This window comes from Oreochromis niloticus, linkage group LG2, assembly GCF_001858045.2.
Source record: "Oreochromis niloticus isolate F11D_XX linkage group LG2, O_niloticus_UMD_NMBU, whole genome shotgun sequence".
Classification (NCBI taxonomy): Eukaryota; Metazoa; Chordata; class Actinopteri; order Cichliformes; family Cichlidae; genus Oreochromis; species Oreochromis niloticus.
This window is the reverse complement of record NC_031966.2, coordinates 4,340,666-4,484,844: the sequence shown is the minus strand read 5'-3', so window position 1 is coordinate 4,484,844 and position 144,179 is coordinate 4,340,666. Positions and strand designations below refer to the sequence as shown.

Sequence of the window (144,179 nt, the reverse complement as noted above, 5' to 3'; positions counted from 1 at the left end):
AAAAGATGGCTGCAAAACATGCTGTAGGTATTACAGGTACTGTGCTGCAGTGGTTTGTATCATATCTATCTAATAGACTCCAATTTGTACATGTAAATGGAGAGTCTTCTTCACATGCTGAGGTTAATTATGGAGTTCTACAGGGTTCAGTGCTAGGACCAATTCTGTTTACATTATACATGCTTCCCTTAGGCAGCATCATTAGAAGACATAGCATAAATTTTCACTGCTATGCAGATGACACGCAGCTCTATCTATCCATGAAGCCAGGTAACACACACCAATTAGTTAAACTGCAGGAATGTCTTAAAGACATAAAGACTTGGATGGCCGCTAACTTTCTGCTTCTTAATTCAGATCAAACTGAGGTTATTGTACTCGGCCCTGAAAATCTTAGAAATATGGTATCTAACCAGATTCTTACTCTGGATGGCATTACCTTGGCCTCCAGTAATGCTGTGAGGAACCTTGGAGTCATTTTTGACCAGGACATGTCCTTCAATGCACATATTAAACAAATATGTAAGACTGCTTTCTTCCATTTGCGCAACATCTCTAAAATTAGAAATATCTTGTCTCAGAGTGACGCTGAAAAATTAGTTCATGCATTTATTACTTCCAGGCTGGACTACTGTAATTCTTTATTATCAGGATGTCCTAAAAACTCCCTGAAAAGCCTTCAGCTGATCCAAAATGCTGCAGCAAGAGTCCTGACAGGGACTAGAAAGAGAGAGCAGATTTCTCCTATAATGGCTTCAGTTCATTGGCTCCCTGTTAAATCCAGAATTGAATTCAAAATACAAGGTCTTAAATAATCAGGCCCCATCTTATCTTAATGACCTTGTAGTACCATATCACCCTATTAGAGCACTTCGCTCTCGCTCTGCAGGCCTACTTGTTGTTCCTAGAGTATTTAAAAGTAGAATGGGAGGCAGAGCCTTCAGTTTTCAGGCCCCTCTTCTGTGGAACCAGCTTCCAGTTTGGATTCAGGAGACAGACACTATCTCTACTTTCAAGATTAGGCTTCAAACTTTCCTTTTTGCTAAAGCATATAGTTAGGGCTGGACCAGGTGACCCTGAATCCTCCCTTAGTTATGCTGGAATAGACGTAGGCTGCCGGGGATTCCCATGATGCAGTGAAGTTTTCCTTTTCAGTCACCTTTCTCACTCACTATGTGTTAATAGACCTCTCTGCACTGAATCATACTTGTTATTAATCTCTGGCTCTCTTCCATAGCATGTCTTTTATCCTGTCTTCCTTCTCTCTTACCCCAACTGGTTGCAGCAGATGGCCCTGAGCCTGGTTCTGCCGGAAGTTTCTTCATGTTAATGGGGAGTTTTTCCTTAACACTGTCGCTAAAGTGCTTGCTTATATGGAATAATATGTTTGTTGTGTTTTTCTCTGTATGTATAATTGTAAAATCGAACTTACAATATAAAGCGCCTTGAGGTGACTGTTGTTGTGATTTGGCGCTGTATAAATAGAATAGAATAGAATAGAATAGAATAATGTATTTCAGACCGGGAGATTGGCAAAATGTATAAATTGGATGGCAATTAGGGGAATTTGAGACAGCTGCATAACACAGCAGGGATACATTGGGAATAAGAAGACAGTGGAAGTAACACTAGACATAAGAAAGAGACAAGAGGCCACCAAACTAAAACACAGACTAAGACACACGAGCTTGACACAGACAAAACCATAAACAGACATGAAGACAAGGCTGACTTTAACACTAGAGTATTTTCACAAGTGTTCCATCCACTTGTGGAACGCTGAAGAAGAACTACACTAAAAAGCAATATGGAACTGAAAACAAAAAAATACATAATGTAAACGTATCATCAAATAATCCAGGACTCACAAACAATGATATGATGAACAGAACTATAAAGAACAAAACTGAGAAATGCTTGGTAAACTGACCAAGGACTATGTCATCATGTCATTTTTTAATATCATAGTTAATGTGTCCTGATTTACCAGGAAATCCAACTGGGTGACAAGCCAGAGTTGTTTGCCCACACACCCACTGACTAGAAAAAGGGTCCAGGACTCTTCAAGCTGGGATACAGGCATAATAGAAAAAGATTTAAACAGAAAGTCATCAGGAAGGCATTGCCTGTTGTTGCTGCTGCTGTCAGACTTTTTAATTCATCCACTTGTGTCAGACACATATTGAACAGGAATAAACATGAGTCACTGCACTCTCTCAGTTTGTATACCACAATGTTTGCTTAGACACCTGTATGCTTATATTGTTTATTATATCCCAGAAACATTAATGTTAAAACTTGTGTTCCTATGTCTATGTATAAGTTTATTTTCATATCTCTATATTAATCTATTTATAGATTAATTCCCTCACTTCATTTTATACAATTGCTTTGTTCCTGCATGAGAGCTATTTAAAGTGGTTTCACACACAGTGCCTCCAGATGAATACAGAGTAGTTTTGGACAGCAGAGGCTGGAGAATGGTATTGCTCTCTGTGTGAAAAATAACTACTTATTTGAAATGAAGATGAATGTATGTTGTCAAGGCAAAAAAAAGTTTTTTCTTTTAAACAGTACATTGCATAATGACTGAAAATGCAACGTACTGTTTATAGGGCGATCATGGCTCAAGAGTTGGCAGTTCGTCTTGTAATTGGAAGGTTGCCAGTTCGAGCCCCGGCTCCCACAGTCTCGGTCGTTGTGTCCTTGGGCAAGACACTTCACCTACTGGTGATGGCCAGAGGGGCCGATGGCGCGATATGGCAGCCTTGCTTCTGTCAGTCTGCCCCAGGGCAGCTGTGGCTACAACTGTAGCTGCCTCCACCCGTGTGTGAATGAATAGTGGAATTGTAAAGCGCTTTGAGGGTCTCGAAAAGCGCTATATAAATGCAATCCATTATTATTATAAGATAGGGGAAACCTGCAGTCAGCTGAGACCGCAGAAGTCACTTGGATGAGTGACGAAACTTTTCTCCCATTGAAAACACTACGTCCAGATGAACAGAATCAAACTTTAGAGATTTAATTACCTGGATGATTGAGCATGCATCAAGACATTCTCCGTGTTGTTTCTGAATTCTTTGTCACCTTATGAATAATGTATATAATTTTGAATAATTTCATGTAAATTTAAGTCTTAAGTCTGAGGAAAGAATGTAATTTGTTTTTACACTTCTTGATACTTGGATATGGGGATTAATAGGTAGTTATTTATATATTTTCATTATGTTCTGTATTTCAAACTGTAAATTAAGCTTGTTTGGTTATATTTTTTATTGCATTCTTGTATTTTTTCATGCTTGTACTTTTAATACATTTTTGATAACATAAAAATAAATTCTGAGAGATGCCTGCATTTTTCAATACAAAATTCACAGATATTTTCAAAGTTGATTTGGCATGCAGTGTTACATTGGTAAAGTATAATATATTGCATTAGAAACTTTCACAGGATCAGTACTGTATTATATCAAGTTCTGTATTGCAAATGTGACTGTGGACAAAAGCATTCGGGTTTTCCCAAACCAAAAACCCTGGATGACCAGCGAGGTCTGCACACTCCTCAAAGCCCACGATGCCACCTTTATATCTGTTGACAGAGCTCTGTACAGGTCTGCTTGAACTGACCTGAAAAGGGGTCCCACCTGTCCAGCAACAACACACGAGAGGTGTGGCAGGGAATAATAGACATCATAAACCACAGAGGTGCTGAGTGCTGAGTCACCTAGAACAGCGGCAGAGCTACGTCAGAATGCTCTTCTTGGACTACAGCTCAGCCTTTAATGCAATCATCCCAGACATCCTCTGCTGACCTTCCACCACTCGCCCATTGAGAGCCTGCTAAGTTATTGCATCACAGTATGGTACGGTAGCTGCACTAAGGCAGATAGAGCTCTGGCCCCAGATGTCAGCCTAATGTGTACCTTAATCAAGTCATGTAATAACAACATGTGCTGGAACATAATAGTGCAAAAGTAACATGACAAAACTCTGTTCAGACAGTGAATGGACTGATTCTTATATACCACTTTTTCACTCTCCCATATTACTCAAAGTGCTCTATATAACATGTCACATTCACCCAATCACACACTTTCTCTAAACTGAGTGTTTCCTAACTACATTCACACTTTTGACACACAGACTGGAGGAGCCAGGGATCGAACCACTAACCTTCTGATCAGTAGGTGACCTGCCCTACTTCCTGAGCTACAGCTACCAGGTGGTAAACATGAGCAAATCCTCACTATGTTTTGGATAAAGTGTACACTCACAAACTTGACAAACCTGCATTTGAAACGTTGGCTACCATAGCAGTATAGTATTGCAACATGGCATTTGGATCTTCTAACTAAAACAGGAAAATATGAAGATAAATATTGCCATCATTGCCAGACCTGGCCCACATCTGGTTGACATACACCCTGCCATGACACCAGTCAGTCAGAAGTGCCAGCTTGATGCCGGATCCGGGCCAGACCTGTTTTCTATGAGCCTGGGCCACATACACCGAACCACAATCAGGCCAGATATGGCATGCCATCACATAAACAGTGCCATCTACGCCAGGCCTGGCCCATATCTGGATGACATACCACTTACCATGCCAGAAGTCAGCCAGCAGTGCCGACTTGACACCAGATCCAGGCCAGACCCGTCTGCTATGTGGGATGACTTGTTCTTTTGGCGTTTTAGTTGTGGATTATGTTTGGGCTGTGTCTCTTGCCCTTTCAGTATAGTATTGTTTTCTTGTGCTTCTAAGTGTCCCTTTGTTTCCACTATGTTTCTTTTTAGGTTATGTAGTATGGGTTAGGGATATTTTGTATGTTGTTTTTGTTTAATAAAACCGCTTTTTGGATTATTCCCTGATGTGCCTGAGTTCTGTTATTTAGTGTCACTTTGAAAGGCACACAGCCAGCCTTGACAAATAATTGTTCTTTCAATTTTTGATAAAGATTACAGCGGATTGAGATGTAACTTGGCCCAGAGGTACAGTAGGTCACCCAGAGGAAGACGGTGTTGAAAGTTGGACCTCAACTATTCAGGATGATTTTTAATGAATTTTTGAATATGATGCAATATTTAAGTAAGTTTATTGAATAAAATATACGTCCTTTAATTTTTGAGTAATATTACAGTAAATCTGGATGATATTTGGCACAGAGGTACAGTAGGTGTCCCAGAGGAGGAATGTGTTGAAAGTTGGACATCAACTACTAAGGATGATTTTTAATGAATTTTTGAATATGCAACCAGACTGTCACGATGGTTGTATTGGGCTGTTCCATTGCAATTTGTGTGCGCGCGTGCACGTGTGAGTGCCGCGCGGGTGTAGGCTTTCAATCGGGATATAAAGCGAAAAGGCGCTACCGTAAAGACTGGTGTAAAAGCATAAGGAAATTTATGCGGCGGAGAAGAAGCGGCTGGCTTGACCGCGGCTCACAAATGACGGCTCACTTGACCGCGGTATTGAGTGCCTGTAGTTGGTGTCTAGGCGGGCGATTCTGGGACCGACGCGGGACAGCAGGTCCTAAAACTGGGCGAGTGAAAGACGGTGATATCGCTGAAATCAGCCGTCATCCAGGTGCTGCTCCTCGAGCAAGTGGTGAAACTCACCAAACTAAAAACTACCATTACTAACAAGAAAATGCGGTGTGGTCGCATTACTGTTTTTCAACAAACGGACGGCTGAAGCTGTCTTCAGCTTACCGCACCTTATATCAGGTGCATGGAAGTAGCTGTCTATGTAAGTCAGGGGTGCCCAATCCCAGTCCTTGACAGCTACTGTCCTGCAGCTTTTAGATGCATCCCTACTCCAACACAGCTGAATCAAATAGTTGGATTACCAATTCGGCATGCCATCAAGTCTGGCAAAGGCCTGATAACGAGCCATTCATTTGATTCAGGTGTGCTGGAACAAGGACGCATCTAAAAGCTGCAGGGCAGTAGCTCTCGAGGACTGGGATTGGGCACCCCTGATGTAAGTAATCTGGGCGCTACAACTTTAAACAGCTGCGCGCGCTCTCGCGGGCGGCAATCACTTGCTCTATTCCTTCCTCTATTTAGGCCTCCCTCACTCCTCTCTTCACCGGTTGCAATTAGTACAGAACGTTGCTGCACGCCTTTTATCGGGTGCCAGAATGCATGATCATATGACTCCAGTTTTAGCCAAGTTACACTGGCTTCCTGTGAAACTTCGCATTGATTTTAAAATTATTTTATTCACTTATAAAATCTTAAATAACACTGCCCCTAGCTATTTAACAGAACTTCTTCATTTGTACAATCCTATAAAAGCACTAAGATCTTCTAACCAGATGCTTTTAATGCAACCTAAGTCTAGGTTGAAAACCAGAGCCAACCGTGCCTTTGCTATTGTAGCTCCTAGACTGTGGAACAGCCTCCCTATTGCCATTCGCTCTTCTGAGACTGTTCAGTCTTTTAAATCTCGTTTAAAGACCCATCTTTTTACTCTGGCTTTGATGTAAGATAGTTTGATTATCATTTGGTTGGTTTCTATGTTTGTCTCGTCTTGCGTTGTATTTGTCTTATTTTATTTATTTATTTTCATAATTTGTGAAGCACTTTGATCAAAACTGTTGTTTTTAAATGTGCTATATAAATAAATTTTGATTTGATTTGATTTGATTTCTGGTAGACGATCACTTTCTGGCACAACACCTGCAGCTAGGGGGCAAAACAATCGCATGAGTGCTGCTATTTGACTGAGGAAGAGGTAAGAGGTCGTGGTAAGCCAATCACATGACCACTTCAAGATTACAAAGCAACAAGGTGATATATACTAGTGATGGGAATTCCGGCTCTTTTTAGAGAACCGGCTCTTTCGGCTCAGTTCACTAAAAAGAGCCGGCTCTTTCGGCTCCCAACCCGCTCGTCAGGTTGTGTTGTTCCTTTAATTAATTTATTATCAACAACAATATAAAATTATGCACAAATGAATTACTGATGTAAAAAAAAACGTGGTTTTATTTATATATGTTTATATATAAATATATGCGGTGGCCCCTAGAGACAAAGCACGTACAAACTCCAAAAAGCACGTACAAATTCCAAAGCACATACAAACTCCAAAGCATGTGCAAACTCCAAAACACATTTCTAGGGTTAACTGACCTTCCAAAACAGAGCTACCTAGATCACTTAAATTACACAATTGAAAGCATATGTGTATTGTTTGTGTATTTATACACAAGCACTCATATATATTCAAATAATTTAAAAAAAATGTTCATTTACCTGTTACTACCACACACCAAATCGGGTTGTTGGTACTTGCTGGCTTGTGTAGCCACTAGGTAACAAAAGCTCAACACTGCGCCTAGCATCCTGGAGCACTTCTGTTGTGTTTCTACGTGTTTTGGAGTTTTTATGTGCTTCTGAGTTTTTACGTGTTTTGGAGTTTGTACGTGCTTCTGAGTTTTTACGTGTTTTGGAGTTTGTACGTGCTATGGAATTTTTACGTGTTTTGGAGTTTGTACGTGCTTCAGGGTTTGTACGTGCTTCAGAGTTCGTACGTGTTTTGAAGTTTGTACATGCTTTGTCTCTAGGGGCCACTGTAAATATACTTGTATTTATTCACTCCACATAAAATGTAATAAATAAATCATATAATGCTAAAACCAAGTATTCACATTTCAACTTTTAACTATTTAAATTTTCAGCTTTTTCCTTTTAAACAAATTTAAAGTAAAACAACACAAAACACTGCAAACCACAACACAATTAAATATAAATTAAAATATGAAAACAAAAAGAAGATGCACATTCTCTGTCATATGGGCCTGCATGAATCAACTTTCTGAATCCTTTATCATCCACAATTGAAAATAGTTGTGGATGATTACTATACCTTTCTAGTGTGACGTTGTTGTCCCTGGCTCTCTTTCTCTCTCTTTCCCTCCGGCTCTGTTCCTGTGCTACTGCGAGTGTAACTACCGCCCCTTGCCCCTCTGCCCAGCGCAAAGCACAAGGCTCGCGTGCGGAGTGAAGCGGAAAAAAAGTGCGAGAGAGAGGGTGAGAGAAAAAAAAACCCCCACGGCTTGTGATAAGGAGCGGGCTCGCGTCGTTCACGTCAAAGATCCGGCTCTAAGAGCCATTTTGTTTGCGACCGACACATCACTAATATATACCAGTTTTTAAATTGTGTTGATAGGCCACGTAAAACCAGAGTCATGATAAACAATTTACACGCGGTGGGTTTTTTTCTGAATAGTTTCGTCACGTTTACTGTCTAAGGACGGCGCTAGCAAGCACTCTCTGCTTATGACCAAAAAATAAAATAACAAAAAAAAAAACAGCCCGTTCGTGTTGGTCTAAAATGCACCATGTCGACCAATCAAAAATGATATGGCAACATGACATTTGGATGTTTAGGAAGAGGGGAAAGTTTTAGGAATGATGGCGAGAGAGAGAGAGAGCAGGAAAAGAGAGAGCGAGTTTTGAGATGTGAGAGATTTGTGACGTTTAGCGTTTTTGGAGTGTGTAGTTAATGTGTTGTCTTGTGTAGTTAGTGTGTAGTGTTGTGGATAGTTTTGTGTTGTGTGTCAGAACAATGAGGTGACTGCTGTCTCCAGGTAGAAACAGGAATGATACACCTGCTGCTGTCAGACCTGCAGGTATCAGGCTGTGATGTTCTCCTTTATAGTGGACAGAAATTATTTTTTGGAGTGGCACAAATAATTTGTGACGCATCTTATTTAATGCAGAACAGCTGATTGTTATGTAAATAGTTTGAAATGGTTATTAAAAAAAGGGTCAAAGGTAAATGGCTGCAAATAATATATAATAATAATTGGTTGTTTGCCTATGATTTTGTGTATATGATTTTAAAATTAACAATTTATATTTGCATTTAAAGTTATGAAATATGATTCAATAAACATGTTTGTGGTTGTTACAGTAACAAATATAACTTTCTACTCGGATTTTATGTTTTTTGTCCGAGTTTAGATCAATTGTGTTAATACAGTATCTCAAAATGAAAACATAACTGTAAATTCAGACACGTGAGTGTCACGGAGTACAAGGTGGACTCGCGTGCTGGACTCCGGGGATGATGCACACAAGAGAATTTATTAAAGACCAATGTCCAATGAGTGTATATACACAGATGCGGGCAGTGCTATTTACAAGGGTGCGGGGCAGTGCTATGTACAAAAGGTGAGGGGGGCAGGGCTCCGGGGAAAATCCAGGGGAACACGTTCGTGTCTCTCCACACAATCCAAACACGAATCCACTCGCACACCAGGGAAACAGTCCACGGAGTCTGTACACAAAGAAACGCTTGTTAGATTCCAAACACACACTGCATGGGAAAATACTTGCTTAGACGCATGACTTTCACTGACACGATTCTCACAATGATCCAGCGAAGAACAGCCGTTGCTTCCTGGCTTAAATACCATCCACACTGATGAGGCACAGGTGTTTCTTCCTCCGAGGGCGTGGGCCAAGGGCGTGAACCCATAATGAGTTCAGCCCTGGGGAGAGAGAGAGAGAGAGTGGACTAGAGAGACAGAGGGAGAGACAGCTGTGCCCCCTGTGCCCTCCTTCCAGGCCCTCTCCTGGAGGGCCTGGAAGGAGGGCACAGGGGGCTGGAAAGACAGGGCTTCACCTGAGAGACGTGAAAGACATTGTGGATCCGCATGTTCCGGGGCAGCTTAAGACAGACCCACACCGGGTTCACCAGAGAGTCAATCACAAAGGAACCAGTAAAGGAAGGAGACAGTTTCTTAGACTCTGCTCTAAGCGGAATGAATCGGGTCGACAGCCAAACCTTTTATCCGGGCGCATAAACAGGCGCCGGGGTCCTATGGCGATCCGCCTGACGCTTGTTCCGCTCAGCCGTGCGGAGAAGGGCAGCCCGTGTGGCCCTCCAAGTGAGCCGACACCTCCGGATGTGCTGCTGGACAGAAGGTACGAAATGCTCACCCTCTACAGCCGGAAACAGAGGAGGTTGGAAACACAGAGACGCCTCAAAAGGCGACACTCCGGTGTCAGCAATGTGGGACCAGGGGCAGTTAGGCGTAGGCAGGGACTGAAGGAGACCAGAGGATGGCTGATTAACACCTTTATTCTGAGTGCAGACTGGACAGGCCGCTATGTACTCACGGACATCCTTGATGAGGGAGGGCCACCAAGCGAAGCGCTGAAGGAGTGAGACAGTGCGGTGGACCCCCGGGTGGCAGGTGAACTTTGCTGTGTGTGCCCAATGTATCACCTGTGATCGGACAGAGGAGGGCACAAAGAGTAGTCCAGGAGGACCTGTTCCTGGGTCTGGTTCTGTTCGTTGGGCCTCCCTGATTCAACCTCCCACGTCAGGACCCCGGTGACACACGAGGGGGGAATGATGGGAGAGTCTTGAACAGTCTCCTCGGAGGCAGTGAACTGACGAGAGAGAGCGTCGGGTTTGGTGTTGTGGGAACCTGGCCTGTAGGTTATGGTAAACTGAAATCTTGTGAAAAACAGGGCCCACCTAGCCTGGTGGGCATTAAGCCGCTTTGCTGACCGGATATATTCTAAATTTTTATGGTCTGTCCAAACTACAAACGGCTGGGCAGCGCCCTCCAGCCAGTGACGCCATTCTTCTAGGGCGAGCTTAATAGCTAACAGTTCCCTGTCCCCAACGTCATAATTTTGTTCAGCAGATAAGAGACGGCGAGAGAAGAAGGCACAGGGATGGAGCTTGCCCTTCTGTTCCTGGGATAGAATGGCCCCCACCCCTGTGTCCGAGGCATCCACCTCCACAACAAACTGCAGGCCGGGGTCAGGTTGAACCAGGATGGGTGCGGAGGAGAACCGATCCTTCAGGAGACTGAAAGCCTTTTGTGCTGACTCCTCCCAGCAGAAGGGAACCTTAGGAGACGTGAGACAAGTTAGTGGGAGAGCAAGCTTACTGTAGTCACGGATGAAACATCTGTAGAAATGAGCAAAGCCCAGGAAACTTTGGAGTTGCTTACGGTTTGTCGGGACGGGCCAATCAATGACCGCTTGGACCTTAGCTGGGTCGGGCTTGAGGTTATCCTGTTCAATGATGTAGCCCAAAAATGAAACAGTGGTCACATGAAATTCACACTTCTCACCCTTCACAAAGAGACGGTTCTCGAGAAGATGTTGCAAAACCAGCTGGACGTGGCGTTCATGTTCAGAGACGGAGCGTGAAAAGATGAGAATGTCGTCAAGGTAGACGAACACAAAGTGGTTAAGGAAGTCTCGGAGCACGTCGTTGACAAAGGCCTGGAACACGGCTGGGGCACTGGTTAGACCAAACGGCATAACGAGGTATTCGAAATGGCCTAAGGGTGCGTTAAAGGCCGTTTTCCATTCATCCCCCTCCTGTATCCTAACCAGGTGGTACGCGTTACGCAGATCCAGCTTAGTAAAACCTGTGGCCCCTTGGAGCAGTTCATAGGCTGATGTTAGTAGTGGTAGTGGGTATTTATTTTTGATGGTGATATTGTTGAGACCTCGATAATCAATGCACGGCCGTAAGCTCTTGTCCTTCTTAGCAACAAAAAAGAACCCCGCCGCAACAGGGGATGATGACGGGCGAATCAGACCTGCGGCGAGCGACTCGTTAATGTACTTCTCCATGCTGTCCCGTTCAGGCTGTGAGAGACTGTATAAGCTGCTGGTAGGAAGTGGGGCGCCTGGGAGGAGATCAATTCCGCAGTCGTACGGCTGGTGAGGGGGAAGAGAACGTGCTCTATCTTTACAAAAAACCTGCTTAACCCTTGTGCGCCCGCCTGTTCTCGGGGCGTGGGTCGTGGAGACCCCCGAGGGGCGTGTGTGTTATTATGATGGTGATGGTGGTGGTGGTGGTGATGGTGATGATGATGATGGTGATGATGATGATAGTGATGGGGGGGGGGGGGGGGGGGGTCGCTAGGACCCCCTCGGGGCATATGCGTTATGATGATGTTTAGGGTGGGGGGGGGGGTCGCTAGGACCCCCTCGGGGCATATGCGTTATGTTCATGATAGTGGGGTCGCTGGGACCCCCTCGGGGCATATGCGTTATGATGTTTAGCGTGGGGGTCGCTAGGACCCCTCGGGGCATATGCGTTATGATGATGATGATAGTGTGTGTGTGTGTGGGGGGGGGGTGTCGCTAGGACCCCCTCGGGGCGTACACGTTACGAATCGCAAAGTCCTCAGAACGCCGGCTAAAGCGAGACGTGGCGCTCTGCATTAACCTGCTCTCTAGTATAATCTCATTCTCCAAGCGTACTAACAACTCACATGAAATTTTGTAGTCTTTGTTTACTGGCGACAATAAAACAATCATGAACAAAACCATACAGCATTTGTGTTCTTTCAGGCAACGTAACAGCACACGTGCACTCGTTTCACACATCGGTCGGCATTACCTTGCGCAGAATACGTTCAGAGACCGTCTTCGTCTTCTCGTCCTTCTCCTTCGTGTAAAGGATGATCATCAGTCTCCTAAAAACGTTTAGGGTGGGGTGGGGGTCGTTAGGACCCCCCGAGGGGCGCTCGTGTTACTACGACGTCGGCGGTGTTGGGACAGTACTTGACGGCGCAGTTGGTGCACACGTGCGCTCGGCACTCGCGGCACAGGATCTTGGTCTTGACGTCTTTGCTCCTGGGACACACGCGGCACCTTCGCCTCTTGACCGGAGAGGAGTCGCGCGGCGTAGCGTCGGCATCGTCGGCCTCGGTAGCAGTAGTAGTAGTAGCAGCAGCAGTAGTACCTCGGGCCGCGACTCGGCCTCCTCCTCCTCCTCCTCCTCCTCCTCCTCGCGCTAACGCCCTGGCTTCGATCATGGGGCGCGCGAGCGCTTTGCCCAGCCGCTTGAGGAAGAGCCTTCGTTTGTTGAGCTTGCCCGCCATCCAGTTGGGGTGAATTTCCCTCCAGAGCATGAACGCGTTGTAGGCCGCCACGTCCACCATGTTGTGGAAAAGGGCCACGGGCCACCTGCAGGTCTTTCTCCTGCAGCTGTACGTGCTCACGACCTTGTCCAGGTTGTCGACGCCTCCCTTGGTGTGGTTGTAATGCAGCACCAAGGGAGGTTTTCCGCCGCCGCTGCTGCCGCTGTTGCTGTTGCTTTTGCTGTTACCGCTGCGGCGGCTAGGCCGGGGCTCGGGGCCGGCGCGGTGGTGGTAGCGAGGAGCAGTGGTGAGGAGCAGCACGTTCTTGTTCTTTTTGGCCACGTAGGAGAGGATGATCATGTCTGGCCCTCTTCCTCCTCCTCCTCCTCCTCCTCCTCTTCCCTCTCCTCGTGGCGCGGAGCCGGCGAGTACTACGGATTCCACGGAGCCCACGGCCCTGCCCTTGACACAGCGCAGCTCCCTGGGGATCTCGGGTCTGTTCGCTCGCAGGGTGCCCAGCACGGTGTGGCCTCTTTCGCGAAAGAGCCTGTCGGCGAGCTCGCGCGAGGTGAAAAAGTTGTCGCACGTGACGTTGCGTCCCGGCGGCAATCCCTCGGTGAGGTCCACGATCATTCGAGCGGCCAGGTGCTTTTCGGGAGGGCCGCGCTTGTCGGGCTTGCCGGTGTACACTTGCATCTTCCACGCGTAGCTGGAACGCGCGTCGCACGCCACCCATATCTTGATCCCGTACCTGGCCGGTTTGCTCGGCATGTACTGTCTGAACGGACACCTTCCTGATGATGGCGAGAGAGAGAGACAGAGAGAGAGTGAGAGAGAGAGAGAGATGTGGGAAAGTGTGGGAGATTGGGGCAGAAACGGAAGAAGAGATGTGAGTTTGACAGAGAACGCGCTTGCAAGCGTGGAAGATATACAGTCATGTAAAAGCACAAACGCAGAACCCAACACGAATATACAACAAAGCGAGCTAGCGTGTTTTTGCCGTTCGCGCTCCTATTCCTCCTCTCATCGCCCAGAGCGATGTGGGAAAGTGTGCGGGAGATTGGGGCAGAAACGCAAGAAGAAGAGACATGAGTTTGACAGAGAACGCGCTTGCAAGCGTGGAAGATATACAGTCATGCAAAAGCACACACGCAGAACCCAACACGAATATACAACAAAGCGAGCTAGCGTGTTTTTGCCATTCCCGGGGTAGAAACGCAAGAAGAAGAGATGTGAGTTTGACAGAGAACGTGCTTGCAAGCGTGGAAGATATAAAGAGTCATGCAAAAGCACAAACGCAGAACCCAACACGAATATACAACAAAGCGAGCTAGCGTGTTTTTGACATTCCCGGGGTAGAAACGCAAGAAGAAGAGACGTGAGTTTGACAGAGAACGCGCTTGCAAGCGTGGAAGATAGAAAGAGTCATGTAAAAGCACACACGCAGAACCCGACGACAACAATGCCCAGAAAGCTAGCGTTGTCGCCGTTCCCCGCTCCTCTTCCTCCTCTCTTCCCCCAGTCACGCACGAACACACACACACACACAACACGCACCACGTACGTACCTCTGAACGGCACCAGTCTCTCGTCGACGGTGACCTCCGGTCCCGGTCGGTACATGGCGGGCAGCCTCGCGCACCACTCGTCCCACACGGCTCTGATGGGGGCCAGTTTGTCGTAGCCGCCGCCGCCGCCGCCACCACCGCGGCCCTCGCCTCGCCTCGCACTTCTTCTGATTCTTCTAATTCTTCTTCTTCTTCTTTTTCTTCTTCTTCTTCATAGTCTTTGTCTTCTTCTTCATCGTCATCGTCATAATCATCGGCGAGGACGTCTTCTTCTTCTTCTTCTTCATCATCATCATCATCGGCGAGGACGTCTTCTTCTTCTTCTTCTTCTTCTTCTTCATAGTCTTTGTCTTCTTCGTCATCGTCATAGTCATAAGCATCGGCTACATCTACGTCACGAGTTTCACCGACAGCGCCGTGGCCGCAATCGCGCCCAGGATCATGAACGCCACTTGCAGCACGGCCGGCGTCGTCGTCGTCCTCTTGCCGAAGCTCCCACGTCCCCCGCCCCGGTTCAGCGCCTGCTTCTTCCTCTCCGTCTCGGCGGTTCGACTCGCCTTGCGAGCCGCCGCGTAGGACCTATGGGGATCCGCGACCCCATCGTTTTCGTCCTCCTGATCCTCCGAGTACCGCTCCTCGTCTGCGAGCGTTCGGGCGGTCGAGTCGTTATCCTCCTCGGCCTCCTGCTCCTCCTGCTCCTCCTCCTCAGAGTTCTCGTGCTGCTGCTGCTGCTGCTCTTGGTCTTCCTCGACCCCTAGCCCTCGATAGCGAAACGTGGCCGGTCGCAACAACCCAGACACCGGAGCCGACCCCGCGTAGGCCAAAACCGTCGGTGATGGTGGTGGCGATGTTGATGGTGACGGTGAGGAGGACGAGCACCGTGACACCGACGGCGAAAGCGCTACGCCTGTACCGCTGAGCTTAGCGCTCTTTCGCTCCCACGGTCTAGTGCGTGACATTGCTTTTGTCTAACGAGACCCCCTTGTTGTCGTCGGCGTCGGCGTCGCCCTCGCCTCCGTAACCAAACACCAACACGCTTAGTACCCACCATCCGCTTTCTTATCATCTCACCGCGAGACTCGCTCTGCTTTCGCTAGGGTGTTCCTCAACACACACACACACACACACACACCGTACTCACTCTATCCTTCCATCGAGAGCGGTGGGGGGGGGGATCGTGAGACCCCAAACCCCCTTGCTACCTCCGCGGGGGGACCTGTGTCCCCTGGCCGACAGACCGACCGACCCCGCCGGGGAGCATCAGGGTTAAGTTCATGATAGACTGAGGGTACAGACGAGGGATCGGGTGACTCAGATGGTGGGGGGTTACTCAGAGGGTTCGCGGGTGGAGTTGCGGCTTTTAGACAAGACATATGACATTTCTCTCCCCACCCCAGAATGCTTTCCTTCCTCAAATCCAGGACTGGGTTGTGTAGACGTAACCAGGGGAACCCTAAGACTAGTGGTGTAAGAGGAGCCTTAAACACAAACAACTGCAACGTCTCAGAATGATTACCAGAGAGGGTTAATGATATAGGCTCCATAATATGGGTGATGTCCGGGAGACGCTGCCCACTGAGTGCGGTAACTTGGAGTGAGTGAGGCAGCGGTTTAGTGTTTAGTTTTAATTCTTGAGCAAGGGACTCGTCAATGAAATTCTGCTCTGCACCTGAATCAATTAGTGCGTGGAGTGGATGAGAAACCGAACGAACCGTTAGCTTAGCCGCAAGCATCAAGCGAAGAGGAGATTGTGAACAGGAAACCTCGCCCACCCGTACTCTCCCCTCTACTGGCGGGCGTGGTCTTTTGGCTGGTAAGGACAGGAAACGGCCACAGCAGAAGCACTCACCAGCTCTCCAACGCCGTTGTCGCTCTTCCGGCGTTAATCTGGAGCGCCCTATCTGCATGGGTTGCTCACCCTCGTCTTCATAGTTCCTGTCCTGTCCTCCCATTCCACTTGCCGTACCTCCACCGGAGGCCCTCTCCTCCCGTCCTAGAGGCTTCTGGGAGTTGTAGTCTCTAGTGCCGCGCCGCGCTCGCATGTTTTCATCCACCTTCACACACAGGGTCATAACATCAGAAAGAGTCACAGGCAATTCCCTCATAACTAGCTCCCTTTTTAGCTTGTCACACAGGTTATTCAGCAGAGTACTTATTAGTGCCGACTGCCCCCACCTGGTCTCCTCTGCCAGCGTCCAAAACTCAATCGAGTAGTCAGCCATGCTCCGTCTTCCCTGCTTCAAATTAAGCAGTCGATGAGCCGCCGCTTCGGCCCCGGTGCCTCTCTCAAAGACATTTTCAAACTTAGCGAGAAAGTCAGCATAGGTTATTTCAGGGTCCGTTCTTAATACAGGCTGCGCCCAATTTAATGCCTGACGACGTAACAACTGAACGAAAAAAGCGATCTTAGCTTCATCGGTCTCATAAGTCCTCCGTAGCTGTTTGAACTGCAATGTCACTTGTGTTAAAAAACCTGCAGTCTTGCGGAACTCACCCGAGAATGGCTCCGGTACGGGCAGCGACCGCTCCGGAGGCTCCGCATGGGCCGGCGGTGGAGGAGTGGAGGGCCCGGGTGCAGAGGGCTTATTCAATTCAATTCAATTCAATTCAATTTTATTTATATAGCGCCAAATCACAACAAAAGTCACCTCAAGGCGCTTTATATTGTACAGTAGATAGCACAATAATAAATACAGAGAAAAACCCAACAATCATATGACCCCCTATGAGCAAGGACTTTGGCGACAGTGGGAAGGAAAAACTCCCTTTTAACAGGAAGAAACCTCTGGCAGAACCAGGCTCAGGGAGGGGTGGCCATCTGCTGCGACCGGTTGGGGTGAAACTGTGAAGTTTCACCCCAAGGTAACTGCGGAGCGACAGGTGGAGAAGGAGTCGGCGGGCTTACCAGCGGTATCCGTTGAGCGATGACTTGAGTTAGTGCTGTCAGCTGCTGATTAATGTGCAATGACATTTGTTCGTGGCGGTCCAAGATAGCTTCCGTGGAGATGACCGGCTGCTGGGAGGGGGCTGAGTCCGCTGAGTCCATGATGTGGCTGGATCGTTATTGTCACGGAGTACAAGGTGGACTCGCGCGCTGGACTCCGGGGATGATGCACACAAGAGAATTTATTAAAGAACAATGTCCAATGAATGTATATACACAGATGCGGGGCAGTGCTATGTACAAAAGGTGAGGGGGGCAGGGCTCCGGGGAAAATCCAGGGGAACACACTCGTCTCTCTCCACACAATCCAAACACGAATCCACTCGCACACCAGGGAAACAGTCCACGGAGTCTGTATACAAAGAAACGCTTGTTAGATTCCAAACACACACTGCATGGGAAAATACTTGCTTAGACGCATGACTTTCACTGACACGATTCTCACAACGATCCAGCAAAGAACAGCCGTTGCTTCCTGGCTTAAATACCATCCACACTGATGGGGCACAGGTGTTTCTTCCTCCTAGGGCGTGGGGCAAGGGCATGAACCCATAATGAGTTCAGCCCTGGCGAGAGAGAGAGAGAGAGAGAGAGCGGACTAGAGAGAAAGAGGGAGAGACAGCTGATCAGCGACCAGCTGAACCTCCAGGCCGTGACAGTGAGATTGTGCTGAAAAGGATGATACCAAACAAGGCAAAGTAAATCGTTTCTAAAGGTGAAATGTAGAGGGAAAATCAAAAGTAGTCAAAATGGCCAATTATATCCTGGACCCCAGGGTTAAACATTTTTTTTAAAGTAACGCAATACTTACTTTTCAAGTAATTAATCACTTTTAGAATTTGTAACTCAGTTACTAACTCAGTTACTTTTTTGAAGAAGTAACTAGTAACTATAATTAATTACTTTTTCAAAGTAACTTGCCCAACACTGCATATTAAGGTGTGTGTGTGTCAGTTTCACTAACCTAAGTTGGTTTTAGTAATACAGCTTCTGGTGTTTCTTTTTAATTTTTAATTTTCTCATTTACTTCGATGGGCTACATGAAGTACAAGCAGAGGAATCATAGGAGTCATAGGAGCTGCTCCTTTTCCAGCTCCTCTCCATGTGAACATGGTGACTTCATGGCACCTCAACATGAGACTGCGCCATAAAGTCACACTGACTCCTTCTCAATGGAAAATTGTACTTAGTAGTCAGTATAATCTTTTAATGATATAAGTTTCCATATATGCTTAGAGGTGTATAATCGATTGTGTAGTGATAGGATGTGTGATCTTTAGTAGATTGCAAAAGGCTTTGGGTGCATTCCAGAGTGTTCTGGCATTCAAACCCACATCCTGGGAGCATGGGAAAAGGGCGTACCTTCTCTTATTGTTTTATGATAGGATAAACGTAACTATGTCTGTTTTACTCTAAGTGCCTTTTGTTTAGATGAACTGTTGGACTTCCAGACCAGCAGGTTTAGGGAAGTCATTTATGGGGTCACACTCTGAAAGCACTTACTTAGAAGAGCATAGAGAAAAGCACTTTTCTGAATAGGTGTGAGTAGGTGAATCAGGCAAGTTGTGCAAAGTGCTTTGAGTGCTCAGATAGAGTAGAAAAGTGCTATATAAGAACCATTTATCTTATTCCTCCAGTAACTCCATGCCTGTCCTGGATTGGCTCCCAGGAGGTGCTCAGATGTGAGGGAATCCCAGCTGTTGCACTCCTCTTTCTGTTTAGTAACTCTGTGTGATGACTGATGGGTCCTGCTCCTCCGTTTTGATTCTGTGGAGGATGCCATGTTTCTTTATTCTGATCCTCAAACTGAACTTATCCTCTGTCTTTTGAGAAGGGTCCTTCTTTAACAGAAGCCATCACTGTAACTTCTTGCTGCAGTTTTTGTCACTTTGAGTTGTGGACTTCTCAGACCCTCTTGTGGCACCTTCTGTGTAAGGGATGAGTGATCAACTGACATGTGCAGGAGGTGGTGATTTCTCCCTCAGCGTGTGCTGTTTTCTGTTTCTGCTGCTCACAGTTTAGTGGAAGAGGAAGCTTCACCTCCTGGGTTTGTTACCTCAAACTGCCACTCAGGCTGAGGCAAACCACTGCAGCTGAGAGAACATGCAAAATTCAGCCTGATTTTCAGGTCAGGGTCCAGGACCCCAGTACAGGAAGTCTAAATCAGCTCTCTGTTTAAAAAGTCATAACCTCTGATCCTGAGTCTTACCCAGTAAGTAGGACTCATTCTTATATAACGTTTTTTATTCACCCAAAGCACTCAAAGCATAAACAGTACAATGCTTAGAGCCTGATGGGTGAGGCGATTCGGCCAGTACTAAGTGCCTCTGTCCTCTTGGTGTCTACCCTGCTTATCTTTGATATGAATGAAAGACCTGAGCAGCCTTGCAGGTCCGGTATCTGATCAGGGACACCTGTAATGGCAGCTCCCCTCTAAACTGGACTGGATTGTAGGCCTCAAGGGTCTGTAACTTTTAAAAAGCTGGAGTAACCTGTAAGAACTGTTCACACTAAAATGGATTAACACTTTTAAAAGGTTTTTAACTTTTCGCAAAGGGCAAAAAAAGGGAATATCCTCAATTTAAACTTCTTTAATGAAGGATATTTTATTAAAGCAGTTTACCAGGAGCAAAGAAAAAGCAGAATCAGATATTAATAATCACATCATAATAATCAAGTCACCTGACTTTTACTTAGCATTTGCTCAGAGTGAGAACCAATATTCTTTCTAATCTTTGGACGAGAGATTGGAGAGGAGAACAGGCACATCCAAGCCTGAAGATGCACATCTGTTGGCTTAGATACAACCCAATGGGAAAGGAGTCAACTCTGGTAGGAAACAATGAAAATCCAAATCTTCTTGAAGTTATACTGTAACATGGTAAAAATGCATGGAAAAAAATCATAAGAGTACTGACAGGGACTAGAAAGAGAGAGCATGTTTCTCCTATACTGGCTTCTCTTTACTGGCTCCCTGTTAAATCCTGACTTAAATTATTCTCCTCACATAGCAGGTCTTGAATAATCAGGCCCCAAAAATGCATTTTAACTCAATCCCTCCTCCATTTCAGGGGCTCAAAAGTAATTGGACAAATTAAATAACTCAAAAGAAAATGTTCATTTCTAATATTTGGTTGAAAGCCATTTGCTGGTAATGACAACCTGAAATCTTGAACTCATGGACATCACCAAATGCTGGGTTTCCACCTTTTTAAGGCTCTGCCAGGCCCTTAGTCCAGCTTCTTTCAGTTGCTGTTTGTTTTTTTTTATTCACCGTAGATAAGTGCGTGCAGTTATCTTCAGAGGAGGATGCTGAATGTTAAGAGCAGGGCTGTTCAAACAAAAGACCACACATTGGGTTCTCACCAAGTAACCAAGGAGGAAATTATGATCCAGACCCAAGTGGTGGATCAAAAATTATTCTGTCACCAGTGAACAGTTCTGATGGCAACAGTTCATGTAAGTAAAAAAATGTTAAAAAGAAAAAACCCTGTTCCTTCTCATTATTGTTTATAATTCCTGCTTTTATGCCTACTTTTACTACTTTGCTCTGTACAGTGTCCTTCAGTGTTCTGAAAGGCGCTTTTAAATAAAATGTATTATTATCATTATTATTATTATTATTATTAGTAGTAGTAGTAGTAGTAGTATTTCCAGTTTCTCTTTTAGTGGACATAAATAATCTAGCAACAATCCGAGGCATTACAAGACTCTGCAAGAGATGAATAAGAAGCCAAAACCCAACCTAGACGCTGTCTACCAAATCCTTAACCTTGAGTTTCAATCAAGAAGAGCTTTTACTGACAGGGATGTTCTGAAAGAAGAGGACAGGCAAACAAAGATTCAGTGTCTTCCTCACAAAGCACAGGCACTATTGCAGGTTTTAATGCTTACTTGCATCATAGGTGATGGATGAGCTTTGGCAGATCCTCAATAGAGACAACAGCAAATTCACAGCTGAAGTAAAGAGGAGATGGGAAGACTTCTGCTCCATGATTTGATTTCATGGCGTTTGGAAGAAGGTGCTCAACCTGCATAGTGGTTAGTCATTATGCTGTCTTTAATACACCTTGTCAATAGAAAATTGTACTTAGTAGTCAGTATAAGCTTTTAATGATATGTTTACTTGTGATAGAATACTGCATGATGATCTTTTCCTTGCTTAGAACTGATTGTTCTTTATAAAACATGTTCTGATATTTTTATCTGAATCTTCCCACAGCGATAGAAAGAAGTCGAACAAGCAGTTCTGACCACACACACACACACACACACACACACACACACACACACACACACACACAATCACATACGCACATGCTCACATCAATGAACAAATGTATTCATTTTTCTTGTGTATAAATAAAGACAAGTGCAAGAACAGAGCACGCACTTCACAGGGCCCCCACTCTGATGTGAGCGCTCTGTGGCCACCCTTACAAGTAAAAACTGCAGCGTGTGTGTCTTCACTCTTAGACTCTCAGCTGAAGAAGTGTCATTTAGAATAAATCTCTTGACACACCTTGTAGCCGTTTCCACAGACATTAGTATGAATAAGTTTGCATATGTTATCAACGCTGATGAAAATGGTACTGTTCATGGTAACACAGAATATTCTGTGACCTCAAGATGAAGCTGTCAATCAGATTTAGGCAGACGAACACTGAGCTGAAAGTTAATTTACTCTGTTCCAGTGGAATACAACATAGCCCTGTTCAGGGCAGTCCCTATACTCTTCCCCTGACCAGCTGCGCCACCGAAGATGCTGGAACATGCTAGTGAGGCACTGTCCTTTAGTTTGGAACCACTCCAATCTCCACATTTGCCAAAGAAAACCTTGATCAAGGTTTGCTGTGTGCAACAGGATACTGCTACACGCTGCACATCATCTTCTGTCTGTCATTCTGACTGAAGTGCTAAAGGAGCGAAACACCACTGTCTCGTACAATAAAGCCATGGACGAGTTTTAGTGAGTCGTAGAGCTGTTCAGGCTATTTGTGATACAGACATTTACATTTCAATTTTTCATTTTTTGTTTATCTAATACAGTTCCTCTTTCATCAACACATCTTCTGTGCCTCAAAACTTCTGCTTCATAGAGTGAGTTTTAGTAGCTTTAAATGTTGATCACAGTTAATGAAACTTACCAGTTACCAGTGAGAGGCACAATGATGTAACTTTACCAGGCAAGTTTCATAATGATGAAACTAAGAGTGACTTCTATTTTTTTTTTTTTTAAATAGAAAGATAAAATATGTTTAAATTAAATGGATCATCTTGTTTAGTTAATCTCGGTTCAAGATATTTTCTTTCAAAGTCAGAAAGAAATGGCACAGAGATAACCACTGACAGGCTAGTTTAAAGTGTATTTGACTTAATAAAGTACTTGAATTGAGTATTCTTAATTCAAGAAGTATAATTGTCTTACTTCACTAGCAGATTATTTCACTTGATTGTAATCTGAATCTTCCTTATATTTACATTGTGGCAGTTTTTGCAGTACCCTTGCTGAGCCTGGTTCTGCAGGAGGTTTCCTCCTATTAAAAGGGAGTTTTTCCTTCCCGCTGTTGCCAAAGCACTTGTTCAGAGGGGATAATTTAATTGTAGGGATTTTCTCTGGGCTTTTTTTGTATCATTGTAGGATCTTTACCTTACAATATAAAACACATTGAGGCAACTGTTATTGTGATTTGGTGCTATATAAATAAAATTGAATTGAACCAGAAATCTATTAGAAGTCATTATGAAAGACCGGACACATTGGAAGTCAAGATAAGGAAATGTCATGTTGTTTATTTATTATTCACAGGTGAACACAGCAGCAGCATGGAGGAGTTCATACCACACATTCGGCACATTCAGCAAGGCAAAAATGTCAGTGACTAATCAGGAATAGAAATCCTTCATGCAGGGACACATAAATGCCCCAGGTCATAAACAGTTTTTCACCAACACAGTTTAAAACCTCTGTCTCTATCAATCTATAGATCTCTATCAACTGGTGTTTACTTCTGTTTAATTGCTTTTTTCTTATCTTTATGCAGGAAAGCCTGCTTGGAATTCATGTGCCTATGAAACGGTCACCAACAGTCCAAACATGTGAAAAGCACAGGAAGCATCAGGACGATCACACTAAAATGCGAGAGAGTCGGGAAAGCCCTGTGGTAATGCACCTCCTTTGTTCTGGCACTTTACTTTAGATAGGGAGGAAATGTCAGTTGGTGTGGAGTGTTCTTAGCCCTCATCGATGTTCTTTAAATAAAGTATGTTTATCACTACCTGCTCACCTCCAGAGTCCAGGCTTTAGTTTGGAATTATCAACAGAAAAGGTTTACATTTGACAAAATGAGAGAGAAAGACCGATCCATCTAATTAGACTTCATGCTGCTGCCTCTTCTCTGGAGTGACAACTTTTTCTCAGGGTTTTCACTGTGTGTGTGTGTGTGTGTGTGTGTGTGAGAGCATCATCGCCTCAATCTCCATGACAATGATATCCTATTCAACTAGACACCTGCCAGGATAAGAGGTGAGTGTGGAGGAGTTCAGTCAGTCAACCAGGGAAAAAAAGGCATCAAAATGGCCACCACACCCTCACCAGGTGTTGGTATACTGAAAAGGATCAAACTTCCAAAAATTCATTCAGCTAAATTTACCCCTTGAAGTCACCCAGGGTGCAGAGACTGCAGTAGCCATGGCAACACATTGCAGACAGTGACCAGATCGTGGAGCTGTGTTGAATGGGAAAATAAACATCATGCTTAAGAGACAAAACCACTACAGAAAACATCACAAACATCAATTTATCTGTGATGCAGGGAAGCTCATCTTTAAAAGTCCAGGAGTCCACGAGAAGGGTCCTTGAGGAAGGTCTTCACCAAATTATTAACGGTACATAAAATTACTCAACTTCAGTGAGAATGAGTGCGATAGAAGGGAATAGGGATGGGTATTGATAAGATTTTCACGATTCCGATTCCATTTTCAATTCTGTTTAACGATTCGATTCTTTATCGATTCTCTTATCGATTCTTTTTTTAAAAAAGGAGAACACTAAGGTCGTTTGGCTTAGAACTTTGTTTTATATCTTCTCTTTCAACAAGATAGAAATTTAGGAGTAACATGGCCTTACAAATCCAACAGTGAGATCTTAAGAGATCCACAGCCTACGGCTCTTCAATGGGGTGTCACAGGGTCCCCAGGAAAAAAAATTGTAAATGTAAAATAATAAAATAAATATTCTTCTGTAGCAATAACAAAGTATAACATAAATTATTCTGTAGCAATTACACAAGAATATCCAGTAATGTCCCTGCCTACAATTAAACACATTCACTTACCGAAAATCGGGGGCATCTGCTGTGGCAAATGGGTGCAAGCCTTTGACCACAAACTTGATCACTGCTCGGTGACATTCGTCTATCCTGGCCTGAAAGGAGACGCTACCGGTTGACTGCAGCGAGAACTGCCAGCCAGACTCTGTCTGTCTCTCTCATCATGGTCATCTAAATGCACAGTAATGGCAGGTTTTGTAATAAGGCAGATCGCGCTAACATAATATGCACTGTTAGCTGATTATTTACCTGCCGCATTAACGGGAGATGACGTGCAAACGTTACCGCTGCTGCTGGGTTCAGGGGCGGATCTAGAAGGGTGGCATGGGGTGGCAACTGCCCCCCTAAAATGATCCCTTGCCACCCCAAGTGCCACCCCAGTTTTGCATATGACAGTGTTGTTTATTAAAAGAAGATAGCATTAACAGTTTGAGTGTAGTTACAGTCAACAGTGAATATAAATGCTAAAACTGAATATATTGCATAGTGTTCCCCCCCTCCACCGTTAACAAATGGTTCAGCCCATAGCAGGACCGGCTTTTTTCTTGTTTTCAGTAACAAGCGATGCTTATGATTGTGCTAGAGCACATTTTGAACAACACCATGGGAATTTCGGATTTTACACATTTGGTTGGATGTTACACTCTGGAAATGGAATGAAGGTGAGTGTTATTAACCCTCTGTGGTCCACGGACAGCTGCACCTCCAAATCACATGACTGATTTAAGCTGACAACAACAAGCTGCAGCCAGGCTGAGTCTCTATTTCAGCCCATATTGAAAGTTTGGAGTTCAAAGTTTTTAAATTTTAATTACAGGCCAGTAAATCCAGAGTTATGATAATATATATAAGCCACACTTTTTACTAAATACTGTCGTCACGTTTTTGTGTGTGTGTGTTTTAAGCGTTTTCTAAGGTCAGCGCGAAAACAGGAAAGAAAGGAAAAGAAGCCACCTCTTTCCTATCGGTGGAAAAATGTACCATGTCGACCAATTTTAAAAAAAAAAGTCAACACGTGGGATTTGGTTGTTTAGGAAGAGGGGAGAGTTTTGGGAGTGACGGTAACGGCAGCGAGACAGAGCGAGCGAGACAGAGCGAGCCAGTGAGTGAGAGAGAGAGAGAGAGAGAGAGAGAGTTTTTAGATGTGGGAGATTTGTGACGTTTAGTGTGGAGTGTATACTTAGTGTGTTGTGTTGTCTTGTGTAGTTGTTCTGTTGTGTAGTCGTTTTGTTTTGTGTGTCAGTGAGGGCACTAATGAATGTCACTAAGGCACATTTGTAACGTAAACACTGTCACTAAGTAGAAAACCAGCGGAGTGATACACCTGCTGTTGTCAGGCCTGCAGGTTTCTCCCTGTGCTGTTCTCCTCTGTCTTTTGGTGGACAAACTTTTTTTTACTGGCACACATCATTTGTGGGGCATCTTAATGCAACACCTGATTGTTCTCTCATTTTAGTTTTAGTAATATTTTTAAATGGTTGTAGAAAATGAAAAAAAAAATGGCAGGTGTATTGGCTGCATTTTTAGATAAATAGTTGTATATGTTTACAAAATGTACAATTTATATTTGCATTTCAAGTTATAAAAATTTACTCAACATGTCTGTGGGGTTTTTTACAGTAAAAAATACTACTAGGATTTTAAGTTCTTTGTGTGATTTCAGATCAGTAATACTAATGCAGTATGTCAGTGAAAACAACAACTAAATTCAGTTGAGCTGAAAATAATGATACCAAACAAGGCAAGGGGGAAGAAATAAAATGAAACAATCTGAGGGTGAAATACAAACGTAAACTCAAAAGGAGTCAAAAATGTCCGGGTGTATTTCAGACCTCAGTGGGTTCATCCAACAAATCATGAAAAATTAGGTTTAAATTTTTGTTCATGACAGTGCAGATTTCTGACATTTTGTGTAATTTAAGCTGTAACAATGTGATTGTTTTCTAACATAAAACAGTGAAACTTAAGTTAGACTTGTGTTTGTAAATGAACCGCCCCATGTTGTGTAGCTTTCTGGATTTCATACTTACTGGGTTACATATTTATTTATTATACAGGCTATACAGTACATAACATCAAAACTCACGTTTTATGCAACTAAAGTGTGTAATTATGTGGGCTACAGACAATAATTAAGTTATAGACTATATTTATATGAAAAACGTGTATACTTACTGCATTTGAATCATTTTAACCATATGTAACCACCTGCATATGTGTTTGGGGGAAAAAAAGGCTTTGATTTTGCCACCCCATTTGATTTCTTTGCCACCCTCATGCCACCCTAAGAAAATTTCTCTAGATCCGCCCCTGGCTGGGTTGAGATTCACGAGTCCGGAGTGGAATTAAAAACACAACAGTCATTTAATGTCATCGCGTGTTTTGTGAGCAAATGCTTTTGCATATTCGTAGTGTTTCCTCCTTTAAATGAAATATCTACTTTGCAAGTATTGCAAGTTGCCCTGTTGTCATCCGTTCTCGTAAAGTATAACCAAACTTTTGAGTGTTTGAGCCGCTTAGGCGCCCTGCCAGGTAAATGACGCTCCGCAACGTGGTGACGTCATTCGGGGCGACTGGAATCGATAAGGGAATCGTTTGCAAAAATGGCAAACAATTCCAAGGAATTGAAACAGTGGGAACCGGTTCTCAACAAGAACCGGGTTTCGATACCCATCCCTAGAAGGGAATACTCAGTAGTGGTGAGCATACTATAGTACATACTGTCTGTCCCCTGATTACATGCAGTTTGACAGTCTGATAAAAGAAAGGGAGTATAGCAGATGTAAGGTTTTCTATATGTTGAGGGCTTTTCATAAATTGATGACACTGAAGGATCAAAATACCTTTGAAACAAAGAGTTGTTTAATACAGAAACATTTTGCACAAGACAGTAGAACATACACTAAATGCTTAGTGGTTTTTCTGAAACCATATTATGCAGTATGAGTGGATATGGCTACTTTAGCAGAGTTCATGTTTAGCATTTTAACATTGGCCCATATTATTAAGAAATAAGTAACCTACTCTTACTTCAAGGATACTAACTAGTATGTGTTTTGTTGAAGATCTGAGTGATCCATGAGTGATCAGTCTTGATTTGGTAAGGTTTAGGCAAGTAGTTTGTACTTTAATTTGCATTTAAAGGTTAAAGCATTAAAACTATTTGGCTTGGTTTAGGAAATAATCGTAATTCAGATGATTCAAATAAGAGCCTTTACACAAAAGTGGATGTGTTGCTGGGAACATGCCAACACAAATTTAACCTTTGAATATCCACTGGACTTATTTCCAGGCCACCTACCGCCACCATTACCAAGACTAACAAGCTGATCTACACCACGGCAGCAGTGATCACTGAGATGCTTGGCTACAAGTTGAACAGCCACAAGGAGCAGTACCCTCCATGGACAGGAGACTAGAGGCCAAGATCAAGGTAGCACACAGGGAGGTTAGCCAACTATCGAAGCTACAGAAAGGTGCAATGCAGAAGGTGTCACGGCGAGTGAGATGAGCCGTGTGGAGATAATGGAATAGGATCCAAATGCAGGCACTTTGAAAAGGTGAGAAGGTGGTTTATTGAGGTATACGGCACAGGAGAAACATGGCAAACGGAGACAAACTAAACTATACTGGAAACAGCTAAACTACGCAGGAGGAACCAGAACACGAACATGAAAGACGACGAGCAGAGGTGGATGACGGTAGACAGCAGGAAAACACACAGATGAAGCAGGGTGGATACACAGACGGACCAGCAACTACAAACACAGAAGACGCGACTTAAATACACACAGAGAAACACAGGGAGATTACACACAGGTGGGGAACACAGCTGGGAATAATCAACAAGACGAGACAGGGGTAAAACTGAACACACTCACATGAGACGCAGACCTTCACAATAAAACAGGAAACGAGAACACTACACCAAGACGCAGACCTGACACTGAGAGACAGACAGAGAATGACACAAGGAACCTGAACTAAACTAAACGTGAGATACAACCAAGAACAAATCCTTAAACACAAATAAACAGAAACATGAAACTCTAATAATAAACATCATAATCATCATCATAATTAACACAACAAGAGAACAAGAAAACAATCCCTGATGCAAAATTAAACCAAAATATAATAAACTCAAAATACTGGGTCCAACGGACCCAGAATCGTGACAGAAGGTGCCTAAGTACAGCAAGCTCTCCATACCTGAGGCCTTGGAAACTGCCAAGCAAAGACTCACAGCCTTGGCCAGAACATTGAAGAGATACACCAGAGAGATAGAAGGCAGGAGAATAAACCAGCTGTTCTCCACAGAACCAGCCAAGGTGTACTCTCAGTGGCAGGGGAACAATATGAGAACAGCACCACCAAGGCTGGAAAAGGAGCAATACTGGAGAAGGACACAAACCATAACGGCAATGCAATCAGTGGCTAGTGGCTCAGCAACCTCCCTGAACAGGGTCCAGTAACCATCACCATCCAAGAAAGGGTCTCCAGTATGAAGAGCTGGACAGCACCAGGCGCTGACATGGTTCCTACTAGCAGCAAAAATGAACCAGCTACTAGTCGATGAGAGACACCCAGAATGGCTAACTGAAAGCTGGATAGTCCTGGTCCCCAAGGACCCCCAGAAGGGACCGGTCCTATTCAACTACCAGCCAGTAACCTGCCTCAGTACCACATGGAGGCTCCTGTCAGGCATCATAGAGGCTAAGATGAACAGGCACATGGCTCAATACATGAGTGGGGCCCCGAAAGGAACTTGCAAGAATACCAGCTACTGGTAAACCGAGCAGTCAGCCGAGACTGCAAGACCAGAGTGACCAACCTGTGCACTGCCTGGATTGATTACAAGAAGGCCTATGACTCACCCACCTGACCCACACCTGGATCCTGAAATGCCTAGACCTGTACAAGGTCAACAGGACCCTAAGAGCCTTCATCATGTACTCAATGGGGATGTGGCGTACAACACTGAAGGCCAACTTCAAGCCCATAGCACAAGTCACCAGCAAGTGCGGGATCTACCAGATGGGATAATAAGCTAGCTGAAGGAGGAGATAGAAGCCACTGACATCAAGACCAGGAAGCTCCTGACCATGCATGGAGGTTTTGACCCCAAGTCCAGCACACTGAGGCTGTACGCTAAGTGGAAGGAAGGAGGGACTAGTGAGTGTCAGCACCACAGTCCAGAATGAGGCAATGAACATCCATGAATAGATCAGGAAGATCTATTCAGAAAGAGGAGGAACCATCATGGAAGGACAGGCCCCTGCACAGTATGTACCACCGCAAGATAGAGGAGGAGGCTGACATTCAGAAGTCCTACCAGTGGCTGGACAAAGCTGGACTGAAAGACAGCACAGAGGCACTAATCATGGCAGCACAGGAACAAGCTCTAGAACAAGATCCATAGAGGCTGGGGTCTATCACACCAGGCAAGACCCCAGGTGCAGGCTGTGTAAAGATGCCCCTGAGACAATCCAGCACATAACAGCAGGGTGCAAGATGCTAGCAGGCAAGGCATACATGGAACGCCATAACCAAGTGGCCGGCATAGTGTACAGGAACATCTGTGCCGAGTATGGCCTGGAAGTCCCGAGGTCAAAATGGGAGACGCCCCCAAGAGTGGTGGAGAGTGACCGAGCTAAGATCCTGTGGGACTTCCAGATACAGACGGACAAAATGGTGGTGGCTAACCAACCGGACATAGTGGTGGTAGACAAACAGAAGAAGACGGCTGTAGTGATCGATGTAGCGGTTCCCAGTGACAGCAACAAAAGGCAGAAGGAACACGAAAAGCTTGAGAAATACCGAGGGCTCAGAGAAGAGCTCGAGAGGATGTGGAGGGTGAATGGCCAATAAATCAAAATTAAGAATGTGCAACAGAGAAAGTTTGCCACATGTTAAAAAACATAGTTTAGGAAACTAGAAGATTATACAAATATAACACTTACAGTTCTTCTCTTGTAAGATCTACATTTATGCCATATTAGGTAAAAAAAATACCATAGGTGCAAACCTAACGCTACCGTTGATGTCACTGGTTACCTGGTGGATGCTAAGAATTCAAGAGTTTGTGGTTATTTCATGTGTAACTTTTTGAACAACGCTGTGAACACAGCCAAGCAGTAAAAGCAAAGAAACTTTAGCTGTATTTGTTTGTGATTGTCAGTGGCATCTGTGTATGTTTCCATAGTTTGCATAAGAATCTGAGACTTTCAAAACACTACATAAAGAAACTTTTTTGCGATGATTTGGTTAATTTGATTAAACTTACTCCTTTGTATGTAAATGTGGCACATTGTAATATTTTTTTTCATTGGGTTATCCAAACATGTCTGAGCATTTACATCGATTCAAGCACTCTGGTAATCTAGTTACACAGAACATACGGCTGAGAATTTGAACTTACTATTGCCACATGTTGTTGATCACCGCTCCAAAAAGCACAATGAGTTTTACATATATTTGCATTAGATTTATAGATTTAATAACCCAGCTCTTTGCTGATGGTCTTTTAAGTTTTGTTAGATTAGGCTAAAATTTTCCCCACTTCAACACATTTTGACTAAGGTGGCTAAAATTTTAAAAAATTCTTAATAAAATTTGTGTGTTTGTGGGTTTACCATTTTCATTTTCAAGTTTTCCAGTGTCTAAGAACCAATATTCTATTTTCATTGCAGCATGACTGGTTTTAACATGAGATCTTGAAGAGACAAGAATCACAAACCCTAACCACAGCTAGCTGATGAAAAATATCAGCTCTGAAAAGATGCTCTATGTGAAATCTCCAAAGTTACTTCTGTTTTTCAGGGCACTCCTGAAGTCAGTGTAACAGGTATTAAAAAGAGGAAGAACTGTGGGCAAAAGGAATCTCAGTTAGGGTGTTACTGTGTTGATACATCTTTGTTTATGTGTGTGCGTGACTGAGAAATGAAAGAAGCCTGTGTGTGTGTGTGTGTGTGTGTGTGTGTGTGTGTGTGTTTGAGTGCTCTGATGCATGTGTGTGTTAAGTGGAACAGGAGGGTTCAGGCTTGACAGTCACGCACAGGCACACCTTGCCTGTCCCATCTCTCGCTCACGTTTTTCTCCCTGTCTGCCTTCATCATATTCCACCCCTCCTCATCATTTTCCTGCTCCTTCTTCCCCTTACCTTCATTCCTTTCGTCTTTTGCACATCCACTGTATCTCTTTTTCACCACTTTATTCCGCCGCTTTATCTCACTGGATAAAGCTTTCTCTGCTCTGGAGTTTGTTTTGCTCCCTGCTCTGCCTTTATCTTTCATTTGAATGCTGTGTATTTGCAGAAGCAGAGAAAGAGAGAGCGAGAGAGAGGCATAAATGAAGAGAGATAGAAGAGAGAGAGAGAGACAGCACCCCCATGTCAGGCCAATGATGGATTAGAATACTAAAATACTGAAGAGAGAAAGCAGGCACACTAGAAACTCAGATCTGACATGGTGTGTGTCTGTGTGTGCACACACATTTGTCCATGCAAATCTACTGCTTGGTAATAGAACAATAAAAAAGTGCTCCTTTCCATGAACACATCCTCTCTATTCATCTCTCACCCTGGAGGCTTGTGTTGTATTGCTCTCTCTCTTCCTCTCAAAGTTGATTTAACGCATGACTTCTCTGCTTGTTTAGTACATATTATTGTAAATCACCAGTGTCCAGTCCATCCTCTGCCTCTCTTTCTCCCTCTTGTCATTCCATCATCAGGTATCTATCTTCACAACAAACAGCCGGAACAACAATTAAAATGAACAATGGGTTCCAGTAAAAGGATACTGCTCCAGCCTCTGCTAGCCACATAATTCAGACACCTGCTCCCCCCACGCTGATCTCAATTAACCCCTGCTATCAGGTAATGCAGAGGAAAATGGTGTGGAGTGGCTGTGAGGTCAAAGGAAACAGTTCATTGACTTTTGAAGTAATTTGCTTTAAACCACATGCTCAGTGTTGTCAATGTGAAAAGGAACATCTAGTAAGTGTAATCAAAGACTGATGCTGTCTTTGACCAAGGCAACAATATCCTTGTCTAGTATTTTTGAACCCATGTGGAAGAAATTTGGTGTTTGGAGAAATAATTTTTGCTACCCAGCCCCAAGAAAGAAACATCAAGCTCAGCACAGCAGGGATTGGGAACTGAGACATCCACCCATGGAAATAGGAGCAGCAGTGTTTTCAGGTGGCAGATACATGGAGTGAACAGAACACTGACAGCTCAACTGCACTGCCATATCGATGGTTTTCTGTTGAATCACAATAGTAGAGCAGCAGACTTTTGGTTGTGGAGGTGTTCAGGACGAGAGAGTATTTGCCATTAGGGCTCTTTTGCCACTCCAAAGTAAAAACAGTCTCACAACAATTTATGAAACTGTAACAGAATTGTATCTATTCATCGGTGCTTCTGGACAGCTTCTTGGTTAGGACCAGGATAGAATAAAGTACTCTGTTACATTTAGGCAATAAAAAGGCTTAAACAAGATGATTGTTTGGATTAAATCACAACAATAGGCACATTTTTCAAATCTTAATTTTCTTGTGATTGCTCATCATGTGATTATTGGGGTTTCTTTATAATATTGTAGGGTCATTACCTTAAAATATTAAACACATTGAATCAGCTGTTATTGTGAATTACATGTAAATTATACTTGAATTGGTTAATAGGGTAATGTTCTTTAAAGGGGTACAACATACATGTTAGGTCTGCACACATGAAAAAAAAAATCACATTTTAATGGTTAAATTTAAAGTTGTGTTGACTGCAATTAAAAATAGGGTCAAACAGCAATTTTGTCATGAGTGAATAAATACTTTGTGTGATCATTACATATTTTGGTATGAGACTTATGCTTTTTTTTCTTTTATCATTTTACCAAGTCCACCCTGGAAACAATTGCTTATTACTTATTACTGAACAAGTAATGTAATGTTTACTGCTTACTTAGCTTTACAGGTTTAAATTCTCTTTAACGCCAAAGAAAACTAGCTGCCAACTAGCTGCTATTCCTATCGTTACTTCGCCGTTACCGTTACTAACAAGAAAATGCGGTGCAGTCGCGTTACTATTTTTCAACAAACAGACGGCTGAAGCTTTGTTCAGGTTACCGCAGCTTATATCAGTTGCACGGAAGTAGCTGTAAGTAATCTGGGCGCTACAGCTTTAAGCAGCTGCGCACGCTCCTGCAGACGGCAATCACTTTTTGGCACAACACCTGGAGCTCAGGGGGCAAAACAATCGCATGACTGCTGCTGTTTGACTGAGGAAGAATAAAGTAGTCATGGTAAGCCAATCACATGACCACTTCAAGATGACAAAGCAACAAGGTGATATATACCAGTTTATAAATTGTGTTGATAGGCCACGTAAAACCAGAGTCATGATAAACAAGATATACGCGGCATTTTTTCCTCAATAGTTTTGTCACGTTTAACGTCTAAGGACAGCGCTAGCAAGCACTCTCTGCTTATGGCCAAAAAAGAAAAAAACAAAACAAAAAAAACCCCTTGCCCCCCTTGTGCACCATGTCGACCAATCAAAAATGATATGGCAACATGACATTTGGTTGTTTAGGAAGCGGGGGAAGTTTTAGGAATGACGGCGAGAGAGAGAGAAAGAGAGAGAGCAGGAAAAGAGAGAGAGAGAGTTTTGAGATGTGAGATTTGTGACGTTTAGCGTGTTTGGAGTGTGTAGTTAATGTGTTGTCTTGTGTAGTTAGTGTGTAGTGTTGTGGATAGTTTTGTGTTGTGTGTCAGAACAATGAGGCGACTGCTGTCTCCAGGTAGAAACAGCAGTGATACACCTGCTGCTGTCAGACCTGCAGGTATCAGGCTGTGATGTTCTCCTTTATAGTGGACAGAAATTATTTTTTTGGAGTGGCACAAATAATTTGTGGCATCTTATTGAAGAACAGCTGATTGTTCTGTAAATAGTTTGAAATGGTTATTTAAAAAAATCAAGGTAAAAGGTAAATGGCTGCAAATAACTTTGTTGTTTGCAAAACGTGTGGATAGGATTTTAAAATTAACAATTTATATTTGCATTTAAAGTTATGAAATATGATTCATTAAACATGTTTATGGTTGTTACAGTAAAAATATAACTTTTTCTACTCTGATTTTATGTTTTTTGTCTGATTTTAGATCAATTGTGTTAATACAGTATGTCAAAATGAAAACATAACTGTAAATTCAGACACGTGAGGTTGTGCTGAAAATAATGATACCAAACAAGGCAAAGTAAATAGTTTTTAAAGGTGAAATGTGGAGGGAAATTCAAAAGTAGTCAAAATGGCCAATTATACCCTGGACGCCAGAGGGTTAAATGTTTTTTTTTAAAGTAACGCAATAGTTGCTTTTCAAGTAATTAATTACTTTTAGAATATTGTAACTCAGTTACTAACTCAGTTACTTTTTTGAAGAAGTAACTAGTAACTACAATTAATTACTTTTTCAAAGTAACTTGCCCAACACTGCATGCAACCCCCCTATGTTTTTTAATATTCATACAGAACCTTTTGATTACTAGATGACTGAAATGTTTTACTCTATAAACCAGAAGTCTCAGGGACTTTGAAGGGACACACAAATTTTTTCCCTTTTGAACATTTCAGTGGTACAACGTGCCAAGTTGTCTTTATACTCTGCAGTGACACAGCAAACCTGTGTTAAAGCTTAATGAAAATGCATAACTGAGACAGTGACTGGGGGGTAAATGTTTTATTACTATCAGTATCCACCAAACTGCAGGTCTGAAAATGTGAACCCAACATCATTAAGAATAAGGCTTCAAAAATGTGAGTCCAAAATGAGTGGCACATTGTCTTTGTCAAGCTTGTATATGTGTATGGTATCCTCTCCTGTACTGCTGTTTTTATTACTTCCTCACAGAACATCGGTAGTTGCTGTGCAGACCTCCTCAGTATTTAAAGATAAGAGCTTTACTCAGTCTCGTATCATATTTCACTGAGTGACACATGCTTTGTCTAAGACGTGTGTATGAGTGTGTTTCCTCGCAGTTGCATCTAACAGCAGCGCCTCAGGAAACAGAGAGGTTACAGTACCCCGCAGACCTGTCACCTCTCACTGTGTCTGCCCTAAACCATTCATTCTCTTTGTAGTCTGTTTCCTTGGCGACTTTACAAAACAAACCTCTTCCTCCTCCTCTTCTCTATGTTTCCTTTAACATTCTGCAGAAGAAGAAAACAAGAAAAGCTCTTGTTTTCTGCTCTTGCATTACCCTTTTCCTGTTTACTTCATTATATATAATTCTTGATTCCTGTCTTATTCTTTTCCCGCTTTATTCCAGTTGCTCTTTTCTTTTTTCTCTTTCCCTTCATTTCCTGTTGCGTCTTATTTTTTTTGTCTGTCCTCATTTTTCCTTTATTCTCCTAGGTTATCCTTCTGATTTTTATCTTCCTACTTTTGGCTTTTTTTCCTACTTGATTTTTTTCCTTTCCCTCTCTTTCTCCTTCCCCTCTTCCTGATTCCACATCTCTCTTTTCAATTTCATCTTGCATCTTTCATGGACTTTATTCTTTGCTCTTCCTTCTCTGTGATTCTCTTTTAGTGTTCTTTTCTGCTTTTAATCCTTCCCTCTTCCTCTTTTCCTTCCTTCCTTTAGACTGTCTTTATCTCTTTTTTCCCTCTTCCATCCACTCCTCTTGTTTTCTTTTTATCGCCTTTAGTTCTCTGACTTCTGTTCTTTTTTGTTTTTACTTTTCTTCAAACTTACTGTTTCTTTCATTACTTCTTCCTTCTCTTTTCTTTCTCTCCTCTTGTCTCCATCTTCCCAACCATCTTTCCCTCTCTCCTTCCTCTGTCTCCTTTCTTAGCTCTGCCCCATCAGTGGCGCCCCCACAGATGGAAGCTAATTTTACATGTTCCACAAAAATGGGAAATGAGAGGGGAAAAAAGTCGTGTCAGCAAGAGATTTATAAGACACAGAAAATCGAGAGCTGGCAATTCTCTGCCATGTTTGTGCTCCAGGGCCGGTGATTTAGCTATCGCTGCCTGGTAGCAGTGATAGGACACACACACACACACAGCTTCTCCCCAGGAGTCTGTCAGATGTTAAAAAGATGTTGTTGCAAACTGATCATCAGCAGCTAAAAACAAGTCAAACATCAAACACAAAGACCACACGGGGACTCGGCCTTATTTCTCTAACATACATTTCTCTCCTTCCCACTCTCTTCATTTTTGTCCGTGTTCATGAACCTGCCAGGGAGCTTTTTGATTTGTTCTGCTGTTTTAGAGATCATATTGTTTCTGGTGTGTTGTTTTTATTATGACTGCTTAATTCATATTACTGCCTGTGGCAGGGCAAAGGGACGGGGATGGAGCAATAAAGCAAGAGAGAGCTGCATGGTCTTGATATATGGCAGGCAGCATGTGTGCAAATGGGGGGCTGTGGATGTCTGTCCAAGCATCCAGGGCTGTGCTAATGAGGGTGGCAACGTTACAGTGCAATTGTCAAATTATAATGACAATTTTTGACAATTTTCTTTGCAGTCTCTGCTTGATCCCTGCACTTGTATGCACAAACACACACATCACATACTTGGCACTTAAACTGAGAGACAAGCGTGTAATTTATCATTCACTATGGCTGGAAAGCAGAGGCAGCGGCAGAGCGACTGGGAAGGCTCCATTCATCACTGTGATAAAGTTTGACTTGTGAGTTGTACATCAAGACCTCTTTTCCCTTCAGTCATTGTCAGGATGACCCTTAGACAAGTAAGTCGCAGCCAGTGACACCAATCATTATTCATAAAGTTAAAAAACAAAACAAGTGACAACAACAAAAAAGGGTATAACGTGCAAATGTTACACAGAGTTTGGATTCAAACCCAGGACCTTCTTGTTGTGATGCAACAGCACTAACTGCTGCTCATGACGGACAGTGGCAAAAGGTGGAGGACGGCTGCAGATTACTAGGACAGCATAAACTTACAGTAATGTTCAGATGATCAATGATCAATTAAGCACATCTGGGGCATTTTATTAAATTTGTCTTTGCAGAATTTGCCTGCTTAAAGGCAAACAAATAAGCTGCAATAGCAATAAAAACCTCGACTAAAAGGGAAAAAAGTGTGGTAAATTAAATTGTAGGGTGATGATGTTATGTTATCATGATAAAAATAAAATTAATTGATTTATGACCTGCTGTAATTTAGAAGTAAATATTTTAGTAATATTTGTGTAGCATATTTAATTTATTTTTTAACAGTTTTCTTACATAAGGGGAGGATTATTAGACCCCCTGTGAAAAGTATTTCCCAAGCACTGTTAAACCAAGCAAGGAATTTTTAACACAGCTTTTCAAAACATCCTCATTTATTTTGGATGCTTACATTATTTTACTTTAGACACAGAAACAAAAGTATTTTACAAAATCACTTTTGAACATTTTTTGGTTTCTTTGTTTTTTACCAGGGACAAAATTATTGACCCTTCTGATGCTAATAGTCAATTATGTATCCTTTTTGCTGGATAACAGCCTGCAATCATTCCTTAGTAGTAGTTTTGAACTGATCTCACAAACATCTCATGAGCAATCCCAACCCATTCTCCTTTGGCAGATCTCTTGGGGTCCTCCAGATTTGATGTTCTTCTGGTATGGACCTTAGGTCCACCCTAATGGGATTCAATTCAGGGCTTTGGACAGGCCAGTTTGGGTTCTTTGTTTTGTTGAAAGAATGAGATGAATATGAAACAGGGCCAGTTTTACTGCTGACTGCTTGAAGTTTTCTTTCAGAATCTTCATAAATCCTTCTTTCTTTATAATTATTTCCACCTTCACAAAATTCCCCAGATCCAGAAGCACTGAAGCATTCCTACAGCATCATACTCCCACCACCGTGTTTCATTGCAGAGACTGTTCTTTGGGTTGTAAGCCTCTCCCTTCTTTTCCCAAACATATGCAGCGTCTCTCAGGGCGCAATTCCGGCACGCATGATCTTTAGCATATGTCAGTCTTGCTTGTAACTGTCTGTTCTGTAGAAGTGAAGTTTTTCTTGGCCTGTAACCTTGCAGTCCACTCTTCTGCAGTGTTCTAGTGGTACTTTGAGACTACAATTCATGACCTGGCTAAGTAGTTTTAGACGCATCTCTCACTAGTTTTCTTTCTAGTGTCTTTGAAATCTTTTGCTTAATTGACAGGCTTATTCTGTACAGTGTGGCTCTCTTTCAATTTCTTGATTACACTTTTCAGTCCAGTTATCAACACTGTCAAGGACTCATAACTCTGCATATCCATCTCATGTTTTATGGGCATCAACAGTCTAAAGTGAATTGTTTTTTGGTTTTGGTATCATAATTTCTCTAGTGACAACTCTTGCTAAAGTACAGCATATAAATTTGCAGATAATCCTCAGTATTAACTTGATTTTTTCTGTAGTAACTATGTTATTATATGCAAAAGAAATAGGTTATGCTTTCTAAAGAAAACTAGTAAGGGAATGCTATGTTGAAAATCCATTGCTCTGTTAAAAAAGCACTTGGGAAAATTTGGACATAAATGTTACATTTCATGACGTGGGGGTGGGGTGGTGATTGTGGGCTAAGAACTTTGTTTCAGGCATTTTGGTATGTACTCTGTATGCCTTTTATATACCAGTTCAAAATATTGTCTAAACTTTACAATTGGGTGGTACAAAATGACACAAAACCGCTGCCAGAAAGTATTTGCTGAGACTACAACAAGCGACTTTCAATTTTTCTCTAGACTGGTGATATGAACAGCTTTATTATGCTTGTTAAGCAACTGCAGTATATGAACACCCTACCACAACTAGGATTTCTGTGCTCGTCAGACCTTTTACCTTCAGTCACATTCGAAAAGAAAAAAAGAGCCTTGTTTAGGTTAGAGGGCAGAGCATGGGGATCGAAGGATTCTACAGACAAATGGCAAAGTCCATTTTTTCAATTTTGGAATTATAATTTTACAGCAATGAATCTAAAATAGTTGTGTGTATGTAATTTCTTTCCATCCTCTGTATTACAGCCAGCTGAGGGAAAATGACAGGAGAAGAAGCAGGAGTAGCATGGCTTTAGCAGGGCCAGTGGTCAGAGATGTGGACCCCCCAGTCCCAGAAGAGCCCAGGTTGGACACAGTAGCCCTCTCTGAGTAGAGCGGGATGACATCAAACTGGCCACCATCAGCACCCTCCTGCTCATCTTCTGTTTGTGTCAATTCCTCCTCTTCCTTACTGTCCAACACCTGTCGGGGAACAAAGTGTGAGTGAAAGTTATTGTTGCATTTTTTCTGCTTGGACATTTTCACATTTCATAGTGTTGAAAAACAGTGCCACTCTCTGGGTCCTGGTGAGGAGGAGAAAATGTCAAAGCTTTTATGTGTTCTGTTGAGTTGAGAAAATAGAAATTGAAACTGAAAAACTGAATCTGTATTAATTATTTAAGCTGAAGCTATTAGCACATGCCTAATTACATTGTGTGTTTTTCTGTTTTGTTTGTTTGTTTTTTGCCATGTGCAACCACAAACGTCTTTTGAGCAGAGCCCTGATGATCACTGCAGTGATATGGGTGCTAGTGCTGCTGGTTAAATCCAAGACCTATGTGCAGACTGTTGCTTTTCTCATAATATGCCACGATCCTTCAGATGAAACACTGCCTCTGATCCTGGCTTGTTATAGGTATTTATATATATCTGACTGGGATTGTTTGAGTCTTTTCTAACATTTGATTATCTAGTGTGAAAATCCGAAGCTCCAAATAGGGCTGAGATGAGCAGCAGGTATAAACTGAGAGGAATGAAGTGAGTTAAGGTGGGTCCTGTAATGCCTTGAGGATGCAAGATGGAATGAGCCGAGAAGAGACAAGATGTGAAGAAATAAGACAAATAACATATTAGTGAATAGAGGAAATGATGAAAGGACACAAAGAAAAGAGGGAGGAGGGAAGGAAAAGGATTTGAGAGAAGAAATAGGACGGGGAAGACACAGGGCATGAATAAATTCATGCTAATAAAGCCTAAGCGATGCACTGCTTCCAACCAACACCTCAAATAATCTGTTTACTGGGAGAGAGACAGACAGACATAGAGAGCGAGCGAGCAGAGGAGGACAACCAAGACAGAGAGAGAGAGAGTTGGAATCCCCTCTTGTCCACTGGCCCAGATTATCTCTGGCAGCAAATGCATGCTGGAAGCTAGAGAGCCACAGCCGTGGCAGATTGTGGCCTTTCCAAGGTTACATTAGGCAGGGCCACAATTGGCTTGGACCACATTTATTGGTCAGTGATGGACAAGAGCAGCCGGGAACCATGGTTCTCAAAAGATGTGTTCTCACCACATTTCAGAGTGTGTTTATGTGTGTGTGCGTGTGTATGCGTGGGGTGGGTGAGGGTGTGTGTTTGGGGTGGGGGAGGGTGTGTGTGTGTGTGTGTTTTGGGTGGGGAGGGTGTGTGTGTGTGTGTGTGTGTGTTTGGGGAGGGCCAGTGACAGAAATAGTGTGTCAGTAACAATCTGTCAGGACAAGGAAGGTAAATAGTGTTTGAATGGTCAAATCTAAAAATAGACATAAATTAAAATGAAGCAGTAAGTGAGTAATGCAGTGTGTCTAATTTCATCTCAAACAGATGAAACCCATTTTACAAGCATATATTCTGACGGGGCTGCACCTTTTTTCTCACGGTTTGCACATGAGCACTGTGGATAGAAAAATGATGGGAGAGCAGCGTGTGCTGGCTCTGAGGTCAGTTACAATAAGTACTTTGTGTGGAAACAAAGCATTAGCGAGTAAACAAATGTCAGTGATCAGCAATGTAGATTATTGTCCTCTTGGTAAACACCTTGGCCAACATTGTATGTGTGTGTGTTGGAGTGTGTGTGCTTCTGTGCTGGGAATATTTGTATCAGCGGAGAATGCAAACATGGCACACAGCCCAGATCTTGTCTGAGGCCTTTAGTATGGGCTCAAAATGTGGTCATAAATATTTTGTACTTGTAAATCAGTTTTGTATGTGTAAAAAAGATTTGTGTGTGGACTTTTTTGGAAGCCAAAAAAACCCTGCAAGTTACAAGTACGAATTTTGACCCTATTTTTCTTCCTTTCATCTGATTGGTCAATGTCATGTCATTCACAAATGTAACAATCCAATCAGAGAACAGATGGGTTTGGCTGTTGGAGGGGCACATTCACACCAATGTGGTGTGAATGTTGGATAAAATGTCATGGTCCTGAGCCTGGTGTCTCAGTGTTTATGTTTTTGGTTATTAATATTCTTTGTTTCAGTTAGTTTCTGGTTATATTTCAGTGATTTTTAGATCTCAGGTTTTGTTCTGTGTGTCACGTCAAATAAGATATTTGTGTATCTCCTGTGTCTCCCCACATGTCTCCATGTCGTTGTTTGATACTCTTGTCTCTCTCACAGCCGTATCTCCTTGTTAAGTCTGTGTCATCGTGCCTGTCTTATGTTTCCTGTTTTACTTTGATAGTCTCATGTCCTGCGTTCAGTGTTTTCAGTTTTGCTTCCCCTTTGTTTCATCATGTCAGATTAGGTTCATATGTGTCGCCCTCCTGTTGCGTATTCCCTCATTACTCCCTTGTGTATTTAAGCCCTGTGTTTTCCTTTGTCCGTTGTCGTGTCATTAACTACCTCCATAATAATAATAATAATAATAATAATAATAATACATTTTATGTATAGGCGCCTTTCAGACCCTCAAGGTCACCTTACAGTAACATGTAAACAATACCATAAAAAACATAAGAAAAATGTATATATAGCAAACATGGTAGATAAAATTTAGACATAAACAGTCATAAAAGTATAAAAGCAAATATAAAAACTGAGCAAGGTAAAAATGGCCTAAGACAGATCAGGTGTATGAAATTCTAAACAGATGAGTTTTGAGTAGTGATTTAAAAGTGGTGAGACAGTGTGTGGTCCGTAGAGCAAGTGGAAGTGCATTCCAAAGTCTCGGGGCAGAACAACTAAAGGCTCTGAGTCCCATGGTAGTCAGGCGAGCAGGTGGAACTGACAGAAGGGAAGCTGAAGAAGAGATAACACACATGTCTTGTGTGTTATCTCCGTGCTCCTCATGTCTCCTTGTAACTCCTAGCTCCTTGTTTTCCCATTTTCTAGTTTATTAATTCTGTGTCCCTAGCTTCCTAGTTTCCAGTTTAGGTTTTGCTTTTCCATGTTTGCTCATCAAGTGCTCATCAAGCCCCCATCAAGATGCTGGAGAAGAACACCGGAACCGTGAATTGGGAAGCAGGCAGAAATAACAGGATTTAAGCAACTGCACACGAGCCCGAGGACGACTGCTGGAGTTCCAACACCAGGCTAACATCAATGGGTGAACACAAACCAAATGACTTTTTATTTACTTGAACTACAAATGGCACTTGTCAGAAAAAGTCTAGATAATGAACAGCTTTAATGTTTTCCCTGAAAGAGTTTAGTTTAATATGTTCCAGTTTACCAAACTGTTTGAAATATTTAATTTGAGTAGAGACGTACCTGAGTTTGTAAGTGGGTGTCAGTATATATGTATATACACACAGTACTATTATATTTGTGTTGGTACTCTTAAACCAGGGAAAGTGTTATAGGAAGCCTTGATCTGTGGGTAAAAGGCAGTCGTTATCCCCGCCTTACCTGGGCAGAGCTGGAGCATCCTTCTCTCCTACTCTGTTTACCTGCTGCTCATCTTTAATCAACTGTAATACTTAAGGACCAGTGCGGCCATCTAGACCAGTGCGGCCATCCAGACTCTGGGAGATTATCTTAGAATGGTAAACGGTAAACATGACTCCCCGAGTTGTCACCCCGTGTTCTCCCGATTTGACTCAAGTTCCTAGGGTCATGACAGTCTTCAGCAAGGAGGTGGCTCCTTCACTACCTCCCCACAGGCCATACGACTGCTGCAAAGACCTCGTCCTGGGCTCTATTACCTACCAGCAAATTGTACAATCTCTCCCGCCCTGAGAGGGAGTGTATGGAGAAATACATTAGGGATTCCCTCACCGCTGGGATAATTTGACCATCCTCCTCCCACATAAGGGCTGGGTTCTTTTTTGTGGCCAAGAAAGATAAGACCCCCAGGCCATGCACTGAGTACCGTGGACTTAATCAGATCACAGTGAAAATTAAATATCCTCTTCACCCCAGTAATTCTGTCTTCAAACTCCTCCAGGGGGCATCCGTCTTCACTAAACTGAACCTACGAAATGCTTACCATGTGGTTCGAATTTGTGAGGGGGATGAATGGAAAATGGCGTTTAATACACGCCTCGGTCACTTCAAGTCTTTAGTGATGCTGTTCAGCCTTAGTAAGGCCCCAGCTGTCTTGCAGGCACTTATCAATGATGGTAATGGCCTATATTTGTATAGCGCTTTACTTAGTCCCTATGGACCCCAAAGCGCTTTACACTACATTCAGTCATCCACCCATTGATGACTGAATGTACTCATCCATCCATGTGCATCAAGTTTTGCATGGGCTCCTTGAGAACAGACTGTATGTAAAAGCAGAAAAATGTGAGTTTCATGTAACTACAGTATCTTTCGGCTTCGTGTTTCAGGGTGGGCAGGTGAAGACTGATCTGGAAAAAGTAAAAACCATGGCGGATTCGCCCACTCACACCACCTAAAAGCAGCTTCAGCGATTCTTGGTGTTTGCTAATGAGGAAGCCAAGCATCCATTTGTTGTACTGACTGATCATAAGAACCTCCGCACAATACACTAACCTCCTCAGCCACTGATCTTTCCCCTTTTGAGGTTGCTTTTGGCTACCAGCCACCCCTGATCCCAGCCTTGGAGTGAGAAGTACCAGTTCTCTCAGTCCACCAACGTCTACGTTCTGAGTTACCCTTAGTTTCCTTTTGCACATATTTAAGCAATCATCATTTTCCTCAGTTTTGTGTAAACGTGAAAAAAGTATAGCAAAGTTTATTCTGCGTCTTGCTGTCTTGCCCATGTCCCTCACTTCTGTCCGACTAAGCTGCAAAACACCACAGAAAGCTCATACCAAAGGAAAAGAGAGATATCTTAAGGGAGTTATGAGTTTAAGTTGGTGACAAAAATACCTATATATGTAGATGGGGGAAGGACCCACAAAGGGTTGGGAATCAACACCAGAGTGGTGTCCCCTCTTTACTAGAGGTTTCCCAGCTCAAAGCACGAAGGGGCCAGCACTTGACAGGTGTAGCTGACCTGTTTCGGTGGATGTCAGCAGTTCTAAATACAGTTCTTTGTTATTTAAATATGTCTCCCTAAAGCTCTTCTGCCAACCGTGGCATTTAACCATTGTGAACATGAAACAAAGGAGATGTTAGAATTATGTTCCTTAATGTAAATGATCTGGGAATTCCAGTGAAAAGATGTAGAATAATTACCAAACGTAAAAAGGAAAAGGCACAGATGAACGTCCTTCAAGAAACCCATCTGCTGATTGTGGAAGATGAAAAACCCAAAAGATTTGTCTTCAAAAATACTTTTTATTGTTCACATAGAAATTCACGTAAAAGAGGAGAAGCAATATTAATCCCTAATACTATTCATTTTGCGTGTAGAAAGGAAATTAAACACAATGAAGGCAGATACTTCACAGTTAAAGGACTGATGGACCAAACATTGTTACACTGGTGAACGTGTATGCACCACCTGAAAGTGGACGGAATTTTTTAAATCTCTGTTTGACGCTGTATCAGTGGAAAGTGAAGGAATCTGTATATGTGGGGGGAATCTGAACGTAATAATAATTAGTCATATGGACACAACTAGCTACAGGAACCTGTTACTAAATTAATTAGAAATATGTGGTGATGACTCTGTAAGGCTTCATGTGTTTTTGCCTTTGTTTTTGCTCACGCTCTCTTTACCTCTGCTGTCTCCTGCCTGGGCAGAACTCACCACAGGCTCTCACCATTGGCCCACGCACCTGCAGGCAATTACACACCTGAGGCTCATTATCCAGCAGTTTCTTGGCCACTACTTAAGGTGGTGGCTCAGAGCTTCTCGTCGCTGGACCGTTAGTGTAACCCTGGCTTTGAGTTTCTCTTGTGTTTTTCAAGCGTTACTTAGCGTTGATTCTACTTCATCTGTTTGTAAACAGATTTCCCTGGACTGTTCTCTTAGGCATTTCCTTTATTCCCAAGTGTGAGTATTTCCCTGAGCAGTGTGGCGAGTGTTGCGTGGAGCGTGTTGGCATACGTGAGCAGAGCAAGAGTGCAGAGCAGTGGAGTGTGTGGAAGAGCCCCCTTTCCTCCCTACCCTTGGATCCCCGGAGTCCCCATTCACTACCAACACTTTGTATATAGTTCACTTGGTGTTTGTAAATAAAAGACTCCATCCATCCGCTTATCCTTTTCAGGGTCGCGGGGGGCGCTGGAGCCTATCCCAGCTGTCATAGGGCGAGAAGTGGGGTACACCCTGGACAGGTCGCCAATCAGAATCAGAATCAGAATCGTGTTTATTGGCCATGTATATGTGCAGACACATACAAGGAATTTGGTTCCAGTAGATGGTGACTCTCAAGCACAGCAATGTAAATCACACACACACACACACACACACACACACACACACACACACTTCTATATATACATTAAACATGCACAATCTAAACTTATATACATAGAATACAGGATGACAGAAATGAAATGAGGTGGAATGAATACTACAGAATGTACATAAGGTGCAGTTGCAGTCTGGCAGTGGGAGCAGTGTGACAGTTCAACTGTTTAGGAGGGAGATGGCGAGTGGAAAGAAACTGTTCCTATGTCGCAGGGCCAACACAGAGAGACAGACAACCATTCGCACTCAAACCTATGGGCAATTTAGAGTTTCCAATTAACCTATCCCCACTAACTGCATGTCTTTGGACTGTGGGAGGAAGCCGGAGTACCCGGAGAGAACCCACACAAACACGGGGAGAACATGCAAACTCCACACAGAACTGATGGTGGAATTGAACTCAGGAATTGCTGTGCGGCAACAGTGCTAACCATCTTGGCACCATGCATCCCAAAAATTAAAGACTGTTAAGTTTAATCTTTCCGTCTGCGCTTGAGTCCGTTCAGTCAGCCCTGACAGGAAGAAATGATTTATTGATGTACAGAGAAATTGCCACCCTCTCCAAAAGAATTACACCCACTACTCAGTAACCCCTTCTGTTAATTCTAGAATAGACTATTTTTTTACACAAAGACAGAATAGGGATAAAATTCGAGAGTGCGTCATCAGAGTATTGGATGATTCAAATCATAGTAATTAAAGCTGAGGTTGAAAAGTGCAAACAGAAATACAATTTGGAGGGTTGATGTCAGAATATTGAACAACCCAGAGATAATTAAAGAAGTCAAGGGGGAGATAAAACAATATCTAGAAGAAAATGATGATGATGATGATAAATTAGGACCAAAAGCCACAAAACTACTGGCAATTTACAGCATTAACAACAACACATTATCAACTTCAACACAAATCCAATGAGATATCTGACATTTTTAAGAAATACTTTTGGACGGTAATTTAATTTTTGGAGTTTAACCTGTATTACCAAGACCTTTACTTTCAACAAATAACCACTAATCAAAATGAACTCAAAGCATTTTTGGAGAAACTAGATTTACCATCAATTGGACAAAAACAGAATGACATTTTACTTGTCTGTGAAGGTTCTCAGTCATCCAGGTCATCGTAGTCAAAGGAGTTTGCAAAGAAAAAAGCGTCTGGACTTCTTTGAGTTGCTTGAAGACGTTTCACCTCTCATCCGAGAAGCTTCATCAGTTCTAAGGTCAAATGGCCGAGAGTCCCAGATTTAAACCCAGTGGGAGTATCCCCCCAAGGAGGGACAAAGGACCCTCTGGTGATCCTCTAATGACATGCGCCAAGGTGTGAAAGCGGGTGTGGGACCTAATCAGCCAGGGTTTCGGGTGAGCTCATTGTGAAACCTGGCCCCACCCTATCATGTGATTTCCTGAGGTCAGATGGCCCAGGATGTGAGTGGGTGTTAAGGCGTCTGGGGAGGGATCTCAAAACTGGATTATAGATGGCAGACAGTTGGTGTCGTAAACCACCGCCTCTGTTCAAAGATGGTCGCTCACAGTGGACATAGATGGCCTCTTTCACTCCTCTTTCAAACCATCTGTCCTCTCTGTCCAATATGTGAACATTGGCATCCTCGAAAGAGTGACCTTTGTCCTTAAGATGCAGGTGGACTGCTGAGTCTTGTCCTGTGGAGGTGGCTCTTCTATGTTGTGCCATGCGCTTGTGAAGTGGCTGTTTGGTCTCTCCAATGTAGAGGTCTGGGCATTCCTCGCTGCACTGCACAGCATACACCACGTTGTTCAGTCTGTGTTTTGGAGTTTTGTCTTTCGGGTGAACCAGTTTCTGTCTGAGTGTGTTGCTGGGTCTGAAGTACACTGGGATGTCGTGCTTGGAGAAAACTCTCCTGAGTTTCTCTGATACACCGGCTACATAGGGGATGACAATGTTGTTGCGTCTGTCTTTCTTATCCTCCCTCGCTGGTGTCTGATCTTCTTTTCTGTGCCTCTTTGCTGACTTCACGTCTTCAAGCAACTCAAAGAAGTCCAGACGCTTTTTTCTTTGCAAACTCCTTTGACGACATTTTACTTGCAAAAATAACTAAGGAGACATACAAATGACAAATGGCAAGCTTAAGGCAAATAAGTTTATTTCAGTAATTTAACTTAAAAGGTGAAACTAATATATTATATAGACTCATTACATGCAAAGAGAGATATTCCAAGCCTTTATTTGTTATAACTTTGATGGCTTACGGCTAGAGCAGGGTGATATGGCCAAAAATATTTATCACGACATATATTTGAAAATTTGCGATAACGATATAACTGAAAATACAACTCCACAACTTTACTAGCGCAAAAAAACCCCCATCCATTTATTTTCACTTCAACAAGCAGCTGTTTTTTATGTGCATTAAAGCTATATAAAAATTTAACAGTGCAAATGCAAATTCCTTGCTGAAAGTTTAACCAAAAGGCATTTCCAGTAGAAATGGGCTGACATATCCTGAGCATAACCATGTATAATATCCACTGAAGTTCAAAAGAGGTGCTTTGCAACATTAAACAGCAGTGTGCCAAATAAAAAAGCAAATTCGTATTTTTTGGACCATAAGGTGCACGGGATTATAAGACACATTAAGTGAAACAAAGCAGTCAGATAAATCAAACTTTATTCAACTCATTCTTCTTGCTTCCTCCACTTCTGTACCATTGATTCATTAATGCTGTATTCCATCACAGCTGCTCTATTCCCATGTTGTTGCAGTATATTAATGACTAACCTCGTATTGTGGATGGATTATCTCAGTTGTTCTCCTGACTGAAGTTTGGTCCGTTTACAGCATCCTGCCATGCGATTGCATTTGTCCCTAACCATCAGGAACCTTCACATTAACTTTAATCGAGTAGAAAAGTGTTAGCGTTCATCCTCCAGCTTCACTGTTTATGTTATGCTAACATAGCTATGTCGCTAGCGATCACATAGCACATCATTATATACCAGCTAGCCCAACTTCAGTAACCCTACAAACGTCACTGCTGTTTAGTTTCCTGTCTTCATTTATGTTGGAAGTGATAGCAGAGCTGTACGTTTGAATTGTTTTCGGAAATCTCTCAGTCAGAACATGCTATATCATGCTTAGGTAACTAGCGAAAATAGTGAGCTAACTTCCGCTAACTTCCTGCTAACTTCTAACTCCATTAAATGTAATAAATTCTTTTTTCATGGATGCCTGGATGTTAAACTTAATAGCTACACCTGGTAAAGCAGCAATGCTGATCGTTTTATTAAAGATGAAAATAATTTAAACAGTTTTAAACTCTCAGTGATGCCGCAGTGTTCGTTTGACTTTGGGACCTGAAGCGGACAGAGTTTAGGACCCAGATTACTCCCAGATTTACGAGCACCTTATTCCGACAAATACGGCAATCCGATTGTTCAGTGGTGACGTGACGAATCCTACTTCCGGGCCTAAAGTAGTCTGCGTTTAATATGGCTTTTGTGTTGTTAACATGTTTAATGTTTTGTATTTTCTTCTATTTAATCTCAAAAAGCTCCTAAAAACAGTCAGTGATCACTGTTGACCTCCCTCGGCTTTTATTACTGCTAATCATTTATTTAAGCTCAGTTTTTAAAACCTTACGATGTAACTACAGCACAGCCCATGCAGCAGTATATGAATGACTAACCTCGTATTGTGGATGGATTATCTCACTTGTTCTCCTGGCTGAAGTTTAGTCCTTTTACAGCATCCTGCCATGCGATTACATTTGTTCCTGACCACCAAGAACACTCACGTTAACTTTTATCGAGTGGAAAAAAAGTTAGCTTGTTTATGTTATGCTAACATAGCTGTGTCGCTAGCGGTCACGTAGCACATCATTATATACCAGCTAGCCAAACTTCAGTAACCCTACAAACGTCACTGCTGTTTAGTTTTCTGTCTTCATTTATGTTGGAAGTTATAGCAGAGCTGTACGTTTGAATTTTTTTCCAAAACCCCGCAGTCAGGACATGCTATATTGTATTTAGATAGAAGCTAGCGAGCTAACTTCCTGCTAACTTCTAACGCCGTTAAATGTCATAAATTCCATTTTCATGGATGCCTGGATGTTAAACTCAATTGTTACACCTGGTAGAGCAGAACACTGATCATTTTATTAAAGATGAAAGACTTTAGACAGTTTTTCAACTCTCAGTAATGCCACAGTGATCGTTTGATATATGGACCTGCAGCGGAGTTTAGGCCCAGACACGGCCAGTGACGTCAGACTGAACAACCGGATAGCTGCGCCCCGCTTGCATGTTCTACAAAAAAAATGTGCTTTGGTGGGTATCTGACAGACAAACACCAAACCAGTTCCCCATCACTGAAGTGGCACCATTTTTACAAACCAATTCTGGTTCATCCGTTTCACTCAACGATCCGCTTTCTCCCTTCTCATTCTCCGGTTTTTTTTGGCCATGTGCGTATGAAAACAAAGGCACTGCGCATGCGCGTTTTACCCATATTCTATCGCGATATTTAATTTTCTTATCATTGCCTAACATTGTACCGGTATTACCGTGAACGGTATAATATGGCCGAGCCCTACTTACAGCTTATGAAAACCTCAGACAGCTCAGACAATTAGAATATTGTGAAAAGATTCAATATTGTAGGCTCAAAGTATTTAAATGGTCTCTCAGTCTGGTTCAGTAGGAATTCCAAACATGGGGAAGACTGCTGACCTGACAGTTGTGCAGACAACCATTATTGGCACCCTCCATAAGGAGGGAAAGCCTCAAAAGGTAATTGCAAAAGAAGGTGGATGTTCCCAAAGTGCTGCACCAAAGCATGTTAATAGAAAGTTATGTGGAAGGGAAAAGTGTGGAAGAAAAGCTGCACAAGCAGCAGGGATGACTGCAGCCTGGAGAGGACTGTCAGGAAAAGGCCATTCAAAAATGTGGGGGACCTTCACAAGGAGTGGACTGAGCCTGGAGTTAGTGCACCAAGAGCCACCACACAAAGACGGATCCTGGACACAGGCTTCAAATGTCGTATTCCTCTTGTCAAGCCACTCCTGAACAGCAAACAATGTCAGAAGCATCTTATTTGGGCAAAAGAAAAAAAGAACTGGTCTATTGCTCACTGGTCCAATGTCTTCTTTTCTGATGAGAGCAAATTTTGCATCTCATTTGTAAACCAAGGTCCCAGAGTCTGGAGGAAGAATGGAGAGGCGCACAATCCAAGATGCTTGAAGTCCAGTTTCCACAGTCTGTGCTGATTTGGGGAGTCATGTCATCTGCTGGTGTTGGTCCACTGTGCTTTATTAAGTCCAGAGTCAACACAGCCATCTACCAGGACATTTTGGAGCACTTCATGCTTCCTTCTGCAGACAAGCTTTATGGAGATGCAGACTTCATTTTCCAGCAGGACTCTGCACCAGCCCACACTGCCAAAAGTACCAAAACCTGGTTCAATGACCATGGGATTATTGTGCTTGATTGGCCAGTAAACGCGCCAGACCTGAACCCCATGGATTCTCTATTGGGCATTACCTAGAGAAAGATGAGAGACACGAGACTGAACAATGCAGAAGTCCCTAAGGCCGCTATTGAAGCATCCTGGTCTTCCATAACACCTCAGCAGTGCCACAGGCTGATAGCATCCATGCCACACTGTATTGAGGCATTAATTCATGCAAAAGGGGCCAAAACCAAATACTGAGTACATATGCATGATTGCACTTTTCAGAGGTCCGACATTTCTCTATTTAAAATCCTTGTTTTATTGATTTCATGTAATATTCTAATTTACTGAGCTTTTGAATTTGGGGCTTTCATAAGCTTTAAGCCATGATGAACAAAATTATAAAAAATAAAGGGTTGAAATATCTAGTGTTGCATGTAATGAGTCTATATCATATATTAGTTTCACATTTTAAGTTGAATTACTGAAATAAATGAACTTTTGCATGATATTCTCAATTTTTCAAGTTTCATCTGTAATAGGGAAGGGAGTCGAGAACCGGTTCCAGCAGCCCAATTCTCCGGTCTGTTTAGGTATCAGTCCCACTTTTCAGTTCTTGCACTCTGGCTACAAACAGCTGATTTCAGTTTGTGTGCTGGAGGAGGAAAATAGTGGAGCAGTCTCCAGCGTGGATATGGACATTACTTTTATTTTTATTGCACAAAAGAATGAAAGCGCGACGGTAAAGTGGAGACTGCTCCAGGACAGGAACAACTGCATTAAGCTATTAATGCAACTTCACAAGCTCTTCGTAAGCACTGGCACAGACTGCATGCTAATGGTAAGCTAGCCAAGAATGCAGAGTAAACGCAGAACCCAAACCCAGCACCGTGACATAGTGCTGAACTTTAACAGGTAACAAGCTGATAAGCAGTCAGGCCGCAGCCTCCATTTCTGCCTGTTCATGTTTCTAAAGCAGAATCACAGTGACCATCACTTTAAAGCATGTTTGTGCTGGTTTCCATCTTTCATGTGTGCTGTCGGCTTTGTGTTCATATCTAAATACTAAGTGAAAAGTCACCCGTGTCCTCATTAGTGTGTTCATTTTACAGAGTAACATGAGAGTAACATAACGAGTAGTATAACGAAAGTCTTTTTTCTGGGTGTAATTAAGGTACGTACTGCAAGAAAGGTAAAAAGTTTTAAGAAAAGTATTCTGTGTAATATGTGCAATTACTTTCTTGAGTAATGACCCCCACACTGACCATAACAAAGAGGGGAAAGACTTCCAACGTGCACAAACATTTGACCACATAGCATGTAATTAATTTGCATGAATGTAATGTCTTTGATATACTGCTTAGAGATGGTGGTGACTCTCAAAGTGGAGCCAATGAGAATCAATAAGAAATTGAATTGATAATCGATATTGATAATGGAATTGGAATTGCTAAATTCTTATCAGTTTCCATCCCTATATATTAAAGCACTTGCTCAGATGATTAGGCAAGATAACTTGTTGACAGGGATCAAAATCAATAACCAAGTACACACTATTAGTTTATTCACAGACAATATCATGATATGTTTAACGAACCCAGTTAATTCCTTTTTTAAATTAAGTCAAGCATTAAACACATTAGGAAAATACTCAGGTTACAAGATAAATATTAAAAAGACTCAACTTCTATTATTCAATTGTATTCCAGACCAAAAGTTCCAAGAATTGAAAATAAATTGGAAAGCAAACAAACAATATCTAAGTTTTTAGTTACAAACATAACTGAAAACTTAGCGACCTTATACCAAAGCAACTGTTCTGGTATATTAATGCAATACACAGTACACCAAATAGAAATAGAGACCTCGATATTCAATTTTCCAATCCAAAGAAGTATAGGGGAGAGTAAGATCAAAGTTTCAATAAAAAAAATTCTAATCCTATAGTCAGATTTACTCTAGAAAAATGATACTCGGTAGTAAAACTTCTAAAGCTGGAAATGGATTTATTACTATTAAAATGGATAGTATATGACAACAAATTCACACCAGGAAAATTAGACTCCAGCTTAAATGGTGGGCACTAAAGGGGATTATAGCACAACTACTCAAAAAGGACAGCTCATAAGCTTTCAATATCTAAAAGACACATTTGACCTCACGAGCCAAGATTTCTATGGATATCTAAATATATTTATATATAGATACGTGTGAGACTATTATTTGAGATAACACTGGCAAGTGGCACAACAGTGTAGCACACCCATTTTGAGGACCCCCATGATGGTTTTTCCTTGTCCTAAATTGAAAGATTTAATAAATACTGAAAAGATATCAGCTTGATTTTTACAGGCCCATAGTTTTAAACCAGTAAAAATGGAAGACTAACACAGTAACTGAGGTATAAAAGCCCAGCAACAGAGTAACCACATAATAAATAAAAAAACATGCAGTGTCACAGTGATTTGATGGGCTTAGACCAAAGATAACAAGAAGGCTTTAGGATAAAAGTCTGAAAGGTAATTTAAAATGTGGCAGCAGTGATGAGCGGTGATGAGCTTTAGCGTACTCACAATGTTATTGTGCTCAGGCAGGTGGTTATTGTTCAGCAGTTCATCCTTCTGAACCAGCGGGGAGGGTCTAGGCGCAGGAGGTTGGGTGATGTCTGCAGGTAGCGAGTCGAGGCTCCCCATCCAGCTGATGGAATTACCTGCTTGGAGAAACAGCCACATCACTCCCTCTGTCTGTGTGTGTGTGTGTGTGCAACACTCCATCTGTGTAGGCATGAAAAAACATCTATTTGGCAGCTTTATTGTTAGAGCTGTTGGCAGCTAGATAAATTACAATGATTTATGGACAATACATCGATTTATAGATCCAGGCTTTAGTGTTTAGATGTTTATGGCCATTGTGAATGGACACCAATATTGACAGTTCTTGTGATTGAATGACAGCTGAAGGGGCTTTATCCTGCAGATTTTTCTTTTTCACACCCTACAAACCCACAGAGCCAATCTGTAAGACTCTCCTGACTACTAAGGTTGCAGCATGTAGCTGCCTTTTAAAAAAAGGTAGAGCTCAGTTCATGCTGAGTACACCACTGCTGGAGACAACCACCCAGACTGATCCAGCAGACAGTGTCACAGTCATTTTTCCCTTTCTTTCCTTTGAGCTGATTCTTGATATATCTTTGATATTAACACACATTAATGCTGTTTTCACAATTCCTCAGATGCATTATTTAAAGCAGACATTATCAAAATAAATTGTGTGTCAAGTCTTGTGTGTCTATTTTCAAACAATCCCAGAAATATAAACACCTGCATGATTTAGTGTAAAACACATCTGCATTTGCATGCAGAGCATCATGGGACACCATTAAACCATAAGCTGTTACTTTTTATATTTTTTAGGCTACATTTGAAAAATTGGCTGCACAGCGTAGCTTATGCTACCTCATGAGGAAATGGTTTTAAGTAAGTAAGATTCATCAAAGCAGTCATTTTCTTTCTGACAAGTAGGTATGCATTGGGCTGGCCTGTTTTTTCATTCATTTATTTGATTAACAGCATTTTTTGCTGTTGCATTTGATTTTATTACATGTAAAATATTTAATTTATGTATCATGGCTGTCAAACAATTTAAAAATGGAAATTAACAAATTATATTGCAATCAATTTAGACAAGGGGTAACAAACAAGTTAATCAAACTTGTTACATCCTGTTATTTGGAATGAAAAATTACTGCTGTATATGAAACGTATGTACTGTAGACTCACGCAGGCAGCTGTTGTGGGTGAAGATGCGCTGCAGTTTCAGACATTCCTGCCACTGGTTGCCACTGCCTTCACAGTTGCACCACAGCGACACATCTGCAGAGCTGTTACTGATGTAGTTGGGCGTCATGATGGTACCTGTGGTTTTAAAAGGTCAAGGTGCTGTCATAGAAACTTTGCTGTGGGCAGATCAAAGGTTCTGGATTTTCCATTTTAATGATTATCAATCTTTGAGACGATATTCTAAGAGACTTCAAGCATTTATTGGCTTCTACATAAAGTTTTACTTAGAACGACTGAGCACGAAATTGAAACCCGGTTTTGTGTTCTGCAGAACAACATAACAACCACTTAATGACCTTCATTTAAAGGACCAAGGGATATTGAAATTCTGCAGATCCTATAGTTTTCTGGTGCTATCTTATCAATTTTTAAGCCACAAATCTGCATTTTGAAAATTAGCTAGCGCTTTAACAGGCAGTAAAAAACATGACTCAGTGCAAAACAAACACACAAAGAACATTTCAACATTTGATACATTAGTTTCCATTTGTTCTGATAGATAGATATCTTAATACATTTAATATCAACATTTTTGGAGCCCTCATGTAAGTTACTTAACAGGCAAATATAAACTACTTTGGAATAGAACATGGATAGAAATAACAGAAACTATTATCCATCCCTCAGTTTACAATACAATAAGGTTTTTCATTACAGACACGTGAACAAATATTGTAACACGTGTCTACAATTCAAATGTAGTTTTCTGGGATCATGTTAAAACTGGCACAATACTGTAATGTTAATAAAAAAGGTAACTTATTTGATACTGCTCTTTCAATGTATATGTTCTTTTTAAAGGAAACCAATCTGTAAGTATGGGTTTGTACCTCGGGCAGGCTACCTCAGTGTAAAAGTTTGTGCCTTTAAAAATGCCATGAGACTTTGAGAACGATCATCAACTAGTGTCTGTTCAAGACAGCATGCCCATAGTACTGATGTGTCAGAAAAGAATTAAAGAGCGAGCTCTTTGTATGTGTTTGTGCCTGCACCTGCACATTTGTGACGTTGTGCTAGTAATCAGCATAATAACCACACCCCTAAAAGTGCACCCTGATGAGACCTGGAAAACAAACTTTCAAGCAACGGTGAGTACACTAGCGTATATAACACCAGGTAGTGTGTTAATTTGTGCTGTAAGAACATCTCCACCCCCATTAAGCTCGCCCAAATTACCAGAACACAAATATCATAACAAGGCCCAGAAGAACCAGATTGGTTGCAACCAATAGCAATGACGTAGAAGCGACAACACCATTGTACTGTGTGAGAAACATGCATGAAAGCCTGCACAAGTGTCCAATTTGAATTTGTAGGTGCAATCACGTTGCAGAAGGCTTCAACTTTAATGGCCCAGAATGTCATCTCTGCTTTTTGCAGATGATGTGGTTATGTTATCTTTATCAGGGGGTGGTCTCCAGCTTGCACTGGAGCAGTTTGCAGCTAAGTTTGAAGCAGCCGGAATGTGAATCAGGACCTCCAAATCTGAAGCCATGGTCTTCAGCTAGAAAAGGATGACGATCCCACTTTCGATTGGGGACAAGTTGGCACCCCAGCTGGAGGAGCTTAGGTATCTCAGGGTCACATGTGAGGGAATATGGTGGCAACAGATTGAAAGACGGGTTGAGAAGGCGTCTACAGTGATGGGGACACTGTACTACTCTGTTGTGGTGATGAGAGAGCTGACTGTAAAAGCGAAGATCTCGATTTACCGATCAATCTACGCCATCAACCTCACCTATGGTCAAAAGCTTTGGGTAGCGACTGAAAGAATGAGATTGTGGCAGATGAGGTTTCTCTAAGGGTGGCTGGTTAGAATGAGGAGTTGAGACATTTGAGAGGGGCTCAGGGTAGAGCTGCTACTCCTCCATATCGAAAGGAGCCAGTTGAGGTGGTTTGGGCATCTGACAAGGATACCTACTGGGTGCCTCCTGGGTGTGGTGTTCTGGGCATGTCCCACTGGAAGAAGGCCCATGGGAAGACCTAGAACATGCTGGAGAGATTACATCTCTCAGCTGGCCTGAGGCCGCCTTGATGTTTCCCCCAGATAAGCTGAAGAAGGTGGCTGTGGAGAGGGAGGTCTAAGCTTCTGTGCTTAAGCTGCTGCCCTGCGATCCGGCATGGATAAGCAAGTAAATAAATGTCTGTAAATTTCAAACACTATTGATGAGATAGATTACAACATCAAGAGAGGGACTGTAAAATGCACATTTTTTTAAACTGCAATGGTGTCAGATGGGACAGGTTGAAACAGTGACAGTAGGACTCGTTCCCTTTTCTTTTTCCTCTTTTTCGTTGTTTTGTCCATGCTGTGTATTTCATGATTCTTGTTTGTTACACTTCAAAAGTAACTAAAGGCTCTGTGTTTTCTAAATTTCTCTGAAACTGTAGTAAAAATGACAAACACACCAAACCCGACACTTCAGCAAGTTCTGTCTTGTTGCTGGTAACCTGCAGCCTTCTATTTTTTTGGTAAGTCAGTAGCTTATTCGTCTTTTTCTCCCTCCTTCCCCGTGTGTTTAGTACCTATGAGTCCAGCGTAGGCTCGGAGACAGAGGCCTGGTGAATCTTTCAGGCAGCCACTGGTTGGCAGATGAGATGGCTGGCAGTTATTGAGGAAATCAGCTAGTCTGGACCTGGCAACAACACAAACAACAAGTCAATATCAACATTAAAAGCAGGCAAGACTAACTTACACAACACCTTCTGATGTATAATAAACTTAGTACAAAAAATTTGTCTTTGGCTGAATATTTCTTTGCTGTAGCAATGCTCCTTAGCAAAAAATCATCTGTCTTTAAAAAGCCTATTTATTTCCCATTAAATGGTGTCACATTTGTAAAGAAAATGCATTTATGGTTTGAGCAGCAGAGTATATGGGTTGCACCCATGAAAAATTTGCCAAATATTATCTGCCAAATACTAAACAGCTTATTCTGTTATTGACTCTTGTTTTGATCCTCTGTTACTGTAGACACCAGCTGATGATCAGGTGTTTGATTGGCACCTCAGTAACAGCAACTATGAACGTGGACCCTGCTACAGCAGTCAGTTGGTGTCTCCTTCAAACATTCATCATGTTTGATAGATGTGGACAGGGCCCATGCCGTAGGGCAACTTCAAGCAGGTGTTCATAACACCAAGCTGCAGTTTATTTGGAGTGAGCCCTAATACCATCTCCAAATAGAACATCAATATATACGGTGGATGTCAGAGACACACTGGACAAAGTGGGCCGCTCCCATGAAGACAAAGCCAGACCATGTCAACTCTCACCACCTGGGACCTTCTACAGATTTGCAGTCAAGGTTTGCAGGACAACATGACTGATGGCTCTCTCACTCCACAAACCAATCTGTGATTTCAAAAGGGTGCCAGGAGGCCTGCTGATTGGCCTTCACCATTTGTGCTGGTGTTGGCAACATGAAAAGAGAGAATGCTATAATTACTGCTGGACCAATATGGTAACAACTTTTTGGTGGAGGCAGTGTAATAGTGCATCTCCCTCACTAAAGGAAAACAAAGGTTTCAATCATTGGATGCATAGCAGTGAAAATGTATGCTATTCCTTCTGATGATACTGCCTAAGGGAAGCATGTATAATGTAAATAGAATTGGTCCTAGCACTGAACCCTGTGGAACTCCATAAATAACCTCAGCGTGTGAAGAGGACTCTCCATTTACATGCACAAATTGGATTCTATTAGATAGATATGATACAAACCACTGCAGTGCAGTACCTGTAATACCTACAGCGTGCTCTAATCGCTCTAATAGGATATTATGGTTAACAGTATCGAATGCTGCACTGAGGTCTAGCAGGACAAGCACAGAGATGAGTCCACTGTCAGAGGCCATAAGAAGATCATTTGTAACCTTCACTAAAGCTGTTTCTGTGCTGTGATGAGCTCTGAAACCTGACTGAAACTCTTCAAATAAGCCATTCCTCTGCAGATGATCAGTTAGCTGTTTGACAACTACTCTTTCAAGGATTTTAGATATGAAAGGAAGGTTGGAGATTGGCCTATAATTAGCTATAAGCTATTATGCTTGTTGTACATAGCTGATTAAAAGAGAAAGGCTGATCATGTTTAAGACTGAAGCATTATTTAATATTAGGACTTCTTTGCGCAGTGTTGAAGCAATGGTGTCTAAAAGACACGCTGATGGTTTGAAGGAAATAATTACAGATGTTAACTGAAAGATCAATTGGAGAACAAGAGTCTAAATAAATGTCAGTGTTATGGAAAGTAGCTGTACATAATATTACTTTTGTGAGATGGTTACGAATATTTTTTTCATTTTGAAAGAAGCCAAGTAAGTCGACTAATAAATTAAATGATCTGTTGATGCTGTTATTTTTAGTATCTATAAGGAGGTCTAAGGAGCTTGGAAAGAAAAGCGTCTGGACTTCAGATGGTCAGATGGCCCAGAATGTGAGTGGGCGTTAAGGCGTCTGGGAAGGGATCCCAAAACTGGATTATAGATAAACGCCCAATTAGGATAGCCACATGTTTTAAGTGTTTTAAGCACTTAAAACATGTAGCTATCCTAATTGGGTGTTTATAAAGTCAGCAAAGATGCACAGAAAAGAAGATCAGACACCAGTGAGGGAGGATAAGAAAGACAGACGCAACAACGTTGTCATCCCCTATGTAGCCGGTGTATCAGAGAAACTCAGGAGAGTTTTCTCCAAGCACGACATCCCAGTGTACTTCAGACCCAGCAACACACTCAGACAGAAACTGGTTCACCCGAAAGACAAAACTCCTAAACACAGACTTAACAACGTGGTGTATGCTGTACAGTGCAGTGAGGAATGCCCAGACCTCTACATTGGAGAGACCAAACAGCCACTTCAAGCGCATGGCACAACATAGAAGAGCCACCTCCACAGGACAAGACTCAGCAGTCCATCTGCATCTTAAGGACAAAGGTCACTCTTTCGAGGATGCCAACGTTCACATTTTGGACAGAGAAGACAGATGGTTTGAAAGAGGAGTGAAAGAAGCCATTTACGTCCACTGTGAGCGACCATCTTTGAACAGAGGCGGTGGTTTACGACACCAACTGTCTGCCATCTATAATCCAGTTTTGAGATCCCTTCCCAGATGCCTTAACGCCCACTCACATCCTGGGCCATCTGACCTCAGGAAATCACATGATAGGGTGGGGCCAGGTTTCACAATGAGCTCACCCGAAACCCTGGCTGATTGGGACCCACACCCACTTTCACACTTTGGCTCATGTGATTAGGTAGAGGATCATCAGGGGGTCCTTTGTCCCTCTTTGGGGGGAAACTCCCACTGGGTTAAAATCTGGGACTCTCCACCATTGACCCTTAGAACTGAAGAAGCTTCTCGGATGAGAGGTGAAACGTCTTCAAGCAGCTTAAAGAAGTCCAGACGCTTTTCTTTCCAAGCTCCTTAGACTACGATGACCTGGATGACTGAGAACCTTCACAGACATATCTATAAGGAGGTTGAAATCACCCGCAATAATTGTTTTATCTGAAATGAGCATTAAATCAGATAAAAAGTTTGAATTCAAACAAAAACTTTGAATAAGGCCCAGGTGGTGAATAGATGATTACAAGTGAAACTGCTTTTTGACTTTTCCAGCTGGGGTGGACAAGACTAAACATTAGGAATAAATGAATGAATCTAAACTCTGTCTGGGTCTTTGCTTGATTAACAAGCTAGAGTGGAAAACTTCTGCCACCACCCTGCCCTGTGACAATTAAATTTAATCAGTTTTCTAGAAATGCGAGTTGCTCCACCCAAAGTGGATGGATGCCATCTCTCCAAACCAGACCACATTTCCCTCAGAAAGTTTCCCTTTTAGCTATAATGCCCACATCATTTTTTGAACACCACTCAGACAGCCAGCAATATAAGGAGAACATGTAGCTAAATGTGTCAGTCGTTATCGGACAGCATAAGGTACCAGAGAAAACTTTTGATTTGAAAAGCTTTGATTGATGTGACCAGGTGTCATTACTGCTGACATGAATTATAATTTTCTGGAATTTACGTTTACCCTTAGCCAGCAGTTTTAAATTTCCCTTAATGTCCCCTGCTCTGGCCCCTGGAAGACAATTCACTATGGGTGTTGGCCTCTCTAGCTTCACATGTCTTCAAACAGAACCATGTGTAACCAAGCTGGTGACCAGGATGAGTTGAGCATCAGAGGTGCCAGGCTGTTGTTACTGTCTATGGTTCTTTCACATGCTATTGAGGCCCCTGTTTGTTCCCATCCATTTTCTGCTGCTTATCTGAGTTCAGGTCGCAGGGGCAGCAGTCTCAGCACAGAAGCCCTGACATCATTCACCCCAGCCACCTCCTTCAGCTCATACGGACATTCCCAAGACAGCTGAGAGATAATATCTCTCCAGGAAGTCTTGGGTCTGTCCTGGGCCCTCCTCCTGGTACAATATGCCCAGAACACCTCACCTAGAAGGTGTACAGAAGACATTTCAGTCAGATTCCTGAATCACCTCAACTGTGTAGACGAGGAGCAATGCTACTCAGTCCCTCTTGAATGACTGAGCTCCTCACCCTGTCTTTCACAGAGAGCCCAGCCATTCTTCAAACGACAATAATTTCTACACTTTGTATTCACAACCTCATTCTTTCAGTCACTAATCAGAACTCATGACCATAGGTGAGGGTAGGAGCCTAGATTACCTGGTGAATGAATTGCTATGGTTTAACACTCAGCTCTCACTTCACCACAACAGATAAGTACGGCACCTGCATCAGTGCAGACACCTCCCCGATCCATCTGTCCACTCTAACTCATGAACAAGACCCCGAGATACTTGAACTCTTCCACTTAGGCCAGTAACTTGTCCCTGACCCAGAGTGTGTATGCCAACTTTTTCCAGCTCAGACTTCGGGGTGCTAATTCTAAATTCTCAGGCCACCAAAGTGGAGAAACTCCACCACTTGGCTGTGCCTTCTATATGCTATTCTATCCATAAAAACTATGAACAGAATCAGTGACAAAGGGCAGCTACATCTGCAAAGGGCAGGACACCAACAACCAGCAATCTTTCAGTCGCAGCTCTTTGCAGCAGCCTTAGCAATGCAGGTGCAGAACATTGTCCACTCGGACTTAATGTTGCCGGCCTCCCTTGAAATGCAATTGAAGCTCTGCCAGAGATGAAAACAGATGATCTTGATGACTGTGGCAGACATTCCCAATGCACTCTCACTATATGTTTAGGTACACCAGGTCTGTCCAACATTTCCTCCCACCACCTGATCCAACTCACTATCAGGTAGTGATCAGTTGACAGCTCAGCACCTGTCTTCACCCAAGTATCCAAAATATACGGCGGCAGATCTGGTGATACGATTACAAAATCAGCAGCTGTTCTGCTCTACTATAATGAACTTGACAGACAAGACCTGTTCCCAGACCCAAAGCAACCCACTTGTCTATATACATACAAGTATACCCACTGCTGCCTGCCACCTCTCGCTAAGGGTAACTCCAGAGTCCAATCCCTCTCCAGAAAACTGGTTCCAGATCAGGTAAGCCAGACTATATCTAATTGGTTTCTCCGAACCTCGCTCAGACTCCTTCCCCACCAGCGAGATGACATTCCTTGTAACACAAGTCAGTTTTGGAAGCTGGGGATTGAAACGCCAAGATCTCCACCTCTGACTGTCACCCAATCGACTAAATACCAAACTCCTACATCGCTTCCTGTGGTGGGCCCTCAGGAGGATGGACCCACTTTGCTATTTTGGACTCAGCCTGGTTGGCCCCACTGGGGTAATTCCTGGTCACAAGAAACTCCCCCTTGACACTATACCCCGGGAGTGGCTACGGGGTAGGAAACTGGTAACCCCATTCTGGACAAAGTTTGCAGGACCCTTGAATTGTTATGCTGCATAGAGATTGTATGAATCACCGCTCACCCAGGATCTGCCATGGAGACCCTACCAGGGGCCCTGACAACATAACTCCAGGAATCAATGGGACACACCAACCCCTCCATTGCAATAAGGTGTCAATTTATACAAGGAGACCCAGTTTGCTAAATTCATAATTTGTTAAATTGTTAGTATGTCTTGCTCCTTTAGATTTAAATCATCCAAACCATTAAACAACATGAAATAAGAGTCAATTGCTGAATAAAGTGTTTGGCATTGGAAGCAAAATCTTTCATTGGCTGAAATGCAGCCCCAAACCATAACAAAGCCTCCAAGTTTTACAGATAACTGTAACACTCCCTGTTAAACCTCTCTCCTGACCTACTTCATACATACTGATAAAATTGGCAACAGGTCTTCAGTAGCGATGAATCCAAAGTTTTTGTTTTTTGGTTCAACTCTTTAAGTCAAAATCGTATGTAATTTGGCATTTCTTTTGGGTTTCTTTCCTTAAGAATGGCTTATTGACTGCAACTCTTCCACTGAGAGCATTACTGATGAGGTTGAATCCAAGAGTAGACAGATCAACTTAAGACCCAGATGTATCTCTCAGGTCCTATGTCAGATCTTTGCAGGATTCCCCCCCCCTCTGTTTTTTAAGGACATTTCATATACTGTTTATCTACTCTAGATAGGTTGTTTTACATCTGCTGCTGTCTTTGTGCTCTACTTGTCAAGGTTCCTCAGAATTTATTAAGGACAAACTGCACACTGTGCTAAGTTTTTGGCTAATAGCGCTTTGGGAATCATTTTGTTTGCGAAGAAATGTATTCCTAAAAGTGCCTAAAGACACTATTTAAAATGTTTTTTTGGTAAGTCGTCTGTTATGTATAGACATCACTGGCTCATTCCTTTTCTTTGGTGACTGTTTTTGCTTGAAAAATACAGAGGTTAGCATTAAGTGGCACAAACTGAAAAATACCTTCCTCTGAAAATGGTCAGGTTCAAGTACTGGACAGAAATATGCAAATACATCAATGGATGTCCAAAGAAAAGCTTCAGAAAGCCTGGGGAAATATTGCTCAAGACTACTTTAAAAAAATACAAAATATTCTGGCTCACTGAAAGCAAAATATAAAGAAATTAGGGGTGGCTCACAGTACTGTACATCTGCCTTTATGTCTAACCTGCAAAGGTCGTCTCGGCGACAGAAGCTTTGCTGGTGGAGGCAGTTTGGTTGCAGACCTTCTTTGTCGTGGTAGGAGCAGGAGGGTACAATGGTTTTCCTTCTCCTCTCACCACACAAGGTATCAGTGCAGCGGCAGAACAGGACACCCAGGCTGTACTCTTCTGGCACCCGCTCCAGAAAGCGACGTAATGATCGGTGGCATTTGTGTTGGTTACATCTGTTGGTACCAGGAGTCGGCTTCGTGCAGGCTAGCACATATTCTGATCGTAGGTTACCACACTTTTCGTACAAGCCACAGTCTTGTGCTGCCTTCAAGCACTGGTTCTCACCACCCAGTTGCATGAAAGATGAGGCTGGGGGAGGGTGAGTGTCAGAAGAATAGAGCAAGAGAAGATATTCATTCCTAGCATTAGCATACACTTTGACTACATTCCTCAACATATCAGTTCATACCTGGGATTTTAAATCTGCACTTGTAATTGGATCTGGCTTCCAAGCACTTTTTGCAAAAACATGAATCATTTCTGTTAGAGAACAAATATCAGAGTCCTGCACAGTTTTACCAAGCTTGATTCGGTAAAGAAGCAAAACCGTTACCTGAAACTATAATCCAAGCCGGCCATTAGTGATCACACATTTAGGCCACACAGTAACTTGCATATATGGCCAATAGAGTTGCTAAATTAATGTCAAACATTTTTGACTGCATAAAATATACCAAACAACAATGTAGCACTCTCAGACATTCTCACATATTTGTGTGCTACTGAGATGAATTTTATAGGCGTTTCTACATTGAAACAGTCAACATGTCTGCATTGGCCAGGCTTGTTAATAGCAGCAACTGGTGCATGCATGTTGCTTTTGCTTAATCATGTATGATGGTAAAACATTTCAAAGCTAAGTGGGGAAAGGAAAAAAAAAATGCAGTTTTAGATTGACAGTACAAAATGAAATAATACAGTGGTATAATACAGCATAATAATACAGTGGGTAAAATGCGTATTGAACCTGTCACCAATTTTCAAAGTGAAAGTGTATGTACAGTGATGTGTAACGCTGGTAGAGACATACCCTAAAAGACTGGCAGCTGTAATTGCAGCAAAAGGTGGTTCTACAAAGTATTGACTCAGGGGGCTGAATAATTACGCACACCCCACTTTGCAGTTATTTATTTGTAAAAAATGTTTGGAATCATGTATGATTTTCGTTCCACTTCTCACGTGTACACCACTTTGTATTGGTCTTTCACCTGGAAGTCCAATAAAATTGATTCATGTTTGTGGCTGTAATGTGACAAAATGTGGAAAAGTTCAAGGGGACCGAATACTTTTGCAAGCCACTGTAAATAAAAGTATTGGATGTGCTTACTGAGATTTGTTTAATACTTTGTAGAAAAGCCTTTCATTGCTCAGGAATGAAATGAAATTAAATGAATGAATGAATGATGAATGGAATTTTGCATGGTGAGTGTGCATCCAGGTCATGGCAGTTGAATACATTACTTATTATTTTCTTTAAAACAATTGTAACTGGTGATTCCAGGTTTTTCTCTACCTCTCCACAAGTGGTCCTTGACTCTTGGACAATTTTTCTGATAATTCTTTTCACTCTTCTGTCTAAAATCTTGGCTACTGGCGTGACCAGTTTATGGTGAAATGATGTTCTTTCCACTTCTGGGATGTGGTCCAAGACTGCTCGCTGGAACCTTCAGGAGTTTAGAAGTCCTTCTGTAGGCCTTGAGAGAGCCATTGTTTTGTTCTCTGTTTGCTGACAGATTTCAGGTGTGTCATGACTTTCCATGCCTTTTTATACCACCCTTTCTTCATGTGTTCAAAATTTAATAATAATAATAATAATAATAATAATGATAATAATTCTTTGTTGCCTCACAGTAAGAATGTTCTATATTCAATGTTCGCTGGTCCTTTAGTGTGGGGCCTTTCTGTGTTGAGTTTGCATGTTCTCCCTGTGGTTCTCTCCGGGTACTCCGGCTTCCTCCCACAGTCCAAAAACCTGCAGTTAAGCCCCTTTTCCATTCGTAACTACTCGGATTGACTCACCAGGGTTTTCCTTCATGTCATATTACCTGGTACCAGGTACTTTTTTAGTACCTACTCGGCTGGGGTTCCAAGCGATCCAACCAGGAATGCTTGATCGCTTGCTACTAAAATGTGACATGGTCATGCTGCACGACACCGATTTGCTGCTCAGTAGCGTCACTCGATGAGTCATGAGAGTGTCTCATTTTGAAACCTGGGAACGAGGGAAATGGCTACAAAAGAAAACACAGTGATTACCCGAGTCTGAGGAAAAGCCACAGAACAAGCAGCAGGTATATTCTTGCCTCAACGTCCACCTTTGTTGTACTGTTCATGTTGCATATTAAATAATTCATGAGGCGCCCAGGCTATGACAACAAGCATTCACTCTGGGTTGTAATGGAAAACCAGTTGATCCGAGTTGATCCGAGTCATGGCGTTTTGTGGTGAGTCAATCCAGGTAGGAACTAATGGAAAATGGGCTTTAGTGGGGTTAGTTTAATTAGTAATTCTTAAATTGTCCATAGGTGTGAATGTGAGTGTGAATGGTTGTCTGTCTCTATGTGTTAGCCCTGTGACAGACTAGCAACCTGTCCAGGGTGTACCCTCCCTCTAACCCTGTGGTAACCAAGATAGGCTCCAACCCCCCACAACCCTGACAAGGATGAGCGGACGTGAATGGAATGGATAATATTATTATTATTATTATTATTATTATTATTATTATTATGACACATAACTTAATTTATGGACATCAATGGTTTGATTTCTTTGCATATGTGGAGTGAATGAGTACTGACATCTTGTGAGAATTTCACATCAGTAGGATCTTTAGAAATATATTTATTTAGAAAATTGGTGACATATTGAATACTTATTTTACCTGCTGTATGGACACCAGTTTATACATAAATGTAAGATGAAAAAAGTTACATGAAAGTTACATGTAAAAATACCCACCCATTAACTGCATTTCTCCTCTTCACTAAAATCATCTCCTTCATGGAACAAAACTTTCAGGTTTACGTTATAACACAGTTTTAACTGTGTGTACACAAATGTATCTTAGGCCACACCAAACAACCTCTGAATGTGTTCTTCGTGATCAAATTTCAATGTGTCTTCACCATGACTTTAGCAGATGGGGGAAGCCTAAGTTCAGGAGTAGCAGGGCAGCAAGTTTGACAGGAGCTAAGCTAGATGCGACCAAGGATACCACATTCTGCTCTTCACCAGTTAAACATACTACAATAACAGTAGTTGTAAACTGAACCTCAACAATGCAAACTACCCAGTTTGTAATATAACCGTTGTTTAATATGAATCTTTAAAAAATTATCATTTAATTTGCTTTTGAAAACATTTTAGAATATGAAATATCCAGATAAATTCAGCAACGTCTCATGTACATATCCAATATCCGGTTTAACACCTTGGATAGATTAGAACATTATTTATGAGCTTCAAATGTATAGCTTATCAAACTTGCTGAGCAGTCATAACTTAGAGGATAATCTTCAAAGAATTCACACATTAATATGTTTAAAAGTTACCGTGAATATGCTCCACTTCTGTAAAACTATCTAGATGCTGAAATACCTTAAGCACAACCTCATATCTGAACATATCATATGTGATGAAAACACAATTGCAGGCAGGATCGTGCGATGGCTTAACTGTCTCTGTGGCATCAGCTAAAAAAAAAATGAGACTGGGGCTCATAAAAATTAAAATTGCTTGACAATATTTTGTATTAAACTGCCAGTCAGATTTAATTGCTCATTAAATGAAGGTGCCTGAATCCCAATCTAGATCATTCTGGACCATTTTAACTCTTGCTTACACACAAAATACTTGATAATACCCTATATACTCATACCATATAAATGATACTTATTACTTTCCTACATTAAAGTTTTTCTAATATGATTCTAAGGAATGGAGTGGTATCTAAAATTAATAAGCAAAAATAAAATTACATTAAAAACTAGAGAACACTATAACATCTGTTATTTGCACGAATCTTGCCTATGATCCAAAGTTCTTCAATTTTCTGGTAACATTTTTGGTTTGGATACAGGTTATCCAAATAAGACAAATGGATGACAGTCTGACTACCCACTGTCTGTGTAACACTGCAGGTGGAATTTTACACCACTTCACTGCTGAATGGGTCGATCTCAGCATGCAGCGTAATGCTGCTTGGGAACATTTAGAACATTTCAGTCTAACCTTTTGTTTCTCTGTTGTGATGCTAGGTCGCTGCAGAAATTTCTAAGTAGTGTGTTGTTTTTATGGAGGAAAACTGGTCCAAAGATCATTTTTGTGATGAGGGAAATTTAATTTAGGTACTTCAGATGAGAAAAAAATATATTTGGGGGAAATCTGGGGAAAGACTTTGTGAAGTGAGAATGTGAAAGACATCAATCATTCTGGACAGGGAAGGAGTAGGGGTTTGGTCTCTTATTGATCTACATGGCAAGTTGAACAATAAAGTTTATCTTAAGCTCTGTCACAAACAAACATCTTGTATCCACAGGCTGAACTGGAAGAACAACAGAGAGGGTGTACCCAAAAAGGGGATAAGCAGGTGTTTCAATGTGTGCAGCCAAAGTATGTGTAATGTGTTCTGTGTAAGTTGGTGTGGTTACAACTACTGTAACAAAAGAATTTTCCAAATATGGGGTAAGTATTACTCATTTTTCATGTATGTAAAATTGTTCTATGCTGTAAATTATGGGATACAGTAATACAGTTTTTTTTTTTTTTTTTTTTAAAGGTGTAAAATAAGTTAGGAAATTAATCACAGTAATTCTTCTCACCGAGTACTAGTGCTCTTTAAAAATGACCTACACTAACACAAAGAAAACAGAAAAAGCAATTTCAAGACCTTCACAACCTTATCGTCCTAAAACATACTGATGGCATTGGTTATAAAATAATTTCTAAACTAATGAAGGTTGCAGTAAGCATTCTTGGGGCCATAATCCAGATGTGGAAAGAACATAATTTCACCAAAAACCAACACGACCTGCCGCTCCTAGCAAGATTTCATACAGAGAAAAGAATTATCAGAAGAATGGTCCAAGAGCCAAGGACCACCAGTAAAAAGCTACAGACAGACTTGGAATCAGAATGTATAATAATCTCAAAGAAAACAAGTAAACCTCCAGGGCCTGCACGTTCACCACGCACGATTCAATTTCTGAAGAAAAAAAGCATATTGAACCTTGTTTTAAGTTTTCTGGTCAGATGAGACCAAATTTAACTCTTTGAATGCCATAAAATACACCATATCTGAGTCACTTGCTGGTCATAAGGCACTTCATAACACTATACGAACAGTGACGTTTGCAAGTAGGTACATCAAAGTGCGGGTTTGTTTTCCACCATCCGACACTTCATATAAGTGAAGGAAGGATGAATGTAAAAATGTACCAAGACATTCTTGATAAAAAATCTGATGCCATCTACCATTAAGATGAAAAAGGTGGTTTCAATTGGTTTCAGAGAAAGAAGATAAAGCTCCTAGAATGGCCCAGCCAATCACATGACCTGAATCCAATTGAAAATCTATGGAAAGAACTGAAGGACAGAGGTTATAGAAGAGGCCCACTGAACTTTCAGGATTTGGAAACTGTTAAGGTGGAAGAATGAGCCAAAATCACACCTGAGCAATGTCTGCACCTAGTTTCTCCATATGAGGCATCTTGAATTGATCACCAATAAAGGCCTTTGTACAGAGTATTAAACAACTCTCAGTAAGCGTGTTCATTTATCATTATAGCACTTAATTTCATTTATGGACGTCTATGGTTTGGTTTCTTTGCATGTGTGGATTGGATGGGCTGTTACCAACATCAGATTTCATGTCAATAGCACCTTTGGAAATATATTTACTTGGAACATGTTCAATACTTATTTTACCCGGAGTAGGCTGAGATTCCTGCCCTGGGAACGTTGAGTATGTTTCTTATCAGTGTTATAGCTATCTATTAGCTTGAGACATTTGACAGTTTATGCTCTTTTAGATATGTCCAAGTTTTTTTAGGATATGTTTTTCATAACAATAAATGCCTGTTGCAGGTCTGTTCCATTCAGATAAGTAGATGCTGGGACACTTCCAGATAAAAGAAAATATGCAGCTGGTCAAAGGAGACCGACCTAACACTACTAATGTGAGTGCACACTGAACACCCTTATGGTGAAAATATTGTTGATGTAAATGGACTTAGAAAAGCAGAGATTAGAAAAAAACAATAAAAGATCAGTGTCACTACATGATATTGATTGATATATACTTAACAACATGTCCAAGGCTTAGTGATCCATTGATCTGCTTCACTGTTATAGACCTCTCTGTCATTAAAAACTCAATGTGCAAGTCCACAAACTCAATGTGGTTAATCGTGAAAAAAAGACCACACAAGTGACTGTGTGCTTATCAGTGTGTGTTTTACCTGCAACTAACGAAGCCATGTGTGTATCCACAAGCATGTCGTCATATGGAGATATTTCCAGCTCCTCCTCCCCTGGTGACAAAGGAACACACAAACATTAGCAAACCTATCTGTCTGTTTACGATAAGGCAAACATATTTAGAAGAAAAATTTAGGTAATACATGGAAACGATATCGAAATTCCCCACTGATATTCACACATCTGTTTACATTATTAAAGGATTTAATTAATTACAGATTCCCAAGGAAAGAAACTGGCTCATGCTTGCTGATTGGTTTAAGGATATGTTAACTCTGAGGTTGTTCAGTTTAACTGAAGTGCCACAGTCCTACACCATTACTTCAAATTCACTTAGAGAAACTCTGAAGTCAAAAACAGACCAGCTGAACTTGTCTTTGGGAACACCAATAACCATGATGCTTATCCAGGGCCAGGTCACAGAGGCAGAAAAACCTAGGCTCGCCCTCTCCAGCCACCTTCTCCAGCTCACATGTCTCATCCATCCAGTTCATTATTCTCATGCCAGCTGAGAGATCTGACCAGTTTGTCATGAGTCTACACATGGACTCCTCATGGCAAAGTCTGAAAAGCTGGGGTTTGGGCCACCAGGGCCTCCACCTTTGACTGCTGTCTTATGCACATCACAGCCAACCCCTGTGGCACCTACTGTGAGCCTGCAGGAGGGCAGGCCCATGTTGCCTTTTCAGGCTCGGCCAAAAGAACGAGCCACTGGGCGCTCTCCCAGGTACTCCCTCACCAGGCCAGGTTCTAGGGTGGAAGCCAGTTTACTCTGTATCAGGCAGGTTAAAATAGACCTGTGCTATTTTCTGCGCTAACAGGAATAACACTTCATATTTTAGTTTTCACAGCAGCTGGTTAATATTAAGAATTAAGGCCTGATGATAATATGGGGATGAAATAAACACATTTCCTGTGGACACAACAGAACAGTAACACAAGGCAATGAAAGGCAATATGATATAATGTGGTGTAATGTAATGTAGCATACATATAATATGCATTATAATGTTTCATGAAGACTTAGGTGGTTCACTGAAAAACTCTAATATTGCAGAAATAGAAAATGATGGTTTCATATTAAGTAACACTGAAGGGCTTTTTTTTAGACTGTTGGTCTCCCTGTTGCAATTGGCTGGGATGCGAGGGGGGAAATGAATAGCAAGAAAGGGAAGAAGAACACAACAGTACTGCCTCTGAAGATGTTAATACAATTCGCTTGGTTTAAGAAGAGTAATTTGCAACAGAGAGATTAATAGCAATTATCAGTGTGTGTGAATGTTTGTTAAGTCACACTTCAGAGAGCTGCACTGCAGTGGAGGACTGTTTCCAGTTGAGGCCTAAGCAGCTAGCAGAGATTGCTTGTCTGCTCCATGGGCTCAAGAACTTTTGGTGGACAGAATGGTGATCTGTTACAGAGCTGCAAGCATAGAACCACATGCTATCATCACGAGGATGCAAGAGATGTGAGTCCATTTGGGATTGGTAAGTCCTGCCTGATAAAAGCTAAAACCCCAGCTGAAAATAACGGGTATCACAACAGTGGCTGTCAGCTTTATCTGTTAACCCAGGCTTTCTAGCTCAGGCTCTGTGTAGGTTCACATAGATAGATAAGGCTTTAATTGAACATGTAAGAATAGGTTAACTTGAGTTCATATGCATGTAAAGGTAGATGAGCGAATACTTTTGGCAATACAGTGTAGTAAGACAGACAAACATTTGAAATTTGTATCATAAAACAAACAAACAAAGAGGATAAAAAATCTAGAATATGTTATTGAAGACAGAAATTTTATTATTTTATTCTAAGAACGTTTATCAAAATATGTAACCAGTCTAGACAAAACACCTTCAAAAAAAGTCTGGACAAAACACCTTCAAAATGACTAAAAGCCCCAACTGACAACTTATACAATACAAAACTCTGTACTGAACACAAATAGGCCTTACACACTCAAACACAACCCACTGGACAGGCATCTCTGCTGATAACTATATTCATGCTATATAATTGTTCAGACATTCTGGCAGAGGACATGTGGAGACCAATCCACATGGTTTAATTGCTGTATCCAAACTTTACCAAAACTATGTATTTCAGTTTGGGTGAAGAAAAAGAAAAACACAAACAAGAAGAGCCTGAAGCAACCCTCTAGAGTCTAGAGAGATCATCTGACAGTGAATTAAGACTCAGTCTCAGAACAAAAAGCAGGGATGTCTGGAGAGGGAATGAGGGACAGGTGCCCAGGACAACAACGATTCGATTCAGAGATGTGGTTAACTTCCAGAGAAAATCAACACCTATCACACTGGTGAACATCCATCAAGGTCGTGAACAGGTACGAATTTCTGGGTGTTCATCTTAACAGTGAACTGCACTGGTCACATGACACTCAAGCTCTGTACAACAAGGACCAAAGTTGGCTCAGTCTGCTGGGCAGTTCACTGCGTCATAACAAGTCTTCAGTAATGTCTTGCACACCCCAAAAGGCTTTAATGTTTTATCTGGATGCCTGCTGGGCAAATGGCAGCACAGGGGGGTAAAGGAAAAGGCTTGTGAGGCTCCTGACTGAGAGAAGAAGATTGGTGCAGAAGGGCAGCTGTGTCTGGCCAGTTCCCGAAACTCTTCTTGAACTCTTCTATCCTTGAAACTCTAAATAGCAGATGTTCAGAGGAGGATGTTAGCCGAGCTAATGTCCATTATCGACAAGGAGAGCCTTCAGTTTTCAGGCCCCTCTTCTGTGGAACCAGCTTCCAGTTTGGATTCAGGAGACAGACACTATCTCTACTTTTAGGATCAGGCTCAAAACTTTCCTTTTTGCTAAAGCATATAGTTAGGGCTGGATCAGGTGATCCTGAATCCTCCCTTAGTTGTGCTGCAATAGACGTAGGCTGCCGGGGATTCCCATGATGCATTGAGTTTTTCCTTTCCAGTCACCTTTCTCACTCACTATGTGTTAATAGACCTCTCTGCATCGAATCATATCTGTTATTAGTCTCTGTCTCTCTTCCACAGCATGTCTTTATCCTGTCTTCCTTCTCTCACCCCAACCGGTCGCGGCAGATGGCCCCGCCCCTCCCTGAGCCTGGTTCTGCCGGAGGTTTCTTCCTGTTAAAAGGGAGTTTTTCCTTCCCACTGTCGCCAAAGTGCTTGCTCATAGGGGGTCATATGATTGTTGGGTTTTTCTCTGTATGTATTATTGTAGGATCTGCTTTACAATATAAAGCGCCTTGAGGCAACTGTTGTTGTGATTTGGCGCTATATAAATAAAATTGAATTGAACTGAATTTTAGTCTTCTTGATGTTTCTTGTTCTAAATTGCAAATCATATTGGACACTCAACGTTTCATTGAAATCAGTCAATAACACATCCCTCTGTCATTTAAATTTCATCAATATGGACAAAACAAATGACAAGATATGACCAACAGCATACTACGTCCAAAGTGATCATGAGCCCATGTTATTAAAAGCTACTTCTGTCCACTTGTAAAAGCCATTAGCAGAGCTGTAATTGACTAGTGGACCAGGTGCTTGTTCCTGCAAATTATTTAAGCGCATTCCAAAGTACAAGTTCAGTCAAAAATGTAATGGCATGTAAAGTGTTTATGTATGTAAATCCTTTTCCAGGCTATATATTTATGGTAATGACATGCTAGAGCAGCCTAGTAGCATAGGGAACTTTAGAGTGTGTAATTACACTAATGCTCCACTGACTAATAGGCCACAGGGGAGGTGGAGTCCGTAGGCTTGTGTTAGCTGACTTACTGATGCACAAATCCCACCAGCACAGAAGACAGACTCCTGTGATTCTGTGTGTTCAGACTGAGGAGTCTTTAGCAGGGCTTCATTTGTACACAAGGCTGGTTTGGGATTATGACAAGTTTGTTGGTTAAAAAAGAGATTCTGACTTGAATAAAAGGGCTAAAATTAGCAATGATTGAATATAAAGTAGTCACTAGAAAGTCTTTTTAGAACATAAGAAAGTGCATAGATGCATATGGTTGCCTATGTAAAAAAAAAGGAAAAAAGAGTATCAACAGTGTGTCAAAATACTGCTGCTAATTATCTTTTATGTAACCTATCAGAAATAAACAAGAATGTCACAAGTGCTGTTATTTGGTTAGTGAGCATAAAATGTTGAGGCATAATGTTGATGAGTAGACTCCACCACACACAGATATATTGAAAAAGCTGTAATATCTGACAATTATACCTACAATGTAGATTCAATCATTACATACAAAATGTATAGCAAATGTGATATAATAGTAGCTATTATATCACATTTGCCTTTCACACAGGCATGCCTGTACTATACCTAATATATATGTCATACAAAAATAATAAAGGACAATCTTTATATATCCTTGAGACTTTTGAAGTAGAAAGATAGCCTTCAAAACAGAACATACTATATTTTATGAATGTGAATGAAAACATTGCAAAGAGTAATGTGCATGCAGAGGCAATTCTCTACTGTGGCAACACCACAAACCTATTCAAAGGAGTTTGCAAAGAAAAGCGTCTGGACTTTCTTTTCTCAAGGAAAAGAAAGACAACGCAGGAAATTTCACACCTTGCTTTCAAAAACCCACACTCCTCAGTCTGAAACCACACAACTCAGAGAAGAAAACACACCTGAAGACAGTCGGGAGAAATGGGTAAAGAACTTTTCAGACCGGAATCTCACTGAACCTGAAAAGAGGGTTTTAGCCAAAGGACTCAATTTCGCCATTTCTCCGCAACAGTTGCCCATAGTGGACCTCATCACAGCCACAGAAACCGCCATACGGATTAATAAATTATCACAGACAGAAGCAGAGCAAATCAGGATGAAAGTCTCAGCCACCCTCTCCAGTGCCAAAGTCCCTCCGTCTAACCTCACACTACAAGAAAAGAAGGCCGTCGCTTCCCTGAGCAAAGACCACAACATCACTATATTACCAGCGGATAAGGGAAGGTGCACCGTGGTCCTAAACACAACAGATTACCACACAAAGATCACTACTCTCCTCAGTGACAACAACACCTACGAAGCTTTAAAACGAGACCCCACAAGCAGCTACAAAAAGAAAGTTATAGCTTGCCTTCAAGACCTTGAAAAGGACAAAATCATTGACCGCCTCAAATATCACCGCCTTTATCCAGGGGATGCCATACCCTGCATTTATGGACTTCCTAAGATCCACAAGGAAGGGGTCCCACTCAGACCCATAGTCAGTAGCATAAACTCAGCCACTTATAACACTGCGAAACACCTTGCTACCATCCTTGCACCTCTCGTGGGGAACACCCCACACCACATCAAGAACTCCACCGACTTCACCGACAAGGTCCAGAAACTTACCCTGGATCCAGATGAAACCATGGTGTCCTTTGATGTAGTCTCTCTCTTCACTTGCATACCCACCACGGAAGCAGTGGAGACTGTCAGAAAACGACTACAAGAAGACAGCTCCTTGGAAGACAGGACCAACTTCACACCCGATCAGATTTGCACACTGTTAGACCTCTGCCTTACCACAACATACTTCAAATACAACGAAGGCTTCTACAGACAAAACATGGCTGTGCCATGGGCTCCCCTGTGTCACCTATTGTAGCCAACCTTTACATGGAGGAAGTGGAAAGAAAGGCTCTTGGCTCTTTCAAAGGAGGAGTACCCAGCCACTGGTACAGATATGTAGACGACACCTGGGTCAAAATCAAGACACAAGAAGTGGAATCCTTCACTGCGCACATTAACGCCGTGGATAAAAACATCAAGTTCACCAGGGAAGACACAAAGGATAACTGTTTGCCTTTCCTGGACTGTGCGGTGCACATTGAAGAGAATGGCAACCTCAACATTGAAGTTTACCGGAAGCCCACACACACGGACCAGTACCTCCTCTTTGACTCCCATCACCCTCTGGAACACAAACTTGGAGTAATTAGGTCCCTACACCACCGGGCAGAACATGTTCCCTCCAAGCCTGAAGGGAAAAAGAAGGAACACACACATGTAAAGGAAGCACTGAAAACATGCGGTTATCCTAACTGGGCGTTCATAAAGTCAGCAAAGAGGCACAGAAAAGAAGATCAGACACCAGCGAGGGAGGATAAGAAAGACAGACGCAACAACATTGTCATCCCCTATGTAACCGGTGTATCAGAGAAACTCAGGAGAGTTTTCTCCAAGCACGACATCCCAGTGTACTTCAGACCCAGCAACACACTCAGACACAAATCTGGTTCACCCGAAAGACAAAACTCCAAAACACAGACTGAACAACGTGGTGTATGCTGTACAGTGCAGCGAGGAATGCCCAGACCTCTACATTGGAGAGACCAAACAGCCACTTCACAAGCGCATGGCACAACATAGAAGAGCCACCTCCACAGGACAAGACTCAGCAGTCCATCTGCATCTTAAGGATAAAGGTCACTCTTTTGAGGATGCCAATGTTCACATTTTGGACAGAGAGGACAGATGGTTTGAAAGAGGAGTGAAAGAGGCCATCTATGTCCACTGTGAGCGACCATCTTTGAACGGCAGCATCCTAAGCAGAGAAGCCCAGACCTCCCTCTCCCCAGCCACCTCCTCCATCAAGGCGTTCCCAGGCCAGCCGAGAGATATAATCTCTTCAGTGTGCCTTGGGTCTGCCCCAGAGCCTCCTCCCAGTGGGACATGCCCAGAACACCTCACCCAAGAGGTGCCCAGGAGGCATCCTTATCAGATACTTGAACCACCTCAGCTGGCTCCACATATTTTTTATTAAATCTAATAAAATGAATTTATTGGATTTGAAAATATATACCTCAAACATGAACCATGAAACATGTCTGAATATATTAACCCTTTATGTTGACTGTTTATCTTATTTATAAAATACATTTAAACTGATATAACACCAAGTAATTTTAAGTTCCAGATCTCAGAAAAACCCAAAATATTTGAAAAGCTAAAAGGTATTTTTTTAATGTATAAATTATTTAAAATACATTCAGGTCATTAAATTATATTCAGAATTTGCAAAGTGGTAATGATTCATCTCATAAATCTTCTCTTCTAAACAGTTAGAACTAGAAGTATCGCTGTTGGTATCTGCAATAATGGCCCTGTATTTACTTGGTATTGATACCGATATGCGTAGTATCACTCAACACTATCAGCTACAGCTGGATTAGTCAGCATACTTTTAAACTGAAATGACCACACCCCTAACTTTAAACCTTGTGCTGTCCAAAAAGTTTAGTTGAGTTTTAGATATACACTCCGCACCACAATCCAACCACACTGACCTGGCAGCAGGCGAACCCTCCAGTATATGCGCAGGCACAGCTCCTCCTTACGGAAACCACGCTGACATTTGCAGGTCAGTAGAGAGGGGTGTTTGGCTAGCAGGGCATCCCGTTTCTCCAGACACTCAGATGCCAACAGTTCTGCCTGCGGGGACACCGCTGCATCTTCTGCGCATAGCTCCAAGCCTCGATACAATGTCTCGCACGTGGGTTCAACAGAGCACGCACGATGAGCTTCAACACAGTCGATGGTGGGGGCAGGGAAGTTAGAGATGGATGCTGAGGATGGCAAAACACCTAGGAAAGCAAAAAAGTCAGACACACTGCATTATTATGTCGTGACAAGGTCTTAGAGAAAATACTTACAGCCTATACATATAATGACTTGCATAGCCAGTAAACTATTGCAGCTAAGCCAAGCTAAGCTAAATGTTAGCTTTACTGTTTGTATTACTGTTGTATGTTTACTCTTTTGTGGAGCACAATTTTTTCTGATGGAGAATAAAATGTTGAGTGGTGCACTACAGCTAATAAGAAACAGCACCTTCTTCTGCACCCTCATAGGTCAGTACTGTCAAGATAGTACTGAATTTTCCGCACTATAAGGCGCACTTAAAATCTTTTCATTTTCACAAAAATCGACAGTGCACCTTATAATCCGGTGTGCCTTATGTATGAGTTCTGGCTGTGCTTACTGACCTTGAACCGATTTTATGTGGTACACGTCACTCAAAAATCTGTCAAAAATGTTTTAGTACAACTGTGGTAAGCTACGAAGCCGCACCGCTTCATGGATTGCTGGAGCATTACAGCTACCATAGTCAGGAGTCTCGCTGAGTAATCTGGGTCCTAAACTCAGGTCCCAAAGTCAAACAAACACTGAGAGTTAAAAACTGTCTAAATTCTTTCATCTTTAATAAAATGATCAGCATTCCTGCTTTACCAGTTGTAACAATTAAGTTTAACATCCAGGCATCCATGAAGACAGAATTTATTACATTTAACAGAGTTAGAAGTTAGCAGGAAGTTAGCTCGATTTCTGAAAAATTAAAACTCAGCTCTGCTATCACTTCCAACATAAATGAAGACAGAAAACTAAACAGCAGTGACGTTTGTAGGGTTACTGAAGTTGGGCTAGCTGCTATATAACGATGTGCAACGTGATCGCTAGCGACACAGCTATGTTAGCATAACATAGCTGCAGTGTATCTGACAGTTTGACTGCTTGAAAGAGGTTACAGAGTGGCTGTCAGCCAATACCCTCATTTTAAATGGCAAGAAAACTGAGATTATGGTGTTTGATAGTCACACTCCACGAGACCAGCTAGCTGCCCAATTTGGTCCCTTTGCTTGCTTTCTTACAGATACTGTAAGTAATCTAAGTGTTTGCCTGGATAGTTCATTTAAGCTGGATAAACAGGTTTCCTCAGTGGTGAAATCTGGCTTCTTTCAATTGTGCCAAATTTCAAAGGTCAAACACTTAATAACGTAAAAAGATCTTGAAAAACTGATACATGCCTTTGTGACCTCCAGATTAGATTATTGTAACTCGCTCTACTCTGGACTCCAACTTGCTCACCTCCAACGATTACAGCTCGTTCAGAATGCTGTGGCTTGTCTCCTAACTGGAACTAGAAAGTTTGCCCCTATTACTCCAGTGCTCTCTGACTTACATTGGCTGCCTATTAAATTTCGTATTGATTTTAAAGTTCTGCTGCTTACTTTCAAATGCCTAAACAACCTTGCCCCTGACTATCTCACCGACCTCCTCAGTCTCTATACTCCCAGCCGTTCTTTACGATCTTCCAGTCAGTTACTTCTGGCCCAGCCCAGGCACCGTCTGAAGAGTAGGGGTGATCGTGCTTTTGCCTCTGTAGCACCAAACCTCTGGAATAGTCTTCCTGCTACCATTCGTGCCTCTGACTCCATTCAATCCTTTAACCCTTAAGAACCCAGACCTATTTCTACTTTCCTGAAAATTATGGGGGTTGTAAGTTATATCAAATGAATCATATATAACACATTTCTGAAGTTTTTTTTGTAATAGCTCCACCCACTGCCCCAGATCTGAAATGTCACATATGCGTCACATTGGGCATACAAGGTACATTTGTTCCATATTTAGAAAGTAATTCTGTAAACACTTTCTTGCTTTTAAAAACAGAATTTCCTTTTTATTTTCAAATTCTTAACATGGATAATGATGGTAACACTTCTTGGTTTACTTCAACAAGCTTCTTGGAAAAAAAATAAAATAAATCAGCCCAATGTTGGAGGTACAATTGAAAATGTCACTGAAAAAACATTAACATTAGAGAGGTGTAATGAACTAAAAACATGGGCATATAAAAACATTGTGCAAAAATAGAAAAGAATGTTACATAAAGTCAATAACTTGCTCAAATGGCTTTTTTCATTGCAGTTGTTAGAAGTTTACCTTTGGTAATGGTAACTTTTGAAGCAATTTCTTTCCTCTGTGAAACAAAGACGTACATCACATTTTTCACAGAGGGTGGTAGTTGCATTCACCTTGCAATTTTTGCACCGACCTCGCTTTTCACATTTTACAGGCCAATGTGCAACCTCATCAGTCCAGACATCCTCTGGAACTCCAACACGAACTCTCTTGGGTGGTGGAGGTGGTGATGAGATGTTCTGTGATGGGCGCCCCCTGTGTGATTTCCAAAGGATCAGGCTTGTGGCAACTTCTGCCTGGAAGGTTCTTTGTTTCAGTGGCTTTTGGACACCAAGTAGCTTGCAGTCACGACGATAAATCAACCATGCGTTGACAACACCGAGCATGATGGTTTGCCAGAACAGGTAGAGATACCACCTCCGTGACTTCATGTGGTACTTGTACCTTGCAATGCAGGCGTCAAGCAGGTCAATACCCCCCATGAATGTGTTATACTCCTTCACAATGTGTGGCCTTTTGACTTCAACAAATGCCTTGTCCGATTTGCTCCAGCGACGGACTGTATCTTGAGGCTCAGTTGCGCAATAGGATGAGATGAGGGTAACAGATTTGTTGTCATACCACTTCACAATAACCATGCTCTCCTCCTTATTCACTCTGGCATCAACAGATCCTCTGCCTCTCTGGGCAAGACTTTTTTCATCTTCAAGCTGACAACCTGCTAAGCGATTTCCACGAAGTGTTCCTACAAAGTAGATCTGTCGCTGAAGAAGTGTGAGCACAAGTGGGGCTGAGGAGAAGAAGTTATCAGCAAAAACTTTGTAGTTTTGCTCAGCTGGCAGAGTTTCACACAACTTCACCACAACATCTCCTCCAATCCCAAGTAAAGTCTTCTTCCCAGTACCACCTTGATAAACAACAAAATCATGGAGCATACCAGAGGATGAGCACCGGGCCCAGATTTTCAATCCCCAGGGGTGGGGCTTTCCCTTCACATACTGCCTTATTGGGCTGTGTGTCCCCTTGAAGGGTACCATTTGCTCATCAACAGAGTTGTACTCCTCTGGGACGATATCCAGGCATTGTTTGCGAAACATTTCAAGCCATGGACGGATCTTCCAGCACTTGTCTTCTGCATCTCTGTGTAATAAATCTGTATTGTCAGTGAAATGTAGAGATCCCAGCAGGGTTTGAAATCGGTTGCGGGACATGTTATCTGCTACCATAGGACACCTGGTGTCATTTTCCCAGTATGCTCGATTTCCAGGCATTTGGCATAGACCCATTCTCAGATAGAGACCAATGAGTATTTCTAGTTCTTTAACAGTGGTATTTACATTTCTCAGATGGTTGGATTTTTGTACACTGTATAAATTTGTTTGTTCCATTAAGAACAGCAGCATATCATCTGTGATGAAGTTTTTGAAGTACTCCAGTGGAGTGTGGATCTCATCTGGAGGTTTGGCACATGGTCCCTTGAATGTGGTCTCAGGGGTTTCGAACGTTTTCTTTCTCCAGGAGATTTTTTGTCCTTTGATAGCTGCCTTGGGCTGCCCAGTGTCCATATGGCTTGAATGTGGCTCTGTCTCTAAATCACTTGAATCACAACTGTCTGAATCACTGGATTCACTTGATTCATCACTCTCCACGTCTTTGTGGGGGATGTAATTAGGGTCTTCAGAATCTTCATCTGAGCTACTTTCACGTCCCTCATACTCACTGTCCTCTGCAGTGATAAACTCCAGCGCATCTTGAACACTATATTTTTTCTTTTTATCCATTCTACTAAAGAGTGAAAATGACAAAAAATGGGGGGTAACTGAAAAACGCCTCGACAAAGCTAAAGTAAAGTTCCATCACAAATTTAGGTAATTTAATAAATTAGTTATGCTTGAATTTAGTTAAATATGACTGAGAATTAACAACAAAGAATACATTTAATTAAAATAACTGAATGAGCTAAACTGACTAAGCAAATGATCAGTTTTTGTCTTTTTGTGACAAATATGTCACATCAGTTTTTTTAAGAAAATTTGGAGTTTAATGCCCGATGTGACATATTTGTCACAGCGATATTTAACAAACTGATTCTAGATCAAATTGTTTCAGAAATATTACCAAACTAGGTAATAGGTACTTCTACTTCACTGAGAGTGGCGCTTTTTAACGCTCGATCAGTGACTAATAAAACATTCCTGCTGAACGATTTTATTCTTTCCAAGAAACTGGACTTCTTATTTCTAACCGAAACCTGGCAGCGCGATGGTGACTTTTCATCCTTCATCGAACTCTGTCCGAGTGGGTACTCATTCATCAGCCAGCCTCGGACGTCGGGTCGAGGAGGAGGTGTCGCAGCGGTGTTTGGAAGCCGGTTTTACTGTCGCCCAGTGTTGGTCGGACATTTTTCATCCTTTGAACTACAGCTGGTTAGAATTGGAAATAAAGATCCATTTTACTGCGCTGTAGTGTATCGTCCACCTGGCCTAAACAGTATGTTTTTAAAGGAGTTCAGTGACTTTTTTATTGTTGCTCCTGCTCCACATGCTGTCCCAATTTCATCAAATGAAGATTGTGAAAAATTTCTTTCATTCTTCGTTGAAAAAGTCAGTAACGTGAGGAACAATATCTCTCCTTCTGTGTCTCTCTTGTCTGCTCCAACTCAAGCTAGGCCTGTAATTTTAGAAAGATTTTTACCTGTGTCCTTACCTGAGCTGGTCAAGTTAGTTAATTCAATGAAAGCATCCTCCTGCTCTCTTGATATTTTACCTGGATCTTTCACACCTGCAGGTTGTTTTCCATCAAGAGCATGAGCATTTGGGAACCGGTGTGGTGATGGGTCTCCGCCTGATCACAGTACCTCAATTCGGAGCTTCATATTCTGCAGTCCTACCTGAAATCTTACCTAAGACTAATTTCAAGTAGTCTTGTTCACAGATGAGTGTCGTGCAACCCTGGATGGTCCAGATGGATGGAGTGGTGGGTGGTTGGTGTGCGGCCACCATGTCCCAACAAGGCTGCGATGTCAGCGCGGAGGTGGTGGGATCATGTTTAGGGCTGGAATCATGGGGAGAGAACTAGTTGGTCCTTTTAGGGTTCCTGAAGGTGTGAAAATGACCTCTGTGTAGTATGTGGAGTTTCTGACTGACCACTTTCTTTGATGGCAGAAAAAGAAAGAACCATGCTTTCCACAACAAAATCATCTTCATGCTAGACAATGCACCATCTCAAGCTGCATCTGCATCATTGGTTGTTATTGGCATAAAAGGAGAGAAACTCATGGTGTGGACCCCACCCTCCTCTAACCTCAATCCTATTGAGAACCTTTGGAGCATCCTCAAGCAAAAGATGGATGAGGGTGGGGGGCAGTTCACATCCAAACAGCAGCTCTGGGAGGCTATTCTGACATCCTGCAAAGACATTCAAGCAGAAACTTTCCAAAAACTCACAAGTTCCATGGATGCAAGAACTGTGAAACTGCTATTTCAGTAAATATGATCTTCTAATGCTGCAAATTCAACAAATGACCATTTTCAATTCTCTACAATCTATTAAATGTTTTGAAACTCTGTGTGCGTCCAGGTAAAACCAGCTCAAAGAGACTTCAAAGAGATCACCACAGCGATTCTACCGTAGAAACATGAACGGATCGCAATGGAAGCTTAAAGTCTAACTGCTCATCAGTTAGCTAGCTGTTGAAGTTTAGAGTTTGGCTCTTTGCAGCCATCTGCATAGAAAGTATGCTAACACAAAGCTAGCCAAGAATCCACAGTGATAATAAAGCTGGGTGAATGCCAACCCCAGTTCAGTGGCTAAAGTTTGGAAGCAGTATAATTGGTTTGTTTGATCCAGTTTGCACCATTGCGCTCTTATCCTTTTGTGGAATAAAAGTAAAATAAAATGTCCATATGTTCACACCTCAGAAGCTGTATTGCTGTACCATTCTACGATTTTAAACAAACTGTGCGCCATAAGAAACAAACAAAAGGTTCAAAACAGAAAACCGAAGAACATGTGTAACAAAAGTAACAACATAATTGTTACTGTAATGTGATTACTGAATTCAGTACAGCAGTGCATTACATTACTGCATACTGAAAAATGTAATGTGAACTAGCTGTCTGTTTGACATGTTTGAATAAAGATAAACATTTGGATATTCATTTCGTATTAATGTTGCTGCAAAGTTTGAGGCTTTTATTTTGGAGTAGCCTGCTTTTCTGGGTGCTCCACGTGGGTAAAAAAATGTCTGCATAATAATTTTGGCTTTTGAATGCAGTCTAAAAGTGAACTAGCACAAATTCTGTCTGTTGTGCTTTAACATCTCAAACAAACCACACCACAGTCAAACTGAAAGCTTGCTGAGAAGAATTCTCTGTGTGTTGCTTGGTCTGCATTTGTGTAACAGGCGTCATGCCTGTTGTCATGGACCAAGCACACAGTGACAATTTCACTCATCTGACTTTTAATAACTAAAGAATTGATTTTTCTGTCATTCCAACATTCCACCTCCTCTTTTGTTTTCTTACCTACTTGAAGAAGTTTACAATAAATGCTGGTAGGCAGGATGCTCTCCAAAGTCAGTCTTTCCTTTATGTATTATTTTCAAATTGCTCATGAATTCTGTTGAATCCAAAGTTTCTCCAGAAAGAAATTGTTGCTTTCTGAAGTGAGATTGCTTCAATTTGCAATAGCAAAAAAATACAAAAATAAACAAACCAACAAAAAACTCGATGCTCCACTGCTACAATCCAATAACTGACACACAGGGGAAGTGCGACCCTCTGCCATCCTATGATGATGGCAGAAATGTCATATAGGGAGGAGGACGGGGGAATGCAAAGACAGAAAAAGGGAGAGATGGCAGTGCAGAGAGCAAGAGAAGTAGAAGATTGTGAGTGAGTGAGCGTACCAGTGTGAACCTTGATGGGTTGGACACGTGCACAGCATGAAGCACAATCAGCAGCACCACAGGCACACGCGCATGCATGGGAGAACACAATATTGCATAACCACAGGGGAGGGTCTAAGACACACACACTCATGCACACATACCTTTGGATAAGAATATTGTGGTTGGGACAGCATAAACAGCCCTAATGAAAGACTTATCACATTATTACACACTCTTTTCTGTAATTAGTAATCTAACAAATTACTATCTAATTCTAATTACTTTCTATCGTTACAACGCTGTTACCGTTACTAACAAGAAAATGCGATGCAGATGCGTTACTATTTTTCAACACACATACGACTGAAGCTGTCTTCAGCTTACTGGGAGCTAGGGGGCAAAACAATCGCACAAGTGCTGCTGATTGGCTGAGGAAGAATAAAGGACTCATGGTAACCAAATCACATGACCAGTTTAAAGTGACAGATCAAAAATGACTGCAGGAAAAAACTGCGTTGTCTAAGGAAAGCCCTCGAAAGCAAAAACAAAAGCCAAAAACCCCACCCTTTCCTATTGGTGGAAAAATGTACCATGTGGACCAATCAAAAAATGATATGGCAACATAGCGTTGGTTGTTGAGGAAGAGGGTTTTTTTCTTTTTAATTCTTTTTTTGAGGAAAGTTTTAGGAGTGACGGCGGTGAGAGAGAGAGAGGGAGAGAGTTTTGAGATGTGAGAGATTTGTGACGTTTAGCACGTTTGGAGTGTGTAGTTAGGGTGTTGTAGTTGATAGTTTTGTTTTGTGTCAGAACAATGAGGCGACTGCTGCAGTCGCTGCCAAAAAGCCACCAAAGGCAGACAGCAGTGTAAATGCTGTCTCCAGGTAGAAAACAGGAGGAGTGATACAGCTCCTGTTGTCAGGCCTGCAGGCATCAGGCTACCGATGAAAAAAATAACTGTGAGGTTGTCTGAAAAGAATGATACCAAACAATGCAATGTAAATAGTTTTTAAAGGTGAAAGAGGTAAAATCAAAAATAATCAAAAACAGCCAATTATACCCTGGACCCCAGAAGGTTAAACATTTTTTAAAGTAACACAATAGTTACTTTTCCTAGTAATTAGTTACTTGTATAATATTGTAACTCAGTTACAAACTTAATTTCTTGAAGAACTTACTTGAAGAACTAACTAGTAACTGTAACTAATTACTTGCCTAACACTGACCAGCACACAACTTTTAAAACCTCTGCTGAGTTTTAGCTCTCAGCGGAGGTTAAACACTGGGCATAACTGGGTTCTGTCTGACGGGTCACGTTTACTTCACTGTTGCATTTAAAACTTAGAAAATCAGTTTGGCTCAGATTAAAGTTAAGTTTCATAACTCCTGTTAGACTTTTAAACCATTCGCTTTTCTTTATTATCTGGTGTTCATATGTGTTGGATTTTTTTAACTGAATTGAATTTTGAATCAAAACTAGCATAAAAAATTCTTTTTTATACAAGGAGGAAAGAGAAGTGTTGGGATTTATGTTTATCTGTAAATCTAATATCTCATAATTAGAATCACATGTTTGTGTTTTATTTTTTACTGCACACAGTGAATTGTAGAGAAGTAGACTGTTACTCTAATATAACAGACACAAGACCCCTCACAGGAACGGGGCGTCGATCATAAATCTGCTCTTATTGAATGCACCCTAGCTCCGTCTTTACACTGGAGGACAAGAGATGGTTGCCATAGTAACGGAGACGCCTAGAAAGCTGCAGAAGAAGAACCTGAGCCCATATTAATACCATGTTTTTGTGACATGCAATAAAAGAGTGTTTACTTCCTGGGTGCGGCAGCCTTTTGTCTCTGAGCCAGAGAGAGGAGGTCCATGGTGCCATGTAAAACTAATATGAAGTTCCAACTGTTTTGATAATAAATTGTGAAAATTTATAACTGGAGCATATTTGTTTCTTCTCTCATAAAAACCCTACAGAAGGCACATTTCCACTGGGCGTCTGAACCAGCATGTTGTTCGTGGTTACTGAAGACTCCTGCCTGCCCAGAAATGATTACATCATCTGGTTTTTAATATTAATTCAACTGTATTCTAAGCACCAGCTGACTGTTAGAATTTTCAGAGTTCACAAAAATAAAAATAAAATTTATCCATCCATCAATCTTCTTCCGCTCATCCGGGGCCTGGTCACAGGGGCAGCAGCCTAAGCAGAGAAGCTCAGACCTCCCTCTCCCCAGCCACCTCCTCCAGCTTGTCCAGAGGAACACCAAGGCGTTCCCAAGCACACCGAGAGATATAATCTCTCTAGCGTGTCCTGGGTCTGTCCTGGTCTGCCCCGGGGCTTCCTCCCAGTGGGACACACCTCACCCTGGACGCGCCCAGGAGGCATCCTTAACAGATGCCTGAACCACCTCAACTGGCTCCTTTCGATGTGGAGGAGCAGCGGCTCTACTCTGAACCCATGGCTGAACTTCTCACTCCCCCCGCTCCTTTCTCCCATCACTCGTGAAGAAGACTATTCCACTTAGGGCAGGAACTCGTCCCTGGCCCAGAGTGGGTACTCCACCCTTTTCCAGCTAAGGACCAAAAAGGCAAATTGTTCAGAGGGAATTGGCCGAAATGTTGAAGATGGGCTACCTGGAGTAGCCCCATAGTTCTTGTGGTGAAGAAAGATGGGTCTATGCGGTTCTGTGTGGATCGCAAAATAAATAAAGTGTCACATTTTGTTGTTTACCCCATGTGGTTGATGAACTCCTGGACCGGTTGGGCATGGCCCGTTTTTCACAATGCTGGATTTAACCAAGGGCTACTGGCAGAGTCCCTTATCTGCAGAGTCCAAGGAAAAAACTGCCCTCTCCACGGTTTGTACCAATTTGTCACACTTGTGTTTGGCACCCCAGCCGGGTGCTGCAGCCACACAATGCATTGCTGCCGCCTACTTGGACGATGTTATCATCCATAATGACACCTGGGTGGAGGGTAAATGAAGTTGGTGTTCACCCTCCAAGGGTGAAAATCTGCGGAAGTTCTTCAAGTTGTGGTGGAACCCACGCTTTATCAGCTGCATCTGAGCCCGACTGCTTGCTTGCCATGATACTGGGCTGGGCAGACATCTCCAAAATAATTAAAGCACTTTTGGAAATAGGCTCTATTTTAAAACCCAACCACATATTTGAAGATCCAACCACTACATTCTCAGTTAAAAACCATTAAGTGCATTTGGTGACACACAAATTGGATATTTCAAACTACAGTTTAGCTTGTTTAACTTGTACATTTTTACGTTTGGTATTTTTATTTTTGTTCTTATTGTTATTTATTCTACATGCTGCTACCAGGGAGATGTGTCTAATTTCATTTAACATCTGATGTTTAATGACAATAAAAGGATTCTGATTCTAATTTGACAAATCATTCTCTTGGTTGTGATATGGTTTCAGCATGTGACACAATCTGCTTCGTCATAAATAGCCTGGTGTGGCAAAAATGTAATTGGTGACACTAATGTTTTTCCTCTACAGTACACTCAGAGCATGTTTCTGATACTCTGATTCAATTCCATTCAGTTTTATTTATGCAGCGCCAAATCACAAAAACAGTCACATCAAGATGTTTTATGTTGTAAGGTACCACACTCAAGCGAGTCCCTATGTGTCTGTGGGTAGCAGACTGTTGTCATGAGTGTGATGAGGACACATGCAGACACAGAGCCAGACGCCTGGTTCAAACTGAAAGCGAGCTTTTTATTCCGGCTGATCAGAACATATTACAAAATAAGAAAACTAAACTGGAACAAGGAACTAAACAGAAGGCCTAAACTACGAAAAACTAGGAAAACACTGGGACATGGAACCTGAGCAACACAGGGGTAAAAGAACAGATGCTCTGACCAGGGACAAAGGGAGACAGACATAACATAAACATATGAGGGAATTAAGGCAGAAAGGAGACACAGGAGGAACAGGGTTGGACATAATCTGACTAACAAGACGAAAGAGGCGTCTCTCTCTTGAGGCGCAAGAGAGAGACACCGATGACTAGGGTAAACACACAGACAAGGCCAAGACAACCAGGACATGAAAAATAACTGACTAAAAGAACAAGTAAATAACCAAGATCTAGAAATAAATAGAACCCAAAGACTGAAGAATAACACATCAACCTTCAAAACTCCAAAGATATAGGGCACAGGGAACCTAACACTATGAGCCAGCACCTGGCGAGAGTGGGAAGAAAAAACTCCCTTTTAAAAAGGAATAAACATCCAGAAGAACCAGGCTCAGGAGAAACAGCCACCTGCTGTGACTGGTTCGAAGATAGAGATAGGACAAAATATACACTGTCAAAGAGAGCCATAAATGAATAATAATTGATTATTAAAGGCAAATTGGTGTACATTCAAAGAGAATGAAAAGAGGTGATTGAAAGAGAAATGCTCAGGGTGTCATTGGAAGACTGACTTCTGAAAAGTCAGTCTTCACCATATCCCGCTTCCAAAATAAGATGCACAAGCATGATTCATCATTCCAGAAAACACTGCACCAGCAACATGCTTTACACCACTCCATTAGACTTTTTGTACTGGTCTTGAAAGCACATGAACCGGTTCTTGGACCGGAATGGACAGATGGACAGGATATAGCATTTCTACTCTGTGTGAACAATCAAAGCGCTTTACACAACTTGTACATTCACACAAGCACTTTCATCTACATTATTTCTAAATGCTTCCTATCTAACATTCACACACCAATGGATGCATCAGAGAGCAACATCGTGTTAGCATCTTGCCCTAGGATATTTCCCCAGGATGCCCAAGGATGCAGACTGGAGCAGACTGGGATTGACTGCTCTACCACCTGAGCTACAGCTACCCCTGTAGCAAATAAAGGCTTGGATGCAGATGCTCAGCCATGAAACCCCATTCCATGAAGTTCTCTATCAGTGTTATTAAGTTAATCTGAAGGCCACATGCAGTTTTTAGGCATGTAGCTATTGACTCTGCAGAAAGTTGGTGCCTCTGTGCACTACGCACCTCAGCATCCGCTGATTCCTCTCTGTAATTTTAGGTTACCTACCACTTTGTTGCTGAGTAGTTGTCATTCCCACAGTCTGCATGCCTAGGTTGTTGATTTTATACACCTGTGTTCATGGATATGATTTGAAGACCTAGATTCAATAATGTGAGTGAATGTGAATAATTACTTTTGGCAATATAGTATAGATGAGGTCAAGCAGGACAATTCTCTTACAATTCCAAAGAGTCCAAAGAGTCGTGCTGACACATTTCTTTCTTAGCAGCAGCTTTTTCTGTATCATGTAGACCAGATACAATTATATCCAGCCTGTGAGATAATTTAATGTGTCAGTTATTAATGGCCCCTCCAGTATGTGGGAGATCAATCTTTAGCCCTGCTGAGAATGCATGCAGGCAGAGGTGGGACTATATTTTGATGGGCCCACTATGTGGTCAATCACATTAAAATACAGACTGGGCTCACACCATTATGTGAAAGAGGGAAGGGGGCAGATGTTCCAAAGACAGCAAGTGTAGTGATGCAGGCCAGGTACGCAGAGAGGCGGGGAGTCGGTGGTCCTTTGTGGGTCCCTCGCTATAACGAACATCACTTTTCGCAGCATTGCTGTTTCACTGATTTTTTTTTTTTTACATGCTTTTATTTCTGTTTACAGCGCATTGTGTTCTGCGGCCTGATTGGCTGTAGACCATTGTCAATCAATCTTGTGCCGTGTCTCCTGTACAGTACAGAATGTGTTTAGCTTGTCAAATTTACATAAATCTTCGATCCTAGCAGTGTGACTCTGAAGTGCTGTACTGTATGTTTGTAAGTTTTCTCCCCAACAAACAACAATGTTGACGAAACATTTTGCAGCATCAAAGGCAGCTGCAGCAGCACTCAACAGGCAGACCAAGATGCTAACCATCGCACAAAAAGTTGGACTTCTGGACATGCTAAAGGAAGGTAGAAGTTACCGTATTTTTCGGATTATAAGGCGCATTAAGAGAAACAAAACAGTCAGATAAGTCAAACTTTACTCAACTCATTCTTCTTGCTACCTCTACTTCTGTACCATTGATTCATTAATGTTGAAATCTCTCGCAGCTGCTCTATTCCCATGTTCTAGACCTGAAAACAGAGTTTGATCTTTGGTCTCATTCTATAATACTGGAATTATTTTTCTACAAATGTTTGAACTTTTAGAGTGTTTAAACAAGACAGAAAAGTGTGAAAATGTTCATGCCTGTCTGAGAAAAGTGCATAAAGCATGTAGTGAGGGGTTTTACAGCCTTAAAACATCTATAATAATTGTAAAAAATAAAGTTGGCTACTTATTTTTAGAACGTAACTCCCGTGATAAACGAGGGACCACTGTACATACAAAGTGTCTTTGAATGGCAGAGATGCAGAAATGTCTGTGTGTAGCACAGAGCCATGGCTCAGTGTCTAAATGTGTTTCACAGGCTTGAATATGTGCTTAAAGCCATTTATAATTCTTAACTCAACACAAACAAGCACAAGCAGAAATTTTAGAGAGAGTCGTTGACCCACTATTGATCATGTGCTTTATCAGCCAAGATGTGAAAAAGGCCGTGAGTCATTATCTGGACGGTTTTCAGGGAAAACGATTGTGAGACCTTGCCTCTCCGTATCATCTGTCCAAAATGTGAACATTAGAATCCTCAAAAGAGTGACCTTTATCTTTAGAAGCATCTTTAGATACAAACTCTTGTGATACTTAGTCATTACATTTACACACTATTTTGATAGACTGTCAGCAAGTAAAAATGAACGGAGGTTGGGAAAGATGAAAATAATTTGGAAAGCATCTGATTGTCTTAATTTGTCAGCATGACAATGATCCCAAACCTACTGCCAATGCAGTACAAATAAAATGCCTGTAGAAAAAAAACATACAGTCGAATATTACCAGTGATCAACTGGTCTCCCTGAGTCTGGGTCTACACATTATTGAACCAGAATGGAATTATCCTGACAGACAATAGAACAAAAGGCAGCCAACATCCAAAGAAGAGCTGTGGAGTGTTCTTGAAGAAGACTAGAGAACTATTCCTGAGGAATTCTTAAAGGAATTACAAGAAAGCTTGCCTAAGAGAGTTTACTTTGTGTTAAACAATAAAGTTCCTCGTGTCTAATATTGACTTTTAAGTTTGTTAGAATTGTATATATAATTTTTGCCTTCGAATTATATCTAATTTAATTTAATAAATGGCTGCCCCTATTTACTATTTTCCTAATAAATATAAAAAAAATAAGAGGCTCAAGACTTTTGCACAGCTCCTTTGGTACCACTGGTACCAGCGTCCTAACTAAGAATTGCAGCTGCTTGCCCCATAATTTATCAGCAGGAACTGTGTAACAGGTTTCAGTATACGGGTGACCGTGGTACTGGTAGCTAATATTGTAACCGGAAGGTCGCCGGTTCGATCCCCAACTCTGTCTGTCTTGGTCGTTGTGTCCTTGGGTAAGACACTTCACCTACTGGTGTTGGCCAGAGGGGCCGATGGTGCAATATGGCAGCCTCGCTTCTGTCAGTCTGCCCCAGGGCAGCTGTGGCTACAACTGTGGTTTGCCTCCACCAGTGAGTGAATAGTGGAATTGTAAAGCGAAAAGTGTTATATAAATGCAATCCATTATTATATAAGTTTTAGTTCTCTCCAAATTTGATTTGCTTAACCATTTTTACTTTTTCAAATTAAATTCCAACCTTGTGATATATCACAGTTCTTTTTCTGCTCATCCTTAAAGTGTTAATTCAAGTTTGAAGGTTTCCAGCTTTTCTAGAGCTGCCAGAAAAACCAAGTGAAGCATTGTTCCTGAAGTTGGGAATATGGTATTTCAGTTAAATTATTTTTCTCTTGTTTCAACCAGGTCTGTTGAAAAAAAATGAAAATAAGGTGTTATGACCAGGAGGAGGCCCTGAGGCAAACCCAGGACACGCTGAAGAAATTATATCTCTTGGCTGTCCTGGGAATGCCTTGGTGTTCTCCTGGAAAGGCTGGAGGAGGTGACCGGGGAGAGGGAGGTCTGGGCTTCTCTCTGCTGCCTCCGTGACCAGGCCCCAGATGAATGGAAGACAATGTATGGATGGAAGGAAGTTGGAATAATCTTCCATTATGGTCCACTTTAATAAAATACTGCAACCAATAAAGACCTTCCAGAAAATACCCTTATATTGATGCATCACATGATTTTGGCAAAATGATACCAATCAAGAATGTCTATCAGCCTTTCAAACAATAATGCAAATTCTACAGTTCTCACTCATGCATAACGTAAAGGTCCAGTCATAGCTGATGGATGAAATTTCAAGGGCTCACACTCGAGAGAAAGATGGAACGGAGCAAAGAAAGACTGTGTTTGCAGCTTGTGATAAGAGAACATCTTAGAATTGCTGCATGGACATGGCTCCCTGTTCTGTGCTTCCTTAGTAACAGCTTAAGTTGTAGTCTGACCTTTTAACAAAGCAAAAACTTTACCATATTTGTAAAATTAGTTCTGCAGCACGAGCGTGGGTCAACATATGTATCATATCTATGGGAGAAAGAGTAGTTTGCAGAAAATCAACAAAATGAGCTGAGCTTTAGTTCTCCTTTCGTTCCTCTCACCATCCCAATTCTATCCCCATTTTAAATGAACCAGAATTAGTCTTACAGAAGTCAATATGTCACCTAAAAGATCACATTTTAAAGAGACTGAATAACCAACCCTATACATTCTCATTTTCTTTCACTCCTTGTTTATGAATAACTTAGGTAACAGGGGAGCTGTAATTAGTGTAATTATGATCTGAGCACAAAATAATGGATAATGTCTGAATGGCTGCAAAGTTCCCAGACAGTGATGAATGCATTTTTCTTTCCATTCTGCAAAGGAAGTCCCGCTGTGTCGCTACTGATCCCAGTTTGTGTTTCATAAAAGCATGAATGTTGATGGACTGTGGTTTTCACAAGAAAAGAGCTGGAAAGGGGTGAGTCACTCACGGCCAATGAAATGACTGCTGGGGAGCTTGTGATAGCAGGTTTAAACCTACATTAAACCTATACTGTGAATAAGCAACAGGATGTCAATCACACTGAATTGAAACTAAAAAATCATGCTGATAATGATCACCATTCCTTAGAGAATCAAGAGGCAGCAAGAGACGAAACACAAGAAAGTCAAGAGTTAAATATCAGATGAACAACAGGGAAAAACTCTCTTGAATTCCTGTGAAAAAAACACCAGTTGTTCCTTACAACACTCAACTACGTAAAAAATGAAATACAAGTTTGTTTATGTTGCTGTTAATTTTGTGCAACCATAATTTAATAAACTGTTGAAATATGAATGCGCTATCACAGATCAAATCTGAAATCAACCAAAGCTCTATTCACAATGAAGACACCAGTGACTGATTATTATCCAATGGGAGTTTATTAATTAATAGGAATATTCTTTTTAGTAGTAATAGTATCAGTTTAATCAACTAACATAGAGGTTTACAAAACTGAGGAAAATGTTTTTCAAAACTGACCAGTCAAAGTAAAAAAACACTCTAATGCTAAACTGCATACTGCATCCAGTAGAATAGAATAACTTCCTCTTTAACCAGCTGATTCAATTTATAGCTCTTTTTCACTCGTACCTATTCGGGTCTGCTCAGCTCACATACAAATGACGTCACGGGACTTTAGACCGCAATGCTATAATGACTATAATAACTATAATAAAAATAATACTTACAATAATACTGTAATGGAAAACTGTAATAGAAAATGTTGAGTCATGTTGAGTTAAGCCAGGTAGGTAGTAGTGGACAAGGGCTATTAGTCTGTCATAAAACAAATCAACTGAAAATGAATCCAGGCCAGGTCTCTCTTGTACATGACATTTAAATCTCAATGAGACTTTTCACCTGGATAATGGACAATAAAAGAAGTATGACAAAGAAAACTCGGGCTAGAATCCTATATCAGACTAGAGTGGGAGACCTCTTCCAAAAGTCCAGGAACTGGTCTCCTCAGTTTATAGATGTTTAAGGACAATTGTTAGATGGGGATGCTACAGCGGAAAGATGGGCCTTTCCTAACTTTTCTGAGACATTTTGGTGCCATTAAATGCAAAATTAGTTCATATTTTTTCTAAAATGTTCTTAAAATTCTGAAACATTTTTCTCACTTTAAACATTTGATGTGTTTTCCAAGTCCTCTGTGACTAAAATATGGGTTTACGAGATCTACATATCAATGCACTCAGGTTTGATTTACATGTTAAACCGAGTTTATTGGAATTTGGTTTTAGGTACTGTATTAGTTGCATTTACACTTGCCAGAAAACAAACCCTTTGTGTCTGAAGGGTGTATGGGATTTCTTGTATTGCCAGATCCAGGATCAATTGTATACTTTCTACTCAACCATGATTTGTTTTTCCTCGAAATTGGACTTTCATGTACGATCAAACTTTAAAACTTCTGTCAATTTTAATCTTATAGCAGCCTTATTTGACTGTTCCCTTATTGACAAGGAGGTGCTGCAGCAGTTAGCTGAGCATGTTTGTGTGCTTTGTTTGGCAGATTGTTATGCCAGAAGCCTTTCCTGAAACAGCTGCCCAAGGGATTTGTGGCATCACTTACCACGGCAAGTGTTGTGGTACTGGGTCTGTGACCAAGTGTTTCTGTATTTGGACATTTTGAATCTGGTTGAAGTTATATTCTAAATTTAGTTAATTTCTCTGAGTTACTTTTCTTGTGCTTATTAGTTCTCATTAGATCATTTACTTCCTTTTGCATGTGTCCTTTAGATGTCTCTCTATCTCCTTCCTGCATTCCCTGTATTTGTTTTGTCATGTCTATCATATATGATGAGTTCTGTCTCAATGTTTATTCATCTGTGTTCCAGTCGTGTCTCTCACTCCCTCTGCTCCCTGTATTCAGTCAGTTCGCGTCTTAGTGTGTCTCTCATGTTTCCTGTTTTATTTTGATAGTCCCTTGTCCAGTGATCAGTGCATTCAGTTTTGCTTCCTCCCTGTCTCGTTATGTCTGATTAGTTCCAGCTGTGTTTCCCAACTGTTTCCCATCCCCTCGTTTTCCTTTATGTATTTAGTCCTCTGTCTTCCGCTGCCTGTTGTCAGATTATCTGCTCATCTTCCCTTGTGTTTCTAAGTCTCAGAACATGAAACCTGGAACATGGTTGTAGATCTTTATGTTCCATGTACTTAGTGCTTAGTTGTTTTTCCCACTTTAGGTTTTGATAGTTTAGTCTTTGTCTCCCATTTGCTTTTTGTTTGTGTTTCATACAGCCATAAATAAAGGCTCACTGTCAGTTAAAGTTCCGTCTCTAGCATCTGCATTTGGGTCCTCTCTCTCCTCTCCATACTGTCCGCTAGCACAGTACTGCAAATATTTGCTTAAATATTTAGCTTATTATCAATCCTATGAAATAATCAGTGCCAGTTATCTCAAAATTGTTATTTATAGAGATGAGACACAGAGTAATATTGGCAGTCAAAACATTACAGCTGTCAATGAGAGACAGATTAATATTTTTACATAACAAAGTAATATGATGACAGGCTTTATTTAAACTATTTTGTAATATGACAGTTTTAATTCTTGTAATATAACCTTCTTTTTCCTATTTTAACTGCTCCCTTGATGACATCACCACAACATATCATCTTAGTCCATCTCACACTATCATTATTACACCGACACTCTCCTTCACTACACTTCCTATTTTCCTTCTGCCCGGCAGCTCCACCTATCTTACCCTATACATCCACTATACTCCTCTGTACACATACAGCCATTTAAAATAGCTGCGTCATCGCTGACAGGACCATGGTGGATGTGTGACGGATTCCTGGCTGCTGGGTGATAGTAATAATATCACCTTGTGAAGTGGACGATTACCGGTGGTAATGTCTTGTGTATTGACCAGGGGCTGCAGTGTGGAGGCGCATTCGTTCAGGAATTCTATAATTATGACAGAATCAAAACACTTGAGCCTTTCTATAAAATATTGATATATGTGTGCAGCAAATAAAATGCAAGTTGTGCAGACCGAACAATCCAGACAGAAAGTGATTTTCTGTGATTTTTCATTTTTGTATGATTATTGCTGACCTGTGGTTCTGAACAAGAAAGCATAAAATCATTATTTCATTGCTCTGCTAATGTTCTTATACAAAATGCAAAAACGATATTTACTGTAAATGCACTCAGATAGCGCAACAATATGTATGTCCTCCTGGTGACTCCCAATGAAAATTCCTCCTGTGTTTTGGTTAGTGCCACTCTCTTCAAACAACACATCATAGCAGGTATAACTCTTGTAAACTTTCTCTTTCATTCTTTATTTTCATGCTTACAAAATAAAGCATCTTGAAGTGACTACTGTCATTTTACTGTGACTAGGATATAGCCTTTCATTCATAAATTAGACAAACTAGTACATACCCATGCATGTACTAGCTTCTTTTGTCTGTAATTTTAGTATTTCATTTAGTATTTATTAGTATTTAGTATTTATTTAGTATTTCCTATTTTTACATCGGACTTCTAGGCCATACTCGGCACAGATGTTCCTGCATATTATGCTGGAATTGGTTATGGCGTTCGATGTATGCCCTGCCTGCTAGCATCTTGCACCCTGCTGTTATGTGCTGGAGTGTCAGGGCGCATCTTTACACAGCCTGCACCTGGGGTCTTAACTTGTGTGGCAGACCCAAACCTCCCTGGATCTTGTAGTTAGAGCTTGTTCCTGCACCTCTTCATTCTTGGGTTTCTGCTGCATGCGGTATTCACTAAACACACGGTCGGTTAGGGCCATCTTCCTGATGTTCTCATGGATGTTCGTTGTCTCATCCTGCACATCCTGTGTCTCATCCTGTGGCTCTGACACTCACCAGTCCTTGGCCTCCTTTCTTGTGCTTAGCATACAGGTAACATACAGAGCAGGGTGTAGGTGTTGATAACCCAGAAAATGATCTTGCTGTTCAGCTGACTCCTCAGACTTTCTAGCATTCTCTTCTTTTGCCTGTGGGATTCCCAGGTACTTGTAGCTGTCCTCAGTGTCTGCAATGTTGCCTTCTGGTATTGTGAGCATCTCAGTTCTGACTACCTTCCCTTTCTTTGTTCCAACTACACTTCTCCAGTCCAAATGACATTCCAATGTCAATTGCGCCATTCGTTGTCAGTATGCATAGCTAATCTTGTCAATAATGTCACTGAGGGTGTTCAGGCCTATGCAGAACAGCAGTGGGGACAGAGCATCTCTTTGGTAGATCCTGCACTTGATGGTGACTTGTGCTATTGGCTTGAAGTTGGCCTCTAGTGTAGTTCACCACATCCCCATTCAATTCCTGATGAAAGTTTTTAAGGTTGTGTTGATCTTGTACAATTCTAGGGATTCCAGGATCCATGTGTGGGGTATCGCGTCATAGGCTTTCCTGTTGTCAATCCACAGATTGGTCACTCTGGTCTTGCAGTCTCGGGCGACTGCTCTGTCTACCAGCAGCTGGTGTTACACTCCTCTGGTATTCCTGCCAATTCCTTTCTGTACCCTGCTCATGTATTGAGTCATGTGCCTGTTCTTCTTAGTTGCTACGATGCCTGATAGGAGCTTCCATGTGGTACTGAGGCAGGTTATTGGCCAGTAGTTGGATGGGACTGGCCCCTTTTGGGGATCCTTGGGACTCAGGACTGTCCAGCCTTCAGTTATCCATTCCCGGTGTGTCTCATCCATTACCAGCTGGTTCATTTGTGCTGCCAGACACTCACAGAGTGCAGTCAGCTTCTTCAGCCAGTTGGCGTGAATTATGTCAGGGCTTGGTGCTGTCCAACTCTTCAATGCTGGAGACCCTTTCTTGGATCTCTGGCACTGTGATGTTCACTGGATCCTGTTCAGGGAGGTTGGTGTGGTCTGAGAATACACCTTGAAACATTCCATAGAGTACAGCTGGTTTATTCTCCTGCCTTTTATCTATGTCTATTTATGTTTCCATGTTTGAAAACTTGGCAGTTGCCCGAGACTGATTTATAATATTCAAGCTGGGAAATGAGAGAAGGACTAAAATTTAAGAACTTTCAGTGTTTGTTTTCATCTTCAGCCAAACCATCCCAGTGTTAAGATATATCTGTCCCACTGCGCAAGTGTCCAGTGAAGGAGGGCATGGCTACACGCAGGCAGGAAGGGGGCGTAGAAGTTTTTGGAGGGTCAGTTTTTTGTGTGTGGTTGAACGAAAGAAGGCGACCATTAAAGTTGGAGTTATCATACCAGTTGTGTGATTATTGGACTAACATTGGTAGCAGAGGATGGCTGCTGCTGAGAATTTCAAAGTGCCACCATCGTTTGATGAGAAGACGTCTTATGAAAGTTGGAAAAATGAAATTGAAATCTGGAGATTCGTTACAGACTTGGACAAAAAAAAAGCAGGCTCTAGCGATTACTTTGTCGCTATCGGGAAGAGCGAGGGAAAGCGCACTGGAAATCGCAGCCCACGACCTCAATACGGATACGGGGATGGATGTTCTTCTAACCAAACTGGACTCTGTGTTTTTAAAAGAAGAAAAAGATCGACAGTACGAAGCTTACATGGAATTTGATCGGATCAACAGACAAAGTGGCACGTCGATGGTGGATTACATTATCGAATTTGAACGACGGTACAACAAGATACGTAAGTTCAAAATGGAATTACCAGATGCAGTGTTAGCATTCAAGCTGCTAGACACCACTGGGCTAAGTACTAAAGACAAACAGCTAGCACTTACCGCTTCTTCCACCATCTCTTTTGATAACATGAAATCAGCCTTGAAAAGGATTTTCGGCGATAACAATCGCCACAAGAGGGCGATTCCGCTTACTTCACAAAGTACACAGGCAAGCGTGAATGTAGTTCAAACACAGAGCAACACCAAAGAATAGCTGCAGGGACTAATCCACTTGACAAATATGGGAGGAGAACAAGGTGTGCAGTATGCCAAAGCACTTATCACTGGGTAAAAGATTGCCCTAACAAAACAGAACATGTGAAGTTGGCAAAAGCTGTGGGATCAAAGAGTGATGTTGAAGAATGTAATATTACTCTGTTTTCAAACGAATCACCCTCTGATACACAAATCTTCATGATGGAAGCTTTAGGGTCTGCTGTAATTGACACTGCTTGTACAAGAACTGTGTGTGGAGAAAAATGGCTCGCAGATTATGTAAGTGAGTTACCTCAGAAAGAGTTGCAAAAAATAAAAGATGAAAAGAGCACAAGGCCGTTCCGCTTTGGTGATGGAAAAATTGTTCAATCCACAAGGAAAGTGACAATTCCAGCAAAAATAGGACAAACTAGATGCAAGATAGAAACAGAAGTTGTTCCAGCAGATATACCGATGCTTTTAAGCAAGACTTCATTAAAGAGAGCAAGTGCAGTCTTGGATATTGCTCAAGACAAAGCAACAATGTTTGATCAACCTGTAAAACTTGAACTGACATCTTCTGGACACTATTGTGTAAACTTGAGAAATGAGAGCAACCTTAATAAAAACCAGCTAGAGAAAAGTGAGACACCTAGTGATGAAGATGAAATTCTCATTGTGACAGAAAACATGAAAAAGGAGAAAAAGACAGTCCTTCTTAAACTACACAAACAATTTGGACATGCATCAGTTGACAGACTGCAAAAACTTCTGTCTTGCTCAGGCAATAGTGATGCTGAAAGCATTACAATCCTGAAGAATATTATAAAAAACTGTGACACATGCATCCGATATAGTAAACCAAAACATAAGCCTGCAGTGGGTTTACCCATGGCTTCAACATACAATGAAACTGTTGCAGTGGACCTGCATGAGCTTGAGCCAGGACTGTGGCATCTACATGCCATTGACCATTTCACAAGATTCAGTGCAGAAAGTATCATCACCACAAAAAGACCCAGGGAGATAGTGAAGCACTTTATTCACTGCTGGATAAGCATTCACGGTCCACCGCGCAAACTATTCAGTGAAAATGGCGGTGAATTTAATAATGAAGAAATAAGAGACACGGCGGAGAAATTTAACATTGAGGTTAAAACCACTGCAGGATACAGTCCGTGGAGCAATGGCTTGCTTGAAAGGCACAATCAAATCCTTACTGAAATGTTACTTAAGGTAAAGAGAGACAATGAGTGTGACTGGAAAACTGCTCTGCACTGGGCTTTGATGGCAAAGAACTGTATGCACAATGTACATGGCTACAGTCCCTACCAACCTGTCTTTGGACAAAATCCAAATCTGCCTTCAGTCCTTACTGACAGACCCCCAGCTTTGGAAACTGAAATGAGTACATGGATAGCCCAGCACACTGCAACGCTGCATGCCATCAGACGAGCTTTTACAGAGGCTGAATGCTCTGAGAGGATACGAAGAGCCCTTCGCAAACAGCCGCGATCCATTGATGACAAATATGAAACGGGGGACAAAGTCTATTATAAAAGGACAGACTGTCATGAGTGGAAAGGTCCAGGGGTGGTCATTGGCCAAGATGGTGTAATAATATTTGTCAGGCATGGAGGAACCTATGTCAGAGTACACCAGTCTAGGCTCAGAAAAGTGGATGAACCACAAGCGAACATGGAAGAAACCGAAGAGAAAAATCAGATTAAAACAGATGAAAAACAGATGAAAAGACCCCAGCAGCAATACTTGGTGAGGAACACGATTTTGAAAACGAAAATGGGGAGATGGCACCAACTAACAGCGAACCACTTGGCAGTGCAGAAAATGAACTGCTCGGTACTGCAGAAAACAGCGAGTCCTCTGATCCAGTACAACCTGGAGAAAGAGATCCCACACTGTCTCACTCAACCACAGATATAGAAGGATCAAAACTTAAATGGTAAATGGCCTGCATTTGTATAGCGCTTTACTCAGTCCCTAAGGACCCCAAAGCGCTTTACACTACATTCAGTCATTCACCCATTGGCAATGGCAAGCTACACTGTAGCCACAGCTGCCCTAGGGCACACTTACAGAGGCAAGGCTGCTGGACACTGGCGCCACCGGGCCCTCTGACCACCACCAGTAGGCAAACATGGGGTTAGTATCTTGCCCAAGGATATTTGGCATGCAGCCAGGAGGCAGCCTGGGATCGAACCACCGATCACTGTATTCCACGTTGTACCACTTTCTGTTTTTCCCAGTGGCTGACCTGCTCTGCCACCTGAGCTACAACCACCCCAAAGTTGGACAAATAATTAAATACACAGACAAAGAAACAGGTCAAACATATGCTGGAAAAATAATCAGTTGAGCAGGAAAAGCCACTGGGAAAAACAGAAAGTGGTACAACGTGGAATACAGTGAGCCAGAGGAAATTGCTGGATCCATGGGTTCCATTAATGTGGAGCAAGTAAACAACCTTCAAGTGACACAATCTGAAGATGCTAAGTCATGCACAGATAAAAACAGAGATGAAATATTAGTGGTGAAGGAAGACATCTTCTCACAAGCCAAACAAACTGAACTTGACAACTGGAAAAGAAACAATGTGTTTGAAGTGGAGAAAGATAAAGGTCAGAAATGTATATCAACAAGGTGGGTGTGCACATTTCAAGGAAACACCAGGGGGCATTGTACCCAAAGCTAGACTGGTTGCAAGAGGCTTTGAAGAAATAAACACTCAAGAACTTTCCAAAGACTCACCAACATGTTCCTCCAAGTCCCTGAAGATGGTCATAGCAGTCATATGTCAAAATCAATGGAAACTGAACTCTATGGACAGGTAAAGATTTAACCCGAGACGTGTACATCCGACCACCTGAAGAAGCACAGAGCAAAGGAACTATATGGAAGTTGAACAAATGTGTTTATGGCCTGGCAGATGCTTCATTATTCTGGTACAACAAGGTGAAAGAAACCATGCAGAAGCTCGGGGGCACAGTGTCAAAAGTTGATCCGGCTGTCTTCTACTGGCTAGATGATCTCTGTAAGGTGACAGGGGTACTTGCATGTCATGTAGATGACTTTATGTGGGGTGGTTCAGACATGTTCTCCACAGTAGTCATCCCCAAACTGAAAGCTGCTTTTCAAGTTGGACGAGAAGAACATAACAGCTTCAATTACATCGGGATGGAGGTTCCCTCTCTTCAGAATGAAATACAAGTACAACAAGATATGTACATAAAAAGCCTACAGCCTATTCCTATTGATCCCACCAGGGCACCACAGCGGGAGGCTCCTTTAACAGATACAGAGATGGACATGTTAAAATCCAAGATTGGACAGATACTGTGAGTAGCAAGACAGAGCAGACCCGACATCATGTGTGACATTTCCATCCTGGCATCAAGCACAAAACATGCTACTATTCAGACAATGCACTGCACTGCACAAACTGATCAGAAAACTTAAATCAGAGGAGGTTACGCTGAGGTTTCAGTTCTTGGGTGAAAGCAAATCCCTCAAATTAGTGGTGTTTAGTGATTCCTCCATGGGAAACCTCTCAGACGGAGACACACAAGGTGGACATTTTATCATGTTGATGGGAGAAGGTGGAAAGTTTTCGCCCATATGTTGGCAGTCGAAACGGATCAGGAGGGTGATACGGAGTACACTAGCAGGAGAGACTTTGGCCCTCGCAGATGGGATTGACAGGGCTGTTTTTCTGGCTGCACTCTATTCTGAGCTCACCACTGGTGATGGTACACACAACATCTTGCCAGTCGTCTGTGTAACAGACAACCATTCCCTTCTTGTTGCTGTCAAGTCCACAAAATCTGTAACTGAGAAGAGGCTTCGGCTCGACATCAGTAGCATCAAAGAACTTATGCACACAGGGACTATTCAGCACATCATATGGACATCTACCAAAGAGCAGCTTGCTAACTGCCTGACAAAAGTGGGAACATCAGCACTTGGACTGCTAAGAGCCCTGAGAGAAGGGGAATGGCAGCTAGAAAACTGAAAGGACTAATGACAAAAAATAAAAATTAACACTCATAAAAATGTTTCTTTTAAACACTAGTTTGGAGTGTTATATTATGTCCATCCATCCATCCATCCATCTTCATCCGCTTTATCCGAGGCCGGGTCGCGGGGGCAGCAGCCTAAGCAGAGAAGCCCAGACCTCCCTCTCCCCAGCCACCTCCTCCAGCTTATCCGGGGGAACACCAAGGCGTTCCCAGGCCAGCCGAGAGATATAATCTCTCCAGCGTGTCCTGGGTCTGCCCCGGGGCCTCCTCCCGGTGGGACATGCCCGGAACACCTCACCCAGGAGGCGCCCAGGAGGCATCCTTGTCAGATGCCCGAACCACCTCAACTGGCTCCTTTCGATGTGGAGGAGCAGCGGCTCTACTCTGAGCCCCTCCCGGATGGCCGAACTTCTCACCCTATCTCTAAGGGAGAGGCCAGCCACCCTTCGGAGGAAGCTCATTTCTGCCGCTTGTATCCGCGATCTCGTTCTTTCGGTCACTACCCACAGCTCGTGGCCATAGGTGAGGGTAGGGACGTAGATCGACCGGTAAATTGAGAGCTTCGCTTTTACACTCAGCTCCCTCTTCACCACGACGGACCGGTGCAGCGTCCGCATCACTGCAGCCGCAGCACCAATCCGTCTGTCGATCTCCGGCTCCCTTCTCCCATCACTCGCTAACAAGACCCCGAGATACTTGAACTCCTCCACTTGGGGCAGGAACTCATCCCCGACCCGGAGTGGGCACTCCACCCTTTTCCGGCTGAGAACCATGGCCTCAGATTTGGAGGTGCTGATCCTCATTCCCGCTGCTTCACACTCGGCTGCGAACCGTTCCAGTGCGAGCTGGAGGCCTTCACCTGATGAAGCCAACAGAACCACATCATCCGCAAAAAGCAGAGATGAGATTCTGAGGCCACCGAAGCGAAAGCCCTCCGCCACTTGGCTGCGCCTAGAAATCCTGTCCATAAAAATTATGAACAGAACCGGTGACAAAGGGCAGCCCTGGCGGAGCCCATCACCCACCGGGAACGAGTCTGACTTATTGCCGGCAATGCGAACCAAACTATTGCAACGGTTGTATAGGGATCGAATGGCCCGTAGCAATGGGCCAGACACCCATACTCCCGCAACACCTCCCACAGGACACGGTCGAATGCCTTCTCCAAGTCCACAAAACACATGTAGACTGGTTGGGCAAATTCCCATGCACCCTCAAGTATCCTTGAGAGGATAAAGAGCTGGTCCAGTGTTCCGCGACCAGGACGAAAACTGCATTGTTCCTCCTGTATCTGAGGTTCGACTAGCGGACGAACTCTCCTTTCCAGCACCCTGGCATAGACTTTCCCAGGGAGGCTGAGGAGTGTGATCCCCCTGTAGTTGGAACACACCCTCCGGTCTCCCTTCTTAAAGATGGGGACCATCACCCTGGTCTACAATGTCCAGAGCCTTCAGGAACTCGGGGCGGACCTCATCAACACCAGGGGCTCTGCCACCAAGGAGTTGTTTAACTGCCTCAGTGACCTCGCCCCCGGAAATTGGCGGGTCATTCCCCTCATCCCCAGACTCTGCTTCCTCCTCGGATTATATACATTATATTATGTTTAGCTCTTATATTGTTCAAAAATAAAAAAGAAATTGTTCTAATCTGTTTTCCTTTCCTTAAAAGAAAAAGGGGAGATTGTTAAGATGTATCTGTCCCACTGCGCAAGTGTCCAGTGAAGGGGGGCATGGCTACGCGCAGGCGGGAAGGGGGAGTAGAAGTTTTTGGAGGGTCAGTTTTTTGTGTCGAAAGAAGGCGACCATTAAAGTTGGCGTTATCATGCCAGTTGTGTGATTATTGGACTAACATATGTGTCTGTACATGTGCACATATGTTCCACACAAGCCCCTCCATCCCCCGCCCTTCTCCTAGCCTTGGCTTTGAAGGCTACTACACACACATTGAGTTTGTGCGTTGGGGAGTCTGTGAAGACATCACTACATAGGGTGGAGTTTCATTTCCTGGTTCCCCCCTCCTCCGGTTAAGGTGGCACCTGTAGTCCAGATGCAGCGCCATCTCCATTGGGATGAAAGTGTTTAAGCTGACGTCTTGAAGTTCATTACACATGCTGCATCACACTGACCCAGAGCCAAAGGAACCACCTCTGCTACTTCTGTGTGATCCCTGCAGATGATTCTCCGGCACTTTTTCATCAAAGTCAACATGTCCTGTTTACGACGTGTCCTACCTGGATGTCCAGTGACGGTATTAACAGGGACTAGACTGAGAGATAATATTCAGTTCAGTCCAATATTATATAGCATCAAAAAATAACAACAGTAGCCTCTAGGTGCTTTATACTGTAAGGTCAAAGCTCTACAATAATACAGAGAAAACCCCGACAATCAGACAAGTGCTTGCCCTATGAGCAAGCACTTGTCAACAGTGGGAAGGAAAACTCCCTTTAACAGGAAAAAAACTCTGGCAAAATGAGGCACTAGGAGAAGAAGCCATCTGCCGCAACCAGTTGGGGAAGATGGAGGCTGTCACGGTGCCTGAGTCCTCCTGTGCTGGACTGTGTATGCACGTATATTTGTGGGCATATCTGTTTACCCCCATTAGAGATAGGAGCTCCGGGCTAAGTCTGTTACAGTGGGTTTGTGTGTTCCCTTGGTCAGCCTACAGTTCCTCATCCCACTCTCAGAATCCACAGCATCATACAGTGTTTTTCCTTGCTTTCCTAAACAATCTCGAAATCATGCCAAATATCTTTGGGCAAGAAATTAACCCCATGCAAGGCTCGCAAAATTTCAAAATCTCTGGTAGCCCTTCGGGCAGGCACTCTTCAGTTTTTGGTAGCCCAAAATAAATTTAAGTAGCCCGAATAAAAAAGAGAGCAATTTTTTAATGTTCTGTTTCCTTTACAATATTATACATTAAAGTATAATATTGTAACGGAAACAAAAATTAATCAGAAAGTTGTTAAAATACAAATCACAACAACTGTATAAAAATTACAATCATCAACTCAAATACTTGTTTCTAATTGAACAGAAATTTCTATGAACTTGCAAGAACTGTGTGAATCAGTCTGTGTCAGATCCTGAATCTGAAATTTCCACTGAAGTCAAGGGTAAGAGGTAAGGGGAACCAAGATCGAGGCCATTTGCTTTTTGAAGTTTGCAAAAACTGCTAAATTTGGCCAATGGTGGTTCACTCTTTGCAACATAGTACGCTGTTCTAAACAGATTTTTCAGGTTTATTTTTAGTATGTTCTTTGCAATTGGTGTTTGTTCTGGGAAAGATATTGCAGACTGGGCAATAATGCATTTCTTGCATTTCTCATGGGTTCTGATAGGGTCTTTCTTCAAATTACTGGTCCCAGTTACAAAGGCGCTTGTCGACTCAAATGAAATGAAACTCACGACACACCCGGCAGAACATGATGTTATTTAGCTCGTCATATTCCAGCCACATAAATTCTTTTGTCCATGAAACCAAAAAAGCTGAGCTTTCTTTTTGCCTCATAGTCTGATTTGTCATAACTTTTCCGTTTTGTGGTCGGCTTTTATTTGGCTGTGCCTTCTTCACCCTGACCTGTCTTATTTGGCTGAGCAGAACTAAAATTCCAGCGTAAATCCTGCTGCTTTTACACAGGTACTTACATAACGGTCAGCGATTCTCTGCCCAATCAACCTCTCACGTGTTTAAGCTTGCTGTGGGAGATTTCACTTGTCATGTTTGAATAGTAAGCTAATGAGTGATAAGACGACGTCAGAGGAATTGGTGCGCAATTAATCGTCACTCACCAATCAGTGCTGCCGCTCTCTACACACAGTTCGCACGATCGCAAAGTGAAAGTGAAAGCAAAAAACAAGCACAAATTCAAACGCGATTTCAATATGTCACATATTGGCAGTGGCTCATCGATGCCAATGAGATAATTACTCAGCTACATTTTCGAAAGAATGCAAAAGCATTGACACATTTTTTCTTCCTATGATAGCCTGACGGGCAGGGCTGAGATGGATTTTGGCAGCCCGACTGGAAAAATCGCTAGCCCCGGGACGTCGGGCTAGCGATTTTGCGAGCCCTGCCATGTTGCTCTGATGCATCCATCGGAGTATGAATGTGTGTGTGAATAGGAAGCACTTAGAAACACCTTAGAAAAAAGTGCTTGTATCAATGGGTGTGAATGGGTGAATGTACAAGTTGTGTAAAGCGCTTTGAGTGCTCAGATAGAGTAGAAAGCCGCTATATAAGAACCAGTCCATTTACCATTTAAATGGATCGGTGTTAACTGTCTCTCACTGTCCTGCAAGTCCAACATTCTATTGGTTCATGACAGCAGGAAGAGAGAACAAAAGAAACACTGTAGAAGAGAGCCAGAAAGTAATATTGATGATTAAATGCAGAGTGGTGTATAAAAATAGAGAGAGTGAAAACAGGTGCGCGAAGAAGAACGCCTCATTGCATCGGGAGGACCTCAGAAGTAGTTTATTGCACTTAAACCAAGGGAAGGGTTCAGAGTCACCTGATCCAGTCCTAATAAGCTGTATCAAAAAGGAAAGTTTTAAGCTCAATCTTAGAATTAGAGTCTGGACCCTAGATTTAACAGGGAGCCAATGAAGAGAAGCCAACATGGGGGACTCTCTTCTCATCCCTGTCAGTGCTCTCACTGCAACATTTTGGATCAACTGAAGGCTTATCAGGGAGTTTTTCACCACACCCTAATAATGAAATACAATAGTCCTTCATAAAAGTAAAAAAATTCATGGAACTAATTTTTCAGCGTCACTCTGAGACAGGAGATATTATGCAAATGGAAGAAAGCAGTCTTACATATTTGTTTAATTTGAATGTTGAAGGACATATCCTGGTCAAAAATGACTCCAAGGTTCCTCACAGTGTTACTGGATGACAAAGTAATGCCATCCAAGAGGAAGCATCTGGTTAGATTCCATGTTTCTAAAGGCCTTTGTTTAGGGCTCCGCTTCCTCCTCCCAGTCACCAGCTGCACTTATTTCCCAGCTGCTTTGGACAATTTGCTTAGGGAGAGCTAACAGTGTCTGAGCTAACTTCACCTGCACCAACTTATAGAGGCCTGGCTAGCAACTTGACTTTCCAGTGTGTCTTGAAGGGTGTCTTTTTGATAAAGCATATACTTAGGATTGGATCCAGTGAGCCTGAACCATCCCTTAGTTATGCTGCTAAGCTCAGGCTGGTAGGTGAGTTTCAATGATGCAAATAATAAACGAACATTTACACAAACAGATTTTAGCTGAATGAAATTTAATTTAACTCATATGCAAAACTTGTATGTGCAGGCTGGCTTTGCACGGCTTCATCCAATTAACAGTAAACTGCAGAATTATTCCCATTCTTCCTGTGTTTATTCTGTGAGTTGCCTTAGGGCTATTCATGGTTTTGTGCTTCATGCAGCTAGGAAAAAGGTGGAGATGATTAAAAGATGTGTTTCCACCAAACTAACTGTGTGTAAGTTAGACTAACTAGGGATGGTGGGTCCATCCACAGGTCTTAAGCCAGGCTCTAACGCATCTGTTATTGTGATAGCAGATGGGCTGGAGGTCAGACTGTAGCTGACCTGGGATCAGCCCAGCTCTCCAACCACAGAGAGCAGCAATCCCTTCAGGGAGCACTGACTCACGTTCGACATTGAGTTTGGGTAAGGACAGCCCCCCCCCCCCCACACACACACACAAATTGACAGCACTCAAGCTACTGCTGTTTACACACTTCATGCACAGACACACACACAGACACACAACCAAGGAAGCAGAAGCCAACACACCATCTGCCGCCCCTGTGTTTGAGTTCCAAATCCCAGTTATCAACAAAACACACACAAGACCTCCAAACTATTCCCTTGGATAGACCATTCCCTTTCAGAAGAACTCTCACACACAGTCACATATGCACACACTGCACACACTCCTCTGCATCCAGATCAGATGGAACCAGGTGGATGGAGTCCAGGTAAGTTGCTCATTTTTCATTAAATGTGACAGAAGAAGTGAGATGGATTTTCTTACTTCTTTCACAAAGTTCATTCACCTCACACATTTCTAATCCTCTTCATCTCTCTCCCTCCTCTGACCTGGGATGATCTCCTTTCCTTCCTGCTCTGAGCTGCTTTTTTTTTCACACTTATCATCAAAGCAGGTTTACGATGCACATTTCACTGGCCTCATTGCTCTTCATAGACGTCATCATCTGTCACTAGAGATCAATACTGATAAGAAATTCTCTCCGTGTCTCTCTCTTGGTCTGTGCCTACTGGAAGGACTCCTGTTGTTCAAAGAACACACCCCTGCAGTGCTGTGAAATCATCAACGATAGGTGAAAAACACCTGCCACTATGTGTGTGCGTGCACATGTGCAAATTATAGAAGTCTACAGCACAGCAATACCAGTATTTGCAATATCTCACTTGTGCAGCACTGACCCGAAATTCTCTCTGTAGCTGAAGCGATTCCCTCACGAGGGAAGCACGGTGCTGCTTCTACAATAAACAATAATTAAAGGTTTAACATTCATTTTACGTTAAAATTGCGTGCACAACAAGAGACCACCAAGTCTGACAATTTGTGCAAATGACACCAAGAAAGGAGTTGCTCTCTTCAACGCCACCAGTTTCTAAATATTGCAACACTATTTTAACTCATCTGATGCAGTACAAAAAATATATAGAAACTGCAAAGTATACATAGGACAAAAAAAGGTAGTCCACAACAAAATTTTAGGATGCTTGAGGTAGTGCTGAGCTTCTGGTGAGTTTGGACCATATTTTTATTTCTGAAAAGAGTTGGTAAGATTGACTTTCACTGTTTCTGTTCCTGGCAGACCATACTCAGCTTCAATCTGGGACTTTTGTTATCTCCTTGACCCTGTCTATTAATATTACAGACAGGCAGGAATGATAATATTTACCGCCTACCTACTTCATTAATATTAGTTTGGTATTCTGAACCACAGCTGCGAGGCAAAAAAGACCATCTTGATTGTGTGCTGCGTGATTCTATTCTGATTTTTTAAATTTTGTACAGTTTCTGAAATATTCCACTCTTTTTGTTGCTACAGTGACACTGCATATTAATGATCAAGGAACTGACCTAACAACCCATTGTTCATTCAGTGGGCTAGGTTCGGGTATTGTGTAAATGTGCGGTTTATAAGATTGGAAACCTGCAGTCAGCTGAGACTGAAGAAGTCACCTGGATGAGTGACGAAACGTTTCTCCCACTGAAAACGTCCAGATGAACAGAATCAACTTTTGGGATATGTGTTGTATGAAATGATACTACAGTAATGTTACTTACAGTGACAGTGCACTGCCACTTCATTAGGCACAGCTGTATTCACTCTACAGCAACAAGCTTTTTGCTGAACCTAATCAGACTGCAGGCTGCCGGTTTAGGTATCTTACATGGTTCAACTCTTATGTTGACATAATTTTACTGTCTTTCTCTGTTCTCAGTATGATCATACAGTATGGGTAACATTCACAGTCTCTGTCATTTTATTAAATACACTTTTTTGTTGCATGTGAAGACGTTGCACGCTGAATTTAGGATAATTTGGACATGTCTAAAGTGTATGCTCTGTGATGGCTCTGTTTTTGAGGTGATCTAGAAGCAATTACTTTGTGTCATTTACTGGCTCAGTGATACAGTTACTCTGACCATCTGTTACTGTTGTCTGCTGAAGGTCGCCAGTTTGAGTACCATGACATTCTTCTTAATATGAACTAACATTATGGGTAACATAAAGACATCGATTGGTCAACACTTTATTAGGTACACCTGTTTTCACTCTACAGCAACAACCTGTTTACCTGCAGCGAGTCGGTAGAAAAAGTCCTGCTGTAATTTCTCCACAAATTGCACATTTTATTTGCTAAGTGCTAACTGGTTAAAGTTACGTGTTCAACAGGCAGGTTAAAATTTATGATTGCTGTTTAAAACTTCAATGCTATTGAAATAGGGGTCATTCCATCTCAAATTAGACAATTTTTAACATCTTTAGAACATTTTCTGGACCTATATAAAAAACGTACATATCAGTGCTGTGAAATTTTAGCTTCACATAACAAATACTTATAGTACTGTTTACAAAAGTTTTAGGCAGGTGAGGAAAAAATGCTGTAAACAAAATTTAAAGTGTCCTATCCACAGATCCTCTATGGATGTAGGCTTCCTCACATCCTTCTGTCTCTTCATGTAATCCCAGACACTGTCAGGGAGCACAGTGTGGATGTGGAAGAGAGGAAGGGACCCAAACGCAGGACTCACGGTGAGAGGTGATGGAGTTTATTATAATGACAGGACGAGCAGAACATAAGATGGCTGGCTGACTGAAACGACTTGCAAACTGACTGACTGACACACAACATTACATCAATGACAAGACAAGGGCGAGATGAAACTGAGGAACTTAAATACACAGGCTGAATGATGAGTGATTAGGGGCAGGTGAGTGAACAGCTGGACTTAATCTGACACATGATACATGGGAAGAGAACTAGAACATAATGCACACAGACTAAGGCTAACACAATAAAACAGGAAGAGGAACATATTGAAGATAAACAGTGAACATAAACTGAAAATACTGGGTCAACGACCCAGGAACCCTGACAGATACGCTCAGTGATGTTGAGATCAGGGCTGTGTGGGAGCCATACCATCACTTCCAGTAGTTCTGTATGCTGAAGATAGTTCTTGATGACTTTGGCTGTGTGTTTGGGGTCGTTGTCCTGCTGCAGAATACATTTGGGGCCAATAAACAATCATTTATATTTCTGAAAGCATTCTTTGTTTACAGCATTTTTTCACACCTGCCTAAAACTTTTGCACAGTGCTGTGTATATGTATTTTTTTCTTTTGAAAAAATGATCCGTTGACCCACTTTCAAATCATTCTTTTGTATATCGAAATATTAGTTAATGCCTGAAATTTTTAACCAGTGAATTTGGTACAGGTGCAACAAACAAATACAAAGTATATTTTCCTCGTATTTGCAAGTTAAAATATGAGGAAAAAAACCTTCAAGCACTCCTGCAAAAAACAATAAACATTTCACATTGGAAAAGAAAGCTACTGGCAATTTCTGAATTGTTTAAATTTATATTTCACAATGATGCAAAATAAAGCATGTATACTTTTCAACATTAATTTCTTAGTAACATAAATAAAGAAAAAGCTATTTTCATTCAACTTCAATGCTGGGTTAAGGATATAAGATAAACTGCATAACAAGAAAATATTAATAGATTGTCAAATCCAAACAAAACAAAATTCTGGAGTTTCTACATGGCACTCTAATTTTAAAATAATTGTTATTAAATATGTGCAGATTTTTCGCTTTCAAGCACTAGACTATCTCAAATCATCAAATCAAATTTTTAGAAGATATTTTGTTAAACCTCCATTTGGCATAAACAATTATGGTTCAAAGTGTGGACACACAACTACCATACTATGTGAAGTAACTGCTGAAAGTGTACTAGTGAATGCAGCATTACAGACAGTCTCTACTGCAAAAATCAATGAAACCAACCAGCTGATCTACACCACAACAAGAGTAGTCATTGACATGGTTGGCTACAGGATGAACAGCCACAAAGAGCAGGAGCCTCTGTAGAGAAGAAGAATAGAGGCCAAGAGCAAGACAGCAGGGGGGGAAGTTAGCCGACAATCAGAAATGCAGAAAGGTGTGATGAATACATGGGTGCCCTATTAACCCGCTCAGTTTTCTGCCATTTTCAGTCAGAACTGTGTCATTCCTCGGTCCATGTGCAATCATACTGAGGAGCTTAGCTCATGGTTTCACTCCAACTGCTCCACTGTGGCTCCACTGAAAACCAGGAGGCCTAAAACCAAATCTGAACCCTGGCTGTCAGACACGAGTGCCGCAGAGCTGAGTGCAAGTACAAAAAGGACAATCTGCAGGTGTCACTTCAAAGGGATTGCTGGAATCATTATCAGGAACCAGCGAAAGATGCCAAAAGAAAATACTTATCTGCTATTATTCTGTCAAACTGTGACAAACCTCACGTTTTATTTAAGACTAATGTCTCACAGAGAGTTTGCATTGAATCTTCTCCTGCTGTTTGTGAAAGCTTCCTTCCCTTTTTTTATTGGTGAAGTCATTTCCACAAAGACTCAGATCTTCTGCTGATGACCCCTCTGTCATCTGTCCGCTGTCCTGTTGTTATCGACAAGTTTAAGCCTGTGACTTTGTTCTCTTTACAGGAGATTGTTGATCACTTGAAACCCTTAGGTTCATTAAATGATGCTGTGCCTTTTGTCTATTTAAAGAGGTTTTTCCCACTGTAGGGCATCTGTTCTAGCAGGTGTAGTCCCAAAATGTTTTAAACATGCAGTAGTTCAATTTCTGCTTAAAAAAACCCGCTCTGGATACCACAGTTGATGCAAACTACAGACCTATCTCTAAACTGTACATTTTAAAATCATGGAGAAGATTTTACAATGGCCTTTTTGGAATAACATTCTAGAGGTTTTCTAGTCTGGCTTCAGAACTTAACACAGCACTGAAACAGCTCTTTTAAGGGTTTTAACAACACATTTTTAGCTACGGAATCTGGCAATTGTGTTGTTCTTAAGCTTTTAAATTCAACTGTTGCATTTGACAGAGTGGATCTTGAAATTTTACTCTCTTGTTGGGACCAGATCATTATTATCAGGATGTCCTAAAAACTCGCTGAAAAGCCTCCACTTAATCCAAAATGCTGCAGCAAGAGTCCTGACAGGGACTAGAAAGAGAGAGCAGATTTCTCCTGTTTTGGCTTCCCTTCATTGGCTTCCTGTTAAATCCAGAATTCAAAATCCTGCTCCTCACATACAAGGTCTTAAATAATCAGGCCCCATCTTATCTTAATGACCTTGTAGTACCATATCACCCTATTAGAGCACTTCGCTCTCACACTGCAGGCCTACTTGTTGTTCCTAGAGTATTTAAAAGTAGAATGGGAGGCAGAGCCTTCAGTTTTCAGGCCCCTCTTCTGTGGAACCAGCTTCCAGTTTGGATTCAGGAGACAGACACTATCTCTACTTTCAAGATTAGGCTTCAAACTTTCCTTTTTGCTAAAGCATATAGTTAGGGCTGGACCAGGTGACCCTGAATCCTCCCTTAGTTATGATGCAATAGACGTAGGCTGCCGGGGATTCCCATGATGCATTGAGTTTTTCCTTTCCAGTCACCTTTCTCACTCACTATGTGTTAATAGACAGATGGCCCCGCCCCTCCCTGAGCCTGGTTCTGCCGGAGGTTTCTTCCTGTTAAAAGGGAGTTTTTCCTTCCTACTGTCAGCAAAGTGCTTGCTCATAGGGGGTCATATGATTGTTGGGTTTTTTCTCTGTATGTATTATTGTAGGGTCTACCTTACAATATAAAGCACCTTGAGGTGACTGTTGTTGTGATTTGTTGCTGTGTAAACAAAATTGAATTGAATTGAAGCAGTGCATGAGCATCAAGTTGTTTAGATCCGACTTGGCAGATTGAACTTTCCGTGTTAGGTGACTACAAATACTCCTCCACTCCTTTTTCATGGGGAGTCCCTCAGAGCTCAGTTTGGTTATTTTGATGAACTGAGATTTTTGTCCTTCTTAAAAAGAATGAAGCATATTCTGCTAGATTGCTGCTCAAGTGTCTTGAAGACATAAAGGCCTGGATGGCTCTCAACTTTTTAAATTTTAATGAAAAAAAGTCAGAAGTGATTGTGTTTGGTGATAACACTCAGACCCCGTTTGTCATCCTGGGTTCCTTCGTTCAGTATGTAGAGTCGACTGTCACAAACCTCGGGGACGGTGGAGCATAAGCTCATGGTGATCTGAGATGGAATGAGCCATGGGAGCTTTATGAGGTGTTTTGACAGTTCAGTAAAGTCTTGCTAGTTGTTTTGAACATCAACTACTGGTCATGTCTTTAACTGCTAGTGAGAGGGGGGGCTGTGTGCTAAATTTTAATGAGAAAAAGTGATGGTGTGTGGTGATAACACTCAGACCCCGTTTGTTGATCTGGGGTGTCAGTTCATAAAGCCAACTGTCACAAACCCCGGGGTTAAAGTGGACGCTGAACTTCAGTTTGAGAGTCAGATCACGGCCCTGATTAAATCGAGCTTTTTACGAGCCTTGTCGGTTTTTAAACCTCTTCTTAAAACCCATCTCTTCTCCTTGGCCTATGACATCTGTGATATGTTGATTATATTATATGTTTTTTTCTAAATTTTGCAAAGCTTCCTAAAAACTGCTACAGCTCTTGATTTTTAAATATAACCTATGAAAATTAATGAAATCCTTAATTTTTTTAAATAAAATAATAATAATAATGTATTGTTCCTTACAATACTGAAAATACTACAAGATATATGGAATTATGTAGCGGAGAAAAATGATAAATAGTTGTAAGTATGTCTTATATTTTAGAAACGTTGCTTGGTCGACAGTGCTGTCAGTGACCCTCGGCCTTCTCTCAGTGAGCTTCATGATGTAGTCACCTGAAATGGTTTCACTTCACAGGTGTGCCTGTCAGGGTTCATTTGTGGAATTTCTTGCCTTCCTAATGAGATTGGGAGCATCAACCCTATTAAGAAGACAACAACAGTCCATCATTACTTTAAGAACTGAAGGTCAGTCAGACTGGAAATTGCTAAAACTTTGAATGTGTCCCCAAGTGCAGCCGCAAACACCATCAAGCGCTACAACGAAACTGTCTCACATGAGGACGCCCCAGGAAAGGAAGACCAAGAGTCCCCCCTGCTGCTGAGGATAAATTCATCCGAGTCACCAGCCTCAGAAATCACAAGTTAACAGCAGCTCAGATTAGAGCCCAAAATGCTACACAGTTTCAGTAGCAGAAACATCTCTACATCAGCTGTTCAGAGCAGACTGCACGAATCAGGCCTCTACTAAGGAAAAGCAACAAACAGAAGATGTTTGTTTGTGCCGAGAAACAAAAGGAATGGACATTAGACCAGTGGAAATCTGTTTAAATCTAGTGAGTCCAAATTTGAGATCTTTGGTTCCACCTGCCAAGTCTTTGTGCAGTGTAGAAAAGGTGAACGGATTGTGTTGGGGTTCTTTGCTGGTGACACTGTTAAGGACTTATTTAAAATTGAAGGCACACTGACCCAGCATGGCTACCACAGCATCCTGCAGTGACATGCCATCCCATCCGATTTGTGTTTAGTTGGACCTTCATTGATTTTTGAAATGGACAGTGACCCCAAATACACCTTCAGGCTGTGTAAGGGCTATTTGACCAAGAAGGAGATTGATAGAGGCTTGCACCAGATGGCCAGACCTCCAAAGTCACCTGACTTAAATCCAACCGAGATAGTTTTGGGATGAGATGGAGCGCAGAGTGAAGGCAAAAGTGCCAACCAGTGCTCAGCATCTCTGGGAACTCCTTCAAGACTGTTGGAAAACCATTTCAGGTGACGACCTCATGAAGCTCATTGAGAGAATGCCAAGAGTGAGCAAAGCGGTAATCAAAGCAAAGGGTGGATATTAGGAAGAATCTAAAATATAGAACATGTTTTGAGTTATTTCACACTTTTTTGTTTAATGCATAATTCCATATTTGTTCATTCATAGTTTTGATGCCTTTGCTGAGAATATATAATGTAAATCGCCATGAAAGAAAAGAAAAAACATTAAATGAGAAGGTGTATTCAAACCTTTGATTGGTATTGTATATATGTGTACTTCATCCTAAAAACAATTGAGATATATTTTCTCTATATAACTCCATTGCTTGGTCATCTTTCCTGCACTAAACTGATTTTAAAAAATAACTCGACATAATAACAAATTATTTTATTTATATTTGATATAAATAAAAAAATTTGATATTTCTCATATCTGAAAGGACACCCTCCTCAAATGTGTTTTTAACCCAATAATGCCCTTTGTATCATATTTGATACATGAGTTTCTGAGACCTCTATCTCATCAACATGATCAATATTTGCCATAATTTCAAAACGTTATGGACAAAACTCTTTTTTTCTCTAAAATTAACATTGTTGTTAAATAAAAGTTGCCAAATGTATCAAATACGATACACAAAATATATAATAAATATATAATAAAAATATATCATACACAACATAATATAGCATCAAAAAAAACAATGTGGATTTTGTTTTAAGGGTTCATAAACATCTCAGTTCCAAAAAATCAGAATTTTCAAGCTATTTTTTGATGGGTTGAGTCTTACAGAGTTAATATTTCACCGAGGTATTCTGATGAATTCTGTGAAAAATTTGTGAAAACACAACATTATAACATTACAGAGGTTGACTAAAATCATTATATGTCCACACTTTGTTTTCTGTTAAATAGAATTGATGCTTGCTTATTTGGCAAATAATTCATGTGTAAAAAGTTATAAAGCACGCAGTATTTCCATTTAATCTAGCACCATCTAGGCCTACATATGTAAGATATTCTAAAGCAACACAAAACCCTGTTGTTCTGCAGTATCGAGGGGTTAAAAATTCTCCAAATATTTCCTGTTGAGAGCTTCATTTCATTTAAAAAAGTATCTGTATCAGTGTATGCCTTCAAGAAAAAAATACCAGCAGTGTCTGTGGGTCCTGTCATACACCCTACTACTATTAAAACCAACAAAAAAATGCACACAAACAGACATATCTGGGTGCACACACACATATGCGCATTTCTGACATATATATTGACTATATAGAACAACTATGTAAACAACAACTATTTAAAATATTTAAAGGGATTCCTAATACAAAAATATGAATGGACACCACTCATATAGCCAGATATGCAACTATCCTGCAAAAAATGTTAAGAAATTTTAAAATGTGACTGGAAAGAGACACAAACTAAAGCTTCAAATTATTTGGGCATATTCTACCTTCTTTATCGACGTTCATTCATCGAAGCAGTTCAGCAGATGTTCAGTTCAGTTTAAGCAGTTTTTATTTATAGAGTCAATTAAATCATTTTACACTGTGAGTTGAAATTCAACTAACCTCTAAAGTCTAACTGAAACTGATTCGTCATCCTGTTACCTTCTAGATGATGTCAGGTAATTTCCCACCTTTTGTGTTATCTTGCAGCAATTAACCGTTCAAATCTTGTCCCGCTAACAGCCAAATATGGGCTCATTCAGATGGAGGTACTCACAGAAATTCACATTTTCACAATCTGATGAAACAACAACCAAGTTCTATACAAAAAGCATGATATCGAATGAGTTTAGAAAGCCCTTCTGCACTATTGTCCATGCTCTTAGAGTGAAGACAGACAGTGTATTTATACCTTTGTTCCATGCAGGCTTCTCCGTTTTCCCGACTACTAAACTAAACTACTGTTTAGCTACATGTGATTTTAACTTTAACTACATGCATAGTTTCTACTGGATGCATTTGTGTAAAATTTATTTAAATTATTCATTATGTGCTTTCTATGGCTTTTTTCATTTTTAAATTAAGCAATGAAAGTATATCACAATATCCAAAGCTTAAAACGAATTTAAGACCAACTTTAAAATCTTGTATATGTAACATTTAATTTCTCTTTTTTAATATGACACTATAATTTGAGCCTCTATATCTCTTATAATAAGAGTAATATTTGTAAATATACAATACAAAATTCTAATTCTAATTTGAGCCTTATAGGAGTCTGATGTATATCAGTCTGTGAGTTTACGGGTCATTACTGTGACTATCAGGTATTTTTTGCCTTTCAAAGCGCCTCTATGAAACTTCATTGTCTTGCTTGAGCTAAGAGCACAGAAACATAGCCAAAAACTGAGTTTTTAAAGAAAAATAAAAGCAAACTACTATTGAGGATTAAGTAGTGGGCAGCATCCATATCCATATTCAGACAGTCTTTCCATCGCTGAGGTTCAAAACAATGAAACTGACCAATCGAACCCAAATCTCCACCTCGAAGTTATGTAAATGCATAATAATCATTAAAACAAAAAAACAGAACCAAAATGTGAGGCTATGAAATGACTTTTCACTCCCCGTTCTCTTCTCCATTTCACTTTGGTGACAAAGAGCATCTAGACAAAGACAGTTTTTCTTCAGGTGTTTCCCTGAAGAGTTCTCTCGCTTGTGACAATAATTAAACCACTGGACCTACCTGAGAGGTAAAGAACGAGCGCAAATCCGTTCAGAATCATGGTGGTCGTGTTCGGGACACCCTTGGAGGGACGGGGAGGGGGGAATTAAAAAGGAGGATGTGGGACCGGACGCGGTGCGTTCTCGGCTAGTCCAACAGCACCGCTCAGTAAGACACACAGCCCGCTGCTACATTTACCGCACTGACTCTATCCGTGCGTCCCCCTGTTCTCTGCCCTGCGACGGGAAAGTCCTTTAAGTTTCAGTCTCCAGATGAAAGAAAGGAGAAGCCTCGGAGGAATGTCTCGGTGCAAAGTACGCGCCAGCGAGAACGCTCTGAGAGGGAGATTGTGTGTGACTGCTGTTGTGCCAAAGGTTCGTTTTCACGCAGCTCTGCTCGGAGAATTCAACTGGATGGAGAAAATGTGACTGGGCTACAGCTGTGCACGCAGACAGTCATCATAACGCGGCTTCGTTTGGTCCCGATGTATTCTGCGATCACAATGCTGACAAGCAGCGGATGTTGGGGTTATAAACTGGTGATATCCCTCCTCCTCTTCCTCCTACACTCCCTGAGATCATCATCATCATCACCACCACCTTTAGGAACTGGCGGATGAAAACAGTCCTTTACTTAGGTCATTGTAAAGAGAGTAGTCACACTGTAAACTGCTTTTCCCATTTCTGTAACCACCAAACACTGCGCACAGCCTCAAGTCACTTTGGCCCAGCAACATTTATTCTCAGTTCTAATTATAGAATCACAAAAATGTGCATTTACACTAACATCACTCAAGTAGTCAAATATTCGACTGTTTAATAATTTGACTACTAGAATATCTACACACCAAAAAAGACAATTGATGCAACTTTCGACCATCAGAATAGCCCTGTAGAATTAGATCACGGAAACTGTTTTGCATCCTGTAATGACTACACGGACATCACCATCTCAACACTAACAGCCCCAGTGCCGTGGTAGGAACAATCTATAGACTAGAGAGAGAAAATGAATCACCAAAGCCAATGCTGGGTCTTACAATTTTAAAGAAAATTTTAAAAGAAAAGAATTTAAATGTAAACAAAACAAAACAAACAAGCAACAAAAACCTTCTTGATCCACCAGCTGTTCTGGATCCACACCTGTCATGGTACTGGATCTGTGACCCAGTGTTTTGTGTTTGTTGGTTAATTAATATTTTTGACTATTGTTTTTCCTGGTTTTCCTGGTAGTTCCTCCTCCCTCAGTGTTTCTCTTAGCCTTTATTTGTCCCAGTTCTCGCCCTTTTTGCCCCAAGATGTTGATTTTTTTGTATTTTGGTATTATTCTGTGTTATGTTTATGTTCTTATTCACTATTTGTGCTCTTTTGATTATTATTATTTCGGTTCAATTCTTACACTTAGATTCTTAATTGGTGTGCAGCCACGGGCCAGTTGTAGACACACTGCTGGTCCTGTGCTGGCCCAAAAAACAGTTTCAGCTCTGGCCCCAGATGTCAGCCTAATGTGTACCTTAATCAAGCCATGTGTCAGTTTTGGCCGGCGGTCATAGGTCCCTTCCAATAATATGATGCGAGACTGGAATAAAATGTATCCATGGACTAGAAAACTTTATTAAAGAAGGCAAATGTTAACACAGCACAAACACCAACACCAACTAAAAGCAAAATGGCTTCCTTTATACTTTACCTATTCAGGTGAGCATCCAGACTAGCCCAAGTATGGGGGTTAACTAATCAAACTGAAAACATAACCCTCCACACAAACAAACATACAATAACATTAGAGCACATAACAAACATATACATATTTCCAACACGTACTATAAACAAATCAATAATATAAGCTTCAACCATTTCTATCTAAATTAAAACCCTTCTAAAACACACTCCCCTAACCTGGCACACTGGTCTGCTCCAGGAGCTCATGAGCAGGTGATTGAGCTGCTTTCACTCTTTAGCTCCACATTCTGCAAGACGCAACCAGGACAGGTGAGTACTTTTACAAATTCTCTTTTTACACATATGTTTAGGTTACCGACAGATGATTAAATGTAAGCAGCTCTACTTCCGGCTCTTTTCTGACAAATGTAGGATGGCCAGTCCCCTTGTCTCTTCACCTTTACAAGCTGTCAGTTTAATCCTAAATCAAATAAACCTAATAAAGAATTCATAAGAACTAATGTGTGTTTTCTTTATTATATTGTTTTTAATTCCCAATCAGTCAATAAATGAATAAAAATACAAACGAGGTAATGGAACCCCTGGTCTCCATTACACCATGTAATAACAACATGTGCTGGAACATAATAGTGCAAAAGTAACATGACGAAACTCTGTTCAGACAGTGAATGGACTGATTCTTACATAGCGCTTTTCTACTCTCCCGGATCCCTCAAAGTGCTCTATACAACATACCACATTCAGGCAACCACACACTTTCTCTAAACTGAGTGCTTCCCAACTACATTCATACTCATTACATGCAGACTGGAGGAACCAGGGATCGAACCACTAACCTTCGGATCAATAGATGACCTGCTCTACTTCCTGAGGTACAGCCACCTGGTGGAAAACATGAGTAAACCCTCACTAGGTTTTGGATAAAGTGTACACTCACAAACCTGTCAAACCTGCATGTGAAATGTTGGCTACCATCGCAGTATAGTATTGCAACATGGCATTTGGGTCTTCTAACTAAAATAGGAAAATAGGAACATAAATAGTGCCATCATTGCCAGACCTGGCCCACCTCTGGTTCAGATACACCCTGCCATGACACCGGTCAGTCAGAAGTGCCAGCTTGATGCCAGATCCGGGCCAGACCTGTTTTCTATGAGGCTGGGCCACATAAACCAAACCACAATCGAGCCAGATGTGGCATGACATCGCATAGACAGTGCCATCTATGCCAGGCCTGGCCCATATCTGGATGACATACGAGTAGTAATATACCTATACTTTTTTTTAACTGTATGTTGATAAGTACATGATGTGTAGCTCTACCTCTATAGCTGAAAACAGTTTGTATCCGCACTCTGAGGGTCTGCTGAATTGTTTTTAATATGGCACTTTTGACGAACTGCAGATGATGAATTCCTCTTTATTGGACATAGTGTCCTTAAGCTAATGCTGCTCATACTCAGAGTTCCCGAGCTACTTCTTTACTATGTCAGTAAACTTTTTGAAAAGGAAGGTGTTGTAGATTTAAAGAAACATCCTAATTGTCCAATCCTTTGTATTAATGATCTCCCTCTCTGTGTGTGTGTGTGTGTGTGTGTGTGTGTGCCCTCACAGAAGGAAGGTCACAGCAGGAGCTTTTCTCAAACGCATTACCAATCAGTTTATTTTTTACAAGAAGTGTAGCTCATACGATGGTATAAATGTATTCTTTGCGATACTTTATAAATATGAAACTCTAAAGATTTTGAGTTCATGCACATTGTGAAACAAGAATCTAAATCTTTGTGTCACAGTGATTTCTATAAAAACACACACACACACACACACACACACACACACACAACAACAACAACAACAACAACAACAACAACACAGAGAAGAAGAAGAGGGGTAGTTTTACTACGCATCATAAAAACGCAATCGTTTCTTCCAACTGTATCTTTCTGTTCTGGCTTTAGAATCATTGGTTGTTTACTGCTCCGTACTTACTGTTGTGATACTGGGGAGAAAAGGGTAATGTTTGATAGACTAAACCATTACACACAAAACTTCAAAAACCTAGAGAGTGAGTGAGACTGCTAACTGTGTCGTTCAGCAATAAACTTATCTACAAATGTGTTAGTAAAGAAACTGCAAACTATAAAAGGAATCTGGATTTAAATAGAACATAGTAGTGATGGATTAAGTGCAGGAAACACTAGTATAAGGTGTCTATGGAGCAAATCTCCTTCAGCGTTCAAAATGACCAAAGTGAGGACTACAGGCGTTTCTCTCAGTTGGTTGTGTTTAGGGAAAAAGCAGCTAAATACACTGAGACTGCTCCACATTGTTAGTGAGTTAACTCTGGATGTCTGTGGGTTTTGTCAAACTTGGAGTGAACAAAAGCAGAAAAACAGTAAAAGATGCAGACGGTGAAAGTCTGGTTTATTTAATGAATACAATGAAACATTTTACAGTCCACAGAGCAAAGTAGCATACATGATAAATAGATACACATAACACGGACAGTGAGAAGTAAAACTCGTCGTCTTACCACATGTTATATTCTGTAAGCTTAAAATAAACCACAGAAATTAGAGTTTAGTGTTTTAAAGTCATCTATTAAAAACATGAGTCAACATTACTGAAGTGACCCTTTAACGATGCTTCATATCACAGTGTTTATGATGATAAACATGTTCTCTCATTAGCACATGTCTGCGCTGTCACTTGTCATGAAAATGTCCAGAGCCGGGGTTCAGCTTCCACTTCAATCACCATTGATCATTAATAGGGCCACAAAAGATTTGTCACATTATCCCCATAAACAACATGCTTTTATAGAAATCACTGTGACACAAAGATTTAGATTCTTGTTTCACAATGTGCATGAACTCAAAATCTTTAGAGTTTCATATTTATAAAGTATCGCAAAGAATACATTTATACCATCGTATGAGCTACACTTCTTGTAAAAAGAAAACTGATTGGTAATGCGTTTGAGAAAAGCTCCTGCTGTGACCTTCCTTCTGTGAGGGCACACACACACACACACACACACGCACACACACACACGCACACACGCACACACACACACACACACACACACACACACACACGCACACACACACACACACAGAGAGAGAGGGAGATCATTAATACAAAGGATTGGACAATTAGGATGTTTCTTTAAATCTACAACACCTTCCTTTTCAAAAAGTTTACTGACATAGTAAAGAAGTAGCTCGGGAACTCTGTAAGTATGAGCAGCATTAGCTTAAGGACACTATGTCCAATAAAGAGGAATTCATCATCTGCAGTTCGTCAAAAGTGCCATATTAAAAACAATTCAGCAGACCCTCAGAGTGCGGATACAAACTGTTTTCAGCTATAGAGGTAGAGCTACACATCATGTACTTATCAACATACAGTTCAGAGGCTTGCATTAGAGTGCTTTGGTGCTTGGGCATCTTTTATTTAGCACGTTTATACCATTGTGCATGTAGCTATATAAATATGCTCAAGAGTCTATCATATGTTTGTCATGCAACTAAAAATTTGAAAAAATATATTTTTTTAAATCAGTAACTTTGCAAATTTAGAGGAAATGTTTTCGGACAACATATGTGTCACATTTTAAACAGGGTTTGAATAATCAGCACTGACACACAGACATTTATGTGCTGGCTATAACAGACATGCTTACCGTGTGAAAAGCCCGCTGATGTCTTGGAGCAGAGAAACACGCTGTATTGTTGCTTTTCTCTATTGTATAAGCAGCACCCGTAGGTCAGAAACGCTCTGTGCGGGTAGCAAAGTCGGCTCCAACGCACATCCAGGCATCCGTGTGAAAGAAAGGTGTCGCTGCAGCTAGGCTCTCAGGATAGTCAGGCTTTTATTTATATTTGCATTCTGGTGCGTTAAAACTAGCAGCCTCTGTGTCCCGCTTGGATCATCATTCCGAAAATTCTGATATTTAAATAAAATGGTGAATTGGCTAGTGATGAGGAGCCACTTAGATCCGTAAAATGAGGTTTGATTAAATTAAACTCTTATGAACAGCTAACTACCTCGCACCACTGTGTCTGGGATCCGAAAAAATAAGAAGTTAAAACGATATACCTTGCGGCAGTTGTGAAGTGCTGAGGAAAATACTGTGTGTCTGATGGGGTGTTTTTATATAGGTGGCCTTGGTTTCAGTTGGCCTCTGACATGATAAGATAAAGGGTAGGATGTAAAGAAGAAAGGTGGAAAACTGTTTGGAGGATCGGTTGGTCACTAGGAGGTGTAATTGTCTGCCTGTAGAGATAAATGTGTGGGGGTGTAAGAAAAGGTGAAAAACCTTTGGAGGTTCAGTTGGACATGGTTTCAGTTGACCTCTGACATGATAAGATAAGATAAAAGAGCATTTTGTAATGGAAAACTATGGAACTACAGTTGGGATGTGTGAGTGCTGGGATGCTCCACATAAGTATGGCTCTTTTTTTATGACTTCTTCTGCTGACTGTTGGGGGTCTAACTGTAACCCCCTCTGTCTAACTGTTGCAGAGTTAAGAATATGTAGTTTTAGAAGTATCCCTGTCTATTTCTAAAGGAATACCTGCTGTTTGTGATATTCTGTTTAAAAACTATTAGCATCTGTGTCTTTCAGAGCACCAAAGAAAAGTAAAATGCTCCTAAAACAGTTAAATCATCTATGTGTGTTTGTGACTAGTAGATAATTAGAGGGCTAGTTGCATTAAAGGAACATTGGGGGTTGATACAGTGCTAGTGTGGCTATGTGTGAATATGTGTTTTTTAGAAGTATCGCAGTTTATTTCTAAAAGAATATATGTTGTTTGTTGTGCTCTCTTTGAAAACTATTAGCTAATGAAACTATTAAAATAGTGAAATCTTCCTAAACTAGTTAAATTAAATGTTGTGTGGGAATACACGGTTTTTAGAGGTATCACAAGCAAAGTTTATTTCTAAAAGAATACATATTGTTTGTGGTGCTCTGTTTAAAACAGTTTAATTAAAACACATAATAGTTTCATTAAATAAAACACTATTAAACACATGTAAACTCATATGACCCTGAACTCACATGCACGTGCAAAGTCCGTTCACGCGTACACGCACTCACATGGATGCGCAGGGGGAAAGGCGGGGGGGGCAAAAAAAGTATAGGTATATAGGGAAAGGGGAAGTGGTGGGGGGAAAAGGGAAGTGGGGTGGGGGTGGGGGGGCAAAAAAAGTATAGGTATATTACTACTCATACGTCTTATCATGCCAGAAGTCAGCCAGCAGTGCCGGCTTGATACCAGATCCGGGCCAGACCTGCTTGCTATGTGGGTTTGGTTTATTCTTCGTGAGTTTATTTACTGAGTGTCTGCACAGCAATAAAGCTGCTTCCTTAAGTTCATCCCTCTGTGTCTGTGAGTCCTGCGTTTGGGTCGTCATCCTGCCTGCGGTACCATGACAGAACGACACGACCACGAAATGGACTCAATGGACTTGGTGAGTGAGCGGCATCAGTGAGTGGCTTTTGGGGGTCCTCGAAGTTTCCAGACCTCCTGGTTTGCAGGTCACCCTTGGGCCCACTCTTCCGCTTCCTCTCCTCCTCTATCGGCACCTCCACCCTGGTCCCAAGGGAGGTGCTCCAGGCAGCAGGAAAAAGACTTTGAGCTCGGGCTTGGCTAGCTCATGCTGGCACATTGACGCTGGGGATTACAATCATCTCGCCCGGTTCCTCCAGCTCATCAGTGTCACTGTAGCAGCAGCAGCTGGCGAATCCTTCCATGTCGCCACATCAGCGGACAGATTTTTCCATGTTCCAGCAGCAGCAGGAGTTACAGGGGGCGAGCTTTTCCATGTCGCAACAGTAGCACCAGACAAGCTTTTCCTGCAGCTGCTGATCCAGCTCCATCTCCGCCAGAGGCCAGCGCACCTGCACAGCCTGCCTGTCCACACTCTTCTACAACACCACACAATCACTGGCCATTTTCCAGGCCATTAACTGCAGAGCTTTGCTAACTACGTGAAAAGCAGTGGGGGTACTGCTTTTCACGTAGTTGGCCCCTGACCTGTTTTGTTGCTGCCACTTCCCATGCAGTTGGCCTCCTGAACTGTGTCTGTGCTGCAACTTTCCAACATTAGATGTTAGACTAACAAACATTACCGAGCCACCACTTACACCACCAGGACCACTACAAAGAATCTGATAAGGGAAGAGGCGGAGGGTTTCTGTCTATGTGCTGCAGGGTTGGTGCTATAACAGCACAATTCCAGACAGTCACTACTCACTGTTTAGTGTCTATCTACCTCGCCAGTTAACAAAACCACTGTAACCATTGTTTACCCCCATTAGTTCAGCACTTAACCACCGTATCTTCACTCCATCTTCAACTGAGACCTTCACTCAGTCTGTCCTTTTCTACATTAGGTGACAGTGACCAAAACCATCGGGTCTTTCCTAGTCAACAAGCCTGGATGATCAGTGAATTACAGGCTCAGTTTTTTGTCCTTCAGTCTTCTTCGCTGTACAGCACCACCAAAGCCAACCTGAGGAGGGGCATTAAACAACCCAAGGAGGCCTACAGAAGGAGGATAGAGCCCTCCACACCCCCACCAACCACAAAGCCCTCCAACGCCTGACAGCAGCCTTACAGCTCAATGAATGAATGGATGGATGAATGAATGGATGGATGGATGGATGGATGGAATCATATATAATATTGTGTTATTATAGATAAATTTACCCAGTTGTAAATGAGGCACACTAAGATAAGTCAAACCATTTGCTCCTATAAATTATATCTATTTCATATATATATTTATGCATGTACATGATTGTAGAGTCAAATATTGCTGCCATAACTAGGCCAAGACCCATACCAGATTTTGCACTAACCAACTAATCCACTAAAGCTACCAGTCTATGAGGATCTGAATTGCGAAGGAGGTGCCAGAAATTAACTTTCAGATAAAATGCAAAAAACCAAAACAATCTGCTGTAAAGTCTCTTTTACTTTGCTAGAAACACAGAACAAACAAGAAGAATACCAGTTCAATCAATGCAATGAATTTCACTCTTATCTATAACAATATTGAAGGAATGTCCATGTCTCCTTTATTAGCCTATGGGACAATAAGCTTGAATGTTTATCTAGATCCAGCTCTAACGTGCAGCCGTTACCTGAGAAATAAACAGCAGAATCCACTCAGGGTAAAAACGTTTAACTGGAGTTAAAATGTTTATTGTGTGTGTGAAATGACCAGATTTACTGAAGAATTTTCTTTTTCTGTTTGCTGATAGTAAATCATGTTTATTCTTAATCAAAGATGTAATCAAAGTATAAGTCTGATTAATATGTTAAATAAGAAAGAAAGTGCAGGGATGGGGAAGATGTGTCACCAACCCATCATTATACATGATTTTGAATAAGAGTAATGATATTAAGCATTCAAGTGTTGAACACAAAACAATAATTCATATTTTCCTGATAGTCAGTTATGCTTAATGCTGATCAAAATATAATCAAGTATATACATATAAGTATGTCTAAGTTTAACCAACGTAACAAAAAAGAAAATATTAAAGATAATGATTCTAAAACTCAGAAGTATCTGAACTATTACCTTACTCTCACACAATTCTAGGTTTTATTTTAGATTCCCTTGTACAACATTCAAGTGAATTGTAAATTCAGCAATTAAACAATAACTACAATTTGGAATTATTTAACATCCTGAAAATGTGCAGTACTCTTCAGTGAATTATGTTTGTGTTCTCAGAACACTAACTCTCACCCACTTAACATAAATCACGACAAAATACTGACTTAGCATGATGAGCAAGCAATTAATGCACATGGAAAACTCCCCTCATTGACAGATACAGTAAAATAATATTTTATGCATCAAATACTGTGATTAGCATCCTCAAAAGTAAACATTATAACCCATGAAGAAAATGAACATGAGTGCAATATGTAATTACTCTTGCTGCAAACATTTTACACAAAGGGTAAGTTAGTGAGCTTACCGTGGAGACACGTGGAACAACATTAATTTAGCCGGATTTTGGCAGCTCTGCCTAACATTCATCTCACTATTGTGACTTTAATTGCTAATGTCTGGAATTGTGTTTGTTTGTTTGTTTTAAACAACTTTTATTAAGTTTTGCTTCAGTAACAGAGACAGTTTACGCTGCTAATCAAGCAACAGGCTTATTTTTGGTTTTTTGGAGGGTTTTTTGTTTTTAGTTACTCCTAACAACACATGTTAATGTCAGTGCACTCATAATAAAACCTCCTGCTAGGCACAGTGGGAAGTGTAGAAACCAAAACTAGTTCTTTCATGCCATCACTTATTGTAACAATAAAATAAAACAAATAAAAGAATGATTCCATAGCTCAACAAATCACTTACAAATTATCTCTTATTTTAACCAAGTTCTCCAGCTGTGACTATTGTTATGAACAACACAGAAATGTGTTAACATGATTGGATGTCACCATGCGTGAGGCCAGATGTCATCTCAGAAGATGTGACCTCCAGTGAGGGAGCGGGAAGAAAGGGTGAGCAGGTATAAAATTTAAGTGAAGAAGAGATGCAGGGTTCTTCTCGTTTGTCCTTTGTGAAATGAGAGTTCAGAAGATTGGACCTAAGGATATTCAGTCTTTTTTCTTATCAGAGGGATCAGGGAAGACACCTGGACCTTGAGGCAATTAGAACTGGGTGAGTCCTCCATCTGAACTCTGCTGGGTAACACTCATAGGATCAGAGATTAGGACTTTTTAAACAGAGAGCCAACCCAGACTTCCTCTACTGAGGTGCTGGTCCTGCAGACCCACAGTTCTTTAGAAATTTTTATCACCATTTGATTATATCTCTGGAGTAGGTAGCAATCATTTTCTGTGTAAGAAAAGTCATATGATCTGTGAAATGTTCGTTTGTGGCTAATCAGATGCTGCCAACACCACCCCTATCGTGTGAATGTGCAGAAGAAACCCTGTTTCACTTGGTGAGTTGATAACCAGCTTCATGTGACTGCTTATCCTGATCGCCAGTGTTTGGATAAGTGAATCCAGATAACCAAAAAATACCCCGAGTATGCTGAATTCACTTCGTAGTATATGGCACAGTTCTTAACCCCTATAACTGACTGCAGTTTTCAGTTGCAAGCACTTCCTTTTGTAGGATCAGTGTATTTTTATTCTGTGTAGCTTTGTAGCGTGTTTTTATATTCAATGATGTCAACTATAAAAATTCAACGCAGAACATTATTGTTGACCCATTATATACCACATAAATGTGTTTTTGTAACTGCAATGCACTACAGGATGCTATAGGGACAATATCACCTCTATCATCTGCTAAAGGCTGCTAATGAAGACGAACATAACGTAAACAGCAAAACAGGAGGACGGAAGAAAATGGAAACAGAGATTTTAAAAAAGGATTTCACAGAAAAAATGCAAATGCAGACTGTGCAAAATAGAGCTTTCTTTCCACGACAGCTTTACTGCAGTGTATGAGCATTTAAAATCGCCGCACCTTGGAGCTGTGATGACTCTGAATGGGTCAGTTTTAGAGAGTTGAGTTTGTGCGTCGCTTTGATATCTTGTTTATATTAATGTTTGTAGAGTAATGTTTATGCTAGCTTACCTGTCAGAAATTTCTCAGGATGATGCTTGCTAAGCAAACACCATTTCAGCTTTGTTAGCTAATGAGTGAAATGCGATAGTAAACCATGAAACAGTTTCTAGTTCGTTTGTTTTTTTTCTCACATTAATATTAACGTTTAGGCTGAATAGTAAACCTAAGGTTAAGTTAATCTGTGGGTTGGACAAGATCAATAATTAACTATATATATATATATATATATATATATATATATATATATATATATGTATATGTATATAATTAATTCCAAAGACATGCAGTTTGTGGGGATAGGTTAACTGATTAACTAAATTGCCCATAGGTGTGAATGTGGGCGTGATTGTGAGCGCGAATGGTTGTCTGTCTCTGTGTGTTAGCCCTGCGACAGACTGGCGACCTGTCCAGGGTGTACCCCGCCTCTCGCCCTATGAAAGCTGGGATAGGCTCTAGTGCCCCCCATGACCCTGAAAAGGAAGCGGATGGATGGATGGATGGATGGATGGATGGATAGATCGATCAATCGGAGGCACTAATCATGGCAGCACAGGGACAAGCTCTGAGTACAAGATCCATAGAGGCTGGGGTCTATCACACCAGGCAAGACCCCAGGTGCAGGCTGTGTAAAGATGCCCCAGAGACAATCCAGCACATAACAGCAGGGTGCAAGATGCTAGCAGGCAGGGCATACATGGAACGCCATAACCAAGTGGCCGGCATAGTGTACAGGAACATCTGTGCCGAGTATAACCTGGAAGTCTCGAGGTCAAAATGGGAGACGCCACCAAGGGTGATGGAGAATGACCGAGCTAAGATCCTGTGGGACTTCCAGATGCAGACGGACAAAATGGTGGTGGCTAACCAACCAGACATAGTGGTGGTAGACAAACAGGAGAAGACGGCCGTAGTGATAGATGTAGCGGTTGCGAATGACAGCAATATCAGGAAGAAGGAACACGAGAAGCTGGAGAAATACCAAGGGCTCAGAGAAGAGCTTGAGACGATGTGGAGGGTGAAGGTAACGGTGGTCCCCGTGGTAATTGGAGCACTAGGTGCGGTGACTCCCAAACTAGGCGAGTGGCTCCAGCAGATCCCGGGAACAACATCGGAGATCTCTGTCCAGAAGAGCGCAGTCCTGGGAACAGCTAAGATACTGTGCAGGACCCTCAAGCTCCCAGGCCTCTGGTAGAGGACCCGAGCTTGAAGGATAGACCGGCCGCAGGGGCGAGATGGAAAGAAGTATATAATCAGTTAAACAGTTTAATTGGCATTGAACACTGTTCTGTAGTATTAAGCAAAGGCACCTCTCAAATAGCTAAAGTCATCTTTAGCATGGTCATCAGCTGCAGCTGGGAATATCATCTGACTGATAAGAGCAAGCCTCACTCATCATCATGTCCACTGCAATCGTGAATCATCTGTAAACTTTGGAAATTTGTTATTTGACATTATAAAATAAAATCTTTGATTTATTTTGAAGCTTAAGCACAGAAGCCATTTTTAGTTTCCCATTTGCACATTATTATTTTTTGTTTAAATACTACTAGCATTTTAATTTGCATTACTAAATATCTATTGTTGCATCCTTGTGCCCCTGTAATGCTTTCCTGATAAGATTATGATCTCAGTTGCAGCATCATGTGGATTTTGGACATTATGGTTCTCATTGGAGTCAAATGGGAAAATTATAGGAAAATTGGGTTCCCAAATAAAATTGCAATTAAATACAGCATTATCACATTACACTTTCAGTAAGAAAATCGATACATTTCTGTATTGTGTGTCTATCTGAATTTAGGAAAATTAAATGAGACAACACTGCTATCATCAGGTCAAACTACAAATTACAATAGTACTCTGATATCAGAATATCAGTCATCAAAATTATTATATCTAAGGGCAATACTGATGATGTGTTTTTTATTTAAAGAATGAATTTTACAATTTGTAAAGTAACCAACCAAAGTAACCAATAAAGTAACCAATTTCAACCTCAAAAATTTAATTATGAGCTTACCAGGTATGGGCTTATTTATTGACCAGCAATGTACTTTCAGTCCAGCGTTCTGTGAAGTACATTACTGTAAAAAATATTTGCTCCCTTGTTGATTTCATTTTTGTATACATGTCGTATATATGCATCTCTGTTCAGATCTTCAAATAAATTCTAATGAGAGACAAACATGACTGAGTTAATATAAAACTCAGTTGTTAAATGATTATTTAATTTATTAGGGGGGAATAACCTATCCACTCCCCCTGTGGAAAGCTGATTTCAATGTCTCTATTGCCCACACCCAATCCTGATTACTGTCAGAACTGTTGAATCACGAAATCACCAGTCAGAACCTGTCTGACAGTGTGAACAAGGATAAAAGATCTCAGAAAGCAACACATCGTGCCACATTGGATTATAGTCTCAAAGGAGCTGGAAGACTTTCTACAGTTTTCTCATCTGGATGTTACCGGGCACAGGACCTGGTGGAGTCAATGTCAGGTTCAGGTTGAGGTCCTAGTAATGATTTTTCTTTGGTCTTGCTCGTCATCACTAGGATTCATACAGGTTTAAAGCAGTTCACTCTTAAGTACCTTATTAGTTGCACTCATATTTGACAACTTGTGTTAGCTAGCTGACTTTTCTGCACTGTTCTTACTCGGAGTTAGAGGCCAGCTTATTTTATTTTTCAATGACAAAATCTTTTTTTATATCAATGGTTGGTTGTCATTGCCATTTTTCTTTGTTTCAAAACCACATGTTGCTGTTCTGGCTCCAAACATTTTGACTCTATATCTCTGTCTGATATTAAAATTTGTTTAATCATCTGTAACATGGAAGTGTGACAAATATGCACAAAAACTCAGGAATCAGGAAGCACAAGTACATTTTTTCACAGCAGGAAAAAAAGTGTTTAAAAAGTGGAAATGTCCATCTACAGAAGAAAAGTGTTAATGATATAAATGCTAAAAATTGTTTAACACATTGATAGATTTGGAAAAGTGTTCATTTCTGAGCTGGAGCACTGGACTATTTCTCACAACCAGTGCTTGTCTATTACATATATTGTTTTTCTGTAGTTTCAGCACTGCAGATGTTTATGATTACTTGGTGCAGAGACGAGTGCTGTGACTGTGCTGGTCCTTACCCACAGTGCTATGTTGTGGGCAGTTAGGTGCACAGCTGGATTTGATGACTGTCTAAATAGAGGAGAGGGAAAGTAAAGGAGACACTTTCATGTACCCCAACACAGATGGTCTGCCACCATGTGTGCTTACATATCTTCACATGCAATTCCCATAACTGATTTTATGGAAGAAAGTGATGAGGCAACCTGATTTCAGGGAAAAGCTTCTGAAAAATGTTCATTCAAAAGTTTCTCCATCCCACTGTCGACAAAGCACTTGCTTAGAGGGGTTTCTCTATTTTCTTTGTATTATTGTACTGGGACTTTACCTACCAGTATGAAGCACCTTGAGGCAAATCTTTTTTTGATTTGGTGCTGTATAAATGAAACTTAATTGAATTCAATTGAACTGTATGTTGAGGCCAAGAAGACAATGACAGAACGCTGCTATTCTTCAGATATCAACAGCTTTAACAGCTTCACTTACAAGCTGCAATCAGGTTTAAGGTTTATATGTATACACTGAAACACACACTCACACTCACAAACAGAAGTGCTACAGTCTTGCCCACATCAGTTATCAAGTGCATAAAGTAAATGCTGAAAGTTGCCACCCAGATTTTACTTAACTCATCGCTGTATGCTCAGTTCAATTTCAATTCAATTCAATTTCAATTTTATTTATATAGCGCCAAATCACAACAAAAGTCGCCTCAAGGCGCTTTATATTGTACAGTAGATAGCACAATAATAAACACAGAGAAAAACCCAACAATCATATGACCCCCTATGAGCAAGCACTTTGGCGACAGTGGGAAGGAAAAACTCCCTTTTAACAGGAAGAAACCTCCGGCAGAACCAGGCTCAGGGAGGGGCGGCCATCTGCTGCGACCGGTTGGGGTGACTCACGTGAGGAGATCATACTGGATTATTGCTTGGTGACAGTGGGTATGCTTTTTTGTTTACACCACACTTGCAACCAATTACACCTGAGCAAAGGTGCTACTGTAGCCGGTCTGGCCTTAAACTCTGATTGCCATTAGTTCTCTGCGTTGTGTTGTATGAATGACCAGAGGAGTCAGCTCTCACTTTGCCAGCTGGGCGGATTTATTCTCCCATAACTGTTTAAAATAAAAACAAAACAGTACAGCGACTTCACTTTACTGGACTTCTGCATGAACACCTCTCCTCAGCGGGGCCTCTAGGCCACTGAGGTGCAACATCACAATAAAATCTAATCAACAAATAAAACTGCTAAAATACTAAAAGGTATTTATAAACATATCTAACAAATTAAAATGCACTTCATTGTGACCATATAGCGACAATTACCTCATCAACAAAAATTATGCTTTAGGGAGACTTCATTTACCAGTGGCAATTTTACATATTTTTTTAGTTACATATATCTAACAGTAAGTTGAAACAGTGAACATGAATCACAAACAAAAAATATAAACAGTACACATGACACAAAAATAAAAGAGGGAGCTCACATACCTGTTTAAAATAAAAACAAAACAGTACAGCGACTTCACTTTGCTGGACTTCTGCATGAACACCTTCAAGGGAGAGAGAAGGATAGCGGACCACATGAGAAGTCACCTGCATGCTCCTATGCTCTCATCTGAGAATGGCTAACTAGCATGTTACAATAAAGTGTTGTACTTGGCAGAGAAACAATAATTCACACTGAAACATCGAACAGAACTGTGAGACAAAATGCACAAAGGGAACGAGCAGTGTTTGAATTACTTTTAGTTACTTTAACTGTGTTTATTCGCTCTGTAACTGAGAACACAAGCGTACGCTCACCTCTCCTCAGCGGGGCCTCTAGGCGACTGAGGAAAATAGCGCGCAGCTACAGGAAGTGACAGGATGGATCTTTGGTGAAATATAAATTATTTTTTAATACACCCGTTACACTACAACCAAGCTCATATGCACACTAGGAGTCTGGTGGAGCCCATGTTTGGTGTTTGGAAGAGTCGTTTTCAGAATACACTTCGATTCACGCCAAGAAGCTGCTGCATTGTCATTAATGCAACAGCTGTTCTTCATAACTGCCTCAAACAGCATGGATGCCCAATTCAGATGTACCCTCAGTTCCAACAAAGCACAGACAAGGACTGACTTACAGAGAAGCTTTTGCATTGTGTCACTTTTTCATATTTACCTTTTCATTGTTCCACTGGAATATTCATTTTCACATGTCATGGTCAAATGACTACATTCTAAAGTGTATTTGTGTCTGGTATATTAATGAGTCATACAATATGATGTACTGAAAACATTTTTATTCATTGCTGTTATAATGAGACTGTTGCATCTCGCTCTACTTCATCTTCATTTCTAGTTCTACTTTGAGCATCTTCATCTTCATTTCATGCTCCTCCTTTAGATACTTCAACTTGTGTTCATGAAATTCAGATGCCAGCTTTTCATGGATTGTGAGTCTTCTGTTCCTGTGAGCAGTGCTGGCAGACATCATAGCTTCTGAGGATGTGGGACAGCTGTTGGTGACAAATACTCTCCTTTTGGCGTCTGCAACAATTTTTTTTACATTTATTTTATATTCTTCTACAAAACCTGGAGACTTTTGTCTTCAAAAGAGTTTTCTCATCCTCAATTAAGTTGTTTGACCACTGTCTCTTTTCTGCTGCCATTGGTATAGTTGGATTTTCTTCTCCAGTTTCATAGAAATATAAGCTATTTTGATTCCACTCCATGTTTTATAGGAAAACTCGATTTGGTTAAATCACACATGCACTGGTGGTTTTATATTAATCCTGATTGCTTTAGTTCAAGACTCCATAGTCCAGGTGTTAGTAATCTCTGAGGAGTCTGTGTTTCACAAAGTGGATTATTAGGAACTGATTAACAATTCTAGGCCTACTCTTGGACTAATTTAAAGCCTGTCTGGGAAACCAGCCCATAGAGCAATGCTAGATATATGGCTGTAAAATATAGTATCAATCCATGCTTTTTTAAGATAAGAACAATCTTACTGTAACTTCATCTGAATCAACTTGACTGTGGTACAAGGGATAATAAAACCACTTTGGCCTACTTGTTAACGTTCATTTAAAGTGGTTTATCACTAAACACTAAAGTACTGAACACTAAACACGTAATGATTTCTAATGGCAATTAAGCATCAGTCACTGTAGTATTTAGAATGTAAAAAAAAAAACTAAGTATATCCTTATTGCTTCCAATAAGTTGTGCCTGTGTCCTGGTCTGCAGCATTCAGCTGTGTACAATGCCACAATCTTCCCAGGAGTGGATGTCTCAGCAAATTCCCCCCTAGGTCACACTGTGGAATGCTCAAAGGAATTGCAAAAACACAGTGTAGTTAGAAAGACGCTGAACAGGTCTGGCTTTTTTGGAAGGGTTAGCAGCAGAAAAATATTTTCTCCATTCCAATGAAAACCTTCATGTCCATCTTCACCTCTGCCACCTCCCGCTCCACTTCTTGTCTGCTTGTCAGTTTCACCATCTACAAGCCATACATACAGCTACCTACAGCTGTTTTACAACTACTTTTTCAAGAATTTCTGAGATAGTAAAAAAAGGTTGGAGATTGGCCTATAATAGGTGAATTGATTGAGTTTTATATTTTGGCTACGCTGTTGCATGCTGGGGCAGCAGGCTAAGGGTTGCTGATGCCAACAGTGTCGTTAAACTGAACTGACCACCAGCTCACCTTCATCTTCACCAGAATCTTCAACCTCTCACTGGATCAGGCAGCCATCCCATCCTGTCTAAAATCAGCCACAATCATCCCAGTGCAGAAGAAGTCTCCCATCACCAGCCTGAACGATTACCGCCCTGTGGCCCTCACGCCTGTAATCATGAAATGCTTCAAGAGACTAGTCCTCCAGCACATCAAGGATTACCTCCCCCCAGACTTCGAACCCTATGAGTTTGTATAACGCATGAACAGATCCACAGAAGACGCCATCGCCACAGCCCTCCACTCTGTGCTGAGCCACCTAGAACAACAGCAGAGCTATGTCCGAATGCTCTTTGTGGACTACAGCTCGGACTACAGCTCAGCCTTCAGCACAATCATCCCGGACATCCTCATCACCAAACTCGTCACTCTTGGCTTCCCCCCTCTCACATGCGCCTGAATAAAGGACTTTCTTACAAACCGGGCCCAGACTGTAAGACTCCGCCCTCATCTCCACTCGCACACTGAGCACCGGCTCCCCACAGGGCTGTGTGCTGAGCCCCCTCCTGTATTCTCTCTACACCCACAACTGCAGTTCGACCCACAACAACACTCTCATCATCAAGTTTGCTGATGACACCACGGTAGTCGGAGAGGAGGGAGACTACAGAGAGGAAGTCCTGAAGCTGGCAGTTTGGTGTTCAGAAAACAACCTGGCACTGAACACTAAGAAAACCAAAGAGGTCACCAGTTTCACCCACTGTGGCCAACTTTTACATGGAAGAAGAGGAAAAGAGGGATCTTTTACCCTAACCTTGAATAGCACCAAGTCATTGGTTCAAGTATGTCCTCCATCCACTGGAAATACAATAAACAAACCTGGCCCGGCTGAGAGTGCACCTGGCACTCTTTTTGCCCGTCTCCGTTGCCCAGAGATGTGAAAAACCCTTCCTTGACCGATACAGTAGCCTACCCCTGAGAGCAAAGCCAACAAAGCTGGCAGGAGGATTAAATGTTTTTGCTCTGCAGTCGGTTTGATATCTGTAGTTTTACGGACTTTTGGAGTTGCTCTGGCCATAAAACTGTGAAAGGGACCCAATTAAAAATGCTGGATGCAGGGAATAGCGCCTGGAAAGTTATGGAGTACAAGTGTTGGAGATTAAGAAAGGATCAAAGCGCAAGCAGGATTGATAAATGATTGAGGAAAGTATTGACAAACATATTACATGGATAACTGAGATAATATTGACATTTGTAGAGTTGAGAAAATACTTATTAGTTTAAAATTAATACGGTCAAAGTAAAAAACAAGGAATGTAAAGTTACCCAGCAGCAGGAGGAGGGTCAGATATGGCCCGACCAGCACTTTCCTGTCTGTCATTTTGTGTGTCTCTGCTGTTTGTGCTTAAAGACTCTACACCTTGGGGTTCGCTTCGCTATGCTTGCTTGCTATGTGTTGTCTCGCTGTACTTGTACTGTTTTTGGAGTTCATATTACACTGTTTAACAAACTTTGTTTTAAAAATTCTACTCTTTTCCAGGATCTCTTTGAGTGATTTGATTTTAATTGGATCTAAAAAGCTGGACCTCCACATCATTGGTGGGATAAGGTTATCATATTAGCTTCGCGACAGAAGCTCATATCAAGAAACCCCTGAGTAAATGTGATGATCTCAGCTGGACATTTGTCAAAGCTGGGAAGGCACCTAAAGAAAGCTCTGGGCGATCCAGGAGAGAAGGACAACTGCTGCCTAAGTGAAAACCTTGAGAGAAAATCAGTCTCAGTTCTTCCGATACTCCTGACACATAAGGAATCACTAAACACGGTGTCTCTGTGACTTTCAAACCCCAAAACATGCTGTGGCAAAAATTGGTACACCTCAAGGATCAGGTCCCCTGTCCATGTTTATTTACAATGAGGAAATGGAAAGTGACTAGTGGGTAAACAAAGGCGAGGCTCTGCAGCTCTGCTGAATCACACATGGGAGCTCTGCCAAAGAAGAGCTCTGCACCCCTTCTGTTGCATGCAACAGAAGGGGTGGAGGAAGTGTGTGGCTGGCTGGTGGCACACTAAAAATCCATGAGAGCTCCAAGGAGAGAGTGTGCAAGCTGGTGAGGAGGGGAAATCCTTCCTTTGACAAGTTGGATGAAGAAAGAAGAAACCTCGGCTGGGAGTTGCCAGATGCTGCTGATGAGGGATTTTCCAATAAAGTAATGATTTCAGTGGCAACAATGATCTAAAAAAGAATCACTGCAGCCCAGCACTTAACTGTAAAAAGCAGGTGTAGAAAGGTTGAAATCATGGGGGACACCATCTGAAGCAAGCCCAGTATGGGAAGCCAGCCAACCATTACACCTGAGACTTATAGAAAAACACTTAGAGAAACAAAGAATATCAGGCTGTAAGGGCCAACCATAGTACTGTGTTGCAAGTAACACAGTACTATAATTTGATTACTTTTTCAAGTAGCGAGTAAAGTAAGGGATTACTCTTGCCAAAATAATAATTAGATTACTGTTACTTTCCCATAGGCACGCTGCGTTACTGCGTTACTAAACCATGATTTTATTTGCGAGAGTGTCTAAAAACAATGACGTAAGCGCGTGCAACGTTTGTGGTAACAGACGTGTGCAGATCAACCATGGATAATACAGGGAGTGCAGAATTATTAGGCAAATGAGTATTTTGTCCACATCATCCTCTTCATGCATGTTGTCTTACTCCAAGCTGTATAGGCTCGAAAGCCTACTACCAATTAAGCATATTAGGTGATGTGCATCTCTGTAATGAGAAGGGGTGTGGTCTAATGACATCAACACCCTATATCAGGTGTGCATAATTATTAGGCAACTTCCTTTCCTTTGGCAAAATGGGTCAAAAGAAGGACTTGACAGGCTCAGAAAAGTCAAAAATAGTGAGATATCTTGCAGAGGGATGCAGCAGTCTTAAAATTGCAAAGCTTCTGAAGCGTGATCATCGAACAATCAAGCGTTTCATTCAAAATAGTCAACAGGGTCGCAAGAAGCGTGTGGAAAAACCAAGGCGCAAAATAACTGCCCATGAACTGAGAAAAGTCAAGCGTGCAGCTGCCAAGATGCCACTTGCCACCAGTTTGGCCATATTTCAGAGTTGCAACATCACTGGAGTGCCCAAAAGCACAAGGTGTGCAATACTCAGAGACATGGCCAAGGTAAGAAAGGCTGAAAGACGACCACCACTGAACAAGACACACAAGCTGAAACGTCAAGACTGGGCCAAGAAATATCTCAAGACTGATTTTTCTAAGGTTTTATGGACTGATGAAATGAGAGTGAGTCTTGATGGGCCAGATGGATGGGCCCGTGGCTGGATTGGTAAAGGGCAGAGAGCTCCAGTCCCACTCAGACGCCAGCAAGGTGGAGGTGGAGTACTGGTTTGGGCTGGTATCATCAAAGATGAGCTTGTGGGGCCTTTTCGGGTTGAGGATGGAGTCAAGCTCAACTCCCAGTCCTACTGCCAGTTTCTGGAAGACACCTTCTTCAAGCAGTGGTACAGGAAGAAGTCTGCATCCTTCAAGAAAAACATGATTTTCATGCAGGACAATGCTCCATCACACGCGTCCAAGTACTCCACAGCGTGGCTGGCAAGAAAGGGTATAAAAGAAGAAAAACTAATGACATGGCCTCCTTGTTCACCTGATCCGAACCCCATTGAGAACCTGTGGTCCATCATCAAATGTGAGATTTACAAGGAGGGAAAACAGTACACCTCTCTGAACAGTGTCTGGGAGGCTGTGGTTGCTGCTGCACGCAATGTTGATGGTGAACAGATCAAAACACTGACAGGATCCATGGATGGCAGGCTTTTGAGTGTCCTTGCAAAGAAAGGTGGCTATATTGGTCGCTGATTTGTTTTTGTTTTGTTTTTGAATGTCAGAAATGTATATTTGTGAATGTGGAGATGTTATATTGGTTTCACTGGTAAAAATAAATAATTGAAATGGGTATATATTTGTTTTTTGTTAAGTTGCCTAATAATTATGCACAGTAATAGTCACCTGCACACACAGATATCCCCTAAAATAGCTAAAACTACAAACAAACTAAAAACTACTTCCAAAAACATTCAGCTTTGATATTAATGAGTTTTTTGGGTTCATTGAGAACATGGTTGTTGTTCAATAATAAAATTATTCCTCAAAAATACAACTTGCCTAATAATTCTGCACTCCCTGTATATCGAGTGCGGGAGATGACCGTGCATTGTTTAAAGTATGGAAGTACTGACCTTACTTTCAGTTTGATTCCGTAAAAAGTGACACGGGAACGTGAAATTCAGAGAATTCAGAGAAACCCCGGATCCCGGACGCTGACATGAGCGCTGCGGCACACCGGCATCAGGGCAAACCTCCACCTGCCCCATTCCTGCTAAACAGGTAAACATAGATTTAAGAGCAACAGGAGCTTTCTGGAGGAGTCTTTAATTTGATTTATTTCTGCTGTGTTTTACTTGCATCTGTTTGAAAGAGTGAGTGTAAACACAAAAAATTATTTTATTTAAATGCTGGAATATGCAGGAAATTGGTTTAAATGTTAAACACATTTCTTCAAGTCAAAGAGTGTTGCATATAATTTAATTTTTGCTTAATGCAATGTGCATAAAGTTAAAAGATTAAAACTAATAAAACAAGTTTTTAAAAGAGACTTTTTCATTTGATTACATTTTATATGATGGATTATGCAGAAAAGTAGAATTCGGCTGAAAGGTCTGTTGTTTTATTACCTATTCAGATTGTGTATCGTCTTTTTGAAAAGTAACTAAGTAACTAATTACTTTTGAAAATAAGTAATAAGTAAAGTAATGGGATTACTTTTTTGAGAAGTAATCAGTAATTAGTTACTGATTACCTTTTTCAAGTAACTTGACCAACACTGACCACAACAGCAATACTATCAGCCATGCAGGTTTTTCAGCTTTTTACGGGCAACAGGCCAGACTGTCCCTCGTCTTTAGTGCTCTGTACTGATTACAGGTAATCAGTCGTGAGTTTTTGGCTTCTTCTCTTGCACACGGGGATTTCTCCAGATTTGTATAATCTTTCAAAGATATTATGTACTGTGAATGATGACATACTGAAAATGTTTGCTATTTCACACTGACGAACTGTCACGGCTGGGGAGCAGTCATGTGGAGTATTGAAAAAAAGGATCCAAAATGCAGGTACTGGCTGGGGTGCGAGTGAGTGTTTATTTACAGCAGTGATAAGGTGACAAAAACAGGAA

At 41.6% G+C, this 144,179-nt stretch overlaps 1 protein-coding gene across 1 annotated transcript; it reads right to left on the bottom strand.

Moving 5' to 3' along the window:
* Window positions 1–37,017: 37,017 nt before the first annotated feature.
* On the bottom strand, window positions 37,018–121,353 carry gfra3 (GDNF family receptor alpha 3). Its single transcript, XM_005458860.4, has 8 exons — window positions 120,836–121,353; window positions 78,405–78,701; window positions 71,098–71,169; window positions 64,594–64,948; window positions 58,050–58,159; window positions 55,464–55,598; window positions 54,258–54,394; window positions 37,018–39,935 (listed from the first exon to the last, which is right to left on the bottom strand). The coding sequence occupies exons 1-8, from the start codon at window positions 120,873–120,875 to the stop codon at window positions 39,714–39,716; spliced, it is 1,368 nt and encodes a 455-aa protein (XP_005458917.1). The 5' UTR covers window positions 120,876–121,353; the 3' UTR covers window positions 37,018–39,713.
* Window positions 121,354–144,179: the final 22,826 nt, after the last annotated feature.

Coding starts and splice junctions, on each gene's coding strand:
- gfra3 (XM_005458860.4), bottom strand. CDS start 120,875: ATGATTCTGAACGGATTTGCGCTCGTTCTTTACCTCTCAG. Junction 55,599..58,049: donor AGCCTACGCTGGACTCATAG/GTACTAAACACA, acceptor TTAAAACCACAG/GTACCATCATGACGCCCAAC. Junction 54,395..55,463: donor CACCCACAACAGCTGCCTGC/GTGAGTCTACAG, acceptor TTCTCCAAGCAG/GTAATTCCATCAGCTGGATG.